The sequence below is a fragment of the Myotis nattereri genome, assembly GCF_964212035.1.
Source record: "Myotis nattereri genome assembly, chromosome: 3".
Classification (NCBI taxonomy): domain Eukaryota; kingdom Metazoa; phylum Chordata; class Mammalia; order Chiroptera; family Vespertilionidae; genus Myotis; species Myotis nattereri.
The window spans coordinates 105,819,831-105,932,789 of NC_138077.1; the positions used below are offsets into that span (position 1 = coordinate 105,819,831).

The 112,959-nt window shown below is 40.5% G+C and overlaps 1 protein-coding gene across 1 annotated transcript; it reads left to right on the forward strand.

Annotated features, from left to right (window-relative positions):
- Positions 1 to 53,406: 53,406 nt before the first annotated feature.
- Positions 53,407 to 111,871, forward strand: LOC308516633 (ceruloplasmin-like; the record flags this gene model as incomplete). Its single annotated transcript, XM_081087677.1, has 19 exons — positions 53,407 to 53,561; positions 54,529 to 54,773; positions 56,060 to 56,272; positions 56,902 to 57,072; positions 58,383 to 58,625; positions 68,611 to 68,776; positions 70,379 to 70,509; positions 70,878 to 71,018; positions 71,275 to 71,486; positions 73,376 to 73,526; positions 74,395 to 74,607; positions 76,885 to 77,095; positions 77,887 to 78,026; positions 79,687 to 79,815; positions 82,270 to 82,376; positions 84,021 to 84,222; positions 102,729 to 102,868; positions 109,172 to 109,334; positions 111,736 to 111,871. The coding sequence occupies 18 exons, from the start codon at positions 53,407 to 53,409 to the stop codon at positions 109,328 to 109,330; spliced, it is 3,129 nt and encodes a 1,042-aa protein (XP_080943803.1). The 3' UTR covers positions 109,331 to 109,334; positions 111,736 to 111,871.
- Positions 111,872 to 112,959: the final 1,088 nt, after the last annotated feature.

The following is a 112,959-nucleotide window of genomic DNA, read 5'->3' on the forward strand; positions in this document are numbered from 1 at the left end:
TTACAAATGATGTTTTAAAGATTATGAATAGTGCTATGTGAAAAACAGATTACAAACTTACATTTACAGTAAAAACTATATCTAAAACAAATAAAACAGATTTTTTTTTTGGTTAAGGCATAGACAGAGGCATCTCAGAAGGTTTCATTCTTGCTGTTGTTCTCATCAGCCCTTTAGTTTATTAGGGAACATGTGTAAGGGTCAGGCAGAAGAACTGGACTTAGGCCTAGGTTTGAAACTTGGCTGTGTCCGTAGGCAAACTATTTAACCTCTCTGAAACTGTCTCTTAATCTTTAAAAAGAGGATAACAAGGATTAAAAATGGCAACAGAGTAGGTGGATGCTGCAAAGACATGCTCCCAGGAATAAGCTGTAATTACTACTGAAATACTGAAATGCTCCCTGATAATCAACAGAAAACTCACAGGAGAGAACCCTGATACCTGAGGACTGAAGGTGGAGACCACACAGAAACTGGTATGAGGGGTGGGGATGCAAAAGGGCTGACTGAGTGTCCACAGACAGGAACTGAAGTTTTGGAGAGGTATCTCAGCTATGGAGGGGTGCCACTGAGAACTCTGGGATCTAATCTTCAAGCTGGGCTCCCCAGAAGAGAGCAGAATATCTGAGGAGGGTACCCACATATCATCTAGCTGTGAAAAGCAGTGGGGTGCTGTCTGCCAGGGAGTGGCAGCTGAAAATTCAGGCACCCTCTTGAAGGGCCAATGTACAAAAATTCCCTGTGGTGCCACCCAACTAGTGCTCTGGCAGAGGGAGGGTGAAGAGGAATGGAGCTGTGAGAGCAGAACCCAGGACTGAGAACTTGAGGGGTAGAGCTCAGAAGGCAGACACCCCAAGTTTCCTGGGCTGAGTCACTCCCTTACACAGCAGAGGACATCTTTCCCACATAGACATTTGCCTTGCCTGGTGGGGGAGAAAGTCAACACACCCTATTTGACAACACACCTTGCCCTGAGGTCACTTAAAATCTTAAAAGTAGCAATTAGCCTCCAGGCAGAAGCAACTGACCCACCTTGTTGAAAAAACTCTTGCTATACCTGAGGATGATTGTCCAGGGGCAATTCAAGTTGGAATTCTATTAGTCTGTAGACAGAGGCGGTCTCTGGAGGCTTTAAGTCTTTGCCTGATCCAATTAGTCAGAAACTGACTTTAACACTGTCCTGCAATAGAAATTGAGAGGTGTAGAATATCTACCTAAAACATAGTCACAAACCCAGACAACCAAAATGAGGAGACAAAGAAACAACCCCCAAATGAGAGAACTAGAGAATTCTCCAGAAGAAGAGGTAAATGAAGCAGAGATAAGAAACTTACCTGAAACAGAGTTCAGAGTAATCATGGTAAAAATGCTCAACAATATGAAAAAAGATATAGTAACTATGGAAAAAGAACAGTCTGGGATAAGGAATGACATAACACAAACAAAGAACACATTGGAAGGAATACACAGTAGATTTGGGGAAGCTGAGGATCTAATCAATGAATTAGAAAACAGAATTGAAAATATCACTCAGAGAACCAAAAAGAAAAAAAAATTAAAAAACAGGAGGCAGCTAGAGGGAGCTCTGGGACAATTTGAAACATAATAATATTAGAGTAGCAGTTGTGCCAGAAGAGGCAGAAAGGAAGAAAGGAATAGAGAAGGTGTTTGAAGAAATAATGGTAGAAAACTTTCCGAACCTGGTAAAGGAAAAAGTCACACAAGTTCAGGAGGCACAGAGAACAAGAACTACCTGAACAGACCCATGCACAGACACATCATAATTAAAATTAAAATGCCCAAAATTAAAGACAATAAGGTAATCTTAAAGGCAGCAAGAGAAAAGAAAACTATTACCTACAAAGAAGTTCCCAAAAGGCTGACACCTGATTTCTCAGCAGTAACCCTACAGGCCAGTAGGGAATGGCATGAAGTACTTAAGGTAATGGAAAGCAAGGATCTGAGACTAGGATTACTATATCCAGCAAGGCGATTATTCAAAAAAGATGGTCAAATGAAGAGCTTCCCAGACAAAAAAAAAAAAAAAAAAGGCTAAAGGAGTTCGTCACCACCAAACCAGCATTACAAGAAATGCTAAAGGGAGTGCTGAGAAGAAGAAACAGAGAGAGAAACCTAGCTATACAGAATTAAAATGGCTATAAATAAGTTCCTCTCAATAACCCTAAATTTAAATGGATTAAATGCTCCAATCAAAAGGCATAGGGTAACTGAATGGATACAAAAACATGACCCAACTATATGCTGTCTGCAAGAGACCCACCTCAAAACAAAAGACACACACAGGATGAAAGTGAAGAGATGGAAAAATAATTTTCCATGAAATGGAAAAGAAAAAAAAGCTGCAGTAGCAATACTCATATCCGACAAAATAAACTTTAAAATGAAGGCCATCACAAGAGACAACAAAGATCACTACATAATCCTAAAGTGATAGATTTAACAAGAGGATATAACCGTGGTAAACATATATGCACCCATATAAGTGCACCTAAATATATTTTTAAAAATTTTAGAGGACTTTAATGGAAAGATTGACAAGAATACAGTCATAATAGGGGACTTTAACACCCCTCTAACTTCACTGGGAAGATGTTCCAGACAAAAAAATTAACAAGTAAACAGAGACTCTGAAGGACACACTGGATCAGATGGATCTAATACTAGTAGACATTTACAGAACATTTCACCCCAATGCAGCAAAATATACATTCTTCTCAAGATAGACCACATGTTAGGATACAAAACAAGTCTTTAAAAGCTCAAGAAGATTGAAATCATATCAAGCATCTTCTCATATCACAGTGGAATGAAATTAGAAATCAACTACAGTAAAAACACCCCCAAACATTCAAACAAATGGAGGATAAATAGCATGTTATTAAACAATGAATGGGTTACCAACAAGATCAAGAAAGATATTAAAAACTTCCTGACCTTGAGAAGAGAAATCATGGTGAAACAAAGAACCAACCCAAATATGAAAGAAAAACAGGCATCATCAGAAAAGGAAGTAAACGAAATAGAGGCAATGGAGGCAAGCAACCTGTCAGAGAAAGAATTCAGAGTAATGGTCATAAGGTGGATGAAAAGAATGGAAGACCAATTCAACAATATGTGTAGGAACCAAGAGGAAATGAAGAAGAACCAAGAGGAAATGAAGAGAAACCAAGAAGAAATGAAAAACGACATCACTGCCATAAAGAACTCAATAGAAAGCATCAACAGTAGACTAGAAGAAGCAGAGGACCGTATCAGCGAGCTAGAAGACAAGGTAGAAAAAAATACCCAAACAGAACAGCTTCTAGAAAAAAAAATTAAAAAGCAGGAAGAGAGCCTAAGAGAACTCTGGGACAATGCTAAACGAAACAACATCCGAATAATAGGGGTGCCAGAAGGAGAGGAAACTGAGCAAGGAATAGAAAACCTGTTTGAAAAAATAGTAACAGAAAATTTCCCTGATATAGGGAGGAAAAAACTCACACAAATCCAAGAAGCTCACAGAGTCCCAAACAAAATGAACCCGAAAAGACCGACACCAAGGCACATAATAATTAAATTGGCAAACACCAACGACAAAGCAAGAATCTTAAAAGCAGCCAGAGAGAGACAGAAAGTTACCTACAAAGGATCCCCCATCAGACTAGCGACCGATTTCTCAACAGAAACACATCAGGCAAGAAGGGAATGGAATGAAATATACAAAGTCATGCAAAGGAAGGGTCTGAATCCAAGAATACTATACCCAGCGAGGCTATCAATCAAAATTGAGGGTCGAATCAGGAGCTTCACAGACAAAAATGGTCTACGGGAGTTTATTACAACCAAACCAGCAATGCAAGAAATGCTAAAGGGTCTGCTGTAAATAGAAAAAACAGGAAACAAAGAAGGAACGCAGCGGTAAAGAACAAAAATGGCGACTAACAAGTTTCTATCAATAATAACTTTAAATGTAAATGGATTAAATTCCCCAGTCAAAAGGCATAGGGTAAATGAGTGGATAAGAAAACATGACCCATATATCTGCTGTCTACAGGAAACCCACCTCAGAAAAAAAGACGCACACAGACTGATGGTGAAGGGATGGAAAAAGGTTTTTCAGGCCAATGGAAGTGAAAAAAAAGCCGGGGTAGCAATACTTATATCTGACAAATTAGATCTCAAAGTGAAGGACATAAAAAGAGATCAAGAAGGCCACTTCATAATACTAAAGGGAGCAGTCCAACAAGAAGAAATAACTCTGGTAAATATATATGCACCCAATATAGGAGCACCCAAATACGTAAGAATCTTCTGGAGAAGATCAAGGGAGAGATTGACAGCAATACAATCATAGTAGGGGACATTAACACCCCATTATCGCCACTGGACAAATCCTCTAAACAGAAACTCAGCAAAGAAACATCAATCCTAAATGACTCACTAGATCAGATGGAATTAATTGACATCTTCAGAACATTTCACCCCAAAGCCACAGAATATACATTCTCCTCAGGTGCACATTTGTCATCTTCAAAGATAGACCATATATTGGGTCACAGACAAAGTCTCTTCAAATTCAAGAAAATTGAAATCATATCAAGTATCTTCTCAGACCACAAAGGCATAAAACTGGAAATCAACTACATCAAAAACAATCCAAAAAAATCAAACACATGGAGACTAAATAGCATGCTATTAAACAACGACTGGGTCACCAGTGAGATCAAAGAAGAAATAAAAAACATCATGGCAACGAATGACAATGAAAACACAACAATCCAAAACCTATGGGACACAGCAAAAGCAGTCTTGAGAGGGAAGTTCATAGCTCTACAAGCCTACTGCAAGAAACAAGAAACAAGATTGATACACCTCTAGCCAGGCTCACCAAGAAACAAAGAGAGAGGACCCAAATAAACAAAATAAGAAATGAAAGAGGAGAAATAACAACAGACCCCATAGAAATACAAATGATTGTTAGAAAATACTATGAACAACTCTACTCCAACACACTAGACAACCTGGAGGAAATGGACATATTCCTAGATAAATACAACCTTCCAAAACTTAACCAGGAAGAATCTAAAAATCTCAATAGGCCAATAACTATGGAGGAAATCGAAGCAGTAATCAAAAACCTTCCAGCAAACAAAAGCCCGGGGCCAGATGGCTTCACAGGGGAGTTTTACCAAACATTCAAGGAAGACCTAAAACCTATCCTCCTCAGACTATGTCGAAAGATCCAAGAGGAAGGAACACTTCCCAGCTCATTCTATGAAGCCAACATCACCCTAATCCCAAAACCAGATAAAGACAATACAATGAAAGAGAATTATAGGCCAATATCCCTCATGAACATAGATGCCAAAATCCTCAACAAAATCCTAGCAAATCGGATCCAACAGTACATCAAAAAGATCATACACCATGACCAAGTAGGATTTATCCCAGGAATGCAAGGATGGTACAACATCCGCAAATCAATAAACGTGATACATCACATAAACAAATTGAGAGAAAAAAACCACATAGTCATATCAATTGATGCGGAAAAAGCATTTGACAAAATCCAACACCCTTTCTTGATAAAAACTCTCAGCAAGATAGGAATTGAGGGATCATACCTCAACATAATAAAAGCCATATATGACAAACCCACAGCCAACATCATAATCAATGGGCAAAAACTAAAACCATTCCCCCTAAAAACAGGAACAAGACAGGGATGCCCCCTCTCACCACTCCTGTTCAACATAGTACTGGAAGTACTAGCCATTGAGATCAGACACGAAGAAGAAATAAAAGGCATCCAGATTGGAAAAGAAGAAGTAAAACTGTCCTTATTTGCAGATGACATGATACTGTACATACAGAACCCTAAAGACTCCATCAAAAAATTATTAGACTTAATAAATGAATTCGGCAATGTAGCAGGATACAAAATTAATGCTAAGAAATCCATGGCATTTCTTTACACCAATAGTGAACTTACAGAAAGTGAAACTACAGAAGCAATCCCATTTACCATTGCACCAAAAAAATTAAAATACCTAGGAATAAACTTAACTAAGGAGGTAAAAGACTTATATGCTGAAAACTACAGGACACTGAAAAAAGAGATAGAGGAAGACATAATCAGATGGAAGAATATACCGTGTTCATGGATTGGTAGAATCAACATCATCAAAATGTCCATACTACCCAAAGCAATTTATAGATTCAGTGCAATCCCCATTAAATTACCAACGGCATATTTCACAAATCTAGAACGAACGTTCCAAAAATTCATCTGGAATAAAAAAAGACCCCGAATAGCTGCAGCAATCCTGAGAAAACACAAAGTAGGTGGGATCTCAATACCAGATATCAAACTGTATTACAAAGCCACTGTTCTTAAAACAGCTTGGTACTGGCACAAGAACAGACATATAGATCAATGGAATAGAATAGAGACCCCAGAAATCGACCCAAACCACTATGCCCAATTAATATTCGACAAAGGAGGCAAGAGCATACAATGGAGTCAAGACAGTCTTTTCAATAAATGGTGTTGGGAAAACTGGACAGATACATGCAAAAGGATGAAACTAGATCACCAACTTACACCATACACAAAAATAAACTCAAAATGGATAAAGGACTTAAACGTAAGACGGGAAACCATAAAAATACTAGAGGAATCCACAGGCAGCGAAATCGCAAACATATGCCGAAGAAATTTCTTCTCTGATAATGCTCCTAGGGCAATGGAAACTAAAGAGAAAATAAACAAATGGGACTACATCAAAATAAAAAGCTTTTGCACAGCAAAGGAAACCATCAAAAAAACAACAAGAAGACCCACTACATGGGAGAACATATTTACTAATGATACCACTGATAAGGGTTTAATTTCCAACATATACAGGGATCTCATGAAACTTAACAAAAGGAAGATAAACAATCCAATAAAAAAATGGGCAACGGACCTAGATAGACACTTTTCGAAAGAGGACATACAGAAGGCAGAAAGACATATGAAATCCTGCTCAAAGTCACTAATTATACGAGAGATGCAAATCAAAACGACAATGCATTATCATCTCACACCTGTCAGAATGGCTATCATCAACAAATCAACAAACAACAAGTGTTGGAGAGGATGTGGAGAAAAAGGAACCCTTCTGCACTGCTGGTGGGAATGCAGACTGGTGCAGCCACTGTGGAGAACAGTATGGAGCTACCTCAGAAGACTAAAAATGGAACTCCCATTTGACCCAGTGATCCCACTCCTAGGAATATATCCCAAGAAACCAGAAACGCCAATTAGAAAGGATATATGCACCCCTATGTTCATAGCAGCACAATTCACCATAGCTAAGATTTGGAAACAGCCTAAGTGCCCATCAGCAGATGAGTGGATTAGAAAACTGTGGTACATATACACAATGGAATACTATGCTGCGGTAAAAAAAAAAAAAAGGAACTCTTGCCTTTTGCAACAGCATGGATGGAACTGGAGAGCATTATGCTAAGTGAAATAAGCCAGTCAGAGAAAGATAAATACCACATGATCTCACTCATTTGTGGATTATAGAGAACAACATAGACTGATGAAAAAGGACAGACCCAAAGACTGAGAAACAGTGATCAGGCTATCAATCCCCAGAAGGAAAGTAGGGGAGGGCGGGGGTAAGGGGAAGAGATCAACAGAAGGACTTGTATACATGTATATAAGCCAAACCAATGGACATGGACAATGGGGGGATGGGAGCATGAGTTTGTGTGTGGGGGGGAGGTTGGGGGTTAAAGGGGGGGATGAGGACACATTTGTAATACCTTAATAAAAAAAAAAAAACTTCCTGGAAACAAATGAACACAGCACAAACAGTCTTAAGAGAGAAGTTCAGAGAGAACCAAGATGGCGGCATAGGTACACACTTGGACGTGCTGCCCCCCACAAACACACAAAAACTACAACTAAAATACTGTTGAGGGATGTTTAATGAACCGAAGACGCAAAGATAAGATGAGCACACAGACGACTGATGCTGGGCAGAGGGCTACCACTCACTCAGGCATGTAGCAATTTCTGTACCTTTAACCACTGCTTTTATTGGGGTTTGGCATGAGGTTAGTTAGTGCATCAGCAGTTAATCAACTAAATTTTGTTTTGTTCTATATTACAATAGCGCATTGAAGACAACTTGCAGCTGTGCCCTCCCTTTCTGCTCTACCCATGACTATTTAATCTTATCCTTTCTCTGAGAGGGAAATGTTCCGGGAACTCAAGATTGTGTGCAATCTTGGCCCAGCATGACTCGCTTGCAAGTCATGTTGTTGTTCCTGATGGAACATTCACTTCTTCTTGGCAGGACTTCAGATCCTTGTTTACAAATGTCCAGCTACAAATCCCCCCCCCCTTTTTTTTGCTTCATTTGATGGAGCATCAGAGATAACACAGCTGCTTTTCTATTAGCTAATTGCTTGGTTTTCCCCGAGTCTTTGGTAGACTAAATATAAAATGATACAGAGACAGATTATTAATAATAGCATTCCAGCAGAAACTCCTAAAACGGCTTGTAAATGGGGTACAGGATTTAATTGTTGCAATCCCTCAACCATATCTTTTAACACATTTTGCCCAGTTAATCTATGCAATTCCTTCTGAAATGTTTCTTGTATATGAGATTGTAAATCTAGAATTTCTTCTGTTAGATTCTTATGATTGAACAAATGTTTTTTAACCTTTTCCCATGGAAACAAACTTTCATTATAAGGTACAAGGGTAATGCAAAATGGTGAATAATTCCAATCACATTTTATATTCATTTGTCTTTGCAGACTTACAATTTGATCTCCTATCATTAATACAGCTTGTTGCAGATCAGCAATTTCTGCATGTATTTCATTATCGATTTGTCTTTGGACAGACCATAATCGTTCTGACTCCTTGTGCCAATCAGCTACAAAATCAGTAGTCTGAACAGATTATTGCAATGCTACTCCTGCAACAGCTGCAGTGGCTATAATCGCTATAAGTCCCAAAATTACTGTAATTAACATTCCAATAAACCTTTTTCCTCTTTTAAGCAAATCTTCTGCAATATCCTGTAACATAGCAGTAGCTGGAGAATCCTGCCATCTACGATGCATTTTTACTGGCAGCCATACTCCAGGTCTAGCTTTAAAAATATAAATGCTTTCAGATGATTGGTTAAATACAATAGAAGAATTTAGACAAGTATAGAAAGAACAATTAATACAGGAAATTTCCCCTGAGTTAGCATTCCACTTAACATCTTTCATTAATAAAAATGGTAATTGAACACAGGCTTGTACAAAGGCAGTTTTGTTAACATAAAATTGTAAGGTGTAATTCCCAGAGTTATTTTTATAGAAGCCAGTCCATGCTTTCAAAGAGTGTAAGGCAGATCCTAATTTCTATAAGTCAGATTGAACAGGATGTCCTTCTTGATGAGGTGTTGGGGGGGGGGGACAAATCCTCCACCATGCCACACGATGCTTGCATTCGCTTGTGTGGACATGGACTTGTTCTCTTCTCTACACCATCGTAGATCAACTCCATTGGCTTTGGAACGGGCAGAACCTTAAGGGCTCCAACCAATGAATGATGCTTCCATAGGAAGTATTAGATAAAACCTGAACCGTCTCTCCCCGACAGGATTCCTAATGGACCCAATTGGACAAGTGCGTAAACATAGGAACAAGACATGGTGGAAGTAGTGGAGGTGTACTATTGTTATCCAAACTAACATTTTTAAACCCATGAGCACTCAGAAGAAACAAACGCCTATTTTTTGTTGAAGTAGTAGTGTTTTCCAAAATGCTCAGCCAGGCTTGTGCCTGTATTGTTAAACAATGTTCTCCTTGACCTAAGCATATTGGCACTCCCTGCATTCCAGTGGTATAATTTTCTATGACTCTACCTTCCTCTTCTGGTTATAATGGACCTCAATCATCATAAGGTCTGGGTATCCAATTTGAGTCATTAACATAAATTTGAACCTTTGAATCTAACCAAGAAAAACCTCTATTCAGTGGGGGATTAGGAATGTAAGCCCAGTATGTATGATTTTCAGCATTTACCTGAGTGGTTATTAGTGCAAGCATAGCAAGGAACAAAGTAGATCGCGTCACTTCTTTACCATGATGCGGAACCAGTTGTTCTCCCTCTTGGGTAAGCTTCTTCACCTGACCCCAGGTTGGCACAGATGAATGTTGCATTGACCGTAGAGCTTTGCGGATAGGAGGCCCCGTCAACGTCATCTCTGAGAAATCTTTGGTCAGGTCACTTAAGTAGAACTTCCTTTTGGTTCCCATGTCTCAGCTTAAGACACCTTTCAGGAACCCAGAACTTTTCTTTACCTGTGGAAATGTAAGCATAACCTTGCCCCCATCGTAGGACCCATGCAGGATCCCACGGCTGAGATGACTCATTATGATAAAACACAGGTTGATTCAATTCTTGTGAAACCTCCTTTACCCAATGTCGCTGAGCAGCAGTGCTGTCAGTCTCATCTTGATTTAAAAAATTTAAAGTAAATAGAGCAGTTAATAGTCTTTGTTTAGGGTATTCTCCCCCTTTTTGTTTTTTTGAGCATTTCCTTTAGGGTGCGATTTTGTCTTTCAATAATAGCTTGTCCTGTTACCAGGGATGCCAGTGATGTGAGTGATATGATGAAATTGAAAAAATGTTCAACATTTTGTAGATAGATATGCAGAACTTTCATCAGTCTTAATATTTTGAGGTATTCCCATCACTGCAAAAGCTTCCATTAAGTGAGTAATTACTGCATCTGATTTCTCAGACGTCACTGCAGTAGCCCAAGAACTAATTAAAGTTTGGAGTTGTCGAAATAAAACATGCAGCTCTGACTCATCATTGGGAATAGTGGCATTCTCAATATTTTTAACAGCGAATTCTGCATATTGATAATTAGTGACAATATTTACAGCTTGAGGAAAATGTTGCAGTAATAAAACAAGGGCAAATAGTTCGGCCCATTGCACTGAAGTGTATGGAGATTGAATTACCTTTGTTAGCTGTTCGGAATGAAAACCAGCTATTCCTAGCTTGTTAGCATCGGTATAAACAGTAGGGCCTTGAACTGGTTAATTAGCTATAATACGAGGCAATATCCATTGAGTTTTCTTAAGAAATTGTAATCTTTTATCTGTAGAATAATGATTATGCATTTTCCCTAAAAAATGAGCACAAGAAGAAAAAACCAAGATGGAGGCATAGGTAAACACCGGAGTTAGCTGCCTCGAACAACCACTTCACAAATACAACTAAAAGACGGAACAGACATCACCCAGAACCACAGGAAAGCTGGCTGAGGGGAAATTCTTCAACTAGAAGGAAAGAGAACAGCATACGAGACTCAGAGGAGGCGCAGTGCGGAAAATACAAAGGTGCGGAGGTATGCGCGGAGCGGGCTGGTAGCTGAGGGCACGGTTGTCGTCTTCAATCGGGAGGGAGTCCCAGATTCTGAGCTCCAGTTCTGGGCAAGTCTCTAGGGACCCAGACTCAAACGGGAGAAGCGGAACAGTCTAGCATCGGTCGGAACATGAGGGCAGCTTTCTCTCCGAGGTTTGCAGTGGTTGCTGGGACTCTGAGAGGCAGAGCCTCTGAGGACAGTATTGAGAGCAGCCATAACTGCTCCCTCCACCCACTCTGTTGATCTGGTGCGACCCGCCCCGCCCAAGCCCTGAGCATAGCCATTTGCCAGATAGCCTCAGGCAAAGGCTAGATTAGCACCTCCCTAGAGGACAGAAGTTTTCCCACTGCAGACACAGCTGATTCTCACAGCCAGTTGGCCTGGAGGTCAAATCCCCCTAGTATTACCTACAACAATCAAGGTTTAACTACAACGAGATGGTGCACAAAGACCACTAGGGGGTGCACCAAGAAAGCATAAAAAATGCGGAGACAAAGAAACAGGACAAAACTGTCAATGGAGGATATTGAGTTCAGAACCACACTTTTAAGGTCTCTCAAGAACTGTCTAGAAGCCGCCGATAAAATTATTGAGATCCACAAGAAATCTAATGAGACCCTCAATGTTGTGATAAAGAGCCAACTAGAAATTAAGCATACACGGACTGAAATAATGAATATTATACAGACTCCCAACAGCAGACCAGAGGAGCGCAAGAATCAAGTCAAAGATTTGAAATGCGAAGAAGCAAAAAACACCCAACCGGAAAAGCAAAATGAAAAAAGAATCCGAAAATACAAAGATAGTGTAAGGAGCCTCTGAGACAGCTTCAAGCGTACCAACATCAGAATTATAGGGGTGCCAGAAGATGAGAGAGAGCAAGATATTGAAAACCTATTTGAAGAAATAATGACAGAAAACTTCCTCTACCTGGTGAAAGAAATAGACTTACAAGTCCAGGAAGCGCAGAGAACCCCAAACAAAAGGAATCCAAAGAGGACCACACCGAGACACATCATAATTAAAATGCCAAGAGCAAAAGACAAAGAGAGAATCTTAAAAGCAGCAAGAGAAAGAAACTCAGTTACCTACAAGGGAATACCCATACGACTGTCAGCGGATTTCTCAACAAAAACTTTGTAGGCCAGAAGGGAGTGGCAAGAAATATTCAAAGTGATGAATACCAAGAACCTACAACCAAGATTACTTTATCCAGGAAAGCTATCATTCAGAATTAAAGGTCAGATAAAGAGCTTCACAGATAAGGAAAAGCTAAAGGAGTTCATCACCACCAAACCAGGATTATATGAAATGCTGAAAGGTATCCTTTAAGAAGAGGAAGAAGAAAAAAAAGGTAAAGATACTAATTATGAACAACAAATATGCATCTATCAACAAGTGAATCTAAGAATCAAGTGAATAAATAATCTGATGAACAGAATGAACTGGTGATTATAATAGAATCAGGGACATAGAAAGGGAATGGACTGACTATTCTTGGGGGGGGAAGGGGTGTGGGAGATGTGGGAAGAGACTGGACAAAAATTGTACACCTAGGGATGAGGACAGTGGGGGGGTAAGGGTAGAGGGTGGGGTAGGAACTGGGTGGAGGGGAGCTATGGGGGGAAAAAAAGAGGAACAAATGTAATAATCTGAACAATAAAGATTTACTAAAAAAAAAAAATGAGCACAAGCAGTTTGCCCATCATCATATATTCAAAACAATTCTTGAATTTCCTTGACAGTAAAAGGTACTATAATTTCTTCTGGATCTAAACCACATAATTGTCTTAATCTTAATCTTCCTTGTAAATAATTTGGCAAATTTTTTGAATATAAGTCTGTGATTTTTTCTGTGATTTATGAGGCAAGAAAATCTATTCAACAACATTACTGTCTTGAACAAGTAACCCTGTAGGAAAATGCTCAGTGTGGAAAACTAATCGTTTAAAATTGTCCATGGAAAGAATTCTATCTAATTGTGCTTGTTGTACATGCTGTTCTATCCAAGTTAATTCCGTTTCTGCAGCAGGGGTTAAAACATGGGGACTATCTAATTCAGATGGCCCCTCTAGGATTTGAAATAAATGAGTTAATTGATAAGTAGGTATACCAAGGCTGGGTCTCAACCAATTAATGTCTCCTAATAACTTTTGAAAATCACTTAGAGTCTTTAAACTGTTTCTTCTAATTTGAACCTTCTGTGGAATAATGGATACATCTGTTAATTTTTGCCCAAGATATTTCCATGGCTCCTGCCATTGTACCTTTTCTAGGGCTACTTCTAATCCATAGTCTTGGAGTTTTTCAAGGAGGTATCGGTAAATCTCCTGTAATTGTGATTGAATTTCAGAAGCTACTAAAATATCATCCATATAATGATAAATTAGAGCATTAGGAAATCTTTTTCTGACTATTTCTAAAGGTTGATGTACATATGCCTGACTAGTCTAATTTAGTATTAGAAGGGTTAAAGAGAAAACAGGGCAGAGAAAAACTTGTTGTGCTTAGTAGCAGCTTACGGCCTTGAGTCCAACATAGTTCAGATAAGAAACTATCTCTCCCTGTTCTACTTGACGATGGCCCCCCTCCTTTTCTGCATTAACCATTTGAACCATTTGGATATTGGGGATATTGTTTCATATCTGGTGACTTTTGCTGCCGCTGTATCGGAAATGCAAGGAAATCATCATTTCTTCTCCAGGTGGGAGGAACAATCTCATCCCCAGGTTCTAAATCTAATAATATTTTGTTTATTTCAGTAGGCAAGAGCAGCTGGAATTGCCGATGTGCCCCTGTGGAATAATGTGGTGGGTCTGGAGGAGGAGCCGTGGGAGTTATTCTGGGCTCCTCCGGCAGTGGCTGTTGAACTGAAAAAGCATTTTTGATTAATTCCAGTAACTTATTAGTGGGTTTAACATGAGGCAGTGGGATACCACATATTAAAGCCTTCATATGAATCAGAAAATCTTTTAATAACTCTTGTTCGTCATCCCTTGTCTTGCTTTTTTTTTTAAACCACTAGAATCAGTGCTACTAGTTTCACTTTCTGAGAAATCCTGAATGCCCTCTTTATCAGTCCCCTTCTATATCTTCATATCCCTCCAACTTCTGTTCAAAATCTTTCCCTTTTTTCTCTGTATTATTGTCATGAGGCAAAAAAGGTAATGGTCTATTAGGCATGTCTTTATCAGTTTCACAAGCGGACTGATTTCTGCCTGTCGGCTCAAACCAATAACAATGCCTTCTTATTTCTCTAGCTAATTTCCTAAAAGTATCTTGAGACACACTAACCCCAGTGCTTTTAAGCACTGAATGCAGCAGAGTCATATATTGACTCTCTGCTGTCAGAGAGTTCCACATTGCTCTGCCTGGCTTGCTGAAAGTTTTGCGTAAACTGTCACAGACTTTTTCCCTTTCGGTCCTGTGCTTTCCCCGCACTTACCTTAAGGTTCCATGTTTCTGGGCGCCAAGTGTTGAGGGGTGTTTAATGAACCGAAGATGCAGAGGTAAGATGAGCCCAGGCATGATGCCGGGCAGAGGGCTACCACTCGCTCAGGCATGTAGCAACCTCTGTACCCTTAACCATTGCTTTTATTGGGGTTTGGCATGAGGTTAGTGCGTCAGCAGTTAATCAACTAAATTTTGTTTTGTTCTATCCTATCTAATAAAAGAAAAACATGATAATTGGCATACGACCGCTACCCTTCCCATTGGCTAATCAGGGCAATATGCAAATTAACTGTCAGCCAAGATGGCGGCCGGCAGCCAGGCAGCTTGAAACTAACATGAGGCCTGCTTGCTTCAGTGACGGAGGACTCCAACGTTCCCCGCCTGCCGCTGCAGGCCTCTGAGCTGCAAGCAACTATGTAACAAACATAGAAGCTAAACAAAACCCCAGAAACCTGCGGGGCTTCAGCCAGCAGGATTGCAATATTGTAAGCAAAGGCCAGAAACCTACTTTCAGCAGCGGAGGCCTAAGAGCTGGAGCCAAGCCTCAAAGCTAAAGCTGGCCCAGAATAAAAAAAAAAAAAAAAAAAAGAAAGAAAAGAAAAAAAGGAGCGGTTAGGAGCTTCAGTCACCCCCAGCCTGAAAACAGCCCTCAGCTCCTCACCCAGACTGGCCAGGCACCCCAGTGGGGACCCCCACCCTGAAGGGTGTGTGACCAGCTGCAAACAGCCATCATCCCCTCACCCAGGCTGGCCAGGCACCCCAGTGGGGACCCCCACCCTGATCCAGGACACTCTTCAGGGCAAACCAGCCGGCACCCACCCATGCACCAGGCGTCTACCCTATATAGTAAAAGGGTAATATGCCTCCCGGCATGGGGATCAGCATGACAGGGGGCAGCGCCCAAACCCCCTGATCACCCTGCAGCTCTGTGTGTGACAGGGTGCGGTGCCCCAACCCCCTGATCAGCCCTGCTCTGTGTGTGACAGGGTGCAGAGCCCCAAACCCCCCACCCCCCCACAGGCCCTGCTCTGTGTGTGATGGGGTAAAGCCATAACCTCCCCATCGGCCCTACCCTGAGTGTGAGAGTGGCAGCACCCCAATCCCCTGATCGGCCCTGCTCTGTGGGTGATAGAGGGTGGCACCCCAACCCCCTGATGGGCCCTGCTCTGTGCGTGACAGGGTACAGAGCCCTAATCCCCCTGATGGGTCTTGCTCTGTGAGTGACAAGGGGAAATGCCCCAAACTCCTGATTGGCCCTGCTCTGTGCATGACAGGGGGTGGCGCTGCAACCTCCCCATCGACCCTGCCTTGAGTGTGACAGGGGATGGTGCCCCAACCCCCCAATTGGCCCTACCCTGAGCGTGACTGAGGGTGGAATCACAACCTCCCGATCGCCCTGCTGTGTATGACAGGGGGTGGCGCCCCAACTCCCCAATCAGCCCTGCTCTGAGCCCGACCAGGGGCTGCACCTAGGGATTGGGCCTGCCCTCTGCCACCTGGGAGCAGGCCTAAGCCAGCAGGTCGTTATCTCCCGAGGGGTCCCAGACAGTGAGAGGGCACAGGCCAGGCTGAGGGGCCCCCCTCCCCCCCGAGTGCACAAATTTTTGTGCACCGGGCCTCTAATATTACAATAACGCTTTGAAGACAACTTGCAGCTGTGCCCTCCCTTTCTGCTCTACCCATGACTGTTTAATCTTATCCTTTCTCAGAGGGAAATGTTCCGGGAACTGAAGATTGTGTGCAATCTTGACCCAGCGTGACTCACTTGCAAGTCACATTGTTGTTCCTGATGGAACATTCACTTCTTCTTGGCAGGACTTCAGATCCTTGTTTACAAATGTCCAGCTACAAAGACAAAAATGGCTATCATCCAGAATCACAGGAAATCTGGCTGAGTGGAAGTTCTAAAACTAGAAGGAAAGCAAAAGCACATTGAGACTGGGTAGGAGGTGTGGAGGCGCCCAGAACAGAGGTACAGAGGCACGCGAAATGGGCTGACAACTGGGTGCGCGATTTTTTTCCATTGAAAGGGAGATACAAGCTCCTGATGGCTCTGAATTCCATATTCCGGCGAGACTCTTGGGACCCAGACTCCTACGGGGAGAAATGGGACTGTCTGCCATCGGATCGGAAAGTGAGGGTGGCTTTCTCACAGAGATCATTGTTACTGTGGGAGTGTGGGACTTAGGGATGCGGAGATGCGGAGACCCAGAGAAGCAAAGACACACAGAGACGCAGAGACATGCAGAGACGCGGAGATGGCTGACTGACAGCCATCGCTGTTTGCTCTTCCCTGATGATTCCCTGAGACCCCACCCCACCCAATTTACAACTCAACCCAAGCTGTTCCCAGCAGCGTATATGAATCGCATGTCCTTTCACAGTCTAACCTAACAAACTTCAGCTGGGTCAGAGAGCTCCCAAACTCCCAAACCCCAAACAAAGAGGAGAAATCTGCATAGCTCACTGTAGCTCCTGCTGGGTGGACTCAGGCAGTGGCTAACTTTGCAACTCCTTGGAGATCCAGGGGTCAGTGAACTCAGTGGTAAGGTACAGATTTCAACTCCTCACATCCATAAATGACACACTCAAGAGGCAGAATCAGTAAGCACCAAAGCCCCACTGAAGCAAGTCCTGCCCTATAAGAGTGTCTCCAGCACAGCAGCTCTCCCACTGTAGTCACAGCTGGTCCCCACAGCCAGTTGGCCTGGAGGTCAATTCTTGCCAGTGATACCAACAGCAATCAAGGCTTAACTACAACAAGACTGTGCACAGAGCCCACAAAGGGGTACAACAAAAGTGTCCACCTCAGGTAATTGGGGAGGCTGAGCCACTGGGCCAAATAGGACACCTACCACGCAAAGCCACTCTATCAACACAGGGAAGCAGCCAAAATGCAGAGACAAAGAAAAATGTCACAAATGAAAGAAATGGAGGAAAGCAAACTATGGGATATAGAGTTCAAAACCACAGTTATATAGTTACTCAAGAATTTTCTACAAACCTCCGAGAAACTTAGTGAGACCTTAAAGGATCTTAATGAGAATGCCAAAACAATGGAAAAGGACCAGTCAGAATTTAAGCATACACTGTCTGAAATAAAGAATAATATACAGAAATTCAACAGTAGACTAGAGGATCCCAAAAATCAAGTCAAAGATTTGTAATACGAGGAAGCAAAAAACACCCAACCAGATAAGCAAAAAAAAAAAAAAAAAAAAAAAAGAATCCAAAAATATGAAGATAGTGTAAGGAGCCTCTGGGACAACTTCAAATGTACCAGCATCCTAATTATGGGGGTGCCAGAAGAGGAGATAGAGCAAGATATTCAAAAACCTACTAGAAGAAATAATGACAGAAAACTTCCCCTACATGGTGAAAGAAATAGACTTACAAGTCCAGGAAGCAAAGAGAATCCCAAATAAGAGGAATCCAAAGAGGACCACACCAAGACACATCATAATTAAAATGCCAAGGGCAAAAGACAAAGAGAGAATCTTAAAAGCAGCAAGAGAAAAACAGTTAGTTACCTACAAGGGAGTACCCATACAACTGTCAGCTGATTTCTCATCAGAAACTATGCAGGCCAGAAGGGAGTGGCAAGAAATATTCAAAGTGATGAATAGCAAGACCCTGCAACCAAGATTACTCTACCCAGCAAAACTATCATTTAGAATTGAAGGTCAGATAAAGAGCTTCACAGACAAGAAAAAGCTAAAGGAGTTCATCACCACCAAACCAGGATTATATGAAATGCTGAAGCGTATTCTTTAAGAAGAGGAAGAAGAAGAAAAAGGTAAAGATAAAAATTATGAACAACACAGTTGTGGGAAGAGCTCAGGAGGTCTACCTCAGTGCTGTGGCTGAAGCAACACTGTGAGTATACTCCAGTGAACAGACTTCCTTGGCACACCAGGAAGTTGCAACGCCTGCCTGACAAATCTCCAGGAACCACCTACTCAGCCCCAACCCTCACGCCCACTGGATAACATAGCAAGTGTGTCCCTATTGCATTGGCTGCTTCCCCCTTTATATACGGCTGTACTTCCCCAATAAAGTTAGATCTGTGTCTCTGAACCTGGTCTCCGGAGTCATGCATGCAGGACGCCCCAGCGCATTGGACTCTGTCGTCCTCACCCCCGAGGGACCCCCTGTCTCACACAGTGACAACAAATACATATCTATCAGGAGAACAAGATGTTGACTGGCAGGAAGGTAGGGAGGGAGAGAGTGTGAGAGCACGAGGAGTGATAGAGGAGTGTGTGGACATATGTGGTGTATGTGTATGAGCTAGGGACAGTTATATTCTTCAGGTCTTCTAAGGGGCTGCTAAACCAGGCAGTCTTAAACTGCAGAGCCCCACTCCCAGTGCAGACACTCCTGGACGGCCAGCGCAGGCACAGAGACCACACCATTTTGAGAAACAGAGCTACTTGAGACTAGGATCCTGGCTTCAGCACCACCCAGTCTAGCCTCAGATGCAAACCAGGACCCTGCAGCCACTGGGGACAGAGACCTGTGACCACAGCTACAGACCCACGGACACCAAGAATCTAGACATCCTGGCGGCAGATATCTGTGAGTAACAGAGCCCATCCCCCTCCCCACAGGCTCGCCATAATAACTGATAGACCCACCACTCACTTGGGCCTCAGTGCTGCTACAGGAATCTTAGCCTGGGAATGCGCAAACACTGGGAACTTGTTCCCTGCAGCACGGACTACAGGAAGCTTAGCCTGGAAACGCACAAACACTGGGAACTTGTTCCCAGCAGCACAGGCTACAGGAAGCTTAGCCTGGGAATGCACAAACACTGGGAACTTGTTCCCCCCAGCACAGGCTCCAGGACCCCAATTCTCCGGGCAGGAGGCAGCACTAAGTACCAGTGACTTAACTCTGTTTCTTATCACCTGCACCTGGGATCCCTGATTCCCAGTGCATTCACACTAAGAGCCAGTGATTCCAATTCTTGTGCATGTGCACACAGGGACCCTGATTCTCAATGCACGGCCACGTGAAGCAACAGAGACTCTGATACTGGATTCTTGGGGAACTCTGATTTCTGGCGCATGCTAGGGGGCTCTGATTTTCAACACACTCCGGGGGGGGGTCTCTGTTTCAGCATGGTGCAGGCAGGGTCCCTGATTCTAAGGGCGCGTACGAGGCCACACTGAGCTCTGGCAACGCTGACTCTGAGCGAGCCTAGTTCCCACCAACCCACGACAACCACACATCTTAGTGTCAGAGCTCTTCAGTGACACTAGGGTGGTGCAAAGCTCCCACTGCACACCACCCAGGCCCACGCAACTCGACATTTGAACCTTCTGGAGATAGTCAGAATGGGGAGACGACACAATCCCCAGAGGAAAGAAAATGAGGAGTCTACAAGAAAGGAAATTAATGAAATTGAAGCATGCAACATGACAGAAAAAGAATTCAGAGTAATGGTTGTACAATTCATTAACTAGATGGATGAGAAAATCAACAACCTATGCAAGAATCTGGAAGAAATGAAAAGTGATATAGCTACAATCAAAAACACCATGGAAGGTTTCCACAGTATACTAGAAGAAGCAGAGGACTGAATTAGTGAGTTAGAAGATAAGGTAGAGAAACAAGCTCAATCTGAACAGCAACTGGAGAAAAAAATTTAAAAGCAGGAGGAGAGCCTAAGGCAGCTTTGGGACAACATGAAATGAAGTAACATATGCATAATAGGGATGCCAGAAGGACAAGAAGAGCAGCAAGGATTAGAAAATCTATTTGAACAAATAATGACAGAAAACTTCCCAGATATGGGGAAGAAAAAAGTTACACAAGTACAGAGAGTCTCAAGCAAGGTGAACCACAAAAGACCCACACCAAGACATGTCATAATAATGATGGCAAATGTACACGACAAAGAGAGAATCTTAGAGGCTGCAAGAGAGAGACAGAGAGTTACCTACAAAGGCTCCCCCATCAGATTATCAAATGATTTCTCAACAGAAACACATCAAGCTAGAATGGAATGGAAGGAGGTATACAAAGTGTTGCAAAGCAAAGGACTGAATCCAAGAATACTCTATCCAGCAAGACTAACAATCAAAATTGAAGGGGAAATCAGGAGCTTCGCAGAAAAAAAAAGGCTAAGGGAGTTTATCACTACCAAGCCAGCAATACAAGAAATGCTAAAGGGAATGCTGTTAAAAGAAGAAATAAAAAGGTAAGAAAGAATACAGGCACAAAAATAGAAATGACTACAAACAAGTACCTTTCAATAATAACTTAAATATAAATGGACTCCAATCAAAAGACATCAAGTGGGTGAATGGATAAAAACACATGATCCATATATATGCTGTCTATAAGAGACCCACCTCAGAACAAGGAATTCACACAGACTGAAAGTGAAGGCATAGAAAAATATATTTCAGTCAAACGGAAATGAAAAAAAAGCTGGGGTAGCAATACTTATATCTGACAAAATAGGCCTCAAAATGAAGGCCATAACAAGAGATAACGAAGGCCACCTCATAATATTAAAGAGATCGATACAAGAGCATATAACCCTGATAAACATATATGCACCCAATGTAGGAGCACCCAAATACATAAAACACTCCTGGAAGATATCAAGGGAGAGATCAACAACAATACAATCATAGTAGGGGACTGTAATACACCACTTACATCACTGGATAAATCCTCTAGACAAAAAATCAGCAAAAAAATAGCAATCCTAAATGACTCACTAGATCAGAAGGACTTAATTGACATCTTCAGAACATTTCACCCCAAAGCCATGGAATATACGTTTTTCTCAAGTGAACATGGGACATTTTCAAAAATAGACCACATATTGGATCACTAGCAAGGTCTCTCCAAATTCAAGAAGATTGAAATCATACCAAGCATATTCTCAGATCACAATGGCATAATATTAGAAATAAACTACAGCCGAAACCGGTTTGGCTCAGTGGATAGAGTGTCGGCCTGCGGACTGAAAGGTCCTAGGTTCGATTCCGGTCAAGGGCATGTACCTGGGTTGCGGGCACATCCCCAGTAGGAGATGTGCAGGAGGCGGCTGATCGATGTTTCTCTCTCATCGATGTTTCTAACTCTCTATATCTCTCCTTTCCTCTCTGTAAAAAATCAATAAAATATGTTTTTTTTAAAAAAGAAATAAACTACAATAAAAACAATCCAAAAATCTCAAACACTTAGAAGCTGAATAGCATGCTAATAAATAATGATTGGGTTACCAATGAGATCAAAGAAAAAATTAAAAACACCCAGGAAACTAATGACAATAAAAGCACAACAATCCAAAATCTATGGGACACAATGAAAGCTGTCCTGAGAGGGAAGTTTATAGCTCTACAGGCCTACCTCAAAAAAAAAAAAAACAAGAGCTGAAACCGATTTGGCTCAGTGGATAGAGCGTCGGCTTGCGGACTGAAAGGTCCCAGGTTCAATTCCGGTCAAGTGCATGTACCAGGGTTGTGGGCAAATCCCCAGTAGGAGATGTAGAGGAGGCAGCTGATCGATGTTTCTCTCTCATCGATGTTTCTAACTCTCTATCTCTCTCCCTTCCTCTCTGTAAAAAATCAATAAAATATATTTTAAAAATCACAAGAAAAAAATGATAGTAAATCATCTAACTCTACAAATCAAATAATTAGAAAGAGAGCAACAAGAAAAGCCCAAAATGAGCAGGAAAAAAAAAGGAGATAATAAAGATCAGAGCAATAATAAATGACAGAGACCAAAAAAACAATACAAAATATCAATGAAACCAAGAGCTGGTTCTCTGAAAGGATAAACAAGATGGATGAGCATCTAGCCAGGCTCACCAAGAAGCAAAGAGAGAGGATTCAAATAAACAAAATCAGAAATGGAGGAGAAACCAAGATGGTGGCATAGGTAAACACCGGAAATTGCTGCCTCGCACAACCACTTCAAAAAAACAGCTAAAAGACAAAACGGGCATCATCCAGAACTACAGGAAGGCTGGATGAGTAGAAATTCTACAACTTGAAGGAAAGAGAAAAGCACACTGAGACTCAGAGGAGGTGCGGAAGTAAAGTGCAGAGGTACGGACCCGCGCGTGGTAACAGCTGGCAACTGAGGGTGCGGCTGTCTTTTTCTATCAGGAGGGAGTCTCAAGCTCCCGACTGATTTAAACTCCAGTTCTGGGCAAGTCTCTGGGGACCCAGACTCATACGGGGATGCCGGGAGCCGGTCCATCCTTGCTGTTTCAAAGGACCTGGCATATATGGCATACTTTTCTTAAAATGTTTGCTCACCTTCTTGGCACTATGTGTTTTAACCAAGGTCTCCTCTCTGAGGAAGGTTGTTTCCCCAGGTAGGAACTTTTCCCTGAAGTCAGGGAGGGGATGCCTCTCCTAGAAAGGTTGTTTCCCCAGGTAGGGATTTTCCCCTGAAGTTAGGGAGGGAATAAAACCCCTCAACTAAGTGCCAGGCGGGTAATTAATCACTTTAACTATGAATAATCATGCTTAAGCTACATAATCTTTACTCCCTGGAATGGAGATAAGAAACGCCCTAACCTTTGTAATAGAGATTGATAGGATTAAATCAACTGGTATAAATACAGATGTAATAAGACAGCAAGACACAGAACTTGGAACACAGGACTTAGAAGACGAGAGAGAGAGAGAGAGAGAGAGAGAGAGAGAGAGAAGGAGACAGAGAGAGAGACAGAACCTAGGCACAGAACCTACACAGAACGTTCTCTAGAGACAGAAGAACTTCGCTGGAGAGAACATGGCAAAAGATCCTGGACAGAAACTGGCCTCAGAACCTCGAGACACAACCTAGCGAGAGAACATGGCAAAAGATCCTGGACTGAACCTGACTACAGAAATTGGCAAGAGAACCTGACTAGAACCTGGTGACTGAACCTGGCTGGAGAACCTGGACAGAACCTGGCTGGAGAACCTAGCGAGGGAACATGGCTACAGAACCTGGCTGGAGAACCTGGAGAACCTGGCTGGAGAACCTAGCAAGAGACCATGGACACAGAACCTGGCTGGAGATCCTAAGCAGAACCTCTCTGGAGATCGAGACCAGAACTTGGCTGGAGATCCTGGCTAGGCTGCTGATCAACTGAACGCTGTCACTGTGTCCTTCCTTCTTCGCCGACTCCGTCCACACCTTTGGGGACCCCTGGACCCGCTGGGGTTGGACCCCAACACGGGGAGAAACTGGATTGTCTGGCAATGGTCAGAACTTGAGGGCAGCTTTCTCACAGAGGTGCTTGCAGTGATTACAGGGACACTGAGACTCGGGGCCTCTTAGGGTAGGACTTAGGAGCAGCCATAGCTGCTTGCTCTGCCCCGTTGATCCCCTGAGACCCCATCCCACCCAAGCTGTGCGCAGAGGCTTTTGCATATGAAAGGCCTGTCCCTTTGCAATCTGAAAATTACCTAACAAACTGCAGCTGGGTCAGAAAGACCCAGAACATCCAAAAGAAGCCCCAAGGCCCCACAGAAGTTTGCATTGCTTCACAGCTGGGCCTCATCTGGGCACCTCCAAATCCCAAACAAAGAAGAGGAATCTGCAGATCTCTCCATAGCTCCTGCTGGGTAGCCTCAGGCAGAGTCTAAATTAGCACCTCCTTAGAGATCCAAGAGCCAGTGTACCCAGTGGCCAGAGTGGGACCATCCAGATTACAACTCCTCAAATCCATAAGGGACACACTCAGGGGGCAGATTCAGTGAGCACCAAGGCCCCACTGAAGCACTCTTGCCCCATAAGGGTGTCTCCAGCACAGAAGTTCTCCCACTACAGACACAGCTGATTCTCACAGCCAATTGGCCTGGAGGTCAAATCCTGCCAGTGATACCTACAACCATCAAGGCTTAACTACAATAAGACTCTGCACAAAGCCCACAAAGAGGTACAACAAAAGTGTCCACCTCAGGTAATTGGGGAGGCTGAGCCACTGGGCACTATAGGACACCTAGCACAGAAAGCCACTCTATCAACACAGGGAAGTGTAAAAAATGCAGAGACAAAGAAACAAGTCACAAATAATAAAACTGGAGGAAAACAAACTACTGGATATATAGTTCAAAACCACACTTATAAGGTTTTTCAAGAATTTTCTAGAAACTGCTGATAAATTAAGTGAGACCCTCAAGAAATCTAGTGAGACCCTCAAGGTTATGAAAAAGGACCAACTAGAAATTAAGCATACACTGACTGAAATAAACAATATTATACAGGGTTCCAACAGCAGACTAGAGGATCGCAAGAAGCAAGTCAAAGATTTGAAATACGAAGAAGCAAAAAACACCCAACCAGAAAAGCAAAAAGCAAAAAGAATCCAAAAATATGAAGACAGTTTAAGGAGCCTCTGGGACAACTTCAAGCGTACCAACATCAGAATTATAGGGGTGCCAGAAGATGAGAGAGAGCAAGATATTGAAAACCTATTTGAAGAAATAATGACAGAAAACTTCCCCTACCTGGTGAAAAAAAAAATAGACTTACAAGTCCAGGAAGCGCAGAGAACCCAAAACAAAAGGAATCCAAAGAGGACCACATCAAGACACATCATAATTAAAATGCCAAGAGCAAAAGACAAAGAGAAAATCTTAAAAGCAGCAAGAGAAAAACAGTTAGTTACCTACAAGGGAGTAACCATACGACTGTCAGCTGATTTCTCATCAGAAACTATGCAGCCCAGAAGGGAGTGGCAAGAAATATTCAAAGTGATGAATAGCAAGACCCTACAACCAAGATTACTCTAACCAGCAAAGCTATCATTCAGAACTGAAGGTCAGATAAAGAGCTTCACAGATTAGAAAAAGCTAAAGGAGTTCATCACTACCAAACCAGTATTATATGAAATGATGAAAGGTTTCCTTTAAGAAGAGGCAGAAGAAGAAGAAAAAGGTAAAGATACAAATTAAGAACAACAAATACACATCTATCAACAAGTGAATCTAAAAATGAAGTGAGTAAATAATCTGATGAACAGAATAAACTGGTGAATATAATAGAATAGAAAGGGAGTGGATTGACAATTCTCAGGGGGAAAGGGGTGTGGGGGGGGTGGGAAGAGACTGGACAAAAATCATACACCTATGGATGAGGACAGTGGAGGCAGAGGGTAAGGGCAGAAGGTGGGGTGGGAACTGAGTGGAAGGGAGCTATGGGGTTAAAAAGAGAAACAACTGTAATAATCTGAACAATAAAGATTTAATTTAAAAAAAAAAAGAATGAAGAGGGATCAGGACATTCTCAGATGAATCCAAAAAAGTGCATTTGCCACTAGCAAACTTAACCTAAAAGAATGGTAGAAGGAAATGTGTTAAACAAAAATAAAATGATTAAAGGAGTCCAGAATAGGTGCCTAAGATGGGCCACTCTGCAAGTGGATTGCTTTGAACTGAAAGGCATTTGAGGCCATGCAAGCTCAGGAGACACTTCTCCCATGAAGAATTTAAATTGGGGCCTTGCCCATAATAATTATCACCAGAAATAACTATTTTTGAGCTCTCTATAGGGCAGGCAAACTAACTTCTAATTACTGAACACCTGCTCTTCTTATCCTGCAATGACCCTCCTCCCCCTGTAGCTCCAGGTGTCTCACCTATCCCTTATCTCAGAATGTCACATCTATTTCATTTTATCTTTCTGTGTGGAACTGATCCTGTTACAATAACCTGGTTATTATTTAACAGTAAAGGAGTAAAGACTAGTTACTATAGGCATGCCATTTATACAGCTCTGCTAATTTAACACTTTCCAAGTCCATTCTCTGCTGGATGGGAGAAGGGACTGAACAAAGGCAGTTTGGACACATGCCCAGTAAGATCTGAGAGGAAAAGTGCCTGCCAGTCACACCAGTATAGGTGCGGTCAACTGCAAGGACTGGAAACCTGAATATTTAAACCTCTAAACAAAGGGGCACTCTTTCCTGGTTTTTACCCCCTTGGTTCTTGCCTTTATTGCTTGCCTGTGCTCCTGTGACTCCTGTTGTAGGGGATGCCCTCCCCTGTGCACACGTGGCTCATGGACTGTAACTGATGTTGAACTGGAACCAGCTGCACTATGGAACAGAAGCTCTGGACACTGGTCCTCCTTTTGGCTCTACTAGAACCCCAGCTGCACCTTTTTCAGGATCTGGTTAAGAGGCATGGGACTTTGCAACCTGAGGAATGTAACACCATGAAAATAAAGTCCTATAAAACACCTCACTCTCCTGTGGGCGCTTCTTAAAGGGCTCATTTCAGTGGTACCAAAAGAACCTCATGCCTACTCGAGTCTAAGAAATCTGACCCACTGGTTCCTACGGCAACAGAAACTCTCATGTGTGTGGGGTTCCTGTACGTATTAAATTTGGTTATTTCCTCTCGCTAAAAAAAAAAAAAAATCAGAAATGAAAGAGGTGAAATAATAACAGACCCCACAGAAATTCAAAGTATTGTTAAAAAATACTATGAACAAATCTACTCCAACAACCTAGACAACCTGAAGGAAATAGACATATTCCTAGAAAAATACAATCTTCCAAAACTCAATGTGGAAGATTCTAAAAATCTCAATAGGCCAATAACTATGGAAGAAATTGAAGCAGTCATCAAAAAGCTTCCAGCAAACAAAAGCCCAGGACCAGACGGCTTCACAGGGGAGTTTTACCAAACATTCAAGGAAGAATTTAAACCTATCCTCCTCAGATTACTACAAAAAATTCAAGAGAAAGGAGCACTTCCAAGCTCATTCTATGAAGCCAGCATCACCCTAATACCAAAACCAGGGAAATACAACAAAATGAATGAGAATTACAGGCCAATATCCCTCATGAACATAGATGCCAAAATCCTCAACAAAATCCTAGCAAATCGGGTCCAGCAGTACATCAGAAAGATCATACACCATGACCAAGTAGGATTTATCCCAGGGATGCAAGGATGGTACAATATCTGCAAATCAATAAACGTGATACATCACATAAACAAATTGAAAGAAAAAAACTACATGGTCATATCAATTGATGCAGAAAAAGCATTTGACAAAATCCAACACCCATTTTTGATGAAAACTCTCAGCAAGGTGGGAGTAGAAGGCTCATACCTCAACATAATAAAAGCCATATATGACAGGCCAACAGCTAACATCATACTCAATGGACAAAAACTAACACCATTTGCCCTAAGAACAGGAACAAGACAGGGATGCCCACTCTCACCACTCCTGTTCAACATAGTACTGGAAGTATTAGCCATTGCAATTAGACAAGAAGAAGAAATAAAAGGCATCCAAATTGAAAAAGAGGAAGTAAAACTGTCCTTATTTGCAGATGACATGATATTATACATACAAAACCCTAGAGACTCCATCAAAAAACTACTAGACTTAATAAATGAATTTGGCAATGTAGCAGGATACAAAATTAACGCCAAGAAATCTATGGCATTTCTATACACCAATACTGAACTTTCAGAAAGAGCAATTATAAAAACAATCCCATTTACCATCGCACCAAAAAAATTAAGCTACCTAGGAATAAACTTAACTAAAGAGGTAAAAGACCTCTACTCAGAAAACTACAGGATGTTGAAAAAAGAGATAGAGGAAGACATAAACAGATGGAAAAACATACCGTGTTCATGGATTGGTAGAATCAACATCATTAAAATGTCCATACTGCCCAAAGCAACCTATAAATTCAACGCACTTCCCATTAAAATACCAACGGCATACTTCAGAGATCTAGAACGAACTCTCCAAAAATTCACCTGGAATAAAAAAAGACCCCGAATAGCTGCAGCAATCCTGAGAAAGAACAAAGTAGGTGGGATCTCAATACCAGATATTAAGCTGTATTACAAAGCCACTGTTCTCAAAACTGCCTGGTACTGGCACAAGAACAGACATATAGGTCAATGGAATAGAATAGAGAGCCCAGAAATCAGCCCTAACCAATATGCTCTATTAATATTTGACAAAGGACGAAAGAACATACAATGGAGCCAAGATAATCTCTTCAATAAATGGTGTTGGGAAAATTGGACAGATATATGCAAGAGAATGAAACTAGACCACCAACTTACACCATACACAAAAATAAACTCAAAATGGATAAAGGACTTAAATGTACGATGGGAAACCATAATAATTCTAGAAGAATCCAAAGGCAACAAAGTCTCAGACATATGCCGAAGCAATTTCTTCACTGATACAGCTCCTTGGGCACTTGAAACTAAAGGGAAAATGAAGAAATGGGACTGCATCAAAATAAAAATCTTCTGCACAGCAAAAGAAACCATCAACAAACAACAAGAAAATCCACTGTGTGGGAAAACATATTTGCCAATGTCATATCTGATAAGGGCCTAATCTCCAAAATTTATAGGGAACTGATACAACTTAACAAAAGGAAGATAAACAATCCAATCAAAAAATGGGCAAAGGACCTAAATAGACACCTTTCAAAAGAGGACATTCAGAAAGCCAAGAGACATATGAAAACATGCTCAAAGTCATTAATCATCCGAGAGATGCAAATCAAAACAACAATGAGGTACCATCTCACACCAGTCAGAATGGCTATCATCAACAAATCAACAAACAACAAGTGCTGGAGAGGATGTGGAGAAAAAGGAACACTTGTGCACTGCTGGTGGGAATGCAGACTGGTGCAGCCACTATGGAAGACAGTATGGAGTTTCCTCAAAAAACTACAAATGGAACTCCCATTTGACCCTGTGATCCCACTTCTAGGAATATATCCCAAGAAACCAGAAACACCAATCAGAAAGGATATATGCACCTATATGTTCATAACAGCACAATTTACCATAGCTAAGATCTGGAAACAGCCTAAGTACCCATCAGTAGATGAATGGATTAGAAAACTGTGGTACATCTACACAATGGAATACTATGCTGCTGTAAAAAAGAAGGAACTCTTACCATTTGCAATGGCATGGATGGGACTGGAGAGCGTTATGCTAAGTGAAATAAGCCAGTCAATGAAGGAAAAATGCTACATGATCTCACTCATTCATGGATAATAGAGACCATTATAAGCTTTTGAACAATAATAGATACAGAGGCAGAGCTGTCTCATACAGATTGTCAAACTGCAGCGAGAAGGCCGGGGAGGGTTGGGGGGGGGGGCAGGAGGGCGGGGGGCAAGAGATCAACCAAAGGACTTGTATGCATGCATATAAGCATAGCCAATGGACATAAGACACTGGGGGGTAGGGGAGGCCAGGGGATTGTCAAGGGCAGGGGAAAAAAAGGACACAAATGTAATACCCTTTGTAATACTTTAAGCAATAAAAAGAAAAAAAAAAGGAGTGCAAAAATGAAATTGGGAAAAGGATAAAAAGTAAGAGAGAAAAGAAAGGGAAGGAAATAGAAGAGGGGAAGAAACTATTTATATGGGGAGAAAACTCCAATAGAACAGCCACTAATCCCAACAAATTGTAGCAACAGATACCTGGAGATGAATGCAATCTACAAACAACAACTAATATCAAGCGAGGCGAGGGAAAACAGAAGCAAAAAAATAACCAGGGCAAAGAAACAAGAGACAAATAAAAAGGAAAAAGAAAAAGAAAAACAATGTCACAAACAAGCACAAAAAAAAAAAAAACCAATATACTCAACAATCAAGCAAACAACAAAACGACAGAGAGAAAAAAAAATTGGATAATGAAGAAAGATGAGAGAAAGGTATATATGGATTAAGAGCAGGGGATTGGAAATTAGATATATAAGTAGGGTGAAATTTTAACACGGGGTAAAAAGAAGGAATAGGGAAAATCTAAAGCAGGAATAGGGTAAGAGAAACAGGACAACAAAAGGGGAAAAGTGAGGGAGAGAGTTTTGGCATAAAGGTAAAGTTGAGGTAGAGAAAAATGATGGTAAAGGAAAGATGAAAATAGAATGTTGAACACTAATTCCAAAATAAAATAAAGAGAAAATAAAATGACATTTCAAAAAAAGGTATAATGGTAGTAGTAATAATACTGGTTAAAAATACAAATACAGTAATTAAAAAGGTAAAATCAGGTGATGAAAAAAGAAAAAAAATTTAGTTTCTTAATTAAAAGGTGAAAAAATAAAATAAAAATGTGCAGTAGTGAAGGTCCTTCACTTCTTCTACTCTTCTGTCTGGCATGCCTTAGTCCTGTCAGGTATTCAGGAGAGTGTTGAAGTTCCCTGCGATACACTGTTCCTCCGTGTTGTAAGCCACAGTCCTGATTTTATTTTATTTATTTTTTTAATTAAATCTTTATTGTTCAGATTATTACATTTGTTCCTCTTTCCCCCCCCCCCCATAACTCCCCTCCTCCCAGTTCCCGCCCCACCCTCCGCCCTCACTTCCCACCCACTGTCCTCATCCATAGGTGCACGATTTTTGTCCAGTCTCTTCCCGCATCTCCCACACCCCTTTCCCCCCCCAAGAATAGTCAGTCCATTCCCTTTCTATGTCCCTGATTCTATTATAATCAACAGTTCATTCTGTTCATCAGATTATTTATTCACTTGATTCTTAGATTCACTTGTTGATAGATGCATATTTGTTGTTCATAATTTGTATCTTTACCTTTTTCTTCCTCTTCCTCTTCTTAAAGGATACCTTTCAGCATTTCATATAATCCTGGTTTGGTGGTGATGAACTCCTTTAGCTTTTCCTTATCTGTGAAGCTCTTTATCTGACCTTCAATTCTGAATGATAGCTTTGCTGGATAAAGTAATCTTGGTTGTAGGTTCTTGGTATTCATCACTTTGAATATTTCTTGCCACTCCCTTCTGGCCTGCAAAGTTTCTGTTGAGAAATCAGCTGACAGTCGTATGGGTATTCCCTTGTAGGTAACTGAGTTTCTTTCTCTTGCTGTTTTTAAGATTCTCTCTTTGTCTTTTGCTCTTGGCATTTTAATTATGATGTGTCTTGGTGTGGTCCTCTTTGGATTCCTTTTGTTTGGGGTTCTCTGCGCTTCTTGGACCTGTAAGTCCATTTCTTTCACCAGGTGGGGGAAGTTTTCTGTCATTATTTCTTCAAATAGGTTTTCAATATCTTGCTCTCTCTCATCTTCTGGCACCCCTATAATTCTGATGTTGGTACGCTTGAAGCTGTCCCAGAGGCTCCTTACACTATCCTCGCATTTTTGGATTCTTTTTTCATTTTGCTTTTCCGGTTGGGTGTTTTTTGCTTCCTCGCATTTCAAAGCATTGACTTGATTCTTGCGCTCCTCTGGTCTGCTGTCGGGAGTCTGTATATTATCCTTTATTTCAGTCAGTGTATGCTTAATTTCTAGTTGGTTCCCCAATATAACATCGAGGGTCTCATTAGTTTTCTTGTAGATCTCATTAAGTTTATCGGCGGCTTCTAAACAGTTCTTGAGAGACCTTAAAAGTGTGGTTCTGAACTCTATATCTTCCATTGACAATTTTGTCCTGTTTCTTTGTCTCCGCATTTTGTTATGCTTTCTTGGTGCACCCCCTAGTGGTCTTTGTTCGCAGTCTTATAATTAAATCTTGATTGTTGTAGCTAATTCCAGGGAGGGTTTGACCTCCAGGCCAAGTGGCTATGAGAATCAGCTGTGTCAGCAGTGAGAGAACTTCTGTCCTCTAGGGAGGTGCTAATCTAGCCTTTGCCTGAGGCTATCCGGCAAATGCCTCTGTGCAGGGCTTAGGCGGGGCGGGTCGCACAGGATCAACAGGGTGGGCCAGAGAGAGCAGTAATGGCGGCTCTCAGTCCTGTCCCCAGGGGCTCTGCCTCTCTGAGTCCCAGCAACGGCTGCAAAGCTCGGAGAGAAAGCTGCACTCGCTCTGACCGATGCCAGACAGTCCCGCTTCTCCCGTTTGAGTCTGGGTCCCTAAAGACTCGCCCGGATCTAGAGCTCAGAGTCTGCGACTCCCTCCCGATTGAAAACGCCAACCGCGCCCTCCGCCGCCAGCCCGCTCTGCGCACTCCGCACCTCAGAATTTGACTTCAGCACTGCGCCTCCTCTGAGTGTCCGTATGCGTTTCTCTTTCCTCCTAGTTGTAGGACTTCCACTCAGCCAGCGTTCCTGTGGTTCTGGGTGATGTCCCTTCTGTTTTTTGGTTTCACTTTTGAAGTAGTTGTTCAAGGCAGCAAACTCCGGCATTAACCTATGCCGCCATCTTGGTTCTCCAGTCCTGATTTTAAAGCAGGCCGTATTTGTCTCCCAGACTGTCTTTATTTTTATTTACAGAAGAGACAGTTTGTTGTTGGGCCCCTGGGTGGCAGTGTTTCTGGATTGACCTCCGAGGCTATAAGTCCTTTCTAGCCAGTAGTTAGGTTTTTGTTTTCCCTATCGCACTTAATACTGATTTGGGAGTCAACTGTCCAGAGCTGGTTCTTTGGTCGTTACCCCCCACTCTGTTTCCCAGGTTCCACAAAAACAACTTTCCACTGCAGTCTCTGTGAGTGACCCCAATTGGGCAATCCTATGTATTGGGTTTAATAATCAAACACAAAGATTTAAAGGGGAGAGAGAAAAAAAAAAAGCCTGAGAAAGGGCGTGAATTCGCAACTCTCCACTATCCAGCTCTGTGCGCAGTCTCTTCCGTGTGTCCTCTCTCCCCTGGCACTAAGCAGCCGGCACACTGGCAAAATTCGATGCTGCCTTTTTGCATCCAGTCCAGCTAAAGGCTGATTTTTAGAGTTCCCTTCTGCCAGCAGCCCTGCGGGACCCCTTCCACACTCGCGGTTCACACTGGCCCCAATGGCTCATGGACTTTGTGGGGCACAAACTACCCCTACACACATTCCTCTCTCCAACCTGAATTGCAAACCGCACCTTTATCTAGGTGAAATCTGACCTTTCCGTAAGGAGGAGCAGGGCTCCTCTGAGTCCACGTATTCGCACTGCTTGAGATCCGGTGTTTCTGGGTTAGTAGCTAATCCCTGGATGCCTTGGTTGCAGGATTTCTGGATGTATAGACTTCTGATAACAACCACTCAAGATGGCGCGGACTCTGCGGCTGAGCCGGCGTTCTGGGAGAGATTTCAGCAGCAGTGGGCTCCAGACATGTCTGTCTATACCACCGCCATTTTAGCTCTCTCCTGAATTCTTTATATGATAAATTGTTCACCTCTATTTCATTTAGTTCATTTTCTAATGATTCCTCCTTTTCTTTCATTTGGGGATTGTTTCTTTATCTCCCCATTTTTGTTGTCTTTTGGTTTTTGTTTCTGTGTAATAGATTAAACTACCATGCCTCCCAGATTTTTGGGTGTTTTGTGGGAACTAGTGATGCAGTCTCTTAATCTCCTGAGCTGGGTGCTCCTGGAGTTATTGGGTTAATTGAGTTATTTGGGTTTTCCTGTTATAGTTAGGTTTTTAATGTTATTGTCCCATTCATGGATGAAGTCTCCTCTCAGGTTGGCTGACTGTGTGGCTCACCCATGACCATGCCATACAAGCTGTTGCAGAAGTGCTGACTAAACAGAACAAAATACACGCTACAAAACACGAAACAGAAGAAACAAAACCAAACATACACAAGACCCCTACAGCACCAACAAAGCAACCACCAGAGGAGAGAGGATTAGGTAAGAGGAAAGAGAGTAAGAATAATAGAAAAAAAAGAAATAAAAAATAGGAGAAAACAAAACAAACAACAAACAAAAATTACAAATAAGAAGAAAAGGGGGGAAGGCAGAATATGTAAATTCAGAGCTTAAATAAAGAAAATAAGAATAAATAATTAAAGAAATTGGGGACGAAAAATGGTTTAAAATAAAAGAGGGAGAAAGGAAATGAAAAAACAAGAAAAAATTTTGCAAAGGAAAATAGAGAAGAAAGCAGTTAGTCCTGAAATAAAAACAAAAGAAAAAAGATGAGAAATCAGGAGAAAAAGAAAAGAGAAAGGAAAAAATTGAGTAGTGAAAAAAAATCAAGAAAAAAATTGAGTAGGAAAGGGAAGAAGAAAATCTATATATATATAAAAGCCTAAGTGACCATTTTGACTGAATGACTGGAATGGCCAGAATGACTGGATAACCAGCAGATAGCTATGATGTGCACTGACCCAGACCTTGCTGCTGGGGCCCTGACAGCCCCGAATCTGGTTCACCTGCACCTGAGATCCAGACAGGAGAGAGGAGGGACCCCAATTTCTCATGGAATTGGCCTTTGGTTAGCTTGTTGCTGGGGCCAACCTCCTGCAGTCCTCCCCCTGGCCAGCCGGCATCCCTGATCGGCCCCAATTGCTGGCCAGGCCGAGGGACACCACCTGTGCATGAATTCGTGCACCTAGTTAAATATATGAATGAAACAACAGAGACTATAGTTAAATGTATGAATGAAACAACTGAGACTATAATAATAACAAGTAAATAAGGCAGATAGACAAAGAATATATATTTAAAAAGAGAAGAAAAACAGAGGAAAAAACTGAAATAAAAAAGGGAAGTGGCCTTCATTTCAGCCGAATTTAGTGTCCTATGGGAACTCACTTTGGATCCCATAGTCCAGTGCTTCTTCCTCTCTCAGCCCGCCAACCTGTTGGCCCTGGGTTCTGGGTCAGCTCCTCTCATGACCTCACCCTCCCAACCAGTCTCCAGGTATTTTCTGTCCTTCCTTGATATGTCTCCCCCTCAGCTGGACCCCAGTTGGTAATTCCAGGTGAATATTCTCCAATTTAGTTGTATTTTCAGTCTGGCCCTGGGACAAGATGTACAACAGGTCTGCCTATTTGCCATTTTTTCCTCGCTCAAGAACATTTTTTAAAAGGGACCTTCATAGAACACACAAAAAAAGAGAAGAACTCTTGGGAATTAAAAATAAGATAGCTTAAACAAAAAAACTCATACAATGTTTCAAAAATTAACTTGAGGTATTACTCAGGGACTAGAGCAAAAAGAATAAGATTTTTTTTTTTAATAGAGCCAAAACTAAGGAAAAAAAGAGAACAGATCAGTATAGGAAGTGCAACACCACATAATAGGAATTTCTAGAAAGGGAGAACAGAAATTATTATAATTTAAGAAAATTTCATTAAACTGAATATCTAAATAGAAAAGAACTACCAAATGAAGTTTTAAAACCCTGACTAAAAAAGAATCTATATATATAAAAGCCTAAGCGACTGAAAGACTGGTCGACCAGTTGCTATGACACACACTGACCACCAGTGGGGCAGACGCTCAACACAGGAGCTGGCCCCTGGTGATCAGTGAGCTCCCACAGTGGGAGTGCCACTCAGCTGACCAATGGGCGCCAGTTGCTGGGCTCAAGATTGGTAAGTGCAGCTGCGGCAGCACAAACCTCTCTCCTGTTCTCATCATCGCTACTGAGCAGCGACAGGCACAGCGGGGCTGGGATGAGTGGGAGCAGCATGGTGCCTGGCCCGGACTCGGGTTCCTCTCTGGCTATCTGCTGCTTCGCACACTACTACATCTCTCAGGGGATGTTGGACTGCTGGTTTCGGCCCAATCCCCTCCAAAACCGGCAGTCCAACATCCCCAGAAGGGTCCCGGTTTACAAGAGGGCACAGGCCAGGAAGAGGAACCCCACTGGTGCACAAATCTGCACTGGACCTCTAGTATTCTATAAGATTCCAGAGAAAAAGAAGATTTTACATAGAAAATATAAGGAATCATATTGGATTTAAACTTTTAACAGTTAAATTGGACAAAGACTATGGAACATTGCCCTTGAAATTCTGCAGGGAATTATTTCCATGATATGAGGCACTTTCTGATAAGTTCTCAGAAAAATCCCCTTTCTGGAGAATGCACTCTATCAAAATGACAGAATTTTTTTTCCTCCAAGAGGAAGAAATAGGATTCAGGAAATAGAAGATATGATGCAGGAGACAAGGGGAACTCCCCAGAAGAAGGAAAAGAGTGTTTCAGAGTAACACCTGTTTGCCAGGTGTAGAGCACCCAGTCCATGGGAACAGTGTGACTTGACATGCAGATGTGCCAAGGACAGTCAACACCAAGAGCTCTGCTGCCAATGTACTATTCTTTCCACTTCAGGACAGTGTGCCTAGTGAGATTTTTATTTGTATTTGGTTTTGTTATCCATATGCTAATGATGTTCATGCTCTCCCTTCCATTTGGCCCTGTTTGGGTCAGCTGAGGACACGTTTCACCCCCATTAGTGCTCCATGGCTCACCCGTGAGAGCTGGAGGTGGGCCATGGGAGTCGGCCTATGACCTAAAGACTGTTTAGCTTATATTATCACAGGAGTTTTCATCCAACAGTGGCACAGTTGCCCCTTTCTAACACAAACAGGTTTATGCTTGCTATTATTTTTCTTCAAAAATAAACAATATGTTGTTTAGGGGTAGATATCCAGGTAAAATGAATCAGAAATGTACAACTTATTTTCCAGGGATGAGCTGTGTTCATAAAGGCAAATTCCAGTGTCACTCTACCTATTCCTGGATTTTTAACAATCAGTTCCAGATTTCATACCAAAATGTTTCATTGGAATTATTTGGGAAATCTGTCTCAAGGAGTGCCTCAAAACCAGCTCAAGGAGCAGCCCAGAAACTTGCATTAATATTGAGGTTTTGGGGCCTTATCACATTCTCCAAAACTTGTAAGCTAGCTTCTGGGTGACCCGGATCTCCATGTGCCCTCAGATGTTTGAGCACCTATAGGAACTCTGACTGTCACTCTAGGCACTAAGGTGAATATATTTGAGTGATTCTAACAATATTTAGAAAAACTTATTTTTATCTATAGACAAGCGTGGGAGCCTGAGATCTTTAGAGAGCAACTCAGTGCATCTTCTGGATTCCCCATCCTTCTTTTTATCTTCAATGAGACCCTGGTTCTCTACTTCCAGAACAACGGTGTCTTATAGAAGGATGCAACAGAAGGTACTTAGTGGGAGTTAGAGCTCCACTGGGCTAGGACTTGAGGTTTCTTCCACAGACCAAGGGCACCAAACCCTGCCTTGGGGCACATAAAGCTATTCCCAAAAGACCTAGGAAAAGGACCCTAGAAATGAGGATCCTTGGAAAGAAGCAAGATGGGGTTTCCACCTCAGTGGGCAGATTGAGGTGAGGTGGCTGAGTCCTGCTGCTCTAGGGAATCTGTCAGGTCTGCCATGATATGAATCTCTGCAAGTGCAGATGCTGCCTGTGACTGAGGAGTTTTTCATCAACTTCTCTAACCGGGAAGAGCCTTTTGGTGTTCTGGGATATGACAGCAAGTGTCTCTGATCTGCCTCTGAACTCTGTACCTCCTCTTCACATGCTCTGGCAAAGACAGGTAGACCCAGCCCAAAAGGTAGGGGCAGGGAGATTGAAGAGAAACACTGTGCAAGAATCCTAAAGGCTGTTCCTAGTATCTTGGGCCAACATTTACATTACCATAAAACTCTAAGGATGGCTTCTTTTGGACCTGAAGATTTAATAGACTAGCCAGGCTTGGGGAGACTGAAGCAGACTCAAAAAATTAGTGGCTCAGGTGTGGTTAACCTTCATTAATTGAAGGTTTTGGATCTCAGTGTCATATAAAGGGTTTAATTCCTTATGTCAATAAGAGTAACTAATGAATAATATGAAATTCATTGAGTAAAGTGTGTTTGAGGATAAAATATTTATTCAGTCTCAAAGCATCAACTTTGATATTACTTTTTCCTTTATTTTATTTTTCCCCATCACCATTTATTCCCCTTTATACCCTCTTCTACCTCTACCCGCCCCCTCAGTCACCCTTTTGTTGTCTGTGTCCATGAATTCTTTCTCCTTTTTTTTCGTTTTGGCTCCATCCTTCCTGAACTATCCCCCCCCCTCGCCCTCTCCCCACCCACACACACACATACACACACACCAGAGCTGTCAGCCTGCTCTCTATCTATGTGTCTGGCTCTATTTTGTTTGGTAGTTTAGTCTCTTCATTAAGTTCCACATAGGAGTGAAATCATATTGTATGTGTCTTTCTCTGCTTAGCATAATGCTCTCTAGGTCTATCCATGGTGTCACAAAAAAGTAAGATTTCCTTCTTTCTTAGTATTCCATTGTGTAAATATACCACAGCTTTTTTATCCACTCATCTACTGATGGACGCTTGAGCTTTTTTCTATCTTGGCTATTATAAATAACACTACAATGAACATAAGAATGCATATACTCTTTCAAATTAGTGTTTCAGGTTTCTTCAGATAAATTCCCAGAAGGGGAATTGCTGGGTAATAAGACAGTTCCATTTTTAATTTTTTGAGGGAACTCTATGCTGCTTTCCACAGTTGCTGCACCAATCTGCATTCCCACCAATAGTACACAAGATTTCCCTTTTCGCCACATCTTCATTGTTATTTGTTGATTTATTGATGGTAGCCATTCTGACAGGTGTGGTTTTAATTTGCATTTCTCTGATGATTAGTGAAGTTGAGCATCTTTTCATATGCCCATTGGCCATTAACATCATTAAAATATCCATATTACCCAAAACAATCTAAAGATTCAGTGCAGTTCCTATCAAGTTACTAATGGCATATTTCATAGAATTAGAATAAATATTCCAAAAATTTATATGGAACCACAAGATATAGCAACAGCAACCTTTAGAAAGAAGAACAAAGTTGGAGAAATCACACTACCTTATATCAAATTATACTACCTGGCCATAGTAATCAAACAGCATGGTCCTAACATAAAAACAGACATATAGATCAATGGAACAGAATAGAGAGCCCAGAAATAAACCCACACCTCGTGGTCAATTAATATTTGACAAAGGAAGCAAAAACATACAATGGGTCAAAGATAACCTATTCAATAAATGGTGTTGGGAAAATTGGACAGATTGATACAAAAAAAATAAAACTAGACCACCTTCTTACACTGCACACAAGAATAAACTAAAAAATGGATAAAAGACTTGAATGTTGGACTCAAAACCATAAGCATTCTAGAAGAAAAGATCTGCAGTAAAATTTTGGACATTTCTTGTAGCAATATTTTTTTTCGGATATGTGACCTCAGGCAATGGAAACAAAAGAAAAATTAAACAAATGGAACTACAACAAACAAAAAAGCTTTTGCACAGCAAAGGAAATCATCAACAAAATGAAAAGACAACCCACCAAATGGGAGAACATATTCACTGATACATCTGATAGGGGTTAATATGCAAAATTTATAAAGAACTTATAAAACTCAACACCAAAAAAAAGCACAACCAAATTTAAAAATGGTCAAAGAACCTAAATAGACACTTCTCCAAAGATATTACTTAATAATTATGTCAATTTTTGATATGATACAATGAGAAGTACATGATGTTAACCATGTGATGTTCAAGCCAAAAATTTTTTAGCCTGAATCTAATAATGAGGAATCAATCAGACAATTCATATTGTGAGGCAGTCCACAAAACAGCTGGTGAAAAAAAGGAGACATCTTTAATACTTTCAACAATAAAGATAAAATTTTTAACTGTTATAAATATAATAAGGGACCAAAAAAAGTCAATAACTTTTTCTAAAATAAGCTGGTGTAGCTCACTGGTTGAGCTTCAACTCAGGAACCAAAAGATCACTGGTTCAATGCCCAGGTTACGGGCTGGATCTTCAGTGGGGGGCATGCAGGAGGCAGCTGATTGATGATGTTTCTCTATCATCATCAGTGTTTCTATCTCTCTATCCCTCTCCCTTATTCTCTCTCTGAAAATCAATAAAAACATATTTAAAAAATACTTAAGAGACATGAAAACCAAATGCAAATATGTTCCTTGATTGTATCCTGAGTCAGAAAAAGGAGAACCAAGATGGTGGCATAGGTAAATGCCAGCACTTGCTGCCTCCCATAACCACATCAAAATTACAACTAAAATATAGAACAACCATCATTCAAAACCACCTAAAACTGGCTGAATGGGAGTCCTACAACTAGAGAAGTAAAGAAGAAAGCACGTTGAGATCGGTAGGAGGGGGCACAGGCATGAAACAGGCTGGTCCAACACCCAGGTGTGGTGTCTTTTTAATTGGTAGAGATATCATGGCTGCAGATGCCTCCCATGAGGAGGCAAGGGATCCCAAACCCACACCAGACCCCTCAGCACAAATTTCTAGTGCTCGGAAGAGAAGTCCCCATAACTTTAAGCTATCAAAACCAGTGGGGATTGTGGCTGAGTAACCCAGAGGCTGCTGGAGAACCTGGGAGTTCCTATTAAAGGGCCAGTGCAAAAACTTACCCAGACTTGATCCCTCTCAGCTCCAACACTGGGGCAGCAGCTTGAAAGAAACCTGGGACGTTCAGGGAGGAATTGGACTGTCTGGCATCTGGGCAGGAATTCAAGGGTGGCTTTATCCCAGACAAGGGTACTCACAGAGCTGACTGGCAGCCATATCTGAGTTTCCATTAGCTTGGCTCACACTGTTCACTCTCTGGCGATTACCTGAGACCCTGCCCCATCCAATTTGCTGCTCCACCCAACCTGTTTGCAGTAACTTTTCCATATGAATGTCCTGTCCTGGTTTAGACTTCAGACTTTCCTAAATCTCTTAAACAAGCAGAAGCTGGCATCAGTGTGCCCCATATCTATCAATAAGAGTGCCCAAGACCAAACACCAGCATCAGCTTGGCTTGATTCACAGCTGGGCTTCACCTGGGCACTTCCAAACTTGATACAAATAGGAGAAATCTGCAGATCTCTCTGTAGCTCTTGCCAGGCCCCCTGGGCTGTGGCTGACTTTGCACTTCCCTGGAGGCCCCAGAGCCAGTGCACCCAATGGACAGCTTCAGACCATACCAGATTACACCCTACACATCCACAAGTGACACATTCAAGGTGAAGACTCAGTGAGCACCAAAGACCCACTGAAGCATGTCCTGCTCCATAGGAGTGTCTCCTGCACAGCAGCTCTTCCACTGTAGTTGCAGCTGGTCCTCACAGCCAACTGTACTGGAGATCAATTCTTCCCAGTGACACTAACAGCAATTAAGGCTCAACTACAGCAAGACACTGCACTCAGTCCACACAGAGGTGCACCTAGAGTGCCCAGCTCAGGTGACTGGGAAGGCTGAGCAACTGGGCCCTACAGGATACCTACTACACAAGGCCACTCTACAAATTCCAGGAGACATAGCAACTCTACAAAAAAACAAAAAAACACAGGAGAGCAGTCAAAATGTAGACAAAGAAATATGTCACAAATGAAGGAACAGAAGAACTCTCCAGAAAGAGAAATAAATGAAATGGAAGCAAGCAAACTACTGGATACAGAGTTCAAAACAATGGTTATAAGGTTGCTCACAGATCTTAATGAGAGCTTCAAGGGACTTAGTGAGACTTTCAAGGATCTTAGTGAGAATTTCAAAGACATGAAAAAGGACCAGTCAGAAAATAAGCATGCACTAACTGAAATAAAGAATAATTTATAGGGATCAAACAGTAGAGTAAAAGATTCAGAGAATCAAATTAATGATTTGGAATATGAGGAAGCAAAAAACACCCAATCATAAGGGCAAAAAGAAGAAAACATCCAAAAATATAGCAATAGTGTAAGGAGCCTCTGGGAGAACTTCAAGTGAAACAACTTTCTCATTATGGGGGTGCCAGAAGAAGAAGAGAGAGCAAGATATTGAAAACCTATTTGAAGAAATAATGACAGAAAACTTCCCCTATCTGTTAAAAGAAATAGACTTACAAGTCCAGGAAGCACAGAAAATCCCAAACAGAGGACCCAAAGAGACCCACACTAAGATAATCATAATTAAAATGCCAAGGGTTAAAGTCAAAGAGAGAATCTTAAAAGTGGCAAGAGAAAAACAGTTAGCTACCTACAAGAAAGCACCTGTACAACTGTCAGCTGATTTCTTAACAGGAACTTTGCAAACCAGAAGGGAGTGGCAAGAAATATTCAAAGTGATGAATAGCATGGGCCTACAAACAAGATTACTCTACCCAGCAAAGCTATCATTTAGAATTGAAGGTCAGATAAAGAGCTTCACAAAACAAGAAAAAGCTAAAGAAGTTCATCACCACCAAACCAATATTACATGAAATGTTGAAGGGTAGAGAATAAGAATAAGAATAAGAATAAGAATAAGAATAAGAATAAGAATAAGAATAAGAATAAGAATGAGAATGAGAATGAGAATGAGAATGAGAATGAGAATGAGAATGAGAAGGAGAAGGAGAAGGAGAAGGAGAAGGAGAAGGAGAAGGAGAAGAAGAAGAAGGAGAAGGAGAAGGAGGGGAGGGAGTGGGAGGATGAGGAGGAGGAGGAAGAGGAGGAAGAGGAGGAGAGACTATATGAACAATAAAATGGCAGTAAATACATATCTATCAACAATTGAATTTAAAAATCAAAATAAATGAACAAGAAATATAGTGAATAAAGTAAACTGATGAATAAAATAGAATCAGAGGTATGGATACATGGTACAGACTGAGAATCTAAAAATCAAAATAAATGAACAAGAAATATAGTGAATAAAGTAAACTGATGAATAAAATAGAATCAGAGGTATGGATACATGGTACAGACTGAGAATCTCAGAGGAAAGGGGTGAGGGAGGGCAGGAAGAGATGAACCATAGATCTTATATGTATTACTTATAGACACAGACAATAGGGCGGCGAAGGTCTGGGGTGGAGCAGGAACCAGGTGGAGGGGGTAATGGGGGGAAGACAGGGGAACATCTGTAATGCTCTCAACAATAAGGATTTTTTAAAAATGCAATACTTGACTAGTCAGGGGCACTGACCGCTTTTCCCTTAGATTGTCAAATAAAGCATGGCAACAGCCATCACAACAACAACAAAAAAGAAAGAAAGAAAAAATTTATAAGGATCATTATTGAGATAATTGGGAAATTTTATTATGGACTGTATATTAGTTAAGTTTTGGGTATCAATGTTAAATTGGGTGTGAAAATGATATTGTGGTGATGTTTGAGAATATCCTTATTCTCAGGAGATACATGCTGATGTATTAGGAGTGACATGTCATAAAATACTGGGAGTGATATACCTATAAATTACTTTTAAATGATTCCAAGAAATAGTAAATATATAGAGATAAAACAAATGCGGCAAAAATGTTAATTATTGGTAAATCTGGATAAAGAGAATACAAATGTTCAGTGTAATAATTATTCTTTAACATTTTGTAGTTTGGAAATTTCAAACTAAAAAATTGGGGAAGGGGCAAACAAAGAGTCTTTAAAACACAAAAGTGAATGAAATACATGTGGATCAAAGGGCTTGAAAATATGGCCATTAAAGTTGCTTTTGTAAAAGTACAAAACAGCCATTATTATTGTGTGATATGTTTTAAGTATTACAATATTTAAAGATCAAATACAAAGAGAAGGAAAACCATATTTTTCAAAAGAATCATCTATAATAAAAGTTTGATTCTATTAACCTCTGAAGTCAGATACCCAGCTCATATATAAAGTCCTTAAAAGGGCTCTCTCAGAAACATCATTCCTATTTCTCTAATTAAAGCTTTCTTTTTGATTAGCTAGCATTCAAGATAAAAAAATTAAACTATTACATATTTTTTAACATTTTTAGTTGCTAGATTTATATCTGCATTGCCTTCTGCCATTTTTATTATAAATATAAATACATTGGAACCTAGTAATTGTTTAAAGTGACCACTTATGATATTAGTCCCCATTTAAACATATCTTCCCATATGGCACACATATATTTTCCTATCCACTATGTCAATATATTTGTTACTCTCCTTCTTCAAATAAAATGCAAATTAAATGTAAGTAAAGCAGGATCTTAAAGTTATTAAAAGTAATGGAGAACTGCTCACACACAAAGTTTTGGCAAAGGTCTGACAGAATTAAACCAGTAAATATTTAAAGAAAACAAAGTCATAAAGATGACAGGTTATTATGTCAAAATAATTATTTGAATATTATAGATGAAGAGATACCTTAGGAATTGCTCTAATGTTTAGGCAAAATAACCTTATTTGTGAAGGTGCTGCAAAAATCAGAAGTGGACTGAAGGATTCCATACATACTCTTTTAAATCTCTGTCATTCAAATCTAAAAACAAGATTTATTTTTGGTTCATTCTAAGATTTGGTATACTTTCAAGCCTAATTAAAATTGTGTTAAATATTAAATCGAATCATGTAAAACTGTAGGGGTTAATCTAATCCTATATAATAAAAGCCTAATATGCTAAGTGTCTGACCGTTTGACCGTTCAACCAGTTGTTATGATGCGCACTGACCACCAGGGGACAGATTCTCTGACCAGTAAGTTAGCTTGCTAGTGTGGTCCAGCCCATCGGGACGGTGAGATGGGACAGACATACCCTGGAGCCCTCAGATGGTCCCTCCCCAGCCTGTGCCCTCTAGAAATCTGGGACCCCTCGGGGGATGTCGGAGAGTTGGTTTTGGCCCGATCACAGCAGACCAGTCCAAGGGACCCCACTGGTGCTTGAATCTGTGCACTGGGCTTCTAGTATAAGATAAAAGAATCTTATCTTAATTGGTTTCATTTCTAACAATAGAGTCCTAATCAAATATTTTGTTTCCAGTTTCAAAGGGATTCATTTTAAGTGGTCATTTTTTCCAGTAGCTATTATCTTTGTTAATTTTACCTACATTTGGGGTTACAGTGACATTTGTAGTGCAAGAGATGGACTCCACCCACCCCCAGGAGCATTGCTTTAATGGGAAAAAAGTCATCCTCAGGTTCAAATGACAAATTAAAAATTAATCTTTGCAATCAATCCATTATTTTTAGTTGAAGAGTTCTGAGTGTGACATGCTATAATTGTTTTAATAAGAAACACACCAGAATGTGCATATCCAAATGAATGTAGATATTCTCAATGTCATTGCCCTGGTAGGTTACACAAACATTTTCACAATAGGGTCATGGTTCCAAACTGTTGTTGAGTCTTTCCTGGAATTGCCTTAAAATTCTGTGGCAATAATTTTTTTACTGTCTATCAAGATGTCATATTTACCCACTGAAGTAGATTGGCTCTAGTAGTGCAATAAGTAAACCTTTTGGGCAATATATTTGAAGGCACAGGCCATAAAATGAAGTTGGTATTCTTCTCTGGCCATGTTTTACCTGGGCCAAAGCATCTCCCACAGGCCCTCTTCCCGCATTATACTGCCCAATTTCAGAAATATCATTACTCCCTTAGCAGTGTGATCCAGGGGTGGGCAAACTTTTTGACTTGAGGGCCACAGTGGGTTCTTAAACTGGACTGGAGGGCCGGAACAAAAGCATGGATGGAGTGTTTGTGTGGTCTAATATAAATTCAAAGTAAACATCATTACATAAAAGGGTACGGTCTTTTTTTTCAATAGTTTTATTCATTTCAAACGGGCCGGATCCGGCCTGCAGGCCGTAGTTTGCCCACGGCTGGTTGGCACATATAATTCTCCAGAAGTGTTTGCTGAATGTTGAATACATGAATGAAGACATTACTCCTTTATATGTGTAATTCACATATACAGTGAAATAGAAATAGCTCATAGTTGGTAAACAAAAAAGGCAACCAACTTTTTTCCAGTACAATTGAACTTGCCATTTCATAGCCTAGTATTTCGAACCACTGAATATCTCTAAGCTGTACCAAGCTCTCCCATTCCCTCTTTCCCAAGAGTTCTGACTACTCCCAACAGAAGGAAGTGGGGCTATGCTGGTTGATTAATCTGGATGTTTAAAACCAGAAAAATGAGTAAAATAGTGAAGCAGAGTGTCATAGCAAAAATGTTTGTGCATATGAAAAAGATCTTTAAAATAACCTAGCACAATTTGTAATGAAGTGGAAAATGCCTGAGGTGCAGCGAGGATAATCTGTTTTCCCAGGACCACACAGTGGTTAAGAATACGGGCTCTGGAGCCAGAATGCCTGCATCTCCAAATCCTGGCTCTGTCTCTAACCATCTGGGTGACCCTGGGCAGGAATTTTACCTTCCTGCTCTTCTTGATGCTTAGGTTGTCTTATTCTTAAGGCACTTAACACATAGAAAGTACCCTCAAAGTGGTTATGATTATTATTATTTAAGCTGCTGTTGTTTTTCCAAGCCATACTGCCAGTTACAGGGTATTCTACAATATATTCTTTCAGCAAATAATTATTAAGCTCATACTTTATACCAAACTCTGTTCTAGGTGCTGGGGAATACATCAACAAACAAAGCCAACAAAAATGTCTGCCCTCATAGAGTTCACGTTTTAGTAAGGAAAAACAGATAATAAATTTTAAACATGATAAATAAGAAAATTTTATAGTAAATTAGAAGATGATAAGTGCTGTGGACAAAAAAAATAAGGATACTCCCAAATGTTGGGGAGAAGAGAGGTGGAACAGATGGAGCTATTAAATCAGGTGCTCAGAGTAGACCTCATTAAGAGGGTAACATTTCAGACCTGTAGGAGGCTAAGAAGGGAATCATCAGGAGAGCTGAAGGAAGAGCACCCAGGAAGAGAGAATCCAAGGGCTTTACATTGCAAGTGTGGCTGGTATGTTCGAAGAACAGCAAGGAGGCAAGCCTGGCTGAGGTTAGTGAGCAGAGGAGGGGTAAGTAGAGATGAGAGAAAGGAGGTAATGGGAGATAAGATCATTAAGGAGCTTTGAAAGCCATAGAAAGGACTATGGATTTTACTCTATAAGAAATAGGGAGCCACTGCAAGGCTTTGAGTGGATGGGTGAAAATTTTATATTTTAAAAGGGTCACTCAGACTGCTCTGTTAGAAAGGGAAGCAAGGGAACTATTTAGGAAGTTTTTACGGTACTCCAGAGGGGCATGATCATGGCTTGAACCAAAGCAATATCAGTAGAGGTGTGAGAAGTGGCTGGATTTCAGAAATATTTTGAACAGCTGACAGACTGGATCTAAATTGTTAGAAAGAGAGGAACTAAGGATAAATCCAATTATTTATTATTTATTTATTTATTTATTTATTTATTTATTTTGCTGGGCTTTTAGAAGTCTGGAAGTGTCGTTAACTGAGATGAAGAAGACAGTGGTTTCAATAGTTTCTGGGGGATGAGCAAGATCAGTTCAGTTTTATAATTCTTATCCTTGTTTCTCTATAGGTAAGATATTTCCCCTCTTCTGGCTTCTTTTAAATTTTCTCTTTGTCTTTGGTTTTCTGTAGTTTTAATAGGATGTGCTTAGGTATTTGGGTTTTGTTCAGGTTTTTTGTTGTTTTTATTATTCCTACATTTTTGTTCTCTGGGTTTCTTGGATCTGTAGTTTGTTGTCATTAATTTTGGAAAGTTCTTAGCCCTATTACTTTACATATTTATTTTACTTTCTACTCCTTCTGATATTCTAATTCTCTGTATGTTATATCTTTTAAAAGTATCCTACAGTCCTTAGATCAGCTGTGGGCAAACTACGGCCTACAGGCCGCATCCGGCCCGTTTGAAATGAATAAAACTATTGGAAAAAAAGACCGTACCCTTTCATGTAATGATGTTCACTTTGAATTTATATTAGTTCACACAAACACTCCATCTATGCTTTTGTTCCGGCCCTCCTGTCCAGTTTAAGAACTCATTGTGGCCCTCGAGTCAAAAAGTTTGCTCACCCCTGCATTAGATGTTCTTTGTTGTTTGTTTTGTTTTCAGTCTTTTCCCCCCTTTGAATTTCAGTTTTGGAAGTTTCTATTGATTGATCTTCAAGCTCACTGATTCTCTTCTTGGCTGTGCCCAGTCTAATGAAGCATCAAAAGCATTCTTCATTTCTGTTACAATTGATTCTTTCTTAAAATTTTTATCTCTATAGTTACACTGCTTACATGTTCTTGCATGCTAATTTTTTTTCATTAAAGTCCTTAACATATGAATCATAGTTATTTTAAATTATCTGACAATTCTAATGCGTATCATCTCTGAGTCTGGTTCTGATGCTTGCTTTATCTTGTCAGACTGTTTTTTCCTTCCTTTTTGGTGTGTCTTTTAATTTTGTGTTTAAAGGTGAAAGTGTGATGTTAGGTAATAGGGACTGAGGTAAACAAGCCCGTGTAAAGATTTACGATAATCTAGCTAGGAGTTGGGCTGTGTTTAATGTTGTAGTTATAAGTGTCAGAGGCTCCAAATTCCTCCAGCGTCCTTTTTTTTTGGGGGGGGGGGGCGGGGGGGGACGGGGCGGGGCTGGTCTGCCCTCTTGATTTGGGACTTCCCTAATAATTCCTTCTTAAGGATAGTCTGTTTTACAGCTCTTTCAGCTCTAGTTAGGGATAGTTTGTGTCTGTAGCTCTTTCAACTAGAATCCCCTGTCCTATACTGGAGCATTGTTTGTATGGTGGTAAGGTTGGAGAATAAGACTGTTCTATAGTCTTCCAAATAGATCTCAATCTTTTAGTGGGCCTCTGTTTCTGGCCTGTGACTTTCACAAGTGTTTTGTCTTGTATAGGACCCTTTCTCCCCCTTAGGTGCACAGGAAAGGAGTGAGAAAGTAGGGGTAATTCTATGATTGGATATCTGAATAAATCTTATCTGTAAGGCAGAGAAATTAAGCAAAGCTAAAGCTGTAGTTGGCAAAGAAACAGCAGCCAGTTATAGTCAGGATAAGGGAACATTTGGTTATTTTATTTTTTTGTTAATCCTCACCCAAGGATATTTCCCATTGATTTTTTTAGAGAGCATGAAACGGAGGGATGGAAACAGAGAGAGAGAAACATCGATGTGAGAGAGACACATGGGTCGATTGCCTCTGACTAGCACCCTTACTGGGTCAGGGGATTGAGCCTGCATCCTAGGTACATGCCCTTGACCCAAATTGAACCCAAGACGCCTCAGTCTGTGGGCCAATGTTCTATCCACTGAGCCAAACTAACTAGGGCAACATTTGGTTATTTTGAAAGTTTGAACAATGTTTGTGTTCCTCATGTGTGTTCAGATGTATTATGGAGTTTTTGCCTGATCTATCCTGGTCGCAATGGTATTATCGGATGTTGGTGTTCTGGAAATTATATCCAAAAGGAGAAGGCCAAGGTCTAGCCGTGAGTGCCAGCTCAGGCCAGTTCTGGGTTTCAGGGCTGACCTTCTCTTGCTCATCGGTCCTCAGTATCTTCCCACTGTTCCTTTCTACGCCTCATTTTATGGGCATCTTGTCCCTCATAGAGTCTACCCCATATTCTGGAAGCTTGGGGTTTACATAGTTAACCCGAAAAGGACACAGAGCTCCACCACCAGTATACTTATCTGTGCCAGCTACTAGTTGTTCTACCTATTTAAACTCTTCTAATCTGGTTGATAGGTTTTCACAATTGCCTAGATTATGAGAATGGAAGCTAAATACTATGAGCATTTGCCAGGTGTCCATGCTTATGTTTAAATCCTGGTAGTAAAACCTACTTGCTTTGGCAAGTTATTTAAAACCCCAAGTTCCAGTTTCCTCATCTATTAAAATAACTTAATAAACTTCCTTTTTAGGACTTGTTGACACAATCAGAGCTAATGTTTAAAAAGTGGCTAAGAAAGATCTGACTTTCAACAAATGGTGGTATTGGTAAAAGTGATAGAAATGATGTGAAAGTTGCCAACACCTTCCCCATTGTCTTTCAACTCCCCATGTTGCTGCCACATCATTTGTATCTCATTGGTCTGCCTTGTTGAAAGATACACTTAGAGTCATATATTATGAGCAAAACTCAGTATGCATACCAACTATTGAAGCCAATTAAAGTCACATGGAAACAACATTTAACTTGGAATCTAATGACTTAATTTGACTCCTGGTACCATAAGTTGGAAGTGTGTGTCCTGCAGCAAGTTATTTGACCATCTGAGCTTTAGATACCTAATCTGTTAAATAGGTATAAAGGGTGAGGGATAGGAGAGAGTGTTTTAAAGATTACATAGGGTAATATTTTTCTTTTTTAAGATATTTTTATATATTGTCAAATGTTTTTCAAACCTAAGGTGCTCTTATCATAGGTTTTTATCCATAGTTTCACATGCTGTATTTCTTTCTTAAGCTTATTATTAATCATGGAATTAAAAAACAAAACAAAAAGTAATCCAAATTTTCCTCCAAAATATTTGGGTTCACATCTTTGGGCCAAATTCAACAAGACTAGCTAAGTAAGTTGCCTTGCCTTATGTTCCAGGCTACAAACCAAGAATGTAGTCACTATTGGTGACCAACTTCAAATATTACTATGTCAAAAGACTGATCTACTGAGGGCTATGCTGAAAGGAAAAGACAGGACTGCAAAAATTATTGCCATCTTGACAAGCGATAAAATATAATGTTGGGGGCCGAAGCCGGTTTGGCTCAGTGGATGGAGCGTCGGCCTGCGGACTGAAGGGTCCCGGGTTCGGTTCCGGTCGAGGGCATGTGCCTGGGTTGCGGGCACATCCCCAGTGGGAGATGTGCAGGAGGCAGCTGATCGATGTTTCTCTCTCATCGATGTTTCTAACTCTCTATCTCTCTCCCTTCCTCTCTGTAAAAAATCAATAAAATATATTTAAAAATATATATATATATAATGTTGGGGGGAAAAAAAGTCCCTTTCCCCAACCCACCCCCCAAAAAAGATGATGCCAGTTTTTTGAGTCATATGTTCAGAAGAAACAAACAACAAATATTTACCAACACCATTTTGTTGTCTGGTGGGGAGGGTGCTAACTTTCTTTGAATCTCTGGCCTCTATCTAAATGTGTAAATGATTCTCAGGTCCTCAGAGGAACACTGAGCTTTAATTATTATTACTTTCATGTTACAAGTAAGGAGATCCAGGTAGGAATGATTATGCAACTGATCCAAAATCACACAGCTAGTAAATGGTGGAGTGGGAACTGGGGGTGGATCTGTTTGATTTGAATATAGTAGACTTCTTTGTACTTATTGGGATATTTACTAAGGGAAAAAATGCCAACTGAATGAGTCTTATGTTATTCACATTCCAGAGTAAAATTAATGTTCCTGGGAGAATGAGGAAGGAAGTCATAGAATTCCTGGGTAAAGGGACATTTAAAGCCCATTTAAGGAATCCTGCCCCCCTGCCTAATGAGTAGATCCTTTTACAACAGCTGGTCTAGGCCACAGTGACAGGGATGGTTCTTCCATATACAGAGTGAAATCTGTGAGACTATAGCTTTCAATTTAATCCAACCTAGTTTGATCTCCTTCTTAAGGTCAGAGAATCCATCTCTAACCCCTCTCTCATGAGATCCATCATGACTTACCTGGCCTTCTCTCCAACCATTTCAGCTATTTCCCAAGGGTACAGGGGTGTGAATCTCTTCCTCTTAGTTCTCCAGTGGGCAGTTTCTCCACACATCCGCATCCCTCCAGGCCTAACTGTTCTGAATTCCTTCCAACATCTGCTGGTGACATTAAAATTTGCCAAAGCAGCAGGCTATTTACCCAGCTTCTTCTTTAAATCACCAAAGAATTCACCAATGTGAAAAACTCACAAATAGTGAGGCTATATAGGTTTTTTATATATATATAAACAACAGTTGCTAACTCCACAGATGTCAAAACTTGCAGAGTGTCACGAAGCCCACTCTAACAATGCGGGGAAGGGGCTATGTAGCACTTGTGAAATGCTGGCTGTGTACCAGGCTCCTTATGTGTCTCCAAGCACCTCTAAACATGCGTTGTCTCATTTAATTTTCACAGCTTCCTAAGTGAGTAATATTATTATCACTTTATAAATTGAGAATTTGAGCCCTAGCTGGTTTGGCTCAGTGGATAGAGCATCGGCCTGCAGACCAAAGGGTCCCGGGTTTGATTCCAGTTAAGGGCATATGCCCACGGTTGAGGGCTTGATCCCCAGCAGGGGGTGTGCAGGAGGTGGCCAATCAATGATTCTCTGTCCTCATTGATGTTTCTATCTCCCTCTCCCTCTCCCTTCCTCTCTAAAATCAATAAAAATATATTTTTTTAAAAAAGAGAGAAATTGAGTTCCACAATCACACATAGGTCACAGCTGGTGAGAGGCAGAGTTGGATTGAAACCAGTGCTCTTGTATTCTCTCCCACTCCAGGCTGCATCATTAGTAAGACAACTTCCCAAAGGGAAGGGATCCTATAAGTGAGCTATGGAGACAAACTTGGAATATCAGATTGGGGACTAGATTATGGATAGTTTTAGACATCAAAAAATTTGAAAATAACTTAAAGAAAGTCATAAGTGACAAGGAATTTAAAATACCATTTGGGTAATAAGTTTTAACAATTAAAGAAGAATTTGAGAATGAGAGCTATGAACAGTAAGAAAATGAAGACTGGAGACTGAACTGGAGATAATTCCTACAATCTAGAAATAGATAATAATTGTCAGGGGATGATGGATGATTTGGATAGCCAATCTAGCCAGTAATTTAAAATGCTCTAAACTGGCAGTATACACCTGGCCAAAAACCCAGTATTCTCTATGGATTGTGTAGCATTTCACCTGTGTGACTAATGAAAATTAAATGTACTTGGAATGGAATTGACAGATATGTAGATGAAGCACATGATGAGCTCTTATGCAACCTTAAGTTATGTAAATGGTACCAATAAGAAAGAAAGTCTGGATTATAAAAGGAAGGCAAGCATCATTCAGTTAGTCTCTCCAGACTCAGGGTTCAAAAATGAAGTTCCTTTTACCACTGACCTTTCTGGTTTTTATTAGTTCTCTGGGTTGGGCAAAAGATAGGCACTACTATATAGCAATTAAAGAAACTACGTGGAACTATGCTCCGACTGGTAAAAATATGCTGAATGGGAGGCCTATATCAGAAGATGAGTAAGTAATACCTTTGTGTTGAAAAAGCTACTATCAGAAGCAAAAGTTTCTGTTACTAATTGATAAAATGCTGATGAAGAATTTCCCATGATTGACCCTTTAACGGCACATTTGAACCACTACCAGAACCACTTCCTTTCTGTTTTTAGTATAAGATGGCATGGAAGACAGATATTAATATAAATCAGACATCGCTCCTTCCAGGGATTATTGCCACTCTTGCCCTCATGTCACATTACTTTGGGAACATGTCTTATTCTGTTTTTATCAGCTGCTTTGTTCAAGTAGTGCTCAAGATGTAAAACCAGTCTTCTTTCTAATATTGAGTGTATGCCGGAGACTGTAAAATTGCAGCTATCTTCTTGACTTATCTCTTCAGATAATAGGAAGGGGGTCATCTAGAGGTTACTTGTGGAATATGGATTTACTGTTTGTTGCCAAAATACCCCAATTCTACTAACAAATCACAAGTGTATTTAAATGTGTAAATGATCCTAAGTGCTTGTGAGCTAAAGTAACTTCAAAGTGAGGTGAGAAGCTCTTTTGTAGTTCAGTACAAAGAATTTGGTTAAGTCTTTTTTTATTATTCTTTATTGTTTAAAGTATTACATGAGTCTCCCTTTTTCCCCCATTGACCTCTCCCCCACCACCCCCCCTCCCAAGCCCAAGCCCTCACCCCTTTACTGTCTGTGTCCATTGGTTTTGCTCATATGCATGCATATATTTTAAACCAAACACCACATGTATTACTTGCTACCTTTGCATTTGGTCTCTTCACCAGACATTCCAATATTCTCCTTGGCTGCAACACCTTTTTTTATGCCCTTCATATTTTCTCTGGTGTCTGTTTTCTCTATCAAAATTAGGTTGTAAAGATTCTTTCTTCTAGTTTCACTTGATTCAACTTTTTTTTTTCTAGTCAAAATTTGTTAACATTCTCTCTTTTTTGTTTGTTTCTTTTTTGCAGAGAGTCCCAGATATATCTACAACGTGGCCCAGATAGAATAGGACGTGTTTATAAAAAGGCTTTGTATTTTCAGTATACTGATGGTACATTTCAAAAGATCATTAAAAAACCATCATGGTTGGGATTTTTAGGTCCGATAATTAAAGCAGAAACTGGAGACAATGTTTATGTACATGTAAAAAATTTTGCTTCAAGAATGTATAGTTTCCATCCTCATGGATTAACCTACACTAAAGAAAATGAAGGTAAGTGGATTCTCTTTCCTTATATGCCGGAGTTTTTGCTCATAGAGAGAATGAATCCAACACTTGAGGAAAAATAAGGTAATTATTAACTGGGTATCATTATGAACTAGGAGTAGTTTGAGATGTTTGCATACTCTTATTACTTCTGATGTCTTTAATATTTATATCCAAACAGTTCTTTTTTAAATTTTTCATTTAAATCTTTTTTATTTGTTGCCATGTGCATTTTAAAATTTTTATTGAATTTATTGGTGTGACATTGGTTAATAAAATTATATGGTTTCAAGTGTAATACGTCCATCATCTATATTTTGTGTTCTCACCCAGGGTCAAGTCTCCTTCCTCATTTAAATCTTGAATGAATGACAACTCTGGTACAATTTCTGGGAAAGAAAACACACTTTTTACTGACCCAAAGGACATTTTTTTGTAGGAGCCACTCATGAGCAAAATGTTTGTTGGCAGAAATACTGTTCTGCCCCATCGTATTTCATTTCCTAGTGAATGAGGATTAGCCTCTTGGAAAACATCGGTGTCAAGAGAAATCACTGACTTCTAGACAGTATCTTCCCTCTTACACATCTGTCTGATGGCATTGGGGGGAAGGGGAAGAGAAAATCAATAAATAGTGTTTTGTGTTCAAATGGAGTGCGAGAGTCCCAAAAAATGGGTAAAGAATGAGAAGTTTGCCATGCATCAAAGTATTCTATTTAATGAAGAAGCTTTATGCATAGTTATCAGGATTCTAGCCTCCAGAAGTGGAGATCTGAAGTGAAATTTAAAGAGAGGAAAGCAAAGTCCCAAATTCAGAACTGAAGTAATAGTTCAGGGTAATTAATGTAAGCTCTGCAGAGGGCTGCTTTTGGATCCCAGTGGTCTTCTTGGAGGTCACACGGATGCCTCTTGATGTCATGCGTCCAAAGTCTTATTTGCAGTGAAGAAAATGTGGAGGGCAACTCAAGAGCCTTGATCTCTGTATCCAATATCTATTGACATAGTAGGTGAACATTAAATATTTATGGAATCCATCAATAAAGGTGATGAAAGTCTGATAATATACTGCCTGCCTCATTACAATTTGGTCTAGAAAGTGGCCAAGCTGGGCATTTAGATGAAACCCAATTAAATGGGACCTGGGGAAAGAGGAGTCAGGAGAGAAGAGAGAAATGCACACTTTACTCTGAAAATACAAACTAGCCAACATTCATGGCTTAATGGAAAAACCATGAGTCACATTCATGTTGTCTAATGGTTACTGTGACCACAATGCAGATTATGTTTCCTAGGTGCTCTCTATCCTGATAATACTACCGGCTTGCAAAAGGAGGATGACCATGTGGAGCCAGGGAGCCGGTATACTTACAGGTGGTTTGTACAGGAAAGGCAGGGGCCTGGCCCCAATGACAGTAACTGCGTAACAAGGATATACCACTCCCATGTAGACACTCCCAGAGATGTGGCTTCAGGACTTATTGGACCAATTCTGACTTGTAAAAGAGGTAACAATTTTTTTAAATTTCATGCAGCAATTGAGTCAACCAGAATATGTGAAATGTTGCTATCAAATGAGCTCTTTTTTCCTGCCTTAATCTTGATTCTCTAGTAAAAAAATAAAGTTGCCATCTTGAACTCTAAGCACTAGATGGCTGTCTTGAGTACAATGCCTGGGTTCAAGTCCAGTAATCCAGTTTGATCAGTAGATGATAGTCCAACCCATTAAACTTCACTTTAGCCTTCCTCACCCAAAAGTGCTGCAGCCACTTTCTCCTACCGAGAAGTGTTGAATCAACAGGGTGGGAGGAAATGAGATGAGAGGCTATCTGCCTGTTCCTTGCATGCGTGGTTCCTTAGGGTCTGTCTGTGAGGGTGCAAGATTTTACTTTTATATTTTAAGTTGAATCCATTAGAACCATCAAACCCATGGACACAGACAATAGGGTGGTGAGGGCCTGGTGGGGGGATGGGAGCAGGCTGGAAGAGGTTAATGGGGGGAAAAGGAGGAACTCTGTAAAACTCTCAACAATAAAATTCAATAAGTAAATAAATAGAATCATCAGCTTATTTTATAGCAAAAGTAATTATGCAAAGAGAAAGTTTGCTGGTTTTTGTTGATGTTTATTTGTTTCAGGCACACTGGATGGAGACACTGAAAAATATATCGACAAGTTTTATGTCCTGATGTTCTCTCAAACTAATGAAAACAAGAGTTGGTATATCGATGACAATATTAATACATATACTGAATCTGGCCAAGTTAATGCTACTGATCAAGGCTTCGAAGACAGCAATACTATGGCCTGTAAGATTAAAAAACCTTTCTCATTTATAATATACTACTAGAGGCCTGGTGCACGAATTCATGCACCAGTGGGGTCCCTCGGCCTGGCCTGCAGGATTAGGCTGAAACCAGCTCTCCAACATCCCCCAAGGGGTCCCAGATTGCGAGAGGGCACAGTCCAGGTCGAGGGACCCCACCAGTGCATAATCAGGACCGGGGAGGGACACGGGAAGTTGGCCAGCTGGGGAGGGACCACAGGAGGGCTCCAGGGCATGTCTGGCCCATCTCACTCAGTCCTGATCAGCCGGACCCCAGCAGCAAGCTAACCTACCAGTCAGAGCATCTGCCCCCTGGTGGTCAGTGCACGTCATAGCAAGTGGTTGAGCGGCCTTAGCATATTATTAGCATATTATGCTTTGATTGGTTGAATGGACGACTGGACACAGCATATTAGGCTTTTATTATATAGGATAAGTCTAACTTCTGTGATTCTATTTAGTGAATTTACTTTGTTAAGTTTGTTTGCTTGAATTTATGTTTCAGTTTTTCACTCAGGCTCTATTGGTTGATATGCAAGGCATCTAGTAAATCCTGCTACTTTCCAAAGTTTCCTAGCAAGTGAAGTTAGATAAATGCATTTGTTTTCTAAAGTCTGATAGTAATAAAAAATTGATGGTAAAATCATAGAAAAGGTGTTGTTTTAAGGTAATAATATATTATGGAAGAGCAAAGACATAACTGACCAGGTATGTTATGAAAATGTATTTGTAAACAGACTTTTTCAGAAAAGATGCTTCTATTATCTGTCACCTTTGTCTTTCTCTCTTCTTCACAGACTTTGCTTAATTCTATTCTTTTTATCTTTCACTGCTTCCTGCCTTTTGGTTTACCTTTCCTCCTCTTGCCTCTAAATCAATGGTTCTCAACCTTCTGGCCCTTTAAATACAGTTCCTCATGTTGTGACCCAACCATAAAATTATTTTTGTTGCTACTTCATAACTGTAATGTTGCTACTCTTATGAATCGTAATGTAAGTATCTGTTATGCAGGATGGTCTTAGGCAACCCCTGTGAAAGGGTCGTTTGACCGCCAAAGGCGTCACAACCCACAGGTTGAGAACTGCTGCTCTAAATCCTTGTGCTACTACCACTTGTAATCATACACAATGTTTATGGCCTCTTTTTTGTGAAGCACAAATCAACTCTTGTCATAGATTATGTATAAGGACAATGTTGACACTGCTGGGTTTCTGTAATGAGGAAATGCATAGAATTTATACCATATGGCCCTTGTCTATCATGCTTCATAGGTTAATTTACATTTGTTTTCAGCAATTAATGGATACATGTATGGAAATCTACCCAATCTCACCATGTGTGCAGAGGACAAGGTGAAGTGGTATTTTATTGGCATGGGTGACCTGTTCGATATACACCCCATCTATCTCCATGGACAAACTCTGCTATCTCGAAATCACAGGAAGGACACCATTACGGTCTTCCCTGCCTCATTGGAAGATGCCTTCATGGTGGCAAAGGGCCCTGGAGAGTGGATACTGGGCTGTCCGATATATGGTACGGATTTATTTCTTTTACATAATACAGGGTCAGAGGAATTCGAAGGTTACAACCCATTACTAATACCTCATATGCCAAATGAAGAAATAAATCTATCGAGGTGATAGGATTTAGAAAGTCAGTGATGAGGTCAGGCCTAGAAACCAGGTCTCTGGCACTTATTTTTAAATTTAAATCCTTTATTGTTGAAAGTATTACATATGTCCCCTTTTTCTCACATTGACCTCTACCTAGCACTGCTGCCCTCCCAAGCCCCCCCCGAACATGCCCTCACCCCCACGCCCCCTACACTCTGTGTCCATTGTTATACTTATATGCATGCATTCAAGTCTTTGGTTGATCTCTTACCCCTCCCATCCCCCACTTTCCACCCACCCCTACCTTCCTTCTGAGGTTTAACAGTCTGTTTGATGTTTCTGTGTCTCTGAATTTTTTTTTATTGTCTAAAGTTTTACATATCTCTCCTTTTCCCCTGATTAACACTCCTCCCCCCCAGCCATTCCCACTCCTCGAAGCCCCCATTGCCCCAGTGTCTGTGTCCATTGGTTATGCTAACATGAATACATACAAGTCCTTTGGTTGCTTTCTAACCACCCCAACCCCCCACCTCCACTGCCATTTGTCTCTGGCTCTATTTTTGTTCATCAAATTATGTTGATCATTATATGCCACATATGAGTGAGATCATGTGATATTTACCTTTCTCCAACTGGGTTATTTTGCTTAGCATAATGGTCTCAAGGTCCATCCATGCTGTTGCAAATGGTAAAATTTCCTTCTTTTTTACCGCAGCATAGTATTCCATTGGGTAGGTGTACCACAGTTTTTTAATCCACTTGTCAGCTGATAAGCACTTAGGCTGTATGCAAATCTTAACTATTGTAAATTGTGCTGCTATCAACATGGGGGTGCATAGGTCCTTTCTGATTGGTGTTTATTTCCTGAGATATATTCTTAGGAGTGGGATTACTGGGTCAAATGGGAGATCCATTTTCAATATTTTGAGGAAACGCCATACTCTTTTCCACAGTGGCTACACCAGTCTGCATTCCCACAAGCAGTGCACGAGGGTTCTTTTTCTCCACATCCTCGCCAGCACTTGTCATTTGTTGATTTGTTGATGATAGCCATTCTCACAAGTGTGAGATGGTACCTGATTGTCATGTTGATTTGCAACTCTCTGATGATTAGTGACTTTGAGCATGTTTTCATATGTCTCTTGGCCTTCTCTATATCCACTTTTGAAATATATCTATTTAGGTTCATTGACCAATTTTATTGGATTGTTTATCTTCCTTTTATTAGGTTGTATGAGTTCCCTATAAATTTTGGAGATTAAACCCTTATCAGATATAATATTAGTAAACTAGAGGCCCGGTGCACAGAAATTTGTGCACTTGGGGCGGCGGGGGGGTGGGGGGGGGGGTCTCTCAGCCCAGCCAGTGTCCTCTCGCAGTCTGGGACCCCTTGGGGGATGAGCACCTGATGACTTAGACCCGCTCCCTGGGAGATCGGGCCCAAGCTGGCAGTCAGACATCCCTCTGGCAGCCTGGGAGCCCTCGGGGGACTTGCCAGAAGGGAGCAGGCCTAAGCTGCAGTTGGACATCCTTAGCGCTGCTGAGGAGGTGGGAGAGGCTCCCACCTCCACTGCTGAACTGGTAGCCGTCAACCTGGATGTGGCTGAGCAGAGCTCCCCCTGTGGAGTGCACTGACCACCAGGGAACAGCTCCTGCATTGAGCATCTGCCCCCTGGCGGTCAGTGTGTGTCATAGTGACCAGTCATTCCCAGTCATTCTGCTGTTAGGGTCAATTTTCATATTACCCCTGTTATTATATAGGAGTGCCTGGCAAGCCTAGGTGAGGGGCTGATGGCTATTTTCAGGCTGGCCACAGCCCCTTCAGGGTGGGGGTCCCTACTGGTGTGCCTGGCCAGCCTGGGTGAGGGGCTGATGGCTGTTTGCAGGCGTGCCACAGCCCCTTCAAGGTGGAGGGTCCTGCTGGGGTGCCTGGACAATCTGAGTGATGGGCTGATGGCCATTTTAAGGCTAGCTAAGCCTCCCAGCGGGGACCCTCACCCCATGAGGGTTTGGCCAGCCTGGGTGAGGGGCTGATGGTGTTTGCAGGCTGGCCACAACCCCCAGTCACCCAAGCTCCCAGTGGAGGCTGGCTGGAAGCAGGTATCTTGGATTTATTTGTCTTCTATAATTGAATCTTTGTTGCCATGAGAGGAGGCCACAGCCGGCTCAGGGCTGGTGGGAAGCTTGGCTTCCTCCATCACCCAGGCAACCAAGCCTCCTGCTTGCTCCAGCTCCGTGGCTGCCAGTCGCCATCTTGGTTGGGTTAATTTGCATATAGTCACTCTGATAGGCTGGTGGGTGTGGCTTAGGGTGTAGCGAAGGTATGGTCAACTAGCATCTTTGTCTTTTATTAGTGTAGATATGTTCTCCCATGTAGTGGGCTCTCTTGATGTTTTCTTGATGGTTTCTTTTGCTGTGCAGAAGCATTTTATTTTGATGTAGTCCCATTTGTTTATTTTCTCCTTAGTTTCTATTGCCATAGAAGTTGTGTTGGTAAAGATATTGGTACGATAATTGTCTGCTATTTTGCTGCCTATAGCTTCTTGTAAGATTTTTATGGTTTCTTGTCTTATGTTTAAGTCCTTTATCCATTTTGAGTTTATTTTTGTGTATGGTGTAAGTTGGTGGTCTAGTTTCATTTTTTTGCATGTATCTGTCCAATTCTCCCAACACCATTTATTAAAGAGACTATCTTGACTCCATTGTATGCTCTTGCCTTCTTTGAGTATAATGGCTTGGGTCAATTTCTGGGTTCTCTGTTCTGTTCCATTGGTCTGTATGTCTGTTCTTTTGCCAAAACCAGGCAGTTTTGAGAACAGTGACTTTGTAATATAGCTTGATAGCTGGTGTTGTAATCCCTCCAACTTTGTTCTTCTTTCTCAGGATTGCTGTGGCTATTCAGGGTCATTTTTAATTCTATATGAATTTTTGGAGAGTTTGTTCTAGGTCTGTGAAATATGCCAGTGGTATTTTAATGGAGATTGGATTAAATATATAGATTGCTTTGAGTAGTATGAAAATTTTAATGATATTGATTCTACCAATCCATGAATACAGTATATTCTTCCATTTTTTAATGTCTTTTTCTATCTCTTTTCTCAACATCCTGTAGTTTTCCAAGTACAGGTCTTTTACCTCCTTAGTTAAATTTATTTCTAGGTATCATAATTTTTTTTGTTGCAATGGTAAATGGTATTGTTTCTTTTAGTTTCTCTTACTGTGAGTTCATTATTGGTGTATAGAAAGGCCATAGATTTCTGGGTGTTAATTTTGAATCCTGCTACATTGCCAAATTCATTTGTTAAGTAGAGTAAGTTTTTAATGAAGTCTTTAGGTTTTTATGTACAATATCAGGTCATCTGTGAATAATGGCAGTTTTACTTCTTCTTTCCCAAGTTGGACGCCTTTTATTTCTTCTTGTCTAATTGCTATGGCTAGCACTTCCAGTACTATGTCAAACAAGAGTGGTGAAAGTGGGCATCCTGTCTTATTCCTGCTCTTAGGGGAAATGGTTTTAGTTTTTGTCCATTGAGTATGATGTTGGCTGTAAGTTTGTCATAGAAGTCTTTTATTATGTTGAGGTATGATCCCTCTATTCCCACTTTGTTGAGAGTTTTTATCAAGAAAAGGTGATGAATTTTATCAAATGCTTTTTCTGCATCAATTGATCTGATTATGTGATTTTTGTATCTTAGTTTGTTTATGTGATGCATCACGTTTATTGATTTGTGGATATTGTACCAGGCTTGCATCCCTGGAATAAATCCCACTTGGTCATGGTGTATGATCTTTCTAATGTAATGCTGGGTCTGATTTGCTAGAATTTTGTTGAGTATTTTAGCATCTATATTCATCAGGGATATTGGCTTGTAATTCTCTTTCTTTGTAGTGTCTTTATCTGGTTTTGGGATTAGGATAATGCTGGCTTCATAGAAAGAGCTTGAAAGGGTGCCTTCCTCTTAAATTTTTTGGAATAGTCTGAGGAGGATAGGTTTAAGTTCTTCTTTGAATGTTTGGTAAAACTCCTGTGTAAAGCTGTCTGCACTAGGGCTTTTGTTTGCTAAAAGTTTTTTTTATTAATGCTTCAATTTCATCAGCAGTTATCAGGCTATTCAGGTTTGTTATTCTTCCTGTTTGAGTTTTGGAAAATTGTATTTTTCTAGGAATATGTCCATTTTGTCTATGTTGTCCAGTTTGTTGGAGTAGAGTTCATAGTATTTTTTTTTTTATAATCCTCTGTATGTCTGTAGGATCAGTTGTTACTTCACCTCTTTCATTTCTAATTTTGTTTATCTGGGGCCTCTCTCTTTGTTTTTTGGTGAGCCTGGCTAGAGGTTCATCAATCTTGTTTATTCTTTCAAAGAACTAAGCTCTTGGTTTTATTCACCTTTTGTATTGTTTTTTATATTTTATTTTTTTGGTCTCTATAGTATTTATTTTTACTCTGATCTTTATTATCTCCTCCTTCTGCTTACTCTGGGATTTTCTTGTTGCTCTCTAATACTTTAAGTTGTAGGTTTAGATAATTTATTACCAGCTTTTTTTTTTTTTTTTTTTAAGTAGGCCTGTAGAGCTATGAAGTTCCCTCTCAGAAATGCTTTCCCTGTGTCCCATAGATTTTTGATCGGTATATTTTCATTGTCATTTGTTTCCAGGATGTTTTTAATTTCTTCTTTGATCTCTCTGGTAACCCAATCATTGTTTAATACCATGCTAGTTAGCCTACATGTGTTTAATTTTTGTATTGTTTTTACTGTAGTTGATTTGTAATTTCATGCCATTGTGATCTGAGAAGATGTTTGATATGATTTCAAACTTCTTGAACTTGTAGAGCCTTAGTTTGTGTCCTAACATGTGGCCTATCTTTGAAAATATTCCAGACATAGTAGAGAAGAATGTATAATCCATTGGTTTTGGGTGAGATGTTCTGAAGATGTCAATTAGTTCCATCTGATTTAGTGAGTCATGTAGGATTGCTGTTTCTTTGTTAATATTTTGTCTAGAGAATGTATCAAGTGATGTCAATGGGCTATTAAAGTCCCCTGCTATGATTGTTTTGCTGTCAATCTCTCCCTTGATCTTCCAGAAGATTTTTTTATGTATTTGGGTGCTCCTGTATTAGTTGCACTTATGTTTACCAGAGTTATATCTCCCTGTTGTATCAATCCCTTTAATATTAGGAAGTAGCCCTCCTTATCTCTTGTTATGGCCTTCACTTTGAGGTCTATTTTGTCAGATATAAGTATTGCTACCCCAGGTTTTTTTTCACTTCTGTTTGCCTGAAATTTCTATTTCCATCCCTTCACTTTCAGTCTGTGTGAGTCCTTTGTTCTGAAATGGGTCTCTCGTAGATAGCAAATATATGGGTCATGTTTTCTTATCCATTCAGCAACCCCATGTCTTTTGATTGGAGCATTTAATCCCTTTATGTTTAAGGTTATTATTGATAGGTACTTGTTTTTTGCCATTTTTATTCTTTATGCCTGTGTTCCTTCCTCCTTTTATATTTCTTCTTTTTACAAAAGTCCCTTTAGCATTTCTTGGTGGAAATAAACTCCCTTAGCCTTTTTTTGACTGTGAAGCTCCAGATTTCATCTTGCTGGATAGAGTATTCTTGGATTCAGTCCCTTGTTCTGCATCACTTTGTATACATCATTCCATTCCCTTCTGACTTGATGTGTTTCTGTTGAGAAATCATTTGATAGCCTAATGGGAGATCCCTTGTAGGTAACTTTCTTGTCTCTCTCTTGCAGCCCTTAAGATTCTTTCTTTATCATTAACATTTGCCTTTGCAATTATGAAGCAAATTGGTGTGGGTCTTTTTATGTTCATTTTGTTTGGGACTATCTGTGCTTATGTGACTTTTTCCCCCCCAAGTCAGGGAAGTTTTCTGTCATTATTTATTCAAATCGTTTTTTCTAATCCTTGCTCCTCTTCTTGACCTTCTGGCACCCCTGTTATGTGGATAATGTTTTGTTTCATGTTGCCACAAAGCTCCCTTAAACACTTCTCCTGCTTTTTAATTTTTTTTTCCATTTTTGTTCAGATTGGGTATGTTTTACTTCCCTGTGTTCTTGCTTGTTGATTTGATCCTCCGCTTCTTCTTGTCTACTGTTGAAACCTCCCATTGTGTTTTTTAGTGCAGTTATGTCATTTTTTATTTCCACTTGATTCTTACATATGTTTGTGGGTTTTTTTGTTGTTTTTTAATCCAGCCAGTTTAGGAACTTCATAACCCTTACTCTGAATTCTTTCTCTGACATATTGCTTGCCTCCATTTCATTTTGTTCCTTTTCTGGTGAGTCCTCCTTTTCTTTCCTTTATGGGTTCTTTGTCTTCCCGTTTTTGCTGTATCTTTCTGGCCCTGGTCATCCTTCTTGGGGTTTGAGAGGTTGAAGTCCCTATCAGGCCAATGGTCCAGAAATCGTTAGCCCAGAGTCTGGGTCTGCCTTTAATCTCATGCCTTTATCGTCTCTGCTCTGAGTTGTAGCCCCTTCTCCCATGGATCTGGTCCCTCAGTTTTCTGCTTCAGATGCTCAGGGTGACGGGAGCATGTGCAGAGTTCCTTTGGTGTGTGACACCTTGTGGGGTCCCAGAGCCCTCTGGCATGCAGTTTTCTATGCAACCCTGGCATCTGTGGCAGGGTGGCGCCCTATGTCCCTCAGGCAGTAGACTTGTAGTGTGGTCTTGTGGCCCCTGGTTAGGCACAGCAGATTGCTCCAGGTATCCCCAGCAGTGCTCTCCTATGGCCTGGAGTGTGGCACATGCTGGATTGCTCTGGATAGCCCCTGCAGGATTGTCCCAGGGACTGGGGTGTAGCCGGTGCAGGTTGCTCTGGTTCACACAGTCAGAGCTTTCCTATGGCTCAGAGTGGGGCATGTGCTAGGTTACTCCAGGTCACCCTGACAGTAAGTCCCTGGGCAAGGGGTGGAGCAAGCATGGGTTGGTCTGTATTGCACAATCCACACTTTCCTGTGACCCTGAGTGAGGCACCTGCTGGATTGTTCTGGGTCGCCTTTCCCAGGACCCTGGGTAAAGTGGGCATGGGTTGCTCTGGGTTTCACAGTCCTGTTTCCAGGAATGAGGCACACTCTGGGTTGTTCCAGGTTGCCCCAGCAATGCTGTCCTGGGGGCCAGAGTGGAGAAGGTGCCGGTTTCTCTGGGGCACACAGTCCACACTCTTCTGTGGCCTGGAGTGGGGCACACACTGGGTTGCTCCAGTTCACCCAGGCAGCAGGTCCTGGGGCCCGGGGCAAAGGTGGTACACAGGGTTCCCTCTGGCTTACTTACATTCCAGAAGCCAGATCTTGGAATGCTGGGTCCCAGCAGGATGATAAAAAGACCTGGTGAGGGAGGTCACTCTGGCAAGTGCTCCCTGCAGACATTTGGGAAACTGCCAGGAGGTATTGTACCACTCAGTGCCAGGGCACGGTGGTGGTTCCATGCAGGTTATGGCTGGCAAGTGGCATTCTTTAGGCATCCTCTGCCCTTCCTTATTGAATATTGTCTCCTCGGTTGTGTCTAATTTGTTAATTCAGGGTGGTTGTTCTCCGATTTAGTTGCTTTTCTGGCCTGGCCCAAGGATGTGGTCCCCAGCACTTCTGCCTATTCAGCTGCCATTTTCTCCTACTCTTTGGTACTTTTAACTCTATTATAATAAACCCTGTTTGGTATATAGGGGGATTTGTTATTGTTGTTTTTACAGAAAAAAAAGAAAAAACAAAACACAAACTTTTATATTCATTAACCTGTGAGTTTTACAAAAACCTGAGCACTGGAGAGAGCAAGTATTATTACAGATTTGTTTGTTGTTGTTTTTTCAATTGAGAAAACAAGTTCTAAGAAGTTAAACTCTTGCCCAAAACCCTGTAAGAGGCAGAGCCAAGAATTATGTAAGAACAAATACAGTTTGACCCTTTGACAAGTTGGGATTAGGAACACTGACTGCCTTCGCTGTCAGAAATCTACATATAACTTTTGACTCCCTCAAAACTCATTTACTGAGCCCACTGTTGAAGCTTTACTGATAACATAAACAGTCAATAAGCAAATATTTTTATGTTATATGTATTATCTTCTGTATTCTTACAATAAAGTAAGCTAGAGAAAAGAAAATGTCATTAAGAAAATTGTAAAAGAAAATAATTTACACCTCTGTACTGTATGTATCAATACCATAAGTTTATGTTGTCTGTTTACAAAATGAAAAAATATACATATAAGTTGACCTGCACAATTCAAACCTGAGTTATTCAAGGGTCAACTGTAATTATAATCCATTACTCAGTAAACTTCCTTATTTTCATTTATTATCTCTTCAATCACACTGTCCTTTGAATAACAGGCTGGTCAATTATGAAGTTATTGATCTTTTATATTCTTAAATATAACCAAACTCTACGTATAATCGTGTAAATGTTTTGTTTTACTTTTCAATCAGAAAATCTGATTATTATTAGAACTGAAGAATTTAATTTTTATTTCTTTGTACAAAAATGGGGTTTAATTCTCTGATCAAAACCTTTTTCTTTCTAAGTCTCATACTTTGGTTAGCATCACACTTCAATTAATTATTTAAACAACTATGCACCAGGTGTTTATTAGGATTTCCTGAGTGTTGTGTTCCTCTCAGGGCCATGGGGAAAAGGAGAACCACACACAGCCATTGTAATTGAAGGGTTGAATCTGATGATATTAAAAAAGAATATTATTTTCACCACCATCTCAGTCAGTTCCCTCTCCAGAGAGTATCACTGTAAACGATTGGGTGTGAATACTTGCAAACCTGTTTACTATGCATTTTCACACAATATGTATGAACATGTGCAAAAATAACCAGAGCTGTTTTGTGCTTCTTTTACATAATTAGATCATACTGCATATAATACTCTGCTTCTTGCTTTCTTCACTCATCAATATGTCTTGAAATCTTTTCTATGACATTCTTCATCTATTTAACTTATTCTTGTAAAGTGTTATATAGTTTTCCGTATTTGGGATGTATACAAATTTATCTAACGATTTCCTTACTGATAGACATTTCATTGCTTCTATTTTTTAAATTTATTAACAATATTGTAGTTAATACCTTTTAGTTGTATATTTTTATGCATGTACAAATATTGCTTTTGGGTAACTACCAAGAAATGAAATTATATAATGGAAGGGTTTTAATTTTAACAAATGCTGCCAGATTGCCTTCAAAATATATGCACTAATTTACATTTCCACCAATGGTACTCTGAAATCAAATACAGAATTGATGCCTTCATGAAAATGTACCTGCCTTGATTTTCCACCTGGCTGCCAACAGTTAACCTAATCAACCAATTTACTCATTAGAGGCTAGTGGTAGCAATTTATACCTACAAGGAAAGACATTTTTGGTCAAATAGACTCTCAAATTCTTTTCAGTAGGCAGTTACTGTCTTTATCTCTGAGTTGGTCCAATGCTGGTTATTCTCCAGTAACATATAATCCTCTAACATTAATCTTTATATCCTGGCTTCTGCACTTGTTTCATACATTTTAGGCTTTTATACAGATTCCATAAATAAAGTACCTAAAATTTCTCAGAGAAAGGGGAAGTTGCAATGTTGTTGGCTAAAATTAAAAATATATATGGACTACATAAAAAAGGCTTTTGCCCTAACCGGTTTGGCTCAGTGGATAGAGCATCGGTCTACCAAGTGAAAGGTCCCAGGTTCAATTCCGGCCAAGGGCATGTATCTTCGTTGCGGGCACATCCCCAGTAGGAGGTGTGCAGGAGGCAGCTGATTGATGTTTTTCTCTCATCGATGTTTCTAACTCTCTATTCCTCTCTGTAAAAAATCAATAAAATATATTTTTTAAAAAGGGTTTTCATGTCTTAATAACATTCTCTACTTGGATTTAATGTTTTTCAGAGAGTATGAAGGCTTTTTTCAATGTAAGCAATTGCCAAAAATCTTCAGCAGATGAACATGGGACCCGTATTATACATTACTATATTGCTGCTGAAAAAACATTATGGAACTATGCTCCATCTGGTATAGATTTCTTCACTGGAAAACCTTTAACAGCAGCTGGATGGTAATGATTTGCTGATTGAAGCATTTATGTTTAAATAAAAATAATTGAAACTTTTTAGAACCCAACTATTCCTTAAAAGGATTTAGGTATCTTATACTAAAAAGATTCTGATAAAATCAAGGTAGAAAATTAATTATATCAATAATTGGAAAAATTTGAACCTAAGGATCATTGCCACACAAAATTTTTCTCTAAATTTCTTGGCAGCCAGTGCAAAGATGAACAAAATGTTCATAGGTTTCCTAGCACTGAGTGTTAAAATGGATTTGTTTTATAATTATGAGACATTTAACAGCATAGTGGATAATGTTATCAATAGCAATTTTACAAAAATTCAAGAGCATTCTTCATGTGTAACTTATACTTTCCTGCTAAGATCTGAAGAGAATTAAATCATTTCTTATAGCATCCTTACATTATATTATATAAATATTTTTACTCAATAATATTTAAGACTATATTACCAATTTCTACGTTAATGACCAAAAGCTAAGACTGAAATACATTACTGCAGCATTAGTATTTAAAAGTGCATAAAAAGTTTTTCTGATAGTCCAATTGTTAAATATATTTACCAACTTAAAGATTTCAGGAGTTTTAATCCTTCTGGTCTGTTGAATTAAAGTTATATGTCAGAAAATATCAAGTTCTAAAACCACCAAAAAATAATGTTTTCCATAGTATTTATTTTTCTCTAATTCACACCAAAAAAAATTGAGAAAACTAAAAATGTGATATCAAATGAATATTTTCTCTTCTTACATTTTAAGCTTATCAATAAATTATTCAATCTGTTTCATGGAAATTTTGTATTAATTGTGAGAAGGGTATCTGGGCTTAGAGCAAAAACTAGATTCAGAATTAGGTCTGACACTCATTTTCTATTGACTAAACTAAGGATGATTGATGGATCCTTTGACTTGCTTGATTCTCCTGGCTTAGCAATACTATGATGTGTTAACACTGCAAATCACCAGTTCATTACTAGGAACCATTTTTTTTCTAACAGACTCCATTTTATTTTATTATCTATAATAATAAGAGCATAATATGCTAATTAGACCGGGTGTCCTTCCTTCTAGACAAAGCCACACCTGGCGGGGGCCTCGGCAGAGGTGGCAGAGGCCCCTGGCCACGGCGGCAGCGGTCAGGGGTTGGGGCCAAGGCTCTTGCACTAATTTTGTAGTAGAATAAAAAAATAAGGATGGAATCTCTCACCTTAATATTCTCACATCTCTGCACATACTTTAATGTTTATTACTACCTGCCTGAAAAAAAATCAGACATATGTCTTTTTATTCCAAAAGAAAATTTGTAGATACACTACTAAGTAAACAGAGATACTTATACCACAGACAAAAGGCTGAAAAGATACCCATGGAAAATATTGGCAATGGCTCTATATAGATAGTAGCATTATGAAGATTTTAAATTTTTTTGTTATGTTTTCCCTTATTTTCCAAATTTTTTACAATGAGCGTAAATTACTTTTAGAAATAAATTAACAAGTACTTTAAAACAATTGTGTGTAGATTCTTGCTTTCTTTTCACATTATCACTGTAAACTTAAAGGTTCTTTGTGTATCTACTTTCTCTGCACAGTAAATCTCAGATATATTTTGAACAAGGCCCAACAAGAATTGGAGGAACTTACCAAAAGCTAGTTTATCGTGAATACACAGATTCTTCCTTCCAAACACAGAAGGCAAGAGAAGAACATCTTGGAATCCTTGGTAAAATTCTATTTATAGCTTGGAAGTAATAAGTATGTACCATTTACACAAATTCTGTGCAGTCAAAATAATATTCACCCACTCACAGTTTTATTAATTTTGGCTGTCATTTTAAAACCTCATGAAAACAATATAATCCAATTCACCCAACTGTAAACTACATTCTTTTTTCCTATAAATCCAGTAAGTTTATTATATTCATCCAAAGTGACTTTTTAAGACCCTGATCATCTGGCTCAAGGCATCATCCCCTTAGTTTGTTCTCAGACCCTTACCCAAGCAACACAACCTGACAGTTACCCAAGCAACGCAGCCTGACAGTTACATTTATGAAAACCAGAGCAACTACTAACTCTTTTGGTTTCTAGGTCCTGTCATTAAGGCAGAGGTTGGAGATACCCTCAAGGTCACTTTCTATAATAATGGTCCTCTGCCGCTCAGCATTCAGCCTCATGGACTGCTTTACAGCAAAGGCAATGAGGGCTCATACTACAAAACACCCGGAGGAAGTAAGTAGAACTTGAGGGAGGGCCAAGCAAGCCATACTGTAATATAATGTCAACAAAGTTATTATGCAGCCCACTTTTCACACCTTAACAGCTCTGTGTACTTACTGTGGCAAAGTGATTCCTTTGGCCCCTTTCAATTGTCACCCAAGGAGCTGCAAGGTGAGCAAGATACAGTTCTTGCTCTCAGAGGTCTCACAGTCTAAACTAGAGTACTTTGCGTAATAGATCTATTTTACAAATGGTTATTCCATACTAGGTATCCCTCCAGCCTCCTCACATGTAAATCCTGGCACAACATTTGTCTATACCTGGCAAGTTCCAAGAGATGTGGGTCCTACCTCCACGGATCCCAACTGCCTGACCTGGTTATACTACTCCTCAGTATATGGGAAAAAAGACACCAACAGTGGTCTTGTAGGGCCTCTCCTGGTGTGCAGAAAGGGAAGCCTTGGAAAGGATGGCAAACAGGTGAGTCATGGGACCTATGTCCAGGTATGCCTTGGTGAGAGTTTGCCTGAGACAGAACTGCAGAGAAAAGGTAATGGGGCAATCAATCAACAGCTTTCACTTCTGTGTGCTGATGTCTCCCAATTCCATCCTTTCCTCAACTCCAGACGTATATCTTCCTCTGCCCAATGAACACCCATCCTAGCATGTTCCACAAACATTTCTAATTCCAACTAACTATTTTAACTCTTCATCTCCCTCTGGATGGCTACTACCTCTCCCTCTCCTCTCTGAGTGACCCTCTTTTCCTCTATTCTGTAACACCAGTCACCAAGTCTACAATACCATTGCCTTATTTTAGGCACCATTATCTCTTTCTGAATTTCTTTAACCTCCTAACTCCTGTCCCCACTCTAATCCTGCTTCAATATAACTCCACACGCCTTCCTTTCAAATCTAGTTACAGCACTCACCACACTAAAAACTACTCCACCATTTCTTGACTCAGACATCAACACATCAGACCCTTCTGATCCCTCCAGATTCCTGCATCCCTCCCTACCATTCTGGTCTTGCTGCACAATTAGCTTATTAGTCCCTGAGTAAGAAAGACTAAGTCATATCCCTTTGACTTTGCCTTTCTTCTATCTGGAATCATCTTTCCTCACTGTTTCACCTGCTAAAAGTGAAGACATTTTTAAAACTCATACTGAGGACTCCTTCCTGCCCTTCAAACAATATCTCCTAACTAAAGTTACTTAAAGTTCCTGCAGGTTGCCATAGTTCCTTATCTATGTTTTCATTAAAGCACTTATTCATGCATTTATTTTTATTGGTCTTTCTCTCGTGACTAGACCATAAGTTCCTTGAAACCATCCAGGGGTTTTATTCACTTACAAGAGGACCAGCATGCATGAAATCATACGCGAGTAGCTCACTTCCACTTGGCCTCAGCTGGCCACCCTGCCCATTGCCACTCATTGCTAGCGCCCCGCCCTCCACAGCTTGTAGCTCTCCGCTGCTTGTAGCCCTTTGCCATTTGTAGCTCTCCACCCCTAGTAACTCGTGCCCTGCCCTGCTCGCCATGAGAGCTGCTGCTCACGGGCGGCAGGGGGCGGGGGGGGGGGGGGACCGAGAGGTGCTCAATGTACCTTCTGGTGACTGGTCGTTTGGTCGTTACAGCGTTACAGCATTACGGCCATTGGCCTTTTATAATATAGATTGTAACAACCATAACCCCTCTGTGTCATGTCGTAGGTGCTCAATAAATGCTTGATGAATGATTTTCCCTCATTCCTCATTCACAAATGAACTAATGTCTAAATTATTTTCTACAATTATAATTCATGTGTAATGAAGCCTTGTAAATTCACCAATATAAATATATTTATGATTAAATGTATATTTTATTTTAAAATATGACTATACATTTGTATTAATTTATATAAAGTCATTTAGAAGTCTCATAATTCTAACATACAAGTAATTTTTATCCAAAAATAAAAATATTATACATATTTAATTTCTTCATAAACCCTAAAATGCAAACTTTCTAGAATTTAGAATTAAAAACATTTTATTTAACTTACTTTCTATAAAGCATGCTATGAAAAGTTACTATCTGTGATTATCTGATTATATAATTTATTTTTATAATGTTTCAGATGTAGAGATCCCTAGAGTAAGAGCTTTAAATGAAAACAGCTGTAGAGATTTCCCCAACTTGTTAGTTCTGATAAATCCATTCATTGGGATTCATGCCTTTATATAAATGCCTGTAACTGGGGAGGTCAATTGATCACAATATCTAGGAGTACACAAATCTCATTGTATATAAAATCTTGTATTCAGATCAATCATTGGACCATCTATATTCTATGTCTGTTCTTTTTTTCTATTCTCATTCGCAGAAGGGAATAGACAAAGAGTTTTACCTACTTGCTACAGTATTTGATGAAAATGAAAGTCATCTCCTGGATGAAAATATTAGAACATTTACCACAGAACCTGAAAATGTGGATAAAGAGGATCAAAGTTTCCAAAATTCTAACTTAATGTACTGTAAGAAAACGTTTAATTTACACGATAGATATATTAAGCAGTTGTTTAATTTCATTATGCCTAAGGAATTACAGATCATTTTTAAAAATGCACATTTCATGGCCCAATGGTTGGCTAATATGTTTCATGTTACATTTAAGTATAATTTCCCAATAAAAATATTGTCTACCAAGATTATTATGTTAAATTCAATTTACCAAATATTTACAATGCCATTTTCGTGCAATATATTGTTTAGTTATAACTACATGTAAGACAGAAAAGTCCTGTATTTCTCTATTGACAAATTAGTGAAGTAGTTGGGTGGGGTCTTCGTTGAGTTGGTTGGTTGGTAGTTTTGGAATAGTGTTAGATGTAGTGGGAAAAGGGTTGGTCTGGAGACTTGTGCTCTGCTCTTAACAGTTCCATTCACTAGCTTAATGACACTGAACACTTACCTGCTCCTCTGGCCTTAGTTTTCTGAAATCTAAAAGGAAAGGATTGACTCTGGTCATCTTAATATTCTTAAATGAATGAATTGCTTTATGACTAGTTCTCTGTTGCGTTTCAAGAGATGTCAGTAGCCCTAGCCGGTTTGGCTCAGTGGGTAGAGCATTGGCCTGTGGACAGAAGGATCCCGGGTTCGGTTCCAGTCAAGGGCATGTCCCTTGGTTGCAGGCTCCTCCCCTGCCTGGGCCCTGGTTGGGGTGCCTGCAAGAAGCAACCAATCGATGTGTTTCTCTCACATAGATATTTCTCTCTGTCTTTCCCTCTCTCTTCCACTCTCTCTAAAAATCAATGAAAAAATATCCTAGGTTAGGATTAAAAAAAAAAAAAAAGACATGTCAGTAAATTCAATTCTCTTGTCTTTGTCTCAAATGTCTTGCAGCCATAAATGGATACATGTATGGAAATCTGCCAGGACTGGATATGTGCATAGGAGACAACATTTCATGGCACATTCTTAGTGTGGGATCACAGCAGGACTTACATGGGATATACTTTTCAGGAAATACCTTCATTTCCGCAGGAGAAAGGGGGGACACTATGGCCCTGTTCCCCCACACTTCCGAGACACTTTTAATGACACCTGATTCCACAGGTAAGTGGTAAATCTTCTCCTTCAACCAGGAACATGAAAAACAGTGTCATTATATGCACTGGATATTGTTTGTACAGAAGAAAGAGAAATGACATAAATAGTTCTTGGAAAATTGTTGCTCTTTTCCATTTAATTTATGAGAACACTGGTATATCATCTTTCTGTGCATAAAAATCTTCTCATTCTCTCCCAGTTTTTTCTTCCTGGAACCAGGCTTTAAACCAACCCACACTACTCAAAAACAGTGAAGATGTTTTGCAGCATTTGACCTTGTCTTTTTTCAACTATCTGCTGCATTTCTTACTCTCCTGTCTATTTGTTTCCCAGGACTTCCTTCTGCTTCTGCCTTATCCTCCTCTCTCTGCCTTCCTCTCCTATATCTCCCCTTGCTAGCTTTGCCCAAAAGGAAGAGATTTTGATTTCAATGAGGTTGATTGTTGCTGGAAAATATTTTTTTAAAATACATCCCATATCAGAGAATTGTTGTGGGGATCAGAGGAGCCAGCCTCCATTCTAAACCTAACACCCTCATTTGTAAAATAAGTATTGTAATAATTTACAACTTACAAAAAGGAATAGGCAATGATCAGATCCCATGAGATACAAGAAGTAAAGATGCAGTAAAGTGCCTGGAATATGTTGGACCTTAAAGAAAATGTTAGTGTCTTCTTTTATCCTGCATATCCAACTTCACAAACACACACAAAATCATCTATCTTGATCAAAAACTACTGGCATCAATCAAATACTGTCTACACAATAAACTAGTTACTCTATAAATACCATGGATTTGTATCTTAACTCTTTGTAATGCCACAGATTCATTTGACTACATTTTATATATTCCAAAACTTTTAATTTTGCTTTTCAAACAAACAAAATCTGTGAATAAGTGCAATTAAGGAGGAGGAGAAATCTTTCTCCAACACTCTCTTCACTGTTGCAGGCATTTACTCAGTGGCAAGTTATTGCCAGCCCAGCCCTACTCCTTACTCTCTTTTCCCCTGAACCTAAAAAAAAATTGTCTGCTCTTTATTCTCTTTTGTATACAATATTATTTCTAATAAACATGTGGAGACATCAACTACATGTCAAGCACTGTGCTATATGAGAATCATTTTATCCTAAACAAGCTCTTTCCTAACCCTCTGAATCTGAAGGTTTTTCTTCCTTGTCCATCTTCTTGAATCTTACCCTCCATAAAAATTAATAACAACAATAGAAACATGTAAAGAGTTGAAAGAGAGAGTTATTGCTATGAAGGTAATATTAAGCAGGGTCAGAATGTGATGTGCATAAAATTTACCAAAATAAAAGACAATCTGAATTCAGGTGGAATTCACTGTTCTAAACCAGGCTGGGTTTTTTATTGTTGTTGTTGTAGTGGTGATTTGTTTTGGTCATGGTTATTCTTTGGAGTTTTTAATGTATTAAACTGAATCCTTTCAACTTCCTTTCACTCCTGCCACTACCTCTATGATCTAAGCCACCATCATCTCTCATGGATGATTTTAACAGCCTCCTAACAGGTATCCTTTCTTCCACCTTACCCACTACAGTTTAGTCTCAGCACAGAGGCCAGAGTGCCCATATGTCACTCATCAATTCAAAATTCCACAATGGCTCCCCATTTCACTAAGTAAAGGCAACAGACTTTTCAGTAGCCCCGAGGGCCCATGGGACCCAGCCTTCCTTTCCCCACCAGTCTTCTCTCCTGGTACTCTCACGCTTGCTCACTCCACTCTAGGCACACAGGCCTCTTATAAGGTCCTCAGTTGCACCAATTAGACCTTCTTCATAAGGGTGTTTGCTACCTGCTTCCCCTAGATCTACTATTCACCTCTCATGAGTCTTTGCCCAAATGCCACCCTCCCATCAAGGCCTATCCTAATCATCCTATAAACATTGTCCATTGCTCCTTTGAGCCCACTCCACCCCAGAATCCTCAACCTTCCTTACACTGTTACACTTTTTTCTTTGATGCATAGCATTTATTACCTTCCAACATACATAAAAGTTATACTATGTCTATAAGACCTTGCAATATAAACTGTAAGGGCAAGGATTTTTAACTGTTGTGTCTATTGATGTTTCTAAAGTGCCTTGAAATATGCCTGGCATAAAGAAGATACTGAACAAATATTCATAAAATTAGTGAAAGAATGAATGAACTATCTTACTGTATTTCTTTGGGGGTTTATACCTTACAGATGACTTCACAGAGAGAAAGAAGTCTGAATGCAAAACTTTATGAATTATTTTCTTATTTACCTCTAGGAATTTTTGATGTGGTTTGTCTGACTTCACAGCATTATCAAGGAGGCATGAAACATAAATACAAAGTGAGGCAGTGTTCAGAGCAATACCCTCATCAAACGCAGTACCAAAAGGAGAAAATTTTTTATATTGCAGCTGAGGAAGTCGTGTGGGATTATTCTCCTAGCAGGACGTGGGAAAGAGAACTGCACCATTTACAAAGAGAGGAGAAGTATGGTGATAACTTCAGTCTCTAACTAGGAAGGCTTCATCCTGTAGTTTCTCACCCTTTCTTTTCAGTGTGTGTGTGTGTGTGTGTGTGTGTGTGTGTGTTATAATTTTTTGTGTTTGGTATGGTATGTATGTGTACTATGCATGTATGTGATTGGTATGTGTTTATGGCATGTGTGTGTTTAGGATACATTCAAATTTTGAAGTTACAAATAACTTCAAAATGTGTGTGTGTAATACCTTAAATTCCAAATGACTTAAAATCTTTCTAAATATCTAAATAACTTCTGTGCATTGTTTCTTCTTGTCTCTCTTTCCATTTCTTGCATCCTATTTTCCTTTTGGGTGCTACCATCCAAATGTATCACTTTGAGGTATAATAAACATATTTTTTAGCTACATTTAACATTTGGAATCAGTCAGATTTTCCTTTTGTCTACATTCATCTCCATCTACATCTGTTCCTCTGAAAACCTCAAATTAAAGACACTAATTTTCCTTTTAGTAAAATTTGATTTCTAAGTATAGTTTTCTCTCTTACTATTTATTCATTTATCAAAACTAAAATTTTATTCTGAAAATGTATTTTAAAGTATGGAATAAATATTCAACAATCTTACCAGAATGAATATATTTTTAAAAAGAAGAATTACTTTCCAAGGTACAATAGCTTCTAGATATTAATAAATTACATTATTTCAATAAGAAGTTCTTCCATATGAGAATGTATCTAATTTAATTGTTAAATTAACTAATTTTGTGGGGTTTGTTTTTATTTTCATTTTCTTAAAGTGAAACAAACATATATTTGGATAAAACTGGGACATTTCTTGGGTCCAAATATAAGAAAGTTGTATACCGTCAATACGATGATATCACATTCACAAAGCAAACAAAAAGAAATGAAGATGAAAAGCATCTGGATATTCTAGGTATAGATATACAGTAAGATTGATCTGGGTGTTTGCTTCTTGTCCTCAGCTACTAGAGATTGTTGCACACATTGGGGATACTGTCAAATCCCATCTTGTCAGAGAAAAATGCCTATAATGCTAACTCTAATTTGTTTTACTGGAAGAAAGAGTGGCTCAAGTATTGTTTAAAGGAAAGTAAAGAGACTGCAGAAAATTAATATGGTCAGTTTCACATTACTTGGCTTCTTGTACTCAGAATTCAAGAATTATGGATCTGGGAGGGACGTTAGATGTAGCATGTAGAGATAATTGCATTGAAATTAAAATGAAGCCCAGAAATTTGTCTATAGTGAGCAGGGGGACTTCTTTGCTTAAATTTGCTTTTAATTTAAACACTTAGGTGTTCCGACTCAATTTCATCTCTGTCCAAAAGTGAGGAAAATTATAGCCCTTTCTTCCAACCTTGACAGATCAGCTAGGAAACCTACACCACTGAGCACTCACATGTAACATTTTCATAAGTCACATGTCATTGTTTAGGCTTCACGTGGAGTTTCCATAGGTAATATGATGACTTCATATGTAAAATGACTTTTCCATATGTTGCCTAGTATTTCCAGAAGTCACATGGTATTTCCATATGCCCAATCTTGTTTGGTGCCTGCTATCTATGTATCTATCAAAGGGCATTTTTGGCATGGGATCCTGAGAAGATGGATTTACATGCTGATGAAGGGAATGGTTATTGTTCTGGACTTTTGAGCTTGCCCCTTTTTGAGGGAGGGAGACAGGGAGGTCTGTGCTATCTAGTACCCTCTGCTGGTAGGTGGTTCCTTATCTTTAGTAACAGCTGGATGTTTGTTTTCTCTAGGATTCTGGCCAAATGCAACAAGATAAATAATACAATATGACTCTCTAGATCCCATTATCATTTATACAACAAAAAATAAAACACTTTATATAAAAGGAAAAACAAGCACAGCATTTGGGAAGGTAGAATTACACGGGCGTCAAAAAGGTGTTGACTTTAGCTTTAGTCAGTGTTCACCAGGTCTCTTCAGGGCTCTGATTTTAGTAATTATAGCACAAGTTTGAAGAGAGGTCTTACTGTTTAGTTCATCTCAAAATCATCTCTGTTTCAGAATTTTTAGAGCCACCAATTCAATCTGCTTTCAAATAGAAAGAAGATTTATAGCAAATGTTATACCTTCAGCTCTTGGCCTGGGATGAAAGAGAGAAAGAGTAAAATTAAGGGGTCTTTGGTCTATCAGAGAGAATATTACCCTGGGTCATAAAATGGCCTTGTAGCTCCTTCCAATTTTCCACTAGGGTGAAGGGGGAAAAGAATTAAAGGCTTAAATAATGATGTTGGGTCAAGAAAGAAAGTAAAGTGCTCCATTTCTAAATTGTGTGCTTTTCTATGCATTAACTGATGTTCATCAAAGTAGGTTTTCTAGAGATGAAGCTTATAAAAATTCTAGATGACTAAAATTTTCCAGGCAAAAATCGTGTTTTATAAATCAGCAATGATCCACTTGATAAATGTGTTTGTGTTTTATTTGGCACATGTTAAGGAAAAGGATAAGAATAAGTTACTCTGTAAATACTTGAGGACAGATGATTCATAATTCAAAATAAGTAAAGATTATTTACACATTTTTCTTCTTATATTTCCTAGGTCCTTTAATATTTGCTACTCCTGGTGAAAAAGTCCGGATTATCTTTAAAAATAAAGCCTCAAGGCAATATTCTATTTATGCTCATGGAGTAAAAACACAGAATTTCATTGTTGTTCCAACACAGCCAGGTAACTGCTTTAGGAGGAAAAAAAAAAAAAAGCTTTTATACAGGTCTATGGGGCTAATGTTCCTTCTTAAATATGGGTGTAGTTCCAGATGAGAAAGATCACTGGACTAGTAAGAAGGGTCTGAAGAGCTTGGGAGAGGAGTTCCTTTTGCAAATTGAGTTTGCTTCCAGGAGGAAGCACCATAAGCAAAACTTTCCAGTGTATACAATTTCTCCTCTAGAGCTACCTCCCTCCAACCTCTCCACCAATCCAGCTGCCAAGTATTCTTATATTCAATCTCTCCAACTCAAATGCTAAAGTAGGAGTTGAGTACAAGATGTAGTATGTGAGGAAGGGGCAGGGATAGAGTTGAGCTGCTAAGAGGAAGTGATGAACCTCTTGTATTAATATTTCTAAGGCATCACCACTTTAGAGCATGCCATTCACTTTCTCAACTTAGAAGAAAATGAAAAGTTTTTACCATATGCTTAGGAAGCTGACTCTGAAATGAAGATTTGTGTGCAGGCAGTGCTCTTGGGATCAATGACAGTGGAGAGAAAGAGAAGGAAGCAGAATTGATCAGGGGCGAGAGGTTGAAGAGAGAAGCAGCCTCAATAGAAGTCACAGCCAACCATGCAAGAAGTTCTGAAGAGAGGGTGGCCCCAGCTGTCCTGAGCTGGGGTGAGAGAGCTGGCCCTGTATGTCCCTGTGTCACCAAACCGGTTCCATGCCAGGGCCTGGCCCTGCACCAGCATGGCCTGGGACATTTCCAGTGTGAGGCAACCTCCAGGCTCCTGAGGAAAGATTTCAAGAATGATTTAGAGTGAGAATGAAAGTAAATTTTATTCAGGTAGAGACAAAGAGGGGGGCCAGGACACAGGCACCGTTGTGAAAGAAGCAAGAGTCTGAGTGAACCGGGGCAACTCGCAAGTGAGCTGTGCAGTGAGTAAGTCACTTCTTGGGATTTTATGTGTTTCCAAGGGTAGGTTATTTCTGAACTTTGTGGTGCTAAATTCTGACTCTGTCTTCTTGCTGTGGGGGATGTCTTGTTCCTAATATGGTCCTTTCCAGAAGTGTCATGGCCGTTCAGCCTCTTGGCCCCCTTCTACTTGTGGTGAGTTTCCATTACAATCGTGGTGTAATGAGCTTTGGATCAGTATCTGGTCATTTTTTTCTTGGAATGATCTGGTTTTAGCCAGTCCTGTTGTTGTTGACTTCTGTGACCACGACAGGGGTTTCCTGCCATGAGCTAGTTCTCTTTGATCATAAAAGGAGGTGAGAGGACCTAGTGCTTTATTGGCCTGTGATGTTGGCTCATACTTTCTCACTCCACTTATCAGAATTTTCCCCAAACTTCTTTCTATTCTGCCTCCCCTACAGCAGTCATTGGATGCAGGTTTTGGCAAGAAGGGTTTACAGCCAGTGGAGCCAGTCCTTTGTTGTTAAAGAGGGATCTAAGAGGGGTATCCAGGATGTCCCCCATAGTTCCCCACAAAAACAAGAAATTCTAGAAATTAAGGGCATCAAGGAAAGAACTACTTGACTGTGGTTGAAATATTTTCTTTTGATTTTAAAAACAGTCTTATATTACAATGTGAATTGCCTATCAAGGGTGTTTGCAAGTCAGCACTATGTACTGATTAATCAGGAAAGGATCACATTCCCTGTATTCCACAGACACTTCTAAGTATTTGCTGTGCCCCAGGCAAAGTGTGGTGTGCTGGAAGGGCAGGGTAAAAAGTAAGTAGATAGTTAAAGACTTGGAAGTAGGGAGACTGGGGATAAGGTTGGTTAGTGGAGGATGAAAACTATGTCACAGGTACTTAGGAAAATTAATTTAATACTCTAGAAGTGGGAGGTGGAGGATTATACAGCAAGGGGTAAGAGTGGGGCATCAAAAGAACTTTCCTGCAAGAGTCAACAGGGATCATTCTGCAGGGATCATTCAAATAGTTCTGGGTAGAAAGGATGTCTACGTAATCCACAAATTGGAAAGTTCAGAGCTGGGATTCAAAACAAGTCTGTCATATTCTAACACCTGAGTTATCATCACAACAATAAATGTTTGTTGAATGAATGAATTAGATATTTAATAACTGACATTTTTCAATGGCAGAATCGCTGTAAGGTTTTGTTCCAATTACCCTCACTACATAATAACCAACATCATAATGACATTGAACTTGCCCAATGGCCCAGGTAATGCAACATCAAGGGCTTCATTTGCATCATCTCGTCTAATTTCTAAATTCCTGTCTTATGTGCATGTGGAAACAGAAACTCAGAAATATAAACACATTGTCTAAAATCACAAAGCTAGGAGCAGTAGATCCAGAGTGGGGGGAAAACAAAACAAAACGAGGACTCTGTTGCCAATTATTTGCATAGCTATAGTATCTTCTCATTATCTGGTTCTCCATACAGAAGTATGGTTTAAAAGATTCTATATTAATACATTGTATTTGCCTATTTTAGGAAAGATCCGAACATACATTTGGCAGATTCCTGAAAGAACTGGTCCTACCTCAAAGGACTTTGAATGCATACCTTGGTTTTACTATTCCACTGTGAACCTAGTTAAGGTAAAGTTTGAATCAAACATCAGTTTTTATTCTATCTCCTCCTAGAAATTATAATGGAAGGAAGAATGAGTTTATTTTTTTATTTCTAAAAACCTTAGTTCTATGTAAAGTTTATATTAAGTAACCTAAATATTGCTCAGCTTTTAATCCTACACAGGCTTGCATCTTTCAAGAATAAATTATTGCATTATGATTACCTATATTTAGGACATTTTTCAAAATGTCACTATAACATCCTCTTTGTTTCATTGAGTCAGATCTGAGTAACAGAAAACAAAGTACGGAGTCTGAAAATTCTATAATTAATAGAAGTAAATATATACATACTAGAGGCCCAGTGCATGAAATTCGTGCATGGGGGGAGGGGGGGTTGCCCCTCAGCCCAGCCTACAATGTCTCCAATCTGGGACCCCTGGGGGATGTCCCACTGCCAGTTTAGGCCTGATCCCTAAACTGGCAGTCAGACATCCCTCTCACAATCCGGGACTGCTGGCTCCCAACCGCTCACCTGCCTGCCTGCCTGATTGCCCCAACCACTTCTGCCTGCCAGCCTGATCACCCTAAACACTCCCCTCCAGCCTGATCGATGCCTAACTGCTCCCCTGCCAGCCTGATTGCCCCCTAACTGCCCTCCCTTGCCAGCCTGATGACCCCCAACTGCCCTCCCCTGCCAGCCTGGTCTCCCCCAACTGCCCTCCCCTGCAGGCCTTGTCCCCCACAACTGCCCTCCCCTGCAGTCCTGGTTGCCCCCAACTGTCCTCCCCTGCAGGCCTTCTCCCCCACATCTTCCCTCCCCTGCTGGCCCAGTCACTGCCAACTGCCCTCCCCTGCTGGCTTGGTCCCCCCCAACTGCCCTCCCTCCCCTGCAGGCCCAGTTGCCCCCAACTGCCCTCCCCTGCCGTCATGGTCGCCCCCAACTGCCCCCCCCCCCGCCAGCCATCATATGGTGGCCATCTTTGACCATATGGGAGCAGTTTTCTTGTGCGAAGGTGTGATGGTCAATTTGCATATTACCACTTTATTATATAGGATTACATATTTTTTAAAACCCTCAACTCTGAAGTTTTAGTTTATTTGCATTTTTTTTAAAAAAAGAGTTTTCTCTTTGAACTTTTAGTTATTTGGACCACTTTGTAGCTGGAACAAAAATCTACTCAGACATTCAACCCCAAAACAAAATTAATATAAACAAACTAAGGCTCCTGGCTGGAGGTACTGTGGGAACAGAGGCATCACAGGAGAAAGGATCTGAGACCTTTAGAATCTCTGCCAACTAACTCCAATGCCAGGGAATTTTAATTAAAACCAAAGTTCTGTTCTTTAATTACATTTTCAAAAATAGAACTAAATCCATTGAGGAATGTGTCTAAAATCCCTTCCAGGAGTTTGTTGTTCTCTTTAAACTTGAACTCCAATGAATGAGATGACAATTTTTCTTTAATCAAAGATTTAGCATGTTTTGTTCCTTACTTTCAGACTTAGAATCCTAATAATTAAAAACTCAGGATCTGCAAAATAAACAAACAAACAAAAAACCCTCAGGATCTGATCTCACTAAAGCCAAAACTTGATTCCATTCTTTTTATTGATTGGGGGAAATTTTTAGTTGTGGGCCTGGTTAATAATCTTGCTTTGTTTCTTCAGGATCTTAACAGCGGGCTGGTAGGCCCTTTGATAGTATGTCGCAAAAACACCAAAGCCGACATAGTTCACCGTGTTCTCCACTTCATGATTTTTAATGAGAATGAATCCTGGTACTTGGACGAAAATATCAACACCTATTCTCTAGAACCGAACCAAGTAGACCGGAATGATGAGGATTTTGACTTGAGCAACCAAATGCATGGTAATGCCCACTGACACCCCAATTGTAGCCTACAGAGTGTTTTCCACAAACAAAAAGATGAGGTTCAAATTTGTCAAGCTCAGCACAGTTTAGAAAACATACATACATACAGTTGGGTATATATCACATGACAAACTTTTCCCATAAATGGCCAGATAGTAAAGAATTTGGGCTGGAGGTGGCTGCAGGGACAGAGGCAACATTCCATCTCTGCCATAAGCTATCTTCCTCTCTGTTCTTGTAGCACAAAAGCCCCCATAGACAAGAGGCAAACAAATAGAAGTGTCTGTGAGCCAACACAACTTTATTTATAAACACTGAAATTTATAGTTCATATAATTTTCACACGTCAGGAAATATTTGCCTTTTTAAATATTTTTTTAACTATTTAAATATTTAAAAACCACTATTTGCTCATAGGCCATAGAAAAATGCAATGAATGGGCTGGATCTGGTCTCTGAGCTGTACACCACTATCTTAGTATTGTGGCAAATTCTTAAGCCGTGCAGACAACGGAAAACCAGGAATATCAGCTGCCACTTCTGGAGGGCCTTACTAAACATTTTTCCAAACATTTCACCTGGGTAAACATAGGGACAGTTGGGGTTTGAGGCAAACTGGAGAGCACCTGGCCCCACACACTCCTCCCCACCACCATCACCAAATGACCTTCATAGGCAGAGCTTTTAAAATCCCCATGCTTCTCAATCAAAATTCTCTTATAGGTTGATTATAAAAAGGCTCATTCTGTTTATGACTTTCCCCATCTAGAATCACAGCAATAAGACAATTATTCAACTAGAAAACACATAAACAATCTCAATCACAATCTTAATCTAATCTTTAGGAAGCTCAAGAAGATGACTAGGTAAGGGAACCTTAACTAAGGCAAACCCAAATATGATCATTTCCAATATCTTAGTTTTTCCCCCACAAGAAATATATGTAAACTTAAAATTAATTTAAGGACTACATCCATTCTAATTATCATCTTACTAGGCCCTAATGAGATACACAGACCCAGCTGGGCCATCTTCTATCCAGCTGTTCACAGTGTGGGGGCTGCAGATTGTGCATTGCTACAATTCAAAGCTGACTTGGGGAATGTTGCAAATGAAACAGAAACACAGGGCTGTCTTTTACATTCCCTATTTGAAGGTCAAAAAAGGTTTCATGAAGGGAGAAGACATTGAGTATTTAAGGATGCATAAGAATCTGTCTAGTAGAAAATGAGAGGAATGTGAGCTAAGTCACACAGCACCTGGAAAGAAAAAGCCAACAGAATTGTGAAAGACCTTGAATACTTTGTTAAGAATGTAGACTTGATCTAAACCAGGGCTTCTCAAGCTTGCCTCTATTGACATTTGGTCCAGATAACTTTTTGTTGTGTGAGGCTGACCTGTGCATTGTAGGATGTTTAGCAGCATCCCTGGCCTCCATCTTATAGATGCCAGTAGCGCCTTCCCCCAAGTTGTGATGGGGAAGGCGCTAAAAATGTCTCCAAGCATTGCCAAAGGTCTCCTTGAGGACAAAGTTCTGTTGAGAACCATTGTGCTAAAGGCACCAGGTGCACTGAGCTAGGGAACAATAGGAATAAATGCATATTTCAGGAGCAGCTCTGGCAATCATCTAAGCACTTGTGCTGCAAGTGTGGTCCATGGATCAGCAGCAGCAATGTCACTTGAAAGTTTGTTAGAAATACAGAATTTTAGGCTTCACAGACCTAGTACATCATAATCTGCAGTTTAAAAATGTTTATTGAATTTATTGGAGTGACATTGATTAATAGAATTATATAGGTTTCAGGTGTACAATCCTACAATACATCATCTGTATATTTTATTGTGTTCACCACCCCAAGTCAACCTCCTTTCATCACCATTCATCCCCCCCTTTACTCTTTTCTACCACCTCCAACCCCCTTTCTGGCAATCATCATGCTATTTTCTGTGTTTTGTTTTGTTTTGTTTGTTTGTTTTTCTGCTAGATCGGCATTTTAACAAGATTCCCAGAGCAGATGCACATTAAAGTTTGAGAAGCACTGGCCTAAAGCAGTCTCCTTGTTTTTTCTATTACATCTCTCCACCAGCTAAAAGTGTTAGAACCCTGCCTACATTAATGTATGTTTATAGATTATATCTTTCTATTAATTCATTTTATACATTTCAAAAAATGAACACAAAATAGAAAGTTGAAAAAGAACATTTTAATATTTTCTTCTTATTACCCTTTGAAAACCATATGTACATAGAGGAGTAGAGAGGGAGAGAGACCAAGACCTAGGACCTCAGGCAGATGGCATTTCAGTGTTACCAGTGACAGATCATGGAAGTCTGACTTAGGGCAGTTAAATGGGAACACACACTCCTAATATTCTAAGAACCTCTTGTGATCATTTTAAATATACTTTAAATACATGTTAAACTATCCATCAATTTAAGTATCTTTAGTTATGAAATATTCTAATCCAACCCAATTGTGTTAAAGCAGCAGTTTTTAACCTGTGGGTTGTGACCCCTTTGGGGGTCTAACGACCCTTTCACAGGGGTCGCCTAAATACATCCTGCATATCAGATATTTACATTACGATTCATAACAGTAGCAAAATTACAGTTATGAAGTAGCAACGAAAATAATTTTATCGTTGGGAGTCACCACAACATGAGGAACTGTATTAAAGGGTTGCGGCATTAGGAAGGTTGAGAACCACTGTGTTAAAGCAAAGTCAATGCCTCATTTGCTCAAGCAAAAGAAAAACCTCGTTAGTATTAGACACAGCCATGAATGGGTGTTTAGTCATGTTTAACTGAATCCTTAGGCTTGCTTCAAAATCCTCATGACCTCTGAAAACATCCATGATACTTTCTTTCTTTTTTAAAAATTTATTGGGGTGACATTCATTAACAAAACCATACAGGTTTCAAGTGTAAAACTCAACAAAACATCATCTGCATACTGTATCATGAGCCCATGGCCCAAAGTAAAGTATCTCTCTGTCCCCATTTATCCCTTCTTTGCCTCCTTACACCTCCCCCCAACCCCTTTCCCTCTAGCTATCACCATACTGTTGTCTCTATGTGTTTTATATAGGTAAATTTTTTTTAGTTAATCCCTTCATCTTTTTTTGAACCTACTCCCTCAACCCTCCTCCCCTCTGTCAGTCTGTTCTATGTATCTATGTTTCTGTTTCCATTTTGTTTGTTAAATTATTTTATTCATTAGATTCCACATATAAGTGAGATATATGATATTTGTCTTTCTCTGACTGGCTTATTTCACTTAGCATAATATTCTCCAGGTCCGTCCATGCTGTCTCAAAAGGTGAGATTTCCTTCTGTTTTATGGCTGAGTAGTATTCTATTGTGCAAATATATCACAGCTTTTTTATCCACTCATCTTTCAATGGGCACTTGGGCTATTTCCAAGTCTTAGCTATTATAAATAATGCTGCAATAAATATAGGGGTGTATATATTCTTTCAAGTTAATGTTTCAAGTTTCTTCAGATATATTCCCAGAAGTGGAATCATTGGGACAAAAGACAGTTCCATTTTTAATTTTTGAGGAAATTCCATACTGTTTTCCGAAGTGGTTGCACCAATCTGCATTCCCATCAACAGTGCACAAGGGTTCCCTTTTCTCTAGATCTTTGCTAGCACTTATTGTTTTTTTATTTATTAATGATGGCCATTCTGAAAGGCGTGAGGCGGTATCTCATTGTGGTTTTAACTTGCATTTCTCTGAACAGTGATATTGAACATCTTTTCACATGGCTATTGTCCATCCGTATGTCCTCTTTGGAGAATTGCTTATTCAGATCCTTTGCCCACTTTTAATTGGATTATTTATTTTCTTGATGTTGAGTTGTATGAGTATGTTATATGTTTTGGATATTAACCCCTTTTCAGATGTGTCATTGACAAACATGTTCTCCCATTCAGTAGGTTGCCTTTTTCATTTTGTTGATGGTTTCTTTTGCTGTGCAAAAGATTTTTAGTTTGATGTAGTCGCAGTTGTTTATTTTTTCCTTTGTTTCCCTTGCCCAAGGAGATATATCAGGAAAAGTATTGCTTGAGAGATGTCTGAAATTTTACTGCCTATGGTGTCTTCCAGGATTTTTATGGTTTCACATCTTACATTTAAGTCTTTTATCCATTTTGAATTTATTCATGTGTATGGTGTAAGTTGGTGATCTAGTTTCATTTTTGGCATGTATCTGTTCAATTTTCCCAACGCCATTTATTTTTTTAAATATGTTCTGACTGCCCTAGCTGGTTTGGCTCAGTGGCTAGAGCATGGGCCTGTAGACTAAAGGGTCCTGGGCTTGATTTCCATCAAGGGCACATGCCCGGGTTGTGGGCTCAAACCCCAGTAGGGGGCAGGTGGTCAATGATTCGCTCTCATCATTGATGTTTCTATCTCTCTCTCTTCCTTCCTCTCTGAAAGCAATAAAAATATATTTCAAAAATATAAAAATAAACATGTTCTTATTGATTTCAGAGAGAGGAAAGGAAAGGGAGAAAGAGGTAAAAACATCAATGATGAGAGAGAATCATCAATTGGCTACCTCCTTCATGCTCCTTACTGGAGATCAAGCTGAAACCTGGGCATATACCCTGACCAGGAATCATAGGTCAAAGCTCAACCACTGAACCACACCGGCTAGGCCCAACACCATTTGTTGAAGACATTGTCTTCCCCCCATTGTATGTTCTTGCCTCCTTTTTCAAATACTAATTGACCATAAAGGTGTAGATATATTACTGGGCTCTCTATTCTCTTCCATTGATCTGCCTGTTCTTATGCCAGTACCATTCTGTTTTTTGTACTATGGCCTTGGAGTATAGTTTGATATCAGGTAGTGTGATACCTCCAACTTTATTCTTCTTTCTCAAGATTGCTGGAGCTAGTCAGGGTCTTTTGTGGTTCCATATAAATTTTTGGAATATTTGTTCTAGATTGGTGAGATATGCAATTGGTATTTTAATAGGAATTGCAATGAATCTATAGATGGCTTTGGATAGTATGGACATTTTAATGATGCTAATTCTTCCTATCTATGAATATGATATATGCTTCCGCTTATTTGTATAATCCTCAATTTCTTTATTTAGTAGCCTATAAATTTCCAAGTGCAGTCTTTTGCCTCCTTGGTTAAATTTATTCCTAGGTTCCTTGTTTTTATTATTGCAATAGTAAATGGGATTTTCTTAATTTCTCTTTCTGATAGTTTATTATTGGTACATAAAAATGCCATCAATTTCTGAATATTAATTTTGTATCTGGATACTTTACCAAATTTATTTATCAATTCTAATAGTTTGTTGGTGGAGTCTTTAGTGTTTCTACATACAGTATCATGTCATCTGCTAAAAATGACAGTTTTATTTTCTCCTTTCCAATTTGGATGCCTTTTATTTTTCTTCTTGACTGATTGCTGTGGCTAGGACTTCCAGAATTATGCTGAATAAGAGTGGTAAAAGCAGACATCCCTGTCTTGTTCCTCTTCTTAGGTAAAACACTTTTAGTTTTTGCCCATTGAGTATGGTGGTGGCTGTGGGTTTGTCATATATGGCCTTTTATCAATAAACTAGAGGCACAAATTTTTGTGCACTCGTGGGGAAGAGGGGCCCCTCAGCCCGGCCTGTGCCCTCTCGCAGTCTGGGACCCCTCGGGAGATAACGACCTGCTGGCTTAGGCCTGCTCCCAGGTGGCAGAGGGCAGGCCCAATCCCAAGGTGCAGCCCCTGGTCGGGCTCAGAGCAGGGCCAATTGGGGAGTTGGGGCGCCGCCCTCTGTCATACACAGAGCAGGGCGATCCAGAGGTTGTGATTCCACCCTCAGTCACGCTCAGGGTAGGGCAGATTGGGGGGTTGGGGCACCATCCCCTGTCACACTCAAGGCAGGGTCAATGGGGAGGTTGCGGCGCCACCCCCTGTCATGCACAGAGCAGGGCCAATCAGGGGGTTGGGGCATTCCCCCTGTCATTCACAGAGCAGGGCCCATCAGGGGCTTGGGGCGCCGCCCTCTATCACCCACAGAGCAGGGCCGATCAGGGGGTTGGGGTGGCGCCACTCTCACACTCAGGGCAGGGCCAATGGGGAGGTTATGGCTCTACCCCGTCACACACAGAGCAGGGCCCGTGGGGGGGGGGGGGGGGCGCTGCCCCCTGTCATGCTGATCCCAGTGCCGGGAGGCCTCGCGGCTCCACTGATTCCAGTGCTGGGAGGCATATTACCCTTTTACTATATAGGGTAGAGGCCTGGTGAATGGGTGGGTGCCAGCTTGTTTGCCCTGAAGAGTGTCCTGGATCAGGGTGGGGGTCCCCACTGGGGTGCCTGGCCAGCCTGGGTGAGGGGATGATGGCTGTTTGCAGCTGGTCACACACCCTTCAGGGTGGGGGTCCTCACTGGGGTGCCTGGCCAGTCTGGGTGAGGAGCTGAGGGCTGTTTTCAGGCTGGGGGTGACTGAAGCTCCCAACCTCTCCTTTTTTTCCTTTTTTTTCTTTTTTTATTCTGGGCCAGCTTTAGCTTTGAGGCTTGGCTCCAGCTCTTAGGCCTCCGCTGCTTAAAGTAGGTTTCTGGCCTTTGCTTACAATGTTGCAATCCTGCTGGCTGAAGCCAGGCAGGATTCTGAGGTTTTGTTTAGCTTCTATGTTTGTTACATAGTTGCTTGCAGCTCAGAGGCCTGCAGTGGCAGGCGGGGAACGTTGGAGTCCTCCGTCACTGAAGCAAGCAAGCCTCATGTTAGTTTCAAGCTGCCTGGCTGCCGGCCGCCATCTTGGCTGACAGTTAATTTGCATATTGCCCTGATTAGCCAATGGGAAGGGTAGCGGTCGTACGCCAATTACCATGTTTCTCTTTTATTAGATAGGATGGATGCTGGATTGTATCAAATGCTTTTTCTGCATCTACTGATATAATCGTGTGATTTTTCACCCTTCATTTTGTTTATATGTTATATCTCATTTATTGCTATGTGGATAGTGCACCAGCCTTGCATCCCCAGTATAAATCTAACATTGTCATGGTGTATGATCTTTTTAATTTATTGCTGGATTTGGTTTATTAGTCTTTTGTTGAGGATTTTAGCATCATAGATATTGGCCAATAAATTTCTTTTGTAGTGTCTTTATCTGGTTTTGGAATTAGGGTAATGCTGGCCTCATAAAATGAGATTGGAAGTTCTTCCTACTCTTGAATTTTTAGAAATAGTTTGAGAAGGATAGGTGTTAGTTCTTTAAATGTTTGGTAAAATTTGCCTATGAAGCCATCTGGTCCAGGACTTCTGTTTGCTGGGTGTTTTTTTAAATTATTACTTCAATGTCATTAGTTGTAATTGGTCTATTCTGACTTTCTGATTCCTCCTGAATCAGTTTTGGAAGATGGTATGTTTCTATAAATGTATACACTACTAGAGGCCCCATGCATGACATTCATGCACTGGAGTGGGGAGTCCCTCAGCCCAGCTTGCGCCCTTTCGCAGTCAGGGAGCCTTTTTGCAGGCAGCAGGCCTAAGCCATCAGTTGGACATCCTTAGCACTGCCGCAGAGGCAGGCCACTGAGCTCACCAGCCATTAGCCCAGCTTGTGGCTGAGCAGCGCTCCCCCTGTGGGAGCACACTGACCACCAGGGAGCAGCTCCTGTGTTGAGCGTCGGCCCCCTGGTGGTCAGTTCACATCATAGTGACCTGTGGTTCCACCATTCGGAAGATTTGCATATTACCCTTATATAGGATGCCCAGATTGTCCAATTTGTTGGCATATAGTTGTTCCTAATATTTTCTTACAACCTTTTGTATTTCTGTGATGTCAGTTGTTAATCCTTCTCTCTCATTTCTGATTTTATTTATTTGGATCCTCTCTCTTTTTTTGTTGATAAGTCTGGTTAAAGGTTCATCAATCTTGTTTATCTTTTCAAAGAGCCAGCTTTTGATTTTTTATATCATTTTTTAGACTTTGTGTCATTTATTTATGCTCTAACCTTATTTATTTCCTTCTACTTACTCAGGGCTTTGTTTGTTGTTCTTTTTATAATTCTTTTAGGTGTTGGATTGCATTGTTTACTTGATATTTGTCTTGCTTTTTGAGGTAGGCCTATAATGCTCTGAATTTTCCTCTCAGGACTGCTTTTGCTGTGTCACATAGATTTGGGGTTGTTTTGTGTTCAACTTTGTTTGTCTCCAAGTAACTTTTTATTTTTTCTTTTATCACATTGTTAACACATTTTTTTAAATTGTTTTATTGGTTAAAGTATTACAAAGAGTATTACATATGTCTTTTTTTTATCCGCCCTTGACAATCTCCTGGCCTCCCCTACCCCCCAGTGTCTTATGTCCATTGGTTATGCTTATATGCATGCATACAAGTCCTTTGGTTGATCTCTTAGTGTCCCCTCCTACCCACCAACCCTCCCCGGCCTTCCCGCTGTAGTTTGACAGTCTTTTCAAGGCTGCTCTGCCTCTGTATCTATTTTTGTTCATAAGTTTATAATGGTCTTTATTATCCAGAAATGAGTGAGATCATGTGGTAATTTTCATTCATTGACTGGCTTATTTCACTTAGCATAATGCTCTCCAGTTCCATCCATGCTGTTGCAAATGGCAAGAATTACTTCTTCTTTGCAGCAGCATAGTATTCCATCGTGTAGATGTACCACTGTTTTCTAATCCATTCATGTACTGATGGGCACTTAGGCTGTTTCCAGATCTTAGCTATGGTGAATTGTGCTGCTTTGAACATAGGGGTGCATATATCCTTTCTGATTGGTGTTTCTGTTTTCTTGGGATATATTCCTAGAAGTGGGATCAAGGGGTCAAAGGGAGTTCCATTTTTAGTTTTTTGAGGAAACTCCATACTGTCTTCCATAGTGGCTGTACCAGTCTGCATTCCCACCATCAGTGCTATGATCAAATTGTGCTGCTATGAGCATAGGGGTGCATACATCCTTTCTGATTGTTGTTTCCGTTTTCTTGGGATATATTCCTAGAAGTGGGATCACAGGGTCAAATGGGAGTTCCATTTGTAGTTTTTTGAGGAAACTCCATACTGTCTTCCATAGTGGCTGTACCAGTCTGCATTCCCACCAGCAGTGCACGAGGGTTCCTTTTTCTCCACATCCTCTCCAGCACTTGTCGTCTGTTGATTTGTTGATGATAGCCATTCTGACAGGTGTGAGATGGTACCTCATCATTGTTTTGATTTGCATTTCTCAGATGATTAGTGACTTTGAGCATGTTTTCATATGTCTCTTGGCTTTCTGAATGTCCTCTTTTGAAAAGTGTCTATTTAGGTCCTTTTCCCATTTTTTAATTGGATTGTTTATCTTCCTTCTTTTAAGTTGTATGAGTTCCCTATAAATGTTGGAGATTAAACCCTTATTGGTGATAACATTGGCAAATATGTTTTCCCATGCAGGGGGCTTTCTTGTTGTTTTGTTGATGGTTTCTTTTGCTGTGCAGAAGATTTTCATTTTGATGTAGTCCCATTTGTTTATTTTTTCTTTAGTTTCCAATGCCCTAGGAGCTGTATCAGTGAAGAAATTGCTTCGGCATATGTCTGAGATTTTGTTGCCTTTGGATTCTTCTACTATTTTTATGGTTTCCCATCATACATTTAAGTCCTTTATCCATTTTGAATTCATTTTTGTGTATGGTGTAAGTTGGTAGTCTAATTTCATTTTTTTGCATGTATCTGTCCAATTTTCCCAACACCATTTATTGAAGAGACTATCTTGACTCCATTGTATGTTCTTGCCTCCTTTCTCAAATATTAATTGAGCATATTGGTTCGGGTTGATTTCTGGGCTCTCTATTCTATTCCATTGATCTATATGTCTATTCTTGTGCCAGTACAAGGCAGTTTTGAGAACAGTGGCTTTGTAAGACAGCTTAATATCTGGTATTGAGATCCCACCTACTTTGTTCTTCCTCAGGATAGGTGCAGCTATTCGGGGTCTTTTTTATTCCAGATAAATTTTTGGAGAGTTCGTTCTAGGTCTGTGAAATATGCCATTGGTATTTTAATGGGAAGTGCATTGAATTTATAGATGATTTGATTCTACCAATCCAAGGACATGGTATGTTCTTCCATCTCTTTATGTCTTCCTCTATCTCTTTTTTCAACGTCCTGTAGTTTTCTGAGTAGAGGTCTTTTACGTCTTTAGTTAAGTTTATTCCTAGGTATCTTAATTTTTTTGGTGCGATGGTAAATGGGACTGTTTTTTGAGTCTCTCTTTCTGTAAGTTCACTGTTGGTGTATAGAAATGCCATAGATTTCTTGGCGTTAATTTTGTATCCTGCTACATTGTCAAATTCATTTATTAAGTCTAATAGTTTTTTGATGGAGTCTTTAGGGTTTTTTATGTATAATATCATATCACCTTTAAATAAGGACAGCTTTGCTTCTTCCTTTCCAATTTGGATGCTTTTATTTCTTCTTCTTGTCTAATTGCAATGGCTAATACTTCCTGTACTATGTTGAACAGGAGTGGTGAGAGTGGGCATCGCTGTCTTGTTCCTGTTCTTAGGGGAAATGGTGTTAGTTTTTGTCCATTGAGTATGATGTTGGCTGTGGGTTTGTCATATATGGCTTTTATTATGTTGAGGTATGATCCTTCCATTCCCACCTTGCTGAGAGTTTTAATCAAAAATGGGTGTTGCATTTTGTCAAATGCTTTTTCTGCATCAATTGATATGACTATGTGGTTTTTTTCTCTCAATTTGTTTATCTGATGTATCACGTTTATTGATTTGTGGATATTGTACCATCCTTGCACCTCTGGGATAAATCCTACTTGGTCATGGTGTATAATCTTTTTGATGTACTGCTGGATCTGATTTGCTAAGATTTTGTTGAGGATTTTGGCATCTATGTTCATGAGGGATATTGGCCTGTAATTCTCTTTATTGTGTTGTCTTTACCTGGTTTTGGTATTAGGGTGATGCTGGCTTCATAGAATGAGCTTGGAAGTGTTCCTTCCTCTTGAATTTTTTGTAGTAATCTGAGGAGGATAGGTTTTAGTTCTTCCTTGAATGTTTGGTAAAACTCCCCTGTGAAGCTGCCCAGTCCTGGGCTTTTGTTTGCTGGAAGCTTTTTGATGACCGCTTCAATTTCTTCCATAGTTATTGGCATATTGAGATTTTGAGATTCTTCCTGATTGAGTTTTGGAATGTTGTATTTTTCTAAGAATATGTTCATTTCCTCCAAGTTGTCTCGTTGTTTGGAGTAGAGTTGTCCATAGTATTTTTTAACAATCATTTGTATTTCTGTGGGGTCTGTTGTTATTTCACCTCTATCGTTTCTGATTTTGTTTATTTAGGTCCTCTCTCTTTGTTTCTTGGTGAGCCAGGCTTGAGGTTCATCAATCTTGTTTATCCTTTCAAGGAACGAGCTCTTGGTTTCATTGATTTTATGTGTTGTTTTTTTGGTCTCTATGTCATTTATTTCTGCTCTAATCTTTATTATCTCCTTCCTTCTGCTCACTCTGGGCTTTTCTTGTTGCTCTCTGTCTAGTTCTTTGAGATGTAGAGTTAGATGATTTACTACCATTTTTTCTTGTTTTTTGAGATAAGCCTGTAGAGCTATAAACTGTCCTCTCAGGACTGCTTTCATTGTGTCCCATAGGTTTTGGATTGTTGTGTTTTCATTGTCATTAGTTTCCTGGGTGTTTTTAATTTCTTCTTTGATCTCATTGGTAATCCAATCAATATTTAATAACATGCTATTCAGCTTCCAAGAGTTTGAGTATTTTGGGTTGTTTTTTTGTTCTTTATTTCTAATATTATGGCCTTGTGGTCTGAGAAGATGCTTGGTATGATTTCAGTCTTCTTGAATTTGGGGAGACTTTGTTTGTGACCCAATATGTGGTCTATTTTTGGAAATGTCCCATGATCACTTGAGAAGAATGTATATTCCTTGGCTTTGGGGTGAAATGTTCTGAAGATGTCAATTAAGTCCATCTGATCTAGTGAGTCATTTAGGATTGCTCTTTCTTTGCCGATTTTTTGTCTAGCAGATTTATCCAGTGATGTCAGTGGTGTATTAAAGTCCTCTACTATGATTGTGTTGTTGTTGATCTCTCCCTTGATATCTTCCAGGAGTTTTTTTAATGTATTTGGGTCCTCCTGCATTGGGTGCATATATGTTTATCAGGGTTATATCGATCCCTTTAGTATTATGAAGTGGCCTTCCTTACCTCTTGTTATGGCCTTCACTTTGAGGTCTATTTTGTCCGATATAAGTATTGCTACCCCAGCTTTTTTTTTCATTTCCATTTGCCTGAAAGATATTCTTCCATCCCTTCATTTTCAGTCTGTGTGTGTCCCTTATTCTGATGTAGGTCTCTTATAGACAGCAAATATATGGGACATGGTTTTTTATCCATTCAGCCACTCGATGTCTTTTGATTGGAGCATTTAGTCCATTTACGTTTAAAGTTATTATTGAAAGGTACTTGTTTGTAGCCATTTCTATTTTTTGTGCCTGTTTTCTTTCTGAGATTTTTATTTCTTCTTTTTACACCAGTCCCATTAGCATTTCTTGCATTGCTGGCTTGGTGGTGATAAACTCCCTTAGCCTTTCTTTGTCTGTGAAGCTTTTTATTTCCCCTTCAATTTTGAATGATAGCCTTGCTGGATAGAATATTCTTGGATTCAGTCCTTTGCTTTGCATCACTTTGTAAATTTCCGTCCATTCTTTTCTGGCCTGATGTGTTTCTGTTGAGAAACCATTTGATAATCTAATGGGAGATCCCTTGTATGTAACTTTCCATCTCTCTCTTGCAGCCTTTAAGATTCTCTCTTTGTCCTGAATATTTGCTATGCTAATTATGATGTGTCTTGGTGTGGGTCTTTTCCGGTTCACCTTGTTTGGGACTCTCTGTGCTTGTGTGACTTTTTTCTTCCCCACCTCAGGGAAGTTTTCTGATATTATTTCTTCTAATAGGTTTTCTAACCCTTGTTTCTCTTTCTGTTGTTCTGGCACCCCTATTATTCATATGTTGTTTCGTTTCATGTTGTCCCATAGCTACCTTAGGCTGTCCTCCTGTCTTTTAATTTTTTTCTCCAGTTGCAGTTCAGTTTGGGTGTGTTTTGCTTCCCTGTCTTCTAATTTGCTAATTTGGTCCTCCACTTCTCCTAGTCTACTGTTGAAACTTTCAACGGTATTTTTTATTGCAACTATATCACTCTTCATTTCTTCTTGGTTCTTACTTAATTTTTTGATTTTTTTCATCCGTTTCTTTTTGATTCTTACATAAGTTGTTTATTTTTTCATCCATTTCTTCTTGCTTCTTGCATAAGTTGTTGATTTTTTTCCTCCATCCGGTTTATGCATTCTAGGACCCTTAATCTGAATTTTTTTTCTGTCATGCTGAATGCCTCTGTTTCACTTAGCTGCTTTTCTGGCAAGTCCTCCTCTTCTTTCCTTTGGGGGTTTCTTTTTCTACCCATGTTTGATCTCACTGACATATCTAGATGTTGAGTCATTCAGGGGCTGCTCCTTGGTTGGCAGTGGCTTCTCAGGCTGTGGTTGCTCTTCGGGTGGTTGTGGTAGCAGCTGCTCTTCAGTTGGCAGCAGCTCCTCTGGTGGGTGCTGTTCACAGCTGTGATGGCTCCTCTGGCTGGTGCGGGGAGGCTTCACACACAGCTGCTATTCCTCAGACAGAGGGTGTGCTGATCACGAGGCTGCTGTTCCTTGGATGGGTGTGGGCTACACACGCAGCTGCTACTCCTTGAACTGGAGCAGATTGTTCACGTGGCCGCTGATCCTTGGATGGGGGCTGGCTGCACACTGCTATTGTTCTTCTGATGTGGTGGGCTGCTTGTGGGGCTACTGCTCCTAGTACTTGGATAGTTTGATTGCGAGTCTGTTGCTCTTCAGACGGGGGTGGGCTCCTTGCGAGGCTGCTGCTCTTTGGACAGGAATGAGCTGCACTCATGGCTGCTCCTCCTCGGATGGGGACGTGCCACTCACCTGGCTGCTGCTTGTCAGACAGGTGCAGGCTGTTGTGGCTCTGCTCCTCAGACCGGTCTGTGCTGCCCAGGGCTGCTGCTCCTCAGATGTGGGCAGCCTGCTTGTGTGGCTGCTGCTCCTCGGACCGGGGTGGGCTGCTGCTGCTCCTCGAATGGGGCTGGGTCGCTCTCAGAACTGCTGCTCTTCAGATTTGGCACGCTGCTTGTGCGGCTGCTGCTGCTTGGACAAGGGCAAGATACTTGTCTCATTGTTAACACATTAATTGTTTAATAACATGTTATTTAGCCTCCGTGTGTTCGAGTGTTTTTGAGTTTTTTTGCTATAATTGATTTCTAATTTCATACCATTGTGGTCAGAGAAGATGCTTGATGGGCTTTCAATCTTGTTGACTTTATTAAGGCTTATCTTATATCCTAGCATGTGGTACTAGTATATCTTAAAGAATGTTCCATGTGCACTTGAAAAGAATGTGTATTCTGCTGCTTTGGGATAAAATATTCGCTAAATATCAATTCAATCCATCCAATCCAGCGTGTTATTTAAGGTCACTATTGCCTTATTTTTTGTCCAGAAGATCTCTCCATTGATGCCAATGGGGTATTGAAATTCCCAACTTTGACTATATTGTTAATCTCTCCCTTAATGTACACCAAGATTTCTTTATATATTTAGGTGCGGCTATGTTGGGTGCATATATGTTTACAAGGTTTATATTCTCCTGTTGGGTTGATCCTATTAGTTTTCTGTAATGTCCTTCTTTGCCTCTTGTTATGGCCTTTGTTTTGAAGTCGATTTTATCTGACATAAGTATTGCTACCCCAGCTTTGTTTGTTTGTTTATTTATTTCCACTTGCATGAATTTTTTTTCTATCCCTTCACTTTCAGTCTGTGTGTATCTTTTGTTCTGAAGTGGGTCTCTTGTACACAGCATATACTAGTATATGGGTTATGGGGTTTTTATCCATTCGGCTACCATAGATCTTTTGGTTGAAGCATTAATCCATTCACATGTAAAGTTATTATTGATAGGTACTTATTTATTGCTATTGAATCTTTATTCCTACATTCCTCTCTATATGTATTTATTTTCTTCTTTCTTCTTCTTAAAGAAGGCTTTTTTAAAATATATATTTTTATTGATTTCAGAGAGGGAGAGGGAGTGAGAGATAGAAACATCAATGATGAGAGAGAATCATTGATTGGCTGCCTCCTGCATGCCCCACAATGGGGATCGAGCCTGCAACCTGGGCATGTGCCCTTGACCAGAATCAACCTGGGACCCTTCAGTCCTCGGGCCAATGCTTTATCCACTGAAGGCCTTTTAACATTTTTTGCAATACTTGTTTGTTGGTAATGAACCCCTTTAGCTGTATTTCACCTTCAATATTAAATGATAGCTTTGCTGGATGGAATAGTGATCTTTGTAGGTCCTTGCTTTTCATCATTTTGAATACTTTATGCCAATCCCTTCTGGCCTGAAGCATTCTGTTAATAAAACAGCTGACAGCCTTATGGGAGCTCCCTTGTAGGTAACTAACTGTCTTTCTCTTGCTGCCCTTAAGATTCTCTCTTTGTCTTTAACCTTTGCCATTATAATTATGATGTGTCTTGGTGTGGGCTTCTTTGGGTTCATCTTGATTGGGACTCTGTGCTTCCTAAACTGTGACTTTTTGCTTCATCAGATTAGAGAAGTTTTCAGTCATTATTCTTTGAAACAGGTTCTCAATCCCTTGCTTACTCTCTTCTCCTTTTGGTGTCCCCATGATGCAGATGTTGTTATGCTTAATGTTGTCCCAGAGGTCCCTTTGAATTTCCTCATTTTTAAAAAATTCATTTTTCTTTTCATTGCTCTCCTTACTGTTATCTTGTCCTCTAAATCCCTGATTTGATCCTCTGCTTCAGCTAAAATGCTGTTGATTCCTTCAAATATATTCTTCACTTCTGGCTGATTCTTTTTTATGTTTTTTTATGTGCTTTTAAATACTTACTATCTCTTTGTTTAAGCTCTCACCAAGATCATCCATTTTTTCCCTGAGCTTTTGGGAATCCTTATAATTATTCTTTTATAGGCTGCATCTGTTATCTTGGCTGTTTCCATTTCATTTAATTCTTTTTCTGGGGATTTCTCTTGTTCTTTAATATTTGTCTTCCCATTTTGTCTGCTTTTTTGTGTTTTACTCTGTGTATTAAGTAGATCTACTATGACTCCCAAGCTTGTTTTCAGGGCTTTCTGATGTAGGTACTTTATTGGCTTTGATGGCACAATCTTCTAAGTCACCTATTCTTGATGCTCCAAAAATGTTTCTTGCATGGGTTTTATGCCCCTTCCTGTTGTAGTTGAGTTTTCAATGCTATTGGTCCATTCATGGGTGGAGTTAACCCTCAGGCTGGCTGATTATAAGTATAGATCTTTTTCACTGTGTATAAGTCTGCCCCCCAAAATGGAGTTGTTCCCAGCAGGTTCTGGTGCCTGCTGGAGTTCCCTTTGGCTGTGCCATTTGTGTGGCTTGTTGGGTCAGGTTTTGGTGACATTTGAAGCCCACCAATGGTTGTGTTGGTTCCTGGGCACTTGGGTGGGGTTCTGGGGCAGGTTGATGTCAGACATTGTATGTAACTGGCCCTGGGCTACCATACTATTCACTGATTGTGGCTCTGTCTACTGGGCTTAGGTGTGCATGGGAGGGCTCAAGCTGTGTATAAGAGTCAGCTTCCTGGATCTCTGAGCTGGGGGAAGATCAGTAAAGGGTCCAAGGCTCTATGAGGTTGGCATCCAACTGTTGGCTACTCTGCCACCCCCTGAGGTTTCCTGGACTTCCTCTAGAGCAGTGGTTCTCAACCTTCCTAATGCCACGACCCTTTAATACAGTTCCTCATGTTGTGGTGACTCCGAACCATAAAATTATTTTCATTGCTACTTCATAACTGTAATTTTGCTACTGTTATGAATCGTAATGTAAATATGTGATATGCTATATGTGTTTTCCAATGGTCGCAACCCACAGGTTGAGAACCGCTGCTCTAGAGCCTTTTGAAGAAAGATTTTAGAGTGGGCCCAAACTTGCCATACCCACAGCCCCTTTCACTTGGTGCAAGCTCATTAGGGTGGGAAATTGGGTAGGGAGGATAGGGCAAGTGAGTTCTCTACTTGGGGGCAGTGTGGTCAGGCACTCAATGGGGAGAATGTGGTCCCCTACTCCAGAGCCATGCTATTCAGTCTCTGCTAGAGTTTCCAATTCTAGCTCCCCCAGGAGAAGTATACCACCAGTTCAGATTGGATGTAGCCAGCTCTCCCCACTGCAGGAGCAAGCTCAGCAGGGCAGAGCCACTGGGACTTTGAAAAATAGATCAAGAGAGTTTTTAGTTGAGGGTGATGCCAGCAGAGCCTGTGGGAAGGGAGTGAGCTTTAAGGCTCCCCGTGGCTGTGTAGCCATACCCACTCAAACTGGACCAGAGTATCTGAGGGAAGTATAATTCAAAGGTCCCGCTCTGAGTGGTGTTCTCTGCCCCACCACAACCCTCCCTTGGATCTCAACTCAATGTCTGAGGCCACCAGAACTTGGGAAGATAGAACCAAACAGTTTCCCATTTGGAGTGATGCTGGCCAAGCCTGTAGGTGAAGAGGAAGACTGGCCCCCATTCCAAAGCCTCACAGCTCAATGTCTGTCTGAGTGCCAATAGTTTCTCCAAAGAAAGAACGCAGCAAAGGTCCCTATTGGGTTCAGCCAACATTCCTTTCTGCCAGACACAAGCTTGACAGGGCGATGTCATCAGTATTTGAGGACCAAGTTAGTGGACTCCCCAGGCTGGTGCTGTAAGAATAGGAATGCCCAACCCTGGGAAGATGGTGCCTTAGGGTGATGTGGGATATTGACTCAGGACTGGGACCTCAGTAGCTGACTCTCAGACTTATCTTCAAGACCATGCCACCCAGGTCTTCTCTTTATGATTTCCATATGCCTTGAGTTGCCTTTCCTCTACCAGAGCCCTAGGTGAGTGTCCTGGAGCAAGATCCTGTATATTGTCCCTTTAGGAGAGCACCTAGGATTCTAGCAAACTCCCTCCTCTTCCTTTCAGAGTCCCTCCTGGTTTTCACTACCAGATGCTATGCAGGCTCTACCTCCCAGCACTGGTGCTCTGTGTTGGGGGTTCTGGCATGGGACTGAGACCCCATGTTCCTCAGGGGTGTCTTTTGCAACCAAGATATCCCTCCAGCTTTTCAGCTACCATACATGGGTGCAGGAGCCAGCTCTTTTCACATTTCCATCCTTCTTACAAGTCTCTATATAGCTTTTTCTATAAATCCTTGGATATAACACTCCAGTACAGCTGTCCTTCAGTTGGTCATTCAGGTTGATTGCACTATACTAGTAATTTAGCTGTAAATCTCGTTTGGCACTCAGAAGAGGTAAATGTAGTTCCACTTACTCTATAGCCACATTGAAACTCCCCCATGACATTTTCTATAAGATGTTGTTGTTTTTAAATACATTATTTCAAATCCTTTTTGAACATAATAAAACTATGTCTACCTACAGCAATTAATGGAAGACTGTTTGGAAATAACCAAGGTCTCACATTTCATGTTGGGGATGAAGTGAATTTTTATCTGATTGGCATGGGGAGTGAATTCGACCTGCACACAGTTCACTTCCATGGCCACAGCTTTGAATATACGGTAAGAACCTTGGGAAGCTCCATTTAATTCCATGGCAAGGTAACAAACTATGTTCAAAATATATAATCTATAATATATTAGATGCAAGTAAATAATTATGCATTTAGCTTTTTATATCTCATGGACATTTGATAAATGCTCGTGAATATATGAATTGCATTTCTCACTCTAATATGAATTTACTCAATAAGTAAATAAGACATTGATAATCATCTTTAGTTGTACCATTGTGTGTGTGTGTGTGTGTGTGTGTGTGTGTGTGTGTGTGTGTGTGTGAATCTTCACCTCAGGATATTTTTCCATTTATTTTTAGAGAGAGTGGAAGGGAGAGATAAAGAGAGAAACATCAATGTGAGAGAGACACATTGGTTGCTTCCCTCACATGCCCCAACCAGGGCTGAGGATCAAGCCTGTAACCAAGGTACATGCCCTTGACTGAAATCAAACCTGGGACCCTTCAGTCCACAAGCAGACACTCTATCCACTGAGCCAAACTAGCTAGGGCAGTTTTAACCTTTCTATTCCATCTTTTTTTTTTTAAATTTTTAAACGCTCAAACATAAAACATGAAAGAAAAATATCTTGAGTAGTCATATACATTTTGGCACATTTACTTTCTCCTTATATATTTTTTTTCTGAACCTAATTGAAAGCAAATTACAAACATCATGACTCTTCACTCCTAAATACTAAAGTATGTGCACCTAAGAGTAAGGACAATCTCTGCCCCAACAGCAATAACATTTCACACCCTAAAGTGAACAGTAATTCAATAATATAATCTAACATGCAATCCATTAAAATATCCTTAGGTGTTCCCAAAATGCTCTTTATAATTATTTTCTTTAACCCAAGATCTAATCATTTATACATAGCATTTGGTTGCCATTGTCATATCTTTCCTAAAAATCAAAACAAGCCTTTTGCCTTTTTTTCTTGATTTTTCCTGAAATTTCATTTTTGAGGGGTCCAGGCCAGTTGTTATGTAGAATATTCTATATTCTGCATTGATTTTATAGTTTCCTCATGATAGAATCCATGTTTAATATCATTGGCAAGGACACTCCATAGGTGATATTATGTACTTATCATATATCACATCAAAAGGCTCTGCTGTCAACAGGTTCTAATATTGGTGAAGCTAAGTTTGATAACTTTATTAAGATAATGTGTACTATTCTCTCTATTTTAAAAGTATCATCTTCCTATTGTAATTAATAATCTATAGAGAAGAGATTTTTTAAATGTATTTTATTCTCCTATAATTTTCACCTTGTACTTTTTTTAAAAAGTTCCATTGATGATCCTTGCCCAAATCAAATTTTATAGTGGGGGTTACAAATAGTGGCTTTCTACTTCTATCATTCCTTCAACATTTTTTATAAAACAAAAATTTGGTACTAGGTGTCAACTGGCTTTATTGTACCTTTTCATATGATATTTACCATCTGTTTCTATTTTATGTATTCTTAGTCTCTTTATATCTTCTGTCTGAATTGCTTTCTTTCACCCTATCTGTCATACTTCTCCATAACTGTTTTTTTACTGACCACTTTTGACTGGCCATTTCTCTCATTTATATTAAGTATTTTCAGTTTTATCCTTCCCTTTTTCCAGTCCCAATTTAGGATTGTTTATTTACTTAAGAAGCATTTTCTTTATTTCCCATCCTAATCCCTTATATAAACACTAGAGGCCCAGTGCATGGGGGACTGGGGGTCCCTCAGCCTGGCTTGCACCCTCTCCAATCCGGCCCCTAGGAGGATGTCAGACTACCAGTTTAGGCCCGATCCCGCACTGGCAGTCGGACATCCCTCTCACAATGTGGGACTGCTGGCTCCTAACTGCTCACCTGCCTGCCTGCCTGAATACCCCTAACCACTCTGCCTGCCAGCCTGATTGCCACCAACTGCTGGCCTGATCACCCCCAACTGCGCCCCTGCTGGCCTGATTGGGGTTGGGGAGCCAATGGGGGGGGCTGGCCATGGGGAGGGGCTGTGGTCGGTGGGCTGGCTGGCCATGCCCCCAAATGGGGTGGAGGGTGCCAATGGGGACCAGTGTCTTGGGGGAGAAGCTATGGGTGGTTGGCCAGCCATCCCTGCCCCTGATTGGCGGGGGGGGGGGGGAGTGGGGGGCAATCTGAGGTGGGGCCTGGCAGGAGGAGGGACTGCAAGAGATTGGCTGGCCGGCCCTGCCCCCTATTGGGATGGGGGTTTGCGGTCAGAGGCAGGCAGTCGTGGGAAGGGGCTGCAGGCCTATTGTGGTGGGGCAGGCTGACTGAGGGCAGGGCTGGCGGGGGTTGGGGGGAGGGAGAGGGTGTTTGGCTGGCTGGGCCACTCTTTTTTTTTTTTTGGCAACTTTACAACTTTTATTTGTGGTGCCTGTATTATGTCTCAAAAATACCTTCTTCCCCTGCCCGGGACAGCATTGGGGAAGGGGCAGCAAAAAATAGAAGACGTCCCTCCCTATTGCACATGGACCCTATATACAGGCCCACCTGGCCCAGGCCAGTGGGATGCTTGGCACATTCTCGGATCCCTACTCAGAGGCTGGAGGGGTGACTGGTGGCAGCACATGTGAAAGGGGACCTCTGGGTGACCACTCTGGTCCTGGCTAATGGTCCTGGCACTTCCTGGTCCTTGGTTCCTTCCTGGTCTTGCCTGCAGCCCTGGTCCCCCTACCTGGCTCAGCCTCCTGTCTCCATGGCCCAGATGGCCCCCTTGGCTCCTGGGGGCTCTGTCCTCCCCTCCCAGCCTGGAGGTCCAAAGGGGAGGTTATGGCTTCTCAGAGACTCCCCAGCAGCTCTGTCACTCATGTTCACACAGGGGAAGCGGTGCGTGTGGCAGAAGCAGCTGTATAAATGCGGGGGCAGGAGCAAGTCCTCCAGGGTCACTTGCACAGTTTACTGATGACGTGGATCAGGGCCGCATTCTCCTCCTTGAGGCACTGGTTGTCAGCCCGGAGGTTGGACAGGCCCTTCAGCTCCGATTCCAGCCTTGCGCTCCAGGGCCCTGTGCTCAAATCTCTCCAGCGCCAGGAGGGACTGCCTCTCTGCAGCAAAGTGCTCCTGCCTGTGCGTGGTGTGCTCCAGCTCCACTTGAGTTGCACCAGCCACAGTGTGGTCTACGTCAGTGCCTCAGGATGTCTCTAGTTCTCAACACACAGTTTTGCGTAGAGCTTCCTGAAGCCTCCCTAGGGCTCTTCATATTGGGGCTGGGGTTTTGGGTTTAGGTCCTGCTGCCTCTGGAGGGGAAGGGCTGGATTCTGGGCTGATGTCGGCTGGCTTCGCTTCCTTTCCCTTCGCAGGCCCTCTCCTCTCCTTGCCAACTCTGCAGTGCTCTCTGGAGGCCTGTGGTCCCTGTTCCTGCCCATCAGGTGCCTCTACTCTCTGGGTAGGGCCATCAGAATTCTCAACCCCATGGACTCGGGTCTGCTAGGAAGGGTCCAGACTCTGTGCACCCTGCTCTTGATCTGGATGGGAGAGTCCGATCAGGGGCAGGCCAGCAGGTGGGAAGGGCTGCGAGGTTGGCCACTGGCCCCAACCCCTGATCAGCCAGTTTGCTGGCTACAGTGGGTGTCGTAGCTACCGGCCCAATCAGGGTCATCTTCTGCGGGTTTGTGTCTCCACTCACTCTGGCCTCAGCAGCCCAGCGCTGTGGCTGCACGGGGTTGGGGCTGGGGTCCGGGCCCCCTGTGGGCTTGTGTGTCCACCGGCTCCATGGCTTCCACCGACACCGCCATCTTTGTGGCTATGGGCGCCACCCTCTTTGTCGTGGAGTCACAGTTAATTTGCATATTACCTTTAGATCATTGTAAAATTGAGGACCAATTACATTTTATGTATTACACACCTCCAACATTTAATTTAAGCATTTGGCATAATGCAGTCCATCTTTTCCACACTGATAGAAGTTTCACATAAAGCTTTCTGAATTCTAGATGTGCTATGCTCATAGCTTCTTTAATGTTCAGGGCCTATCATAGAAATAAATTAAATGAGTGCATGACTTAATTTACACAAAGTTTTACTGGTGTGATGCTTTCTTTCCTATACTTTAGTAACACATTTATTCCTGTTAAACTATTTGGGGGCTTAAAAACATTTTTATTGTAGGGAATTTTATATAATAAAGTAGATAGAATAATATAATACACCCCTTTACCCATAACCCAGGTCCAACAATCATGACCTTTCTGTACTTGCACCTATGCTTCCCATATATTTTAAGGAAAAGCCTAGATATTAGTATTGTTATTAATTTCATAATTGTTTGTGTTGGACTTTAAAAATTAGAACAAAAAAGCTATTTAAAATTTGGCTAAGTTCTCTACAGTATATTTGATGTTCAGTTCAGATCAGCTCAATTCAGCAAATGCCTCTGAAGTTTTTAGAGCTATGCCAAGTGTTGTGTGGAGATAAAAGGAAATCAAAGAGTTACCCTTCAAGGGCCACATCTATATAAGTGATTATATTAACAGGGGTCAGATTAAGTGGAATTTATAACAACATTTCTATAATGATAATTATAGCTAATCTTAATTTAGTACTGCCTATGTGCCAGATGCTATGCTTAATATTTTGCATGGATTTCTTATTGAACCCTAACAACTTCCCTATGAGATAGGGGAATAAAATAAAGGATTAACAAGATAAAGAACTTTCCTACAAACAGGAAGTGGTAGAAGTAGGATTTGAACTCCTGGATCTCATGCCAGAACCCCTCATTCTTAACCACTTCACAAAACTGCCTTTCTTAAGAATGATCCTATTTATACCACAGAGCCTAGTCCACCACCTCTCCACTCTAGCCACTTGCACTGAACTCCTCACAGATGATCACAAGTAGTATTCTCCTTCCCTGGAGGTGGAATTTAATTAGTTCAGCATTGATACAGCTGCTGGGCTTTACTCCCTGGAACTCCTGGGGGGCAAAGAGCAGTCCTCCGGGGTTACTAACCTGGTCTTGGCACAAGCCAGCTAGTCGTCTCCAGTTTGCTAAGGCTACAGTTGCTCTCTGTGCCAGAGCTCCAGGTACATATTGCCTTGGACAATTGTCAGTTCTTAGTTAAAATTATTTCATATTGTGCTCTACATCTTAAAATGTATCTTGTCATCAATATTACTGTCACCTTAGCAAAACTGATTTTCCTCAATAGCAATGACTCAAGCTTGCACTTTGCATCCAATGGGGAATGGCTCCACCTTCCTCCTCTGTACCTTCCAATGTCTCCATGAGTCTTGAGAGCCTAAATTTCTTCTAGTTGCCTCCAGCTCTCATTTCCTACTTCTGTTCATCTCCCTTACCTCTCACCTCCTGTGGCTGCTATTTTCTCATCTCTCCTTGATTCTGATTCTCCTAAGCAACCACAAAATCAAGGCCATTGTGGGTCACAGACTTTTAGTGAAAATTTAACGGTAAATAAAGGCTTTATTTTTTTTTCAATACTACACAGTAATGGCAAGCGCTTATTTGATATTAGACGCTCCATGTCTTCAATTACCCCTTCACCATGCATCCCTGAGAGCTTCTGCCTCTCCTGCTTTTCACTGTCCTTCCTTCTCAGGACTTCTTTCCTGCATTCTTCCCCTCCAGACTCTCTTGACATCTCTTCTCTCTCCAAATTATTCTGGACCCTATCTTAAGCTACTCTCTCCAATACATCCCTCATCTTTCACATGCTTGCTATTTTATTATGGAGAACAACTCATCTCCCTCTTAAATTCTCTTTCTAATCCATTTGGGCCAGGACCTTGAGCTTCATCTTTCAAAATCAAAGTAGCCTACATACTTTGTGGTCTCTTAAATATCAAATTCTCTATTGGGAAGAGAAATTCACGATACAGGCCCTCAGCCCTCAGCCCCAATCCCTGGAAGGCAGATGGAGCTGCAGGAGCCAGGTGAGTTCCTTTCCGTCCCATAACCATGAGTTTTTCTGATTATATCCCTAGTTAGGAACATTTCAGTTAAAACCTTTGGGATTTGTGAAACCAGATGTTTTCTGAAATCTAGAGCATTCTTCTGTAGGAGATGCTAACAAGACATCTAACACCAACACTGACACAGAAACTCTTTTAGAGTGAGGTGCTGTCCCTGTGGCCTATCACTGAAATTTTCTGGGACTTGCTCCTCCTCCAAACCCTCAGCTGTACTCAGAGGAGACATGCAGCAGCACATAGTGCTTTCCAGTTGTCATTTAACAAAGTCTATTAGAAGTGGGGAGTCACAGCAAATGGTATAATGTGTAAATGGCTGACTGATACCTTTTATAAGCTATTTAATGATGTTTTGTCTCCTTGTTAAGGATTCTGGACTGTATCGCTCCGACGTTTATGACCTTCCTCCTGGGGTCTATAAAACTGTAAAAATGTATACAAGAGATGTTGGAACCTGGTTATTTCATTGCCATGTTAGTAGTCACATTGATGCTGGAATGGAAAGCACTTACACTGTAATGAAATAAAAAGGTAAGCTAAATTAATTGGAAGTGATCATATTTAAATAAACTTAATGTTTACATAAAGGTATCTGATCCACTGACCATGTATGTGATGTGACACACCACGCTTCCATTCAAAGATTATTGGTTTGAGATGACCAAGAAACTCTGGTTTTATTTTTAATCAAACTTATGTAACTATTCCTGATCTAATAAAAGACACTCTGATAAATGTAATTTCCAGATTCATATAATAAATGCATAAGGACAATTCATAGAACAGGAAATGCAAATGACAATTGAACTTATAAAAATGTTTAACCTTCCTAATAATCAAATCATTTAAAAATAAGATTTAAACAACCATAAGATACCTTTTTGAATAAGGAAGCTATCAGTTTGGCAAAGATTTCATTTTTCAATTTTCCAATCAATAACTGTATATATTGCATATAATTTGGGGGAAGTATAGAATGTTTCCACAGCTCTCAAGAAATATAAAATAATGATTCTAATTTTTTTTCATATTCAAGCGACATTTTATTTCCTCTCATTCGTATCTTTTTCTCCATTTTATTAGCAACATCAGTATGAAAATAGTACCTTTGTTATTGTGATTTTCATCAGTTTCTTAGTTACTTAGGCTCTCCATGAAAGTCATTATCTTTTGGTGTTTTGTTACAATAACTCTAATATTTCGGCAAAATAATTTTAATAATTTGACCAGGCAGTTGATCTCAGAAAATTATCAACCATGCCAAAAAACATTTATTGCCATGTTATTTCATGCTAATGGAAAACTGAAAACAAGCAAATCATCTACACTAAGTTTTGCTACACTTATCATCTAAAGTGCTATCTAACATAAAAAATCATGTCTTAAATTTTAATGGAAAAATGCTTACAATATAATATTGAGTGATAAAAAGTCTACAAAATAGTATTTGAAATATTATTCAAATTCTTTCTACATATTACATATATATTATATGTCATCTATACTAATAAAAGGGTAATATGCTAATTAGACTGAACATTTTGCAGACAAAGCCACAGTGGTGGGGGCTGAGGCAGAGGTGGTTAGAGGTGATCAGGCCGGCAGGGGAGGGCAGTTAGGGGGCAATCAGGCCGGCAGGGAAGGGCAGTTAGGGAGTGATCAGGCTGGCAGGCAGAGGCGGTTAAGGGCGATGAGGCAGGGAGGCAGGCGAGCAGTTAGGAGCCAGAGGTCCCAGATTGTGAAAGGGATGTTCGACTGCAGTCTGACATCCCTTGAGGAGTCCTGGGTTGGAGAGGGTGCAGGCCAAGCTAAGGGACCCACCCCCTGTGCATGTATTTTGTGCACCGGGCCTCTAGTATATATGTAAGACTGAATAGAAATTACTGAAATATTAATGGTGACTCTAAATGGTAAAATTATGAGAGAGGTTTATTTTCTTATTGTACTTTTCCATTTCTTTCAAGGTTACCTTAACATTTAAATTACTTTTAAAATCAGGAAAACTATTAAATACTAGAGGCCCAGTGCATGAAAGTTGTGCACTGGGAGGGGGTCCCTCAGCACAGCCTGTACCCTCTCACAGTCTGGGAACCCCATGATTAATCACCCCACAGAGGGAGGCCCTGCCCACCCACCACAGCCCCACCAGTCAGTGGCCTGGGCCTCCCTCTGGGGGCAATCATGGGGTGATAGCGGGCCCCCCGGCCAATCGCATTGCACCCACCTTGGCTGGCCTGACACCAGTGGCTGTCATAGCATGGTCATCCGGACAGTTGTTCTGCTGTTTGGCTGTTTGGTCGATTTACATATTACACTTTTATTATTATAGATATATATAATATCCTATTCTAAGTATGTTGTGCAGCTCTCGAGTTCTGTGGATGTTTTCCCTGTGGGCACCTTGTGGGACTGAAGGCACAGAGCAGCTGAAGTGGGAAGGAGGTGCAGGAGGACAGTGCCTCAAAAATCCTTTCTGAGTATAAGGACCACATTTCTCACAAAACCACAAGCTTACTAGCCTAAAATATAATTTTACCTACAGCATCATGTCAACACCATTAATGATATATTACTAATACAAGTATAATAATCATTACTTATTCCTATAATTAATCATACTCATTCCTAGTAAAAGAGACTTGGGTGTGGTATCCAAGATCTAAACCCCCATTTATAGCATTGTTTCCTGGGGAAACATTTCAATTAACATAAAGCCAAACCTGGCTCATTCTACAGGATTTCTGTCCACATGAACGAGTGACAGCAATGTTGCTTCCGATTTCATGCCTAAGCTGTCTTGTTGCACAAACAATGGTAATTCTTTTAAGGATTTTCTTAAGACATATAAACTTTCTAGTTTTTCCTTAAAGATATGTAACTATTTTACTTCAATATTCCAACTTAGATCTTCTTGAAACTTTCTTTTCGGCAGCAAAAATATCTCCCTGAAGTCAGAAGTCCAGCTGCTGAGGAAAAAGCTCCAGGGATGAAGGAGTTCAAGAGGGCTGGCTGGAGACTTTGATGGCAGTGTACCAGGAAAACTAGCTTGAAATAAAAGTTTTGTTGGCAAATTCTGTGTGTGACCTGCCTCTTCTTTCTGTAAATTGTGTCACAGGAATAGAATCTGTGAAGTTGAAACAAAACTTTTAATAAATGCAGTGGGAGTGGGTCAAAGGGATAAAGAGAGCAGGCTCAAACTGAAGTCTATCTCAGAGAGAGAAAAATACCCAATCCAAGACTTTCCCATAAACTGCAACATTTGCAAACCTTGAGAAGAATGAAATTATCATAGCATAGATAAGCATTTAAATCAGTCTCTAAAATGCACATCCATATATGAAAGACTGAAGGTTATAAAATGTGTGCCAATTTTCTAGAAGCAAAATAGGACTCATGCTATGACTTTGTATTTAGCAATATTAACAGTTGGGATGTGTCCTATATAAGTAACAGGAAGAAAAAAAAAACCCCAAGAAGGAATTATCAATGGTGTGTATTTCAATTTTTTTTTTTTTAATTAGGAGATAGGTGGCTGCCAGTGTTGGTTCAGCAACTTGATGATGTGAGGGCAAGTGCCTCCAATTCCCTTGGCCTTTCCCTCATGACTATTGTCTCATGGTTGCTACAGCTCCAGATATTACATCCAGGTTGAAGGCAGAAAAGAAGGGGGGGAAAGTAGTACTAAATCACATCTTTTATCAGGAAAACATCAAGTCTGCTGAGGAGCTCTAGCAAACCTGCTGATGTCTCATTGGTCAAACTCTTAATATTTGGCTACTTCAAGGAAGGCTTGAAAAGAGCTTTTGTAACCTCTATAGTGGAAATAACAGGGAGAAGGAGTTGGAAATGTCTTGTGGGTTGGTTAACAAACAGCATCTGCCTTAGACAGTAAGAATATTTCAAATCGGGAGTTAGTTAAACAAAAAGTTCAACCTAAAGTTGAAACCGCCCTGGCCAGTGTGGTTCAGTTGGTTGGGTGTCATCCTGTGCACTGAAAGGTTGCTAATAAATTAAGAATTAAATAAAAATTGAAACCAAAGTCAGACTTTTCATTCTTTTTACTTTTTAACTTCTTAACTTTGTAATACATGAATTTCTGGAGTATTATCAAGGAAATCTCTGACATCATATCATTTCACCCCAAAAATACATCAAT